Raw genomic sequence first — 144,179 nt, 5'->3', positions numbered from 1 at the left:
AGTTTTTTACGGGTGTTATAGCGTTGATGAAGTAATGAGCACCTATAAATCTGCATCCAGATAACGTTCACATCGTGTTTATAATGTTTAACTCAGGTTTATAAGTTATTGGTCCCTATTGATCTGTGTTCAGTTTACACTGACATGCGCCTATACGTATAAGCCTATAGTTGAACCCTATCAATCTGCGTCAACAAATTGAGTGAGCTTATACGCTATTTATGCATGGGATAATTCATGGACTTCTATTTATGTACAATCTGCGCGAATACGAGTGTTATTGCGTTTCGAACAAAAGAGCGCCTATTAATCTGCGTCCAGACAACGTTTTACACATCCTGCGTATACAGTTATATTCGGGATACATAATGATGGGCAACGGTAATCTGCGCGCAGTTGACATTCACATAGGGTCGTACGTGCATTATAGAGCTAATAGAACCCTATCGATCTGCTTCGAGTCAACACAGTCAGTGTGCTTAAATGCTTTTAATTACATCACAAAAGTTGTTTCTATTTATGTACGTCCATAAAATCGTCGCGTGTTCGTATACGTTGTTTTTTTACAATTGTAGAACTAATAAGCACCCCCCCCCCCCCAAAAAAAAAAAACACTACGGCATCCAGACAACGTCCACATTGTGCTTATACCGTTGTATATTAATCTATTTATCTGCACCCAGTTAACATTCACATGCGATTATATGGTCTTAATTGCATTATGAGCTGATGTAACCCAATCAATCTGCATCGAGTGAATTTATTGAGGTTGTGTATACGGTATCAATTGTACCAACTAATAAACTTCTATTTATCTGTGTCCATAGAATATTCTAATGTTCTTATACGGATTTAATAGCGTTGGTGAACAAATGAACCCCTATTATTATGTAAAAACCTGTGAAATACCATGTGAAGGTTATTGGCACGCATAAGGGTTAATAGGGTATCACAAGGTCCCCGTTGGAATTAAATCGATAATAGAATCTGATAAGATAACGCATGCAGATTTATAGGGCTTCATTATGTCCATCGACAGTAAACCCATATAAGAAGGTTTAGAAATGCCATTAATTTTGATGATTGTCGAAACGCATGCACCCGCTAAGTGTTAACTTGACGAAGATTAGCATTGGGTACATAACTTATTTCATGCAATTAAGAGTTGATAAGCACATGTAAATCTAAGCTGCGGAATAAAACAAATATAAAACTGTCAAGGCTGTCGGAACACATGCAGATTGTTAAGGCTGCATTAGTTTTTTATTGTCAAAATTAACCCCATTTAAGATCGTACATCTTAGACAATAATAAACAAGCTAATGTAGTTTTTTATCAACTTCTTTATTTTTAGATCTGAGGTGTAAGAAGTTACATGTTTGTATTTAAACATTTAAACTTGTTGAAGTTACAAGTCTACACATGCGTACTGTGGACATCGATCAAATTAAAATGAAAATATCTCCATATTCATAATTGATTTATTTGAATATCGATTTTGTAGAATCGGAACATACAACATTTTACAATTGTACAAAACAGATATTAAAATGTTGTATTTAAGCATTTAAAAAAATTCTCTGTTAAACAAATCAGCTGAATATTCAACACGTGCAACATTTCTCATGATGAATTTTATTGGCGGTCTTTCCCTTCCATAGAATCCCTCCCCCCAAAAGAAAATACATATTTTTTCCTCATTTCTTTCTTATTTTTGAAAGATCATCTAATAAATGACCAGTCCCCACACTAAACCCCCTCTTAAACCTCCCCCCCCTGACCCCCTCCCCCCATGTTTTTTTTTTGAAACATGGTTTAAAAGAAACGACAAATATTTATTTTTATTATTTTATTTTTAAAAGACTGTCCAACCATCCCACCCGAGAATTCCCCCCCCCCAAAAAAAAATAACATAAATATATAGTTTTTCTTGTTTGAAAGATAATGTAATTAATGACCACACTCCCACACTTTACACCCCTCTACACCCCACCCCTCCCCCTTTTTGATTGAAGTATTGAGATTAATAAGGTCCCTTCACCTTTAAAAAGAAAAATAGATGATCAGGGTCTGCACCCGCTAGGCGGTGCTCTTGTTTTGTATAGTTTGAACACACTTAAAAACTTAAAATATGCTCAGAGTTCACTGATTTGTATTTTTAAATAGTTTTATACACATTTTCCTTGGGTGATTGTCAACAATGTAGTATTATTTTTGGGGCATAGCTTTCTGACCTAGATTGTGACCTATGCTGACCTTTGTTAATGTCAAATGAAAAGTTGAAAACATTTTCCGCCAATAGGCCAGTATGAGTAAATGTAATTTTCACATTTGTTAAAAATGAAGACATTAATACAAGTGGTACACATAAACATTTTAAAAATTCTAGTGTTTAAATACACTGATTTAATATGTTTTTTTGTTGTTTTTTTTATGAAAAAATGCCCTGTCATTGTCCCAATTCAGCAGGTGTTTTAATGTGCTATTACAGTGACTTTATTTGTTGAAATCCAACCAAGGAATTGGGGTCACCGTTTAGCCCTCTTATTTTACTTGTATCAAATTTATTTTTGATTCACTTAGCTATATCAATTGTTTCAAATGATAATTGTTTATATGAATATCAGATCAGAATCATTATTCCTGTTACATAGTCCGTACTTTAGATTAACGGTAGTTAACAATGAACGTCTTATACTAATGATAATTAAAATAGTTTGAATGTTAAAGTCAATTGAGGTTTGGCATGTTTTTTTGTGTTTTTTTTTTTTTTTTTTTTTTTTTTAAATATTTATTTGATCTTTCTGGCAGATGAATGAACATATCAGATTGATCAAAGAAGCTTATATTATAATTCGGTTGATAAAAAAATATGACTCATCAATTGCGATGTTAAGTTTTTATATAGCCAATCCCATGTCTTTCAAACATTAGGTCAGTTTGTTCTTTGATGATGGTCAATAATGAGTGTCAATGAAAAAATGTTTTCTGTGAAACTAAGATCACTATTCATTTGTTTTTATTTCATACTTGCATTTTCTGGATGTGTCAATGCAGTAACTTTTAGCGATGTCAAAGAAGCAAATTTGCAAGTGGTAGCGAAAGATATAGGCAGTATTAATGACCATAATAATCTTCGACCAATTTCGGACAGTGATCAAACTCTTTCCATTAATGTGGCCTGGAATTTAGTGTCAATCAATGATTTTGACGAGGCCAATGGATACATTGAGGTTAGTGGCTACCTAAAGCTGGAGTGGGTAGCAGACATATATACCTCAGACTCTAAAAATTATGATGGCTCAGACACAATTAAATATGACCTTATGTGGAAACCACCAATAATGATTCTGAATTCTTTGTCATATTTTGAAGAAATTGGCCATGCCGCAAAACCAAGGATACGCTTCCATTATAAAAAGAAAACCTGCACTTGGATGCCTAGGGTGACAACACGGGTTGGATGCTCACCTGATGTGAAGTTTTACCCTTTTGATATGCAGAAATGTGTGATAAAGCTCGCCATATGGGGCTACCCAAGCAATGAAGTTAACATTACACCTTCCATAAATCAATGGACGTTCAAGCAGTTTGATGAAAATGGAAAATGGGAGATACGCGAGACAAATGTTGAGAGCACCGTTGAAGATGATGTGTCAATGCTCTCGCTGGGAATCAATATCAAGCGTCGACCCATGTACTACATTATCAATATTATTACACCGGTTATTATTCTTGGGGTCCTGAACTCCTTTGCCTTCATCTTACCAACGGAATCAGGTGAAAGAGTTGGATTTGCTGTTACCTGCTACCTCTCTTACGTTGTCCTGTTGAACATGATTATGGGTTTTCTTCCATCTGCTGCAGCACCCATGTCTCTCCTCGGCTATTATACCTTCATAATGATGGTTTTCATGGGGGCTATGGCCGTCACCACAATATTCACGGTGAGAATCTACCACAAGGACAAATCCGAGAAAGTGCCAACAATCTACCAAAGCTTATTTTCTTGCATACAGTCATGTAAGAAAGCCTGTAAAAACACACACACTGTTGAACCCTTTGAAACACATTCCTCAGAAGACGATTGGTCCATTTCTTCAAACTCTGACCAAGGCAAGAAGGTCAACTCTGACCAAGGCAAGAAGATCACTTTGCCAATGATTTCAGGATTTCTTGACTGGTTGTTCTTTTTCGGTTTTCTTGGCGGACAGATTTTTTCTCTGTCGGCTACCTGGTTCCAATATTCTTAAAGTGAAAATGCGTCATTGAGGATTGTTTAAAAGTTTTATTTTGGATTGGAAATTACTATCATTTTCGGATTTATTTGAATGATAAGTTAAAGTCTTATATCCCTCGACCCATTTTCTGAAGTATTCTTCCTTTCAAAATATGAAAATTTTAATTATGTTTATATTTATGTTGTTTTTGTTTTCAGTAAAAATTTTTATTGAAAGTGGACATGATAATGCTGGTTATGTGATATTTTAAGTATTTTAGATTTTTTCCTTGTTTTTTTTTCTGTTGTCTTTTGTTCTTGGTAATATATTAGTCCCTGTTCCTACATCAATGTATACATACTCTGCTACCTATTTCATTGTTCTTAAATTAATGTAAAAACATGTGTAGAATATAATTTTCAATCCAGCTAATTGGTATGAAATTGCAACAAAGAACTTTGCTGTTGTTGATATGGATATACATTTTAAGTTAGATCTATACATTTGTTCATGATGCATTACTACATATTTTTAAACAATACTTTTTTTTACTTTTGTATGTGTATTCTTGAGCATAATGGTTTTTTATTAAATGTCGTAGATTTTGGCAATTCACAGGGCCCGGACCTATTCCCAAAATATACTGGAATAAAACACTGATAAACAATTAAGTTACCCAGCAATGCATTTATATTTTAACTTGTAGACAAAAGCACATGGTTACATACTAAAATGTTTTACAGAGCACCTTTGGACAAACAAATGGTCAATGAATAAAATTATTTATTAAAGTCAACTTATGAATCAAAATGATATAAAATGCATTACCAAATGTGGTATAGATTGTATTAACAATTTTAGTTAGACAAATAAGAATTGTTGTTGTTAATATGTTTATTAAAATAGCCTGAAATGTCGTTGTTTTTAAGTTTATAATAAACGTTAACATATTGACTTGTTTATGGTTTTAATTATCATTTACAATACCAACATTATTACGTATTTTCAATGTTTTACTTGTATTATTATTATATAAGTATCATATTATTATTATTATCATTAATATTATTTTATCATGAAATTTGAAAATGATGATTTTTGGCCTGGGGCGAAGCCCCTAGGCCAAAGTAGTTAAACCGTTTTTTGAAGTGAGCTGACTTGGCTGGCTGCCAAAACAACCGCGAATGAATGAATTTGGAAAAGTCTGATTTATCACTTGGCGGTCATTCATACGCAATCAAAGAAGAGGGACCTATACAAACAAATAGGTCCCTGCAAAGAAGTTCTCAATTACTCGCATTATGAATACATAACATCACTATATAACATGACAGTGTCATAAAACGTGTAAAAAATATTATTGAAGCAAAATTCCTAAGCATTGGATACGGCATAGTTTTTATTATTGTTTGCATATTCATGCGAGAATCTCACTTCCGTTTTATGAATGAAATTCCATTTTGATGACGATGTTCTACGTTTCTAATCACGTGACCAATTAGTGGCATTTGATTGGTTTACATTTAATGAAACGCAAAACAACATACAACTGTTAGCAATTTTTGTATTCTTTTTCTTTTAAATGTCTGCAAACGTGACGACGGTTGGGGTTTTTGGTTGTGTAATTTGAATGTATTGGATTACGGCGAAATGTGTAAAAAGAGTGTGACTAGTGTCCACTTTTCGATTATAATTTTATAAGAAGTTGACACTGGCTCGATGGACTGCCGACTGCGACAATCAAAGACACGGTTGATCAGCTGTACAAAGGCGTAAAACCTCTTGTATCTTGATCATTTTGGTGAGAAGTAAGTAAAATCCTTTCTTTCCGATTTCCTTGGTATCGGGGGCTTCCGCCCCTAGTCCAAATAATTAGACGTAAGCTACCCGTCCAAATAATTAGACGTAAGCTACCCCGCTTACGTCTAAACGGCTACCGTCGTTTTCCTATAGCAAATTGAGTTCAACTTAAACTTCAGTTTTTCTCGTTCAATCTTTCCTAATGCATAAAATTATCATTAATTAGACATAAATGTGAGCGATTACCTCTTAAATGTGTAAAAATTGTGCTTTTAAACCACTTATGTACATTTTTAAAAATAAACATACACAACACACGAAGTGTGTTTGTCGTTTATAGAATTACATTGAATTATCTTGAACGAAATTATTTTTTGAATAGGTTACACATAACCAATTGTTGTTGTACAACAAACCACATCACTTTTTAGCTTTCTGTACTTTTTAATTAAATAAAACCTATATGTGTGTGTTAAAACTACCGGTTGTATCACGGAGTGTATATTGATAGGAGATGATTCGAGTATTTGACCCTTACTGTAGTAAATTCAATCTTATGCAAAAACTATTCATCCGATTTTATTGGTTTATACGTTATCTTGTTGCTTATTAATTCCTCTTTCAAAAAATATACGTTTTAGTATACTCCCGTTGTTATTAATGGATTTATAGCAAGATAAACACAAGAAATACACATTTTATGTATTACCACCGCGCGTTTTACCGTGTTGTGGCTATCGATCTTGTAAAATTAGCGTAAAGCGCAGCGCCGAGGTTATACATTTTGATGTACCCACTCACGTCTTTTGTTGAATTATAGTTTCATTTCTCGGACAATTTTGACAAATTATATATCATTAGAAAGCTTACGTTCCGTAGTAAACAGATATATAAACATATATTAAGTGTTTCTTCTGATTTCGACAGCCCGGCGAGTTATAACTTTAACTTTTGCAAATATCATACCGTATTGGAGTTTTAGAATCTAGATTTACGGTTGACATGTTCGTACTAAATACCAATTTGTAGCGTTTATATTTGGAGTTCAGTTTTAAAAATTACATCTTGCTTAGGAGAATAGAATTCTGTATACGATAGAAAAAAAATTGTTTAAAAAAACGAAAGTAATTAAGGAATGAAGGCGGAAGAAAGTAGCGCGCGTTCCTAACGCACTGAACTGATGCTACGATCTTGGCGATTATGCTTTTGTTTAGAAACCGGCCATTGAATTTTCTTTGCCATGATTATTATATTTTTTATGGAATATATTGTGGTATTTTGTTCACGAAACATAGCAATAAAGCTTATTATAAATAAATCTTAATAAATTAACGATTTCAGCTCTTGTTTATAACACAGAAAGGATGATAACTTTATGATGAAACAGCGTATATAGCGGATCCTCTCGATTTTATTCGGCTCTGCATGCATACTTGAAATAAAATGGGTGTCAAAAACATTCATCGTTTGCTGTTAATTATCAACGAGGGAATTATGTATAATTATATGAAATGTTTTTTACCTTAAATTATCAATTTATTAAAGATTTTTGAATATCACGGTCGGTGTTACGCGGGTCATTTCGTATTTTGACATCAGGGCATCATGTCCAACTATTCAAAATCAGATTTTTTTCACTGGGACGATGACGGCTTTGATTTAGACAGGCAGACAGATAGTTTATTCAGACTTATACAACAGTACATCGTCTTCAACTCAAATATATAAATTATTTTTAGACGAATTGTTAGGTGATTACACATATAGCAGTGATGATTCTGAGAATGTTGCCATGTTTCTTATCCGTGTAATCTAGAGTCCGTGGTTTGAGCATTTTTATCGCGGTGTTCAATAAAAGATATCTCAATAATCTTGTTTATCGATAGATCTGTGGTTTTATTGCCCCTGTGTTCAGCACAAACCAATTATCTCTTTATGATCAGATACTGTGCCGACCAATACTAAATAGCACTATGGTGTCATACGCCACAGCAGGGACCTATACTTGTGATCATGGAGTCTTAGTGCAAGACTTAAAAAAGTATGTTGTTTCGCTTGCGGTTGTTAAAGCTAAAACGGGGCTTCCCAGCTGGCACAGCTGCAGATATTCGGATTTGAATACCTAAACTTATTCAGACCTTATTCTTAACCGTTGCGCGTTTTACGATATCGGATTTTAGGCGGGAATACAACTCAGTGAAACTATTCAATTTCTTATACAACATTAAGCATATTAACAGTTATTGAAATTAACAATATCAGCGACATCTTTTTAAAGACTAAACACCTTTTCAAGTATCAAATTTAACATGTCAATAAAATATATTAATACCAAAAAAGGCTTCATTTAATATTGTTCACATTAAACCTTTAAATGAAAGTGTCGCTTTAACTATTTTCCGTGTCTTATTAAGCCGCGAATCGTTTGCTAAAAACAGTTAACAAAAAGGGCTACACGTTCTAGTTCTTAATGAAATACAAAAATAAGTATAACATAATTAATAACGTCCATAAACACACACGGCAAGATCAAAGTTTTAATGGAAAACTAATATGACATTCCACGTAAATTATTATTTTCGTCTAAATCGAATACTATATATAGAGAAACAATGTATTTATAACCGACCAATGAGGTAACATTATGCAACTTTCAATTTACACAGTGCTATATGGCAACAATATGGAATTTGAACAGTGGTAGTGTTTTAAGGTCTGGACTATCATTACTTGTAAGTTTGTATAAACATTTTTCTAATGCAATTAGTAAAATAATGTTTATATTTTATGTTTAATAATTTATTGCATGATTATTCTGTGCTGTTATATGAATTTGATGCCGTTAAAGCTTCCGACATGAATTCATGTCGGAACGATGCTATTGCAAAATAACGTTAAACGATATGAGGTCGATGTAAAGTATAGGAGTATTCCGCCCCCAAAAACCCCGCGTTTTGATGGACTAAATGAATAAACATAGCGGACGAATTTTGTTTATCATTTTCTTAGCAACGAAACGTGCACCTGCTGAAAAGTTTTCTGGAATATGCACCAACATGTTAAACCTGTTCAAACATGGTTACAAAATAGTCATCTGCCATATTTTGGATGGTGATTTTATGCATTTGTAACTAGCACATTAACCTTACACCGAACACAAAAACATGTATGTTTCCGGTTACACGCTTAAAACAATGAGGGTCAGTAAGTTTGGATATTTTTTTATATTTGGTTCGAAAATGTTCGGAATTTTTTGATGTTCGTACTCATATTGTACCAACACGATTCAAATAATTTAAATGAAAGTTACAAACAAAACAAATCAAGATATTACAGATATTACAGATACTGACCATCTTGTGATAATCAAGTACTGTTTCACACTGGAGGTTACCGCACAAAACAAATCAAGATATAACACATACTGACCTTCTTGTGATAATAAAGTACTGTTTCACACTGGAGGTTACGATTTCATTTAATAAAAACACAGAAACATTTACATTTAAATGAATGCAGAGCTGTCAAGCTTCGCATCGAGGGAACGATTGGTTTTTATAATTAAATAATAAAAAAAACTACCGGAAATTAAATCACAATAATTTGAAATAATGTTTAAAATGTATTAACATTTTATAACAAGTCTGGTTGTATTAGATATAAACATGACTCTGCCTTGTCATTGGATTTTTTCCCCTACCCTTAATTCCAAAATGGTGGAAGATAATGGCAGCTCTGCCTTCTTGTTAAGCCACTACGCTTGAGCAGACGGCCATTTTCAAAGATAGCGGCGTGGTTTAAACTTCAGGCCTTTTAAGATCTACATAGGGACCAAATAGTGTCAAACAATATCGTTGTTGTCCACTCGCGATTTTTTTATAAGAGAATTGCAGTCACGGGTAAACTCTGACGGTCGATCGGTAACAGGAAATAAACATAATTTTTGTTAGGCCTTATACAATTAACTCTCCATTAAAACAGCTCGTAATGACTAATCTTAACCCTTTTACACTCCATTTTTAGCTCATCTGAGCACAACATACTCATGGTGAGCTATTGTGATCGCCATTTGTTTGTCGTGCATCATGCAGCGTCAACATTTACCTTGTTTACACTCTAGTGGCTACATTTATTGTCCATTCTTAATGAAACTTGTCTGTGGGTGTGTCTGTCCGAATATGCTGCGTCGCGTGAACCTCCAAAATGCTTGAGCTAAAGACATGCAACTTAATAGGAATATTGGTCAGCATGTTGTATATCCTTCAAGTCATGCACACCATTACTGACAGCTGTTGTCATTTTGCCATTAACTCAATATGTATGTAATCATGTTATACAGGATGAAGAAGAGCGTGACATCCTGGTAGGAAAGTCAAAAAGTCCGACAAAGATGAGATCAATTTACATACAGGATGCAACGGTGGACAGAGTAAAAGTGGCTTTGTGGAGAAACACCAACAAAGACGTCAGAACTGGGGATTACGTCAAAATCACTGATTTGACAATACACACTTACCAAACAAAGTACACAACTGAAACCAGCTTCAATTCTACCTACACAACTTCAGTTACTGTAAGTAAATATTGTGACTGCATACTTTAAGGATTTTTCAAATAATTTAGCTAAGATGCACTTATGGTGGGCAGAACACCATGACAAGTTGCCTATTTTTGTGCCCCCCCCCCCCAAAAAAAGAAAAACCCTTGTCCGTCTGTTTGCTGTTCTTCTGTGCGTCTGAGTAAAGTTTGTGATATGCATATCTACACAAGTATAAGACCTTCACCCTTGAAACTTAATAAGATTATTGCTTAACACGTAAATTTGTGCACCTGTGGTTTTCCATTTGCTTTCAATATCTTAAAGCAGAGTAATGGCTCTCAACTTAGTAAAATTATACTTTAAAAAAGTTTGCGCATATCTATTAAAGTATAAGACCTACAGTCTTGACACTTCAAGAAAGAAAAGACCTACAGTCACTGTCTTGAATCTTTTTAGCATTATTGCTCACTATGTGAAGTTGTGCATCTGAGTTTTTTTTATGCCCCCCTTCGAAGAAGAGGGGGTATATTGCTTTGCTCATGTCGGTCGGTCTGTCGGTCCGTCCACCAGGTGGTTGTCAGATGATAACTCAAGAACGCTTATGCATAGAATCATGAAACTTCGTAGGTAGATTGATAATGGCTGGCAGATGACCCCTATTGATTTTCAGGTCACTAGGTCAAAGGTCACGGTGGCCTGAAATAGTAAAATGATTTTCAAATGATATCTCAAGAACGCTTATGCCTAGGATCATGAAACTTCATAGGTACATTGATCATGACTCGCAGATGACCCTTATTGATTTTCAGGTCACTAGGTCAAAGGTCAAGGTCACGGTGACCCGAATAGTAAAATGGTTTCCAAATGATAACTGAAGAACGCTTATTCCTAGGATCATGAAACTTCATAGGTAGATAGATCATGACTTGCAGATGACCCCTATTGATTTTTAGGTCACTAGTTCAAAGGTCAAGGTGACCCGAAATAGTAAAATTGTTTCCGAATGATAACTCAAGAACGCTTATGGTTAGGATTAATGTCTGATGCTGCCTTATCCCTGAAAGGTAATGTTTGTATTGCCATATGAAGTATTTCCTTATTTTTCCAGAAAGTCGAACAACCAACTGTACATGTGACGGTTACAGTAATAGGTGCCTGTGTACAAGATGACGTTACAGAACTTCTCCTCAGTGATGACTCTGTGAGGGCAATACCTTCACAATTATTAATGGCTGCCCTTCCACAAGAACTTGATGAAGACTTGGATCCAGAATCTTTCTTTGCAGAGAGAAAAACAAACTTAAGGCTGCAATTAAAAGGATCAGAAGTACTTTCAGTGATACTTCAGTAAACTGTTATACATATACATGACATTATTCAGCATTCCTAGTTTACCTTGTTTTTCATAGTGTTTTTTTTATATAAATCTCCTACTTTTTCATACATTTTACAACAAGCTCCTACTTTTCCTAGTTATGCCCCTCTTCGAAGAAGGGGGATATTGCTTTGCACATGTTAGTGTGTTGGTCTGTCTGTCCGTCCACCACATGATTGTCTGATGATAACTCAAGAACGCTTAGGCCTAGGATCATGAAACTTCATACGTACATTGATCATGACTGGCAGATGACCAACTATTGATTTTGAGGTCAATGGACACAGGTGAAGGTCATAGTGACTTGAAATAAGAAAATGGTTTCTAAATGTGACTCCAGAATGCTTACACTAGGATCATGAAACTTAATAGAGACATTGATCATGACCAGCATCTGACCCCTACTGATTTTCAGGTCAATAGGTCAAAGGTCAAGGTCACAGTGACCTGAAACAGTAAAATGGTTAACTGGAAATAGCAAAATGTTTTCCGAATGATAACTCAAGAACGCTTACCCCTGGGATCATAAAACTTCATAGGGGCATTGATCATAACTGGCAGATGACTCATTGATTTTCAGGTCACTAGGTCAAAGGTCACAGTGAAACGAGGCAGTAAAGTGGTTTACTGGAAATAGGAAAATGCTTTCCAGATGATAACTCAAGAAGGCTTACGCCTGGTATCATGAAACCATCACCACCTCCACCACCACCACAATGACAAAAAACGTATTCACACAATGGCTGCCGTTACAACTGACAGCCCATATGGGGGGCATGCATTTTTACAAACAGCCCTTGTTCTTTTTCAAGTAACCAGTCTTAAAAACTTTTAATGGGCCAAAAAATAATTTGGTTTTGTTAATTTAATGTCACCTGAATATGTATACATGTATTCATAGTGTTTTAAATATAGTGAACTTGTGTTTGCTGTAGGTATAATGGCATTTTTAACATACCTGAAATTACGCATATACTTGCTTGATTTTGTCATTTGCAAAGATTGCCAACATACAACATGAAGAAGTAATTAGGCAAAATTATTTTTACAATACTTGAGGCTGAACCCTACACATTCAGTTTAATTGGGTCTAGCCACTCATTAGTTATCAATAAGAAAGCAGGGAGATTTAATATTTGAGTTTCATCTACAGATCATGAGATGTAGCATTTATAGGTACAGGAAAAGACTCGACCTTGTATAAATGCAAAGGATCTTTCAGTTATAAAATTAGAAGTTTTAAAATTAAAAACAAGCTTGATCTTGTAAACAGAAAATCATTCATTGAGTACACGACTTTTCATTGATTAAATCAGGAACTCCTAACTTAAATTCTTCTAATTCATCATGTATGCTATTGGTTTCTCTTATATGATCCATAAGAATACTTGTAACATAATAAATGACTTGGTGCATATTTGAGGATGTTGACTGCAATCCACAGTCAATAAATTTGTTTGGTAGCATGTTATATTTAATACCTGACATACAGTTGTCCATTCTTATAAATGGTTAGTTTATTCATGTGATCAGCAAGAAAATTTACATGATCCATTGTTGTAGTGCCGAAAAGTCCTGTTGAAAGTTTATCTATGAAAAGCAAAAGTGCACTTTTACTACTCGATTAGATTATGGTTGATTAAAGAATGAGACTATAAATACTCGAAATTGTACACTTGTATTTTGCTCCTGTTCATTGTCTGAGGCTTTTTATTCGAGTCATCATGTGAGATAACATGTGACACGATTGATTGTTTACTTAACAAGCTTGAAGTGCAGGCACATCAAATTAATTTGTGTTCCTCTTCAATTAAAGCATGATGTCTATTTATTAAGAGGGTGTTATTTTCAACTGCTAATATGTAAAAGGTGATTTTCCAATAAAAGACTATTTTACATCTTAACCATTCGAAAATTTAAGTGCGTTTTCCTTTGTTATTTAGCCCTTTTACATTTACAGTACATATGTTAATACTCATACAAAAGACAGAGAATTACATGATGCTATTCTTGTTCCAAACATTTAAAAATCATTTTGTAGAACTAGATTATTATGCCCCCCTTCGAAGAAGAGGGGGTATATTGCTTTGCTCATGTCGGTCGGTCGGTCTGTCTGTCCACCACGTGGTTGTCAGACGATAACTCGAGAACCCTTGGGCCTAGGATCATGAAACTTCATAGGTACATTGATCATGACTTGCAGATGACCCCTATTGATTTTGAGGTCACTAGGTCAAAGGTCAAGGTCACGGTGACCAGAAATAGTAAAATGGTTTTTGAATGATAACTCAAGAACGCATACGCCTAGGATCATGAAACTTCATGGGTAGATTGATCATGACTTGCAGATGACCCCTATTGATTTTGAGGTCACTAGGTCGAAGGTCAAGGTGACCCGAAATAGTAAAATGGTTTCCGGATGATAACTCAAGAACGCATACGCCTAGGATCATGAAACTTCATGGGTAGATTGATCATGACTCGCAGATGACCCCTATTGATTTTGAGGTCACTAGGTCAAAGGTCAAGGTCACGGTGACCCGAAATAGTAATATGGTTTAGGATGATAACTCAAGAACGTTTACGCCTAGGATCATGAAACTTCATAGGTAGATTGATCATGACTTGCAGATGACCCCTATTGATTTTGAGGTCACAAGGTCCAAGGTCACGGTCACCCGAAATAGGAAAATGATTTTCGTATGATAACTCGAGAACGCTTTTGCCTAGAATCATGACACTTCATAGGTACATTATTCGTGACCGGCAGATGACCCCTATTGATTTTCAGGTCAAAGGTCAAGGTCACAGTGACAAAAATCGTATTCACACAATGGCTGCCACTACAACGGAAAGCCCGTATGGGGGGGATGCATGTTTTACAAACAGCCCTTGTTAGTTAATACTTCATTATGCAAAGTTATATTAAGCTTTGATGTTTAAAACCATCAACTTCCATGTTCTACAAGTTGTTAATGCATTGTATTCATTAAATTGATCTCAGCACTAAATACTTGTTCATTTTTTTCGATGGTATTGGTAACTCTGCCCTGCCTTTATTTAGATTGATCTCGGTACAATTTTTAAACATTTCATTATCAATAGCACTTTGCTTTTTGAGTGGTTACTCCTCCGTTGTTATATGAATAATTTAGTGAAAATGTTAAATGTGTTTAAATATTGTTCCAAAATATTTTATAACACTCAATAGTGATGCCATCAGATTCCGGACTTTTGTTATTTGGCATTTTTAAACGAGCTTGTCAATATTCATATTCAGTTTGTAATCCTTCACATCATTGTTATCTTTTCCTTTAAAGCATAATGTGTTATATTAAACAGGTTGTTTTTTTCAACATTCTTTCGTTTATAGTTTTCCGCAAAATAGGCTTCTCCTATAATTTGACTTTTATTTGTTATGTCTTTGCCATTAACTACTAGTCTGTGTATAGTTTTGAGTTTGCTACTACGTTTTAAAATGTTTGCACAGTATTTTGTATTGTTTTCATTGTGTTCAACATGCTGTGCCCATGCTCAAATTAATATGCCGTTGAGGTGTGTGTGATAAATTCCTTCCATTATTTTTTTGGTGTGTGAAAATTTCCATCTTCAATGGAGGTGGTATAATTTGTGTTTCTTTTATGCATCTGTTTTTCAAGTGCTTCAATTACTTTTATGGCTTCATTTTCAAGTTTGTGTGTTTCTTTTTTTTTTTTAGCTTACCTGAGCACAACGTGCTCATGGTGAGCTTTTGTGATTGCCTTTTGTGTGTCGTCTGTCGTGCAGCGTCAACATTTACCTTGTTAACACTTAAGAGGTCATATTTATTGTCCAATCTTCGTGAAACTTGGTCAGAACATGTGTCCCATTAATATCTTGGACAAGTTCGAAAATGCTTCTTATTGTTGAAAAACCTGGGTGCCAAGGGGCGTGGCAGTTTTCCTAATATGGCTATTGTAAAACCTTGTTTAAGACTGTAGAAGTTACATTTTTTGTCAAATCATCATGAAACTTGGTCAGAACATGTGTTCCAATAAAATCTTTGACAATTTCAAAAATGATTCCGTTGGAAGAAAAACATGGCCGCCAGGGGGCGGGGCAGTTTTCCTATTAAGGCTATAGTAAAACTTGTTCACACTGTAGAAGTCAAATTTATTGTCCAATCTTCATGACTTAGTCATAACATTTGTTCTAATGATATTTTGATCGAGTTCGAATATGGACTAATTGGTTGAAAAACATGGCTGCCAGGTGGCGTGGCAGTTTTTCCTTAAATGGCTACAGTAAAACCTTCATAACACTCTAGAAGTCACATTTTTAGATCCTCACAACATGTTTCCCTATAAAATCTTAAATGAGTTCGAAAATGGTTCCAGTTGAATAAAAAACATGGCCGCCATTGGTCGTGGCAGTTTCTTTCGTTTAGTGTTTCGAAAAATAAGCTTCTTCTATCATTTGACTTTGATTTGTTACGTCTTTGCCATTAACTACTAGTCAGTGTATAGTTTTGTGTTTGTTTCTACGTTTTAAAATGTTTGCACAGTATTTTGTATTGTTTTCATTGTGTTGAACATGCTGTGCCCGTGCTCGAAGTACTATGCCTTAGGGCCTAACGGCCCTCCCTAACGGCCCTCTTGTTTTAAATGACGTGCATCTTATTGTTGTGTTAAGTATCTTGCCTTTAATTATTTCCTATAAGGTGTTTGGATTTGCGTCTTTGTTATCTTAAATTGTATTGGTTATTACCTGTTATATTTGTGTTTCATATTGTGTATTTTTCAAAAGCTATTATTTACTTTTATAAAAAAAGGAACATTTTGAATAGCATAATTGAAAACTACAATTTCATAAACATATGGCATACAGTTAATCATAATGAAAGAAAATTCACCTGCCACTCAAACACAAAACCAGCAATATTTTGGAGTAAGATTTTTTTTAATATGCGAGTCTATTTGCAACATTATCGACACATGCAACATAAAACCAGGATTTATGACTGATCACTCTGTAGTTGAACTTTAACTGCATGAAATACAACCTGAAATAGCCCAAGGTACTTTAAAGATTTCCATTTCTTTTATCTCTAATAATGGGTTAAAAACAATATTGAAATCCTCTCCGACTATCTATGTTCGGACCATAAACGTTCATTAATGTTAATTGTGTTCCGTGTATTTTTATTCCCCTCTTCGAAGAAGAGAGGGTATATTGCTTTCCTCATGTCGGTCAGTCGGTCCGTCCACCAGGTGGTTGTCTTAGACGATAACTCAAAAACGCTTTGGCCTAGGATCATGAAACTTCATAGGTACATAGATCATGACTCGCAGATGACCCCTATTGATTTTGAGGTCACTAGGTCAAAGGTCACGGTGACCCGAAAGAGTAAAATGGTTTTTGAATGATAACTCAAGAATGCATATGCCTAGGATCATGAAACTTCATGGGTAGATTGATCATGACTTGCAGACGACCCCTATTGATTTTGAGGTCACTAGGTCAAGGTCACCCGAAATACTAAAATGGTTTTTGGATGATAACTCAAGAACGCATATGCCTAGGATCATGAAACTTCACAGGTAGATTGATCATGACTCCCAGATGACCCCTATTGATTTTGAGGTCACAAGGTCAAGGTCACGGTGACCCGAAATAGTAAAATGATTTTCGAATGATAACTCAAGAATGCTTTTGTCAGGATCATGACACTTCATAGGTACATTGATCGCGACTCGCAGATCACCCCTATTGATTTTCAGGTAACTAGGTCAAAGGTCAAGGTAACAGTGACAAAAAACATATTCACACAATGGCTGCCACTACAACGGACAGCCCATATGGGGGGCATGCATGTTTTACAAACAGCCCTTGTTATATCTATACTTGCTTGTCTGCCAATCATTATTACGTTCAAGTAATCCACTGTTATTCCTCTATGACTTTTACTCAGACAAGCGATGCATTGTTTATTGGTATGTTGTCCGCTAAGATAAATATCTCCGTCCCAACCACTTTTCAATGTTTTTTCTTAGGTATGTTTTAGGTGACTTTCCTGTATAAAAAAGACTTATATAACCTTTTTTTGTTCAACCATTTGAAACTTTTTGTGCAGTTATCTTTGTTTTTTAGCCCTTGTACATTTACAGTACATATGTTAATACTCACACAAAAGAACGAAAATTGCATGATACCATTCTTGTTCCAAACATTTTAAAATCATTTTGTAGAGCTAGATTATTAGTTAGTTCATTATGTCAAGTTATATTAAGCTTTGATGCTAAAAACAATTATCTTCCATGTTCTACAGGTTGTTGAAACATTGTGTTCATTAAATTGATCTCAGCACTAAGTACTTGTTCATTTATTACGATGGTATTGGTAACTTTGCCCTGCCTTCAGATTGATCTCAAAACCATTTTCAAACATTTCATTATCATTAGCACTTACCTTTCAAAATGCCATCATTGTCATTATATTGACTGAAAATAGTCTACCAGTCACACAACTTAATTAATATCTCCCTTTTTAGCTCGACTTATAGAACAAAGGTAGACGGCGTCCGCGTTTGTTTAGTTGTCTGTAATGTCAATTTCCGCAAAGACTATCAAAGATATCCTCTTCAAACTTACAATACTTGCTCAATTTCGCCTGTTTAGTCCATACTGACAAGGCTGGACCATGCTCTAACTTTGTGGTTCATGATTGGATTTACTTTATTTTTGTCCAAAACTCATTTACTTCAGTTTAGTCACTACACTTCTTACCAAGCACCCTAAATCTAGCCCCAGGCCTTCAGCGCCTAGGGCGCTTTGATTTATTACCTCAACAGTTTGATTGAGTATTATGCTGTGTCAAATATAATCAATGCACAATTTAGGGAGAACATTTTCTTAAATTTCAATTTAAATGTTGTCAAGTCTCCATTATTTGGTTCATATTGAAATTTGATCAAATCAAATTGGCTTATTGACATGAATTTTACAGGGGGAAGACCATTCAAGGTTTTAGAAAGCTTATTTTGAATACAAAAAATGTTTGCAAGCAATTATGTTCTGCAGTGATAACAATCTTAGCGCATGTCTATTGTGAACAAAAAATCTGGTTTTTCATGACTGTCTTATCATATTATACGTAAATACTCCAATGATCTGTTAGGGCTTAATCATGTATGCTTGACTTGTTTGAACCCAAAGTATATTGTGTGGGTGTCTGAAATAGTTATTGTTTTGGTTTTAAGGTTACCTGATTGTCAGACACAGGTGTTCTGGTTAACCCTTTCTCACTTAGAAGCACAGTAAAAATGGTAACTGGCAGTCTGTCCAGGTTTTATGCTGTTTGCTACTCATCAGTATCTTAGGGTTGGAAATGAAGCCTTTCAAACTTGAATTTATAAAGAAAGAACGTACATTTAATTATATATTCTAAAAGACTTCTAATGCATCAAAGTGCTTTCTGAACTTATCTTTGCAAACGACAAAGATAAAAATGTCCGACTCAAGGGCAAAATGGACTCATTAGGGCGAGTTAACCTAATTGGTAATGGTGGAACTTGTCACAGTGTTCTCCAGAAAAATTTGATTAGCCAGTTATATTTTCAAAGTAGCCGGAGACTGCAAAAGATGGATGTTTTTGTGCAATTTTAATTGATATTTTTGGGAAAAGTTGCCGTCCTCTAGATTGACTGTAACAGATGATATCGCCAGCTGCCGGTGTTTTTGGAGAACACTGTTGTCACTGCTGTGCAGTACAGAATTCATGAGTTTCATCTCTGGTAGAGTGTCCCTGATCATCAAAAGACACTTTATGTACAGTGCTTCTACCCAGGAAATGCACTCATGATTATTGTATGAATTGTCAGGCTTTCAACTTCTTTTTTAACTCTTGAGGTTGAATTGGGTTATAAACATCTGTTTTGTAAGTATTTAACATTTATGAGACTAAAATTGATCATGCCATTGATTCCACATCCTTTTTATTGACATTTGGTTGATGTACAAATCTTAAAGTGCTTTATGGCACTGTGGTGCTGATTTATCAAGCATCTTTTGTAGAAAGTACAGTCAAAACTCCCTGGCTTGAACTTGCTTGGCTCGAATATCTGGTTGGCTTGAACTCTCCTGGAAGTACCAATTTTTTAGCGAGGCTGTTTTTGGAGAAAACCCGAGCCATTGTCATTTACAACTCGTCGTGAAGTGTTGTGTCTTGTCGTCTGCCGGCGTCGCGCAAAAACCTTAACATTGCCTTTTAAATCAAAGTGCTTCCACCTACAACTTTGAAACTTCATATGTAGATGCACCTTGATGAGTTCTACACGCCACACCATTTTTGGGTCACTAGTTCAAAGGTCAAGGTCACTGTGACCTCTAAAAATAAAAAAAGTAAAAAAAATAAATAATTCTGACAGGCTTTCGCAGCCGAGCATGGCACCCGTTATGCGATGCTCTTGTTATTGCTATATATTCATATAAATTTCTTTTGGATGGCTGAAATTGGCGAGGGTCGAATTATTGGATTGCTCAAACTGTTATCACAGTCCCAGTCACAATTCTGACACGTTATTCAGCTAGCCATTAGTGCAAAATAGTTCAACACTTAAACTGTTGCACACCACCGAATCACTGAATTTTAACATGATTGGGATCAACAGCAAATATTTGTTTGCATTAAATGATTTGTATTGAGATATTTTATACAATCATCCGATTGAAGTAAATTTTTAGATTTCGTTTTGAGGGACACAGCCAATTAATATAGACGATTTAGAATTTGTAATTTATTTTCTTAATAATTTGTCTAAGAAAAACTGTAGTAAAACAACGAACAGAGCTTTGATAAAAATCAAAACAAAACAACAATGCCAAGCAATCTGAGATTTAAAGTATATTTTGATTACAGGAATTTGATGCACTAACTGTTTTTGACGATGCTGCGAAGCAGCTCGTCTAAGTTATCATACCATGAAAAAATTCTTCACAATGTAGAACTATGTAAAAGACCGAGCCAGTCCGATTGAGATTTTCTAATCGGCATAACTTGCTGATTATAATTGATAAAGGTATAGGAAGCCCAGCTATAAATACAACAACATATTCTGGGAAAAAGATTTAATAATAGTTTAAAAACGTTAATTTTAAATCAGTTATATTCAATCCATTATATGTTTATAGATCAATGAAACAACTATGCATTTTCTGTATTGTATTTGACATTTGTTGTGATTCTGTAAATAAATTGCGAATGAAAACGTGTATAATTAACGTTTAATGCGATCATGAGTGTAAAGAAAACAAATTATTTCGAACCTGCCATTTGTAAACATTATAGCGAGTATGGTATATAAACAGCATAATAGCCGTATGACATCTATCGTAGCGGATCCGTGGTCTAGTGGTAACACACTGGCTTCACAATCCAGAGATCGCTGGTTTGATCCCCCGCTGCACCTAACCTACTAACTCGTCTTTCGCATGAGACGTTAAACCGAGGTGCAGTGTACTAGGTGCTATACAACGGGCATTAAAAGACCCAGGGTCACCTCTGCAACGGGGTGTCTCCTGTATCTTGCACTATCCCCCGTAACCAACTAACACGTTTTTCTGGGGGCGATGGCCATATGGGAGACAATCCCGGTGCACTCGATAAAAAGAAAAACAACAACAACAACGTACGACATCTATCAAACTTGCTCTTATGCATGCATTCTCATATTGCATATTTAATAAACTTTTCAAACAAAAATTATAGATCCACATCAGTGCACATACGATGATTGATAATTCATTTGTTTGTTGGAAATTGTTTGCTGTTTTAAACACATATTAGGTTATATCGCTGAGATTTAGTAAACCTTACCATGTGTTCATGGGCGAAGTCACGTATTCAAGTGCTCTTATGACTATGTGCTCATAACTACTTTCGGGAATCATCATAAAAATTATTGCTGTACTTAACAAACAAACATGCCTAAGCTTATTGAATAAGAGAAAAAACACTGATCAAAAGAGAAAAAATATATGTTCATGCACATGGGCATGTGAAATCACATCCGTACACATAACATCATTAACTTAGGAAAGGAAACAACGAAATATAAAGTTTGGTATGATATACATGTGAAATTAAAGAGCATGGTGTAATTAAAGATCATGTCAAGTTTTGAATATATCTGCTGAAACATAATGTTATAGCCCACAATCGTTTTACTGTAACAGAACTTTTTTTACAGAAATACATGTCGAATATCTTTTTAAAGATATTTCTTGTTATATTTGATCGAGAATGTAACCCGCCTCCCAGTTTCGCTGAATGGGTCAAGTTCCCCAAGGATACTACTTCCCACGTACCCCCCAATTTTTTTTTGTACCCAAAATTTTCGTACCAAATTATATTTGCACCCAATTTATTTCCTACCCAAATTTTTTTTCATACCCAAATTTTTTTTCGTACCCAAATTTTTTTTCATACCCAATTTTGTTTTCGTATCCAAATTTTTTTTAGGACCCAATTTTTTTGGCATAATTTTTGTACTCAAAATTTTCGTACCCATTATTTTTCGTACCAAAAATTTTCGTACCCACATACACTATTGTGGTGATGTAGATAAACTTAACTTGATGCATTTATATCCATTCTCTTTAAAAGCATCGTCACACCAGTACTGTCAGTACTTTGATTATAATTTATAATTGGTTCAACTTTCAGCATGCATCATGGTAGATCTCTGTTAAAATGTCTGCTTAATTTAGTAGTCAAAGAGTATATTTGCAACTTGTATCTGGTTTAATTCTAAATGTTTGTATAGATGCATGTGAATCATAGTTTTTAATTCAACAAGCATTATTTTACAACAATCAATCATCCTGAAACATCAGAGAGAGAGAGGGATTGACATATGGATTATGATTTATCAGAGATACTTGATGTTTGAATATGTGAGCATATTTTAGTCATGTGATAATATAAATTGGGCATTGTTATATCTATGGAAAATTGAACAAGGAACAATTGATTGATAAGGCTAGTGTAAAATAAAATGGCTTATAGAAATTTGAATTACTTAACACAGCAGGGATAATCAGATGCCATAACTAAATGTTTGGATGTTTATTGTTCAGTCACTGACGAGACAGATCATTAATTATGAAAATGGAAAAAGATATCAACATTGGAATAAAATTATGTTGGAACTATGCTTTTATTAACAGTTGAACATGTTAAATTTATGATTTTTGACAACTTATTAGTATAATAGACATAAGAATGTATGATTGCATCATTGAAACAGATTGACCACAAAACTGTAGACTTAAAATTGTAGCATAATGGATCTTTTAAAAATGGGCACAAATTAAAATGATGTTGATTGCATCATGTACACAATTTAAAAACATAATGAAAATAATTTAAAACAAATTCTACTTTGAATTAAAAGTCATGAAGATTGTTCATTACATAAGAAATTTACACTTTTGTTCATTACATAAGAAATTTACACTTAATATGAGCAATAAGAATACAGTGTTTAGCCATCTATCTCACATGTAATATGTTAGAAAGGAATACTAATATAGGGCTTCATAATGGTCTCTGAGAATAAAAGATAAAATAAAATGCCACTACTCTGTCTTTGATATTTGTTGGTACGCAATTGCTGACAATTTTAAAGCTTTTTTTTCACACTTCACACTTGTTTAGAAAAAAATTAAATCATTTTTAATTAGCATTTGCAAAAAAGATATTTGGTTTGGTACATTGGTTTGTGTTAAATTAAATCAGATTCTATTCATGTAAATATTAAATAATAAATCATCACATCCATGATCTAGGTTTAAATCTTTATATTGTGTCATATAGAACAAAATTGTTATAAACCATCTTAGCGGGAGGAAAAAGGTCGGGCCATCAGTTCTTTTATCTATATTCATGATCAACAGAAATGGCACAACTCCATAATTTAATTCATTAAATTTGTCAAATGTTTGAATGCCGATTGCGTGCCTATATTTATAATGTGATTGAAAAATTATTACCTTTTGTATGAGGGTTCTTATGTTTCAATCCACTATTAATAGGGCTGAGTAGAATATGAATTCTGTATCAAAACTGATTTTCTGCTTCTAGTCTTGTTTAATGGTAAATTACTCAGTTTTTAAAAATAATGTAGGGGTACTCCATCAACAGTTGAACTTTTAACTGTCTTGTGGGTAAATACAAGAAATACTGGCTAGTAAGACAGCAAACATAAAAGTGTTGTTTTGTAATTTAATTCAGACTAACATCAATTATTTTAAATTTCACTTTCATACATTTAAATGACTTACACATTTATAAAAGGTGTGACAGGGCAAGCACATTTTATAGTTATTAGTTATCAGCACATGATAGTAGAACCACACACCTGTAGCCTAAGTTGAACGTACAAATTATAATCAAAGATTAATACAAGTTTTTATCATTTTTACTAAAAAAAATAAGTGAACATAACACTTGATCAAAGAACTTTGTGTTGTTGTTTTTAAAGTCTCTAAATGAATAAACTAAAAATAACTGTAGTAATGAATTTGTTTGAAATAGTTATAATAAAATGAAAATTAAATAATGTTCCTGTCCTGAGGTGTTACCCTTTTAAAAGTAAAAGCATGACACACATTTGATATTTACCAAAATGTGAAAAAGTCCATTGAATGTGCAGTTATTTTGGTTATGAATAAATACATTTGTTTTCAAATAACTTTGAAGTGACTTGTCTTATGCATTATGGTATCTGATAACTGAATTAAATTAGTTTTCAAGTGCTTACAGATATGCATGTCTTAATTGTTGGCTTTGATAAAAACATAAACAATTAGTGTATGTAATTAATTACAGTAGACATGGTTATGTATCATGCACACTAGAGCTGTAACGATTCACCTATCATTCGATTCGATTCGATTTCGATACCAAATGGTCCGATTCGATTATTTTCGATTCGATTGAAATTAAACTGCTTTAAATTTCCTGCTTATTTTTCAAACTATTTCATGTTTTGTTTGTCCAGATCATGAAATAATATGCTTGGTATTTGTTATTAAGTTATTATGTTGTACATTTAAAGTGTTTTAATTTTTGAAAAAAAACATAACATTGTTTTATAAGTAACAAATTTATTGAACAAAGCTTCCTGTTGAGTTATTCTTAATAACATAACATGCACAATGTATCACATAATTATGTGTTTAACAGAAAAAACACACACAAAAAACATGTAAGAATATACACAAATTTCCAGTTGACTTCTTAACAAAATGGACACAGTTTAGTAAACGAACCATATGGGTAACTTAGGTCAACAAAACGTGTTTTGTAGTTGCCTTTGCTTCAGAACCTTCGCGAAACCCGAAATGTTCCCACCATACTTATGATTTTAATTTTGACGGTGCGTCTTTCGGCTGGCTTGAGGAAGCCATTTTACTGGCTGATGTAATGCTTAGCATGTTATGCATTCATTCATTGGATGCCATATTGGCTATTGCCCAATCACAAGACGTATTACAAATGACAAGAACGTTTAGACGACGGATTTGGAAAGTAACTTTTAAAATGCAGATCAATCGGGATTCAGTGAATCGAAATATGCCGTATTGGTATCGAAATCGAATCTGCGGCATTGAACCGGTTTTTCGATGCATCAAACCAAATCGTTACAGCTCTAATGCACACATAATCAATCTGCATATAAACTTTTGTAAGTTTTAAGTTTTCAATATCAATAAATCAGGGATTTAAACTCTCTTATTCTTGAACAATGGAGAATTTTCAGTTTCAAAAGTGTGAGATCAGAAATATGAGTATATTAAAGTGCAAATTAAGCATTGAAATTGGCAACTGCAGCACAATTTTGTAAAATCAGAGGTTTGTAATCTTAATAATTGAAAGCATACAAGGGAAAAGAAATTGTATCGTTCTGGTTTTACAATCGTCCTTGTTATACGTCTCATGTTATGCAGTCACAATAATGACCAGATGAAGTGTAAGGCAAAAACATGTTAATTCTATTTCTTTCTATTAACAAAATTGAATCTCTGAAGTTTGGCATAGACCATTCCATAACATAGCAAAAAGCGCTAAGACTTTCTTTTTTACTTTTTTTCATCTGATCACACATAAACCCTGTTTGCATTAATACATCATTAATATTTTTCAGATTTATGAAACAGAGCCTCTGACATGTAACTGCCTGCACAGTCTACAGGACGAGGACACAATGAAGGCAAGGCTCCCTGTGACCCAGATCAGATTCAAGCATTTCGAGCCCACTGACAAACCAGAGCACAAGAGGATTGTCATTGCATGCTGTAAGAGTCTCTTGAGACCGTTTTAGGTCTTGGCAAAAGCTTACAATGTCTGACTTAACCCTTTACCACTGAGATACCCATTTTGATGCATTTTGTAGTCCTTAAGAAAGTTAAATTTAATAATTTATATAAAAAACCTTTCTTACTTGATTCAAGTTTGAAGGCTTCATTTCCAACCCTTAGATACTGATGAGCAACAAACAGCATAAAACCTGAACAGACTGCGAGTTAATCATAGGCTGTTCTGGTTATATGCTGTTTGCACATAGCTTTTTTACTTTGCTTATGAGTGGGAAAGGGATAATTCATTTCATAATTATATTTGAACGCTTAAGACAGCAAGCATGCCAAGGCTTCCGTTAGATAAGTGAAGGTGGATGCTTCTCAAAAGAAAGAGAGGAATTTCATTTTAATTTTATTTGAATTGTTTTAAGTTTATTGTAAGATAGTTTGGTGTTGCTTAAAATTTTGGTAAAAAAAGAAAGGGGATATACCTGCCTCCCTTGCCTTAAATATGTATATCCAACTACAGACCAAGTGTCAGAGAATATCACCTCATAGTCTCATATCATATAATATATAGATATAGACAAAGTTAACAGTAAACACTTTGTATAACTCTAAACAGATGCTTCTGGGTTGATCAAGTTCTGGCACTACACGTCGGGAAAATGTCTCCACACAATCAATGATCCGGACCATAGTGAGATCCTCACTCTGGCCGTTAACCTAGAGAACACACTGTTCTGCACGACAGGAGATGACCCACATGTACACCTTTATGACCTCGAAACACAAAAGAAAGTATCCACTCTAGAACCAAGGTATGATGCATATATTTGTTTAGCTTTGAAAATGATATACTTTGTGACATTTTTCACACAAGCAAATTCGTTGAATTGATATCCTCTGCCAATGTGCTTCTGGACACAAAAGATCTTATATTTGACACTTAGCTACTAGATAATGGAGAACAATTGTGGACAGTTATTACAGAATCCCTTGATGCATAGTTATGGAATTACTAAAATATGAATAATTCATCAAATTTGTGACCTTTGACCTCAACGTGTGACCTTTACCTTAGCCCCTAGGATTATGAATGTGAAGCACCCCCAGATGCTTGAGAACAACTATGGCAAGTTTCATGGCTCTGGCTCATGTGTTAATGGAGATATATCTCTAAGCTTATATACAAAAGCATTTTTTCAAGATACAAAGGGCCATAACTCCGTTATTAACAGATGGTGTACAATACCATTTGGTGTGCATCATCCTCTTATCCATATATATACTCATACCAAGTTTCAATGAAATCCGCCAAAGCACTTTGAAGATATGGCTACGGACACAAAAGTGCATTTTTTAACGATACAAAGGGCCATAACTCCGTTATTAACAGATGATGTACAATGACATTTGGCGTGCATCATCCTCTTATCCATATATATACTCCTACCAAGTTTCAATGAAATCCGCCAAAGCATTTTCAAGATATAGCTCCGGACACAAAAGTGCCGGACTGACGGACAGAAAGACGGACGGATGGAAAGACGGACGGTCAGACAACGCCAAAACAAAATCCCTATGGCGGGGAATAATAAACACAAATTGATGCATCTATACATATACAGTCAAAAGTGACCTAATGGTCACTTGAGAATAATGGTCAATTGCAGACAACGGTCAGCCTGGATGCCCATCCCCCCTCCTCCCCCAATGATAATAACTCTTTATTACGCTTAAGTTTAACGGTCACTTGTCCATAACAGCCTATGGCCAGGTTATTTTATTCCAAAAGTCATGTTTGAACTGAAAACAATGTTCACACATCAGTTGTTTCGAGTTGCGAAAAGTAAAAACACAAACGAGACAGGTGCACATAACAATAACGATGTGTATTAGTAGCAATTATCTGTTGCAGTCATAACAACAAAACAGCATTAGCCCTTTCAAAGTCAATTGATCTTTATCGCTGATAAAGTGTTAAAAACAACACACAAAAGCTCGCGAGTGTTGTTATAAGATGGCAATAAAAGGATTAGTGATGGTTAATGAAGGAAAAACATACATTGAATTTCAACTTTTTTAACAAATTAAATAAATTGTTGCAAGATTTTGGCATCATATTCTTAGAATCAGAATGATACAAAATATAACGTACTTTAAGTATATGACAGCGAATTTGCTCTTAGCTCACCTGAGCACAACGTGCTCATGGTGAGCTTTTGTGATCGCCTTTTGTCCGTCATCCGTTGTGCGTCGTGCGTCGTCAACATTTGCCTTGTTAACTCGCTAGAGGCCACATTTATTGTCCAATCTTCATGAAATTTCGTCAGAAGATTGGTCTCAATGATATCTTGGATGAGTTTGAGAATGGTTATGTTTGCTTGAAAAACATGGCTGCCAAGGGGCGGGGCATTTTTCCTTATATGGCTATAGTAAAATCTTGTGAACACTCTAGAGGCCACATTTATGGTCTGATCTTCATGAAACTTGGTCAGAAGATTGGTCTCAATGATATCTAAGATGAGTTTGAAAATAATTATGTTTGCTTGAAAAACATGGCTTCCAAGGGGCGGGGTATTTTTCCTTATATGGTTAAAGTAAAATCTTGTTAACACTCTAGAGGCCAGTCATTTACTGTCCGATCTTCATGAAACTTGGCCAGAAGATTCATCCTGATAATATCTTGGACGAGTTCAAAAATGATGCTGGTTGGTCGAAAAACATGGCTGCCAGAGGGTGTGGCATTTTTCCTTATATGGCTATAGTAAAACCTTGTTAACACTCTAAGGCCACATTTATTTTCCAATCTTCATGAAACGGGTCAGAAGATTTGTCCCAATAATATCTTGTTATCTCAGGTGAGCGACTTTGGGCCTTTCAGGCTCTCTTGATATACTTATATAGATTAGATAAAGATGTAGCAAAACTACTGAATGGCCAACCATCTAAAAAGTGTCGATCTGAGAACAGCGGTTACTTGTTGATAATGGTCACTTTGGCCATTGCCCTTGACTGACTGCTGTTCTCAGTTTGGACTGTATATTATATAAGTTTCAGAGGGGCATATTTGAGTCAATTTGTCTGTCAGTTGATTGTTCAGTCCGAATAAAAATTTTAATTTCGTGGCAGGAATTTCTTAATCATTTTTTTAGTAATTAATTGAAATTTGTCATTTCCATCATTTGTTGATATACAAGACAGGTTTTTTTTATACCCAGTATTCAAAATATTCCTTTGTTATTTACCTTTGAACATGAAGGTTACAGTCAAATTTGAGGAAAAATTCTCTTTTTATTAATGTTAAAAAAATATTTTGGCATATTTGAATCTGTAATGAAACCCTAACTATTTTTCACAAACAAATACAAAAATTTCAATTAAAATAAAAAAAGATTAATTAATAACAAAGAAGATAACTGTAAATATCATTGTGATTTATAATTATGCCCCCCTTCGAAAAAGAGGGGGTATATTGCTTTGCTCATGTCGGTCTGTCGGTCGGTCTGTCGGTCTGTCGGTCTGTCCACCAGGTGGTTGTCAGATGATAACTCAAGAACGCTTGGGCCTAGGATCATGAAACTTCATAGGTACATTGATCATGACTCGCAGATGACCCCTATTGATTTTGAGGTCACTAGGTCAAATGTCAAGGTCACAGGTGAAGGTCACATTCACTGGAAATTTTAAGGATTTAGCATGGTTCAAACAAGGGAAACAACTACCGTTTATGCATGTTCTTTTTGTTACAGCATTTGCCTCCCTTGTAATATATTTAAATTTTTCCAAATGTAAGGCTAACTGCATTTTTGTAATGCATTGTATCAATTGTATCAATAACCACCACCACCACCACCGCCACCGCCGCCGCCACCACCACCACCACCACCATCACAAATGTATTCACACAATGGCTGCTACTACAACTTATAGCCCATATAGGGGGGCATGCATGTTTTACAAACAGCCCTTGTTTTTAAAGAAAAACATGTAATTGACAACTAAGAAAATTGATGGGATAAATCGATTACTAGGTCGGTGCCGAATAAAGCGAAGTTCATTTTGCTTGGCCGGAAACCTGAACCACTCAACATATTAATGGTTGTTCATTGCTGAAATTAAATACAATAAGTTAATATTAAAAGTGTTCATTGTTCATATAAATTGTTCCTGTTTGAATAGTTTGTTCGGTATAATAAAATAAATATTACATGTCTGACAGGGTGACAGTAAATTTGTAAACTTTCGGAAAAATACTGTCAACCTTGGCTTCGCCTAGGTTGACAGTATTGCCTCAAGTTGACAAATATACTGTCACCCTGTCAGACATGTAATATCTATATACTGTTCACATTGTTTCCAGTTTGCATATGAACATTGGGTACAGCATGACGAAACAGGACACAACAAATTCACTCCAGATCAGCAATATGGCATATGGGAGAACACAAACATGCATATAGAAATTATGCAGGTTATCCTGCATGCCTCTTTCAATTATTGAGCACTATGTTTCACATACATTAGTTTGTGCATGTAGTTCAAAGACCCACATTTGTAATTAACAAATAAATATTCCCCTCGTAACATCCATTTCTTTAAAACTCCTGTTTACCAAATGCAAAACACTTTTAGAGAGCAATATGTAATAAGTACTTTGTTGTAATCTGATATCTTGCAAAGCTGTTTTGTTTTATTTCATGATAAAATGTCCATCAAATGATTTTGACGTTGACATGGAGTATTTGCATTGGGTCATTATACACATGCAACTTATTAATTATGCCCCCTTTCAAAGATAAGGGGGAATTTAGTTTTCGCACTGTCCGTCAGTCTGTCACACTTTTCGTGTCTGCTCTCTTATTCAAATAGTTTTCATCCGATCTTTACCAAACTTGGTCAGAAGTTCTATCTAGACAATATCTAGGTCAATATCGAATATGGGTCATGCCGGGTCAAAAACTAGGTCATGGGGTCACTTAGTGCATTTCAAGGATTTAGCAGCGTGTCCCCTCTCTAATTCAAATAGTTTTCATCCAATCTTTACCAAACTTGGTCAAAAGTTGTATCTAGACAATATCTAGGTCAAGTTCGAATATGGGTCATGCCGGGTTAAAAACTAGGTCACGGGGTCACTTAGTGCATTTCAATAACTTCTATCAAAGCGTTTATTGGAAGCATATGTCATCCTATGGAGACAGCTCTTGTTTTTATGTAATTATTACAGGAGTTGGAAATCAGCGTGTAAAGATCCTCCTGCATGGTCACAAGTACCCACATCTTCTGTCTAAGACGTATGATTTCTATGACTTGAGGCTGTTTGTAGGCAATTTGTTTGTGTCATTAAAGGAAGTTTTTGTGTTGAGGTCAACAGATCCTTGATTTGCGTTGCAGTGAACTTGACAATGGTGAGGAAACAAAGTTTAACTTAAAGATCAAAGGTGTAAGCATCAATGGCATACTTTGATCACCAATGCCTGTTACAATCTCAGGACTATGACTCTCAGCTGAATGACAGAGGTACTTAGATGATATACAGGTAGTTTTCAGGCCACACATTTTGAAAAAAGTTTACATGCCTATTGCACCATGTTTTTGGGGCGATTGCCTTCTGCAATTCGCACCATAGGTAACATAATATAAGTATACCAAAGAAGAAGTCTGTTACTGCAACTAACCACTTTGCATCCAGATTCTGCATTCGCAAAAAAAAGCTCCGATGGCATGGTATTAGTATTAATGCGTCACAAAAACACTGACACAAAGTACATCTGTATTGTCCGTTGCAAAAATTGACCAATCAGAAGATGTCAAAGCTATCGGAAATTGTTTGATTATTTGCTAATACATATTGCGGAGACAAATGTGCCCACCCTAGTGCTACAGGCTCACCACTAGTCTCTGTAAATTTTAGGTAGTATGGACCAATGAGATTGCGGGGATCTACAAAGAATTCAAAAGTATCTTGGTACTGTCCACCAATCATATTGCTGGCATCTACCAATAATCGCGTGGGTAAATTCAAAATGGCGGTGCCCATCACAGAAATTTATCAAGGAATGATATTACTAATTAATATTTTTAATAATTATCGGTGCGTGTTTATTAATTAAGGTAATCAGTAATGATTTATGCAAGAAATGATGGTTCTGCAAACGTAAATTTGATTCTACATCAGTATGTTTCAAATTGTATAAGCTGACCTACTTTTCTGTTCTCGCCTTTCTGTTTTGCAATCAATATTTGTGACTTTACACGATCATTAATGCATATTGGTCATATAAAGCTAGCTCTCATAGATCATTAAAGAACGACCCTTGTTCTTTGTCCGACTATATTGTTCAAAATGCTTAAATACTTGTAATAGTTATATGCTTAAATACTTGTAATAGTTATATGTTTTAGCGATATACATATGGTATATATGTATATCATATTTAAATGAATCATTATCTCGAACTGTATCAAAGAGTATTACTATTAGGAATTTAATCTGATATCCTCAACCGTCTTAAATGTTTGTAACCTTTAGGTATTTTCACACACTTATGAATTAAATTTTATTTTTCAAAATTTTGATAACGTTTATATTATTAATTTCGAAGTCTTTGCACAAGTCATGATGATTAAAACATTTTACTACTCTTTTTTAGTACTTTCTTGTTTAATTTGCCATAAGTAAGTAACTTCTAACCACATTTACCAGTTCGACTTGTGCCCCTTGTTTCGACAGTGATATAGGTTAAGTCATTAAAATGTGTTAATTGTTCTCCAGTAAGTCATCTTTGTAAAATCAGCAATTTATTCAACATTATTTTGTTGTATTCTTAACACTATATTATTTGAACCTTGGAAAGAACAATGTCAGTGTTAATATCTGAAACATCATTGTTTATTTTACTATTACGCTTTATATTTATGTGCATTATACTTTCTTAAGAAATTACAAGTGATATAAAATTTCTACCAAATTTCTTCAAATTATGCCACTGGGGTCAAATTTGACCCTGCCCCGAGTGTCACAAAATTGAACATATGCTTATATAAGGCCTATTGTGGGAAAATAAAAATAAAAATTCCTGTCCATAACCATATGGCATAGGGCTACCAAATTTGGTATGTAGTGACATGTAATAGTTCTCTTCGTAGTTTGTTCAAATTATGCCCCTGGGGTCAAATTTGAAACTGCACCGGGAGTCACAAAATTGAATATATTCTTATAAAGGGCTTATTTTGTGAAAACTTTAAAAAGCTTCTTGTCCATAACCATTGGTTTAGGGCTACCAAATTTGGTATGTAGTGACATCTTATAGTCCTCTACCAAGTTTGTTCAAATTATGCCCCTGGGGTCAAATTTGACCCTGCCCTGGGGGTCACAAAATTGAACATACGCTTATATGGAGTCTATTTTCTGAAAACTTTAAAAATCCTTTGTCCATAACCATTGGGCCTAGGGCTACCAAATTTGGTATGTAGTGAAATCTTATAGTTCTCTACCAAGTTTGTTCAAATTATGCCCCTGGGGTCAAATTTGACCCTGCCCAGGGGGATCACAAAATTGAACATATGCTTATATAAGGCCTATTTTGTGAAAACTTCAAAAATCTTTTTTTCCATAACCATCGGGCCTAAGGCTATCAAATTTGGTATGTGGTGACATCTTCAAATTTTATCCCTGGGGTCAAATTTGAACCTGCCCCGGGGGTCACAAAATTGAACATATCCTTATATAATGCCTATTTTGTGAAAACTTAAAAAAAAATCTTGTCCATAACCATTAGCCCTCGGGCTACACAATTTGGCATGTAGTGACATTGTATAGTCCTCCACTTAGTTTGTTCAAATTATGCCCCAGGAGTCAAATTTGACCCTGCCCTGGGGGCCACAAAAATCGATTATATGCTTATATAGTGCCTATTTTGTGAAAACTTTAAAATCTTTCTGTCCTCAACCATAAGGCATAGGGCTACCAAATTTGGTATGTAGTGACATCTAATAGTTCTCTACCAAGTTTGTTCAAATTATGCCCCTTGGGTCAAATTTGACCCTGCCCGGGGGTCACAAAACTGAACATTCGCTTATATGGGGCCTATTTTGTGAAAACTTTAAAAACCTTTTTGTCCATAACCATTGGGCCTAGGGCTACCAAATTTGGTATGTAGTGACATCTAATAAACCTCTACCAAATTTGTTCAAATAATGCTTCTGGGGTCAACTTTTACCCTGCCCTGGGGGGTCACAAAATTGAATAAACGCTTATAAAGCGCCTATTTTGTGAAATCTTTAAAAATCTTCTTTTCGAAAACCATTTAGACTATGCTACCAAATTTGGTATGCAGTAACATCTTATAGTCCTCTACCAAGTTTGTTCAAATTATGCCCTTTGGGTCAAATTTGACCCTGACATGCGGGTCACAAAATGGAACATTATATACGCTTATATCTTGCTTATTTTGTGAAAACTTTTAAAATATTATTGTGCTTTACTCTAGGACCTAGGGCTACTATATTTTGTATGTACATGTAGTGAGATATAGTAGTCCTCTACAAAGTTTGCTCAAATTATGCCCCTGGGGTTAAATTTTACCAAGCCCAGGGGGTCACAAAAGTGTACATGTGCTTAAATAGAGCCTATATTAAAGTATTTGCACATGCAGAGAATATTTGTTTCAGCCTTTTTTCAGCAGTGGAGCGATACAGGGCCATCATGGCCCTCTTGTTTTATAACTGCACACTTAGCAACTGATATCTATAGCTTGTTTTTAAACATGACAAATAATTACTGGTGAATTAAAGGGGCATTTTCACAGATTTTGGCATGTTTCGAAGTTTGTCATTAAATGCTTTATATTGATAAATGTTAACATTGGATATAAAAAGCTCCAGTAAAAAATCAAGAATGAAATTTAAAAATATGGAACGCCTTCACTGTCTTATAATACTAAAACTTGTGATATTACGTCAATCTGACTGTGCATGAATGCCTGTAACCATTATATATATGCATTATCACAATATATAAATACATAATTCAAATATATACTTATAAAGCATTAATATATAAAGATATATATATATATATAATATATATAATTTTCTTAAATATAGATAAAATGTAAAAATATACAGATACAAATGTATTATATACAGATAATCTTCCATTATATAAAGGCATCACTTCTTTATATGAAGGCAAAAGATCTTTATATGAATGCCTTTAACTATTATATATATGCAAAATCACAATATATAAATACATAATTTGAATATATACAGATAAAGCATTAATATATAAAGATATAATTTTCTTATATATAGATATATAATCTTCCATTATATAAAGGCATTACTTCTCTATGTGAAGGCAAAAGATCTTTATATGAATGCCTGTAAGCATTATATATATGCATAATCACAATATATAAATACATAATTTGAATATATACAGATAAAGCATTAATATATAAAGATATAATTTTCTTATATATATGTAAATAATCCTCCATTATATAAAGGCATTACGTCTTTATATGAAGGCAAAAGATCTTTATATGAACATAAATTAGTATTATGTTACCACGGATTACTCCGGTAACAAACACATTCCACACGCAATTTCATGATAGTTGTTTTGTCATTTACACCCAGGCAATTAAAGTCGTACAGTGACATATTAAAAGATATGATGTCCGGTGCTATCTTCTCCTGTCTGAAGCGCCGTATCACTCCTTCTTTCACTCCAGGTCGCTCAAGTATCAAATCCATATCCCTTGTTGTGAAATGATGCAACACAAATTTTCTCCCGTGTGTAATAAAAGCTTCGCATATTTAATGTTATCTTTAATTCATTAAGATTATATATATTGCTTACGAAATTTTGTATTAATGTAATTTATTTCGATGTTCATCAGCATCTTAACTAAGCATGGATTTATGTACATGTAATAAGGTAATTATCTTAATAAAACGACTATTTAGGATCATACAAAACATTAAAATCTTTCTGTACTATAAATTTATCTTTACGTGTTGAGATTACATATTTACATAAATTAATTTAAGATTTTAAACGTATTTTTCAAATTTTATCTGCATATAAAGACGATATGTGTTGATATAATTACGATTTATGTTTATATAAAGGTATTTTGCCTTTATATAAACAAGTTATGCCAATATATAATGAGGAAATTTTCGTTATGATTATTACATAATGATTTATGTTCATATAAAGATATTTTACCTTCATATAAAGAAGTAATGCCTTTATACAATGGAATATTATCTGTGTATAATACATTTGTATCTGTATATTTTTACATTTTATCTATATATAAGAGAATTATATCTTTATATTTTAATGCTTTATCTGTATATATTCACATTATGTATGTATGTATTGTGATTATGCATATCACAAGTTTTGGTATTATAAGACAGTGAAGGCGTTCCATGAAAAAAGATAAAAAAAGGTAACTCTCAGCAGGGCTCGAACCATTGACCACTGGAGTCCCTGAATAAAAAAGTATCCCTCTTAGACCACTCAGCCATCCTTCCGGATACAAATTGCAGGTGTATTTTATACTTCATATAACCAATCCTCATAGTTTCGCAAAATATAACGACACCAACAGAACTCTCCAAATTATTAAAGGGGCCTTAACAGATTTTGGCATATTTTGAAGTTTGTCATTAAATGCTTTATAATGATAAATGTAAAAACACTGTATTAATATGTGAATTGGGAATAAGACATCAAACTGGGAATGGACATCATTTTGGTGATTTTCTCAAACAAAACTATTCATTTCATGATCTACATATATTTTTGTAATATATTATCTATAATTTAAGCTTAATAAGAAATTTTCCATCACTTTTTCATTAACAGTGATTGAATTTGTATCATTTAAAGTGTATTTTTAAACCGTGTCCATGCGCGGCATGGACACAGTTTCATTTCATGAGGATTTTTTTTTTATTAATAAAAAATCCAGTTTTGAAGTAAAATCAATTTAAATGATGCTATTATATATGCAAGTATATGTTTTAATTATAATTTGTAAAACTAGATAAATGCAACATATAAAACTGCATATTATGCACTTTTGATAAAACACAATTTATTCCCAAATTGATGTCTTATTCCCAATTCACATAATACAGTGTTTAAACATTGAATATAAAAAGCTCCAGTAAAAAATCAAGAATAAAATTAAAAAAAAGAAAAAAAGGTAACCCTCAGCAGGACTCAACCACTGACCCCTGGAGTCAAGGAGTAAAAAGTCTACCAATTAGACCTCTCGGCCATCCTTCTGGATACAATGCTAGATGTATTTTATACTATATATACGCAATCCTCGTAGTTTCATAAAATATAACGACAACAACAGAACTTTCCAAATTATTCAATCGTTTCACGTTGCAACGCTTTATTATTTTCGGGTTTTAAAGTTGTCAAAATATGCATATAATTGTTATTTTAGAGCATGGTAAATGTTCAGTGTTACTGTTTTCATTACAAATATCATAACTAAAACGAAAATTTGCGAATCTAACACAACTTTTTTCAATTTGGCAATTTACCCAAACGTGAAAAGGCCCCTTTAATTCGTTTCACGTTGCAGCGCTTTATAATTTTCGGGTTTTTAAATCGTCAAAAGATTAATATAATGGCTATTTTAGAGCATGGTAAATGTTCAGTATTACTGTTTCCTTGCAAATATCATAACTAAAACGAAAATTTGCGAATCTGAAATAACTTTTTTCAATTTGTCAATTTACCCAAACGTGAAAACGCCCCTTTAATCATTTTTGTTGTTTGTTTGTGAGCAAAGGGAAGTGCTGGTTTTAACCTTGAAGGACCATTTTGTAATATACCAGGAATACTGTCACATAGTTTTATCCAGTCAGTGAAAGAGTTTCCATTTAAAATCTTTGTGCATAGTCAGTTTGGAGCTAAAATTGATAATTAATGCACTTAATTAATGTTACATTACATTGCATGACAGCATTGTTTAATTTTGTTAATAGTAAACCAGGACATGACAAATGAACAGCTGTTGAGCATGACAAGCATTGGAAACTGAGAGAGGTATGGTTTTTGAACATATGTGTGTTTGACTTGCTGTTGCTGAAATGATATTTTAAATAACACTTATAGCTGTGACTGAAAATATGTGCACGAGAAATCAATTATGTTCCCAGTACGCATATCTTTTAAGTCAGGAAGAAGAAAATGTGATATCTGAACACCTTGTGTGTGTTTCTGACCTTTTTGCCTACCAATATCAGAATTAAATAAACATTAAAAAAATAATATTTATCGTAAGGTTATAATATGCTGTAGAGAGTCTTAATAATAATTTTGATATTTATATGGATATAATTATATATTGTAAGTGCCTAGTTCTGGCTACCATAACTTAAAATGTAGCTTTTTATGATTTTTGACTGGCGCGACATTGTCTGTCAATACTATATAAACTGTACGCTGAAGTTTCTTTAGCTAGTAAGTGCCATGTTTCAGATAAGGCAATGTACATGTACTTAAAAAAAATTATGTGTTAAGTAATAAAAGCACAGATGTGATTCTTTAAACGTGTATTGTAGTTGATTAATTTTAGCCTAATATTGTTTTGTAATTTATTGACTTAATTATGTTTTGTTTAAAAGTAGCAACATGATCTAAAGTAAGTATTTGTGGTTAGTCAGGGCCATAACACCAACTTTGGGGAAAGGGCCACAGCCTTTTTTTGGGGGAAAAAAGACACAATTTTCTGACTTTGGGGAATGAAAAATACTGAGGTTTTTTTTGGCCCTTTTAGTATATGGGTGACTGTGTGGTACATATATGGGTGACTGTAGCTTTTATCCACTAGCTAGTATCTTATCCTCCCCATATACATTTGTTGCTTCTTGTAACATCTCTTTACATTCTCATTCTCATTGACTTATATTGGTTTAAATTTAAAATTGGAATCAAAAGATAACGAGGAACAAAAATCACTAATTTTTTCTTTGGTTTTAAATTTGAATTGCTCAAATATAGTTTATTAAAAGTCTTATTTGTTTCTTGTAGTCTCTTTCCTGTGTTAAATATTTCACTGCAGTACTTTACTTTACACTCATCTTTTAATTCTGCTTAATCATGTACATAGTGTTGTGTCTCCTTTTTGTTCTTCTTAAAATCAACATTATCTGTTGTGTGAATTTTAATGTGGTTACTAGAATTTGACAAAAAAAGCTATTGTATTAACACTTTGCATGGTCACTATTGCTTTTTTATCTGAAAAGATATGTGGTCTCTAACTAGAATTGCGCTTTATTGTAAAATTTATTTAAAAAAAAAAATTGTTACTGCTTAACAACTATTATAAACACATTTGGTGCTGAGTGTAAAAATAACATTGTTGAAACTAGGATTAATCTGTGATTATGGCATGTGGTTCAACAAATTATAAAAAAAGTTGACACAGCTACCGTAGTTTTTCTTTTCTAAAGAAGGAAAAAAATCAATGGTAGTTCTTAAAACAGTAGCTCATGATTTTCACACCCTTATGCGGTTGACCTCGTAGTGTAATTGCTACAAATTGGTACTACTAACCATTAATTATTATAGCAATAAGCATTTTCCTGTTTGTTATGTCTAAAATAAAACACGTGTTTTGTACAGCGGTTTAAAGTTTATGTTTAATGTGTTATGTCAATGAAATGCTAAATTTATACACATGATGTACAAACAATTTGAACCTAGAAGTATTTCATAGTAACTGTACAGCTAATTTACCGAGCCTGATTTGAATTTGTCTGAATCTGTTCAGTTATAACGTTTAAGTCGACAGTTATGTATTCGCTATAATCATTTGTAGGCATTTCTACTGGCAGATTAGACGCTGTTGCTTTACAGCCTGTAATGCCCCTGCAGGTGCCACCGTCACAGACTGACAGTCAAAATACAGAACAAGAGGGCCATGATGGCCCTGAATCGCTCACCTGACTAACCTTGCTTCATGAACTTAAATTTTATTAGACCCATATACAATCCCAAGCCAAATTTTATTAATTAATACATTCTGACAAAATTTCATTAAGACGTGATGAAAACTGTGACCTCTTTCATCTACACAAGGTTTTACTAGAATTTGCCCGGTGACCTAATTTTTGACACCAGATGACCCATATACGATCCAAAATCAGATATTATCAAGATAAACATTCTGACCATATTTCATTAAGATCATATGAAAACTATGACCTCTATTGTCATCACAAAGTTTTTCTATGATTTGACCTAGTTTTTGACCCCAGATGACCCTTATACAATCCCAACCCAGATTTCATCAAGATTAATATTCTGGCCAAATTTCATAACGATTTAATGAAAACTGTGACCTCTACTGTCTACAAAAGTTTGTTTTTTTAATCTGACCTAGTTTTTGACCCTAGATGACCCAAAGTCAATCCCAATCCAGATTTTAACAAGACAAACATTCTGACTATATTTCAATAAAATCTGATGAAAACTGTGACCTCTATAGTCTACACAAGGTTTTTCTATTATTTGACCTAGTGCCTAGTTGCTGACCCCAGATGACCCAAATACAATCCAAACAAGGCTCCTCTTGCCCAAAAATTTCTGTGGCCAACATTTTAGCCAAATGGAATTTTGTGTAGCCAAATTTTAGAAACTGTAGCCAAAGTTTTAGCAAAGCATTTGCAGGGGTCAAAGTTGGATATTTTGAAAATCCTGAACTTAAAGCTGGGGGCCAGAGGGCCGCAGGGCCCTCGGTGGGTCCAGGGGACAAGGGGGCCAGAGGCCCCCAGAAGCTCCTGGATTCGACACATTTAAAGGGTGCCTGTACCTGTTCTGGTGATTCTATTTTCTTGAAAAAACAACATACACATATATTTAAAAATCTTCATGTATTTGATAAGGAACACACAAAACTTAGTCAAAAGGCAATTCATTCACATGCACTCTCTGTCTGGCATGGACTCGACTGCAGGTGTTGCTTTTGAAGAACCAGATAAAACCTGTAACAGTGGTTACAAATTATATTTTTCACACATACTTTAAAAAAGTCAATAATACATGTTTAATTAATGCAGAATCAAATGTCACCATTTATATTCACAGAATCATGCTGCCAGAAGCCTCCACATACACCGAAGAAAATTGGGTATGGTGGCTTCTGCTAAACAGTTAAAATTGAAAATTTCAGCATGGGTTCCCCTAGTTTTTATCCCAATCGTTGTTTGAATGCTAAATAATTGTATCCTGGTGTGACCCAAATTTGACGATGTAACGGTTACATGAAGCAATATTTAGCAAATAATTTAAGAAATAATGAATGTTTAATAGCACAAACTAATAATTTTAAACTCGGCTGTATTACTTTGAAATGATTCCAAGACAATAATCATCCATTTAATCGATAAAAATAGAACATCGTCGAATTAAAGGGGCCTTTTCACAGATTTTGGCATTTTTTTAACCTATTCATTAAATGCTTTATATTGATAAATGTAAACATTGGATCATAAAAGCTCCAGTAAAAAATCAAGAAAAAAAATAAAAAAAGGAAAAGAACATTGCCCGGAGCAGGTTTCGAACCAGTGACCCCTGGAGTCCTGCCAGAGTCCTGAAGTAAAAACGCTTTAGCCTACTGAGCTATTCCGCCGAGTACACATTCTTGACGTATTTTATACCTTATATAAGCAATCTTCGTAGTTTCACAAAATTTAACGACAAAAACAGAACTCTCCAAAGTATTCAATCGTTTCGCGTTGCAACGCTTTATAATTTTTAGGTTTTAAAATCGTCAAAAGATACATATAATGGCTATATTAGAGCATGGTTAATGTTCAGTATTACTGTTTCCTTACAAATATCATAACTAAAACGAAAACTTACGAATCTGAAACAACTTTTTTCAATTTTGTCAATTTACCAAAGCGTGAAAAGATCCCTGTAAGGTGTCGGCAAATTTGGATTACGGTTGGTTGCCCATATTTGTTTTACAAAAAGTAAAAAAAAAACATTTCTTGCTGCTGGGCTCATATGTTGGGGACAATAAAACATTTTATTTAACTAAAAAAGACCTGTCCCAGTCAGCAAAAATGGCGTATTTGATCGTATTTTCAATTACTGTTAAAATTCTTTTCCTGATTTATGCTTTATTCAAAGGTCAAAATGTTTTAAAAGCTCACAATCAATGAATCATACGTTATTAATAAAAAAATTGGCAAATTTGCTAGATCTATCTTGCCGATTTTTGATGCAAAACAACCTAAACAGTAAACTTTAGCAACAGAAAATACGACCAAATTCGGGGTGTTAGTTTAAAAAAATAAAAACCCTACCTGGTTGGTCTTGATGGTTCTTATATTCTTTATGTGATAAGGGCCCTCTGCGTGGAGACGCAATGCCTTCTTCCCACAAGACTGGTAATTCAGGGTTTTCTTACAAACTTCTCAAACCGCTTTTCCACAAGCTTCCACTTTTCTCAACCAGTTCACTACCCGCCCGTAGACTACAGCTGGGAATTGCCACCCATTATAAACTGTACGCTGAAGTTTCTTTAGCTACCAACAGGCAAGTATCTCGTTGCCATTTTTCTCAACTTAAGTCTAAACACAGCTTCCCATTCGGCATCAAATATACGCAAACAGTACTCAAATTGATTTAAATCGGCAGCAATCTTTAATCTTTAATCAGATGTAATTGTTTATTTAATCCTCTACGATGTACGATTTGTTTTCACATCAGTAATTTGTCTCGATGACCGGTGTTAATGCCGACTGCGTATGAATTTTTCAGGTCAATAACACGGCGATGTATTGATGCACAGTCTACAGCTGAAAGCGGTTAATATCTGGGACGGCATGTCAGGAAAAAAATCAATACCGATAATTCGCATTGTTCATTAATTAAGCAACGATTAATAACACTTATCCTTTATGGATTTTCATGAAAGAAAACCCATAATAAAGAAAATTTTATTCTCTTTAATCTGATATATAAACAAGTTTGGAAAGAATTGGATGAAAAATTTGGACTTTATTGCATAAACACCATTTTCTCAATTCAAGGGGAGGTAATTCTGTACTTCATGGACCAATAATGCTCATTTTTTTGTAGGGTTCGTGTCCTCATTGATATAAAGACACTGTGCAAATTTGGAAAGGATCGGACAAAAAATGTGGAAGATTTGTGAAAGTTTTCACAAAATAGGCAAAAACGAATAAACATGCAAAGTTCAACGAGCTCCTGCGGCCATGTTTTTTGACGAATCAAATTTCTTTGAACAACTTTTCAGGGGAGCCTTCAAAGGTCATCCCTGTGAAATTTTGTTGAAAATCTGATTAGCGGTTTCTGACAAGAAGATTTTTTAAGGTTTTTACCATATATGGTCATGGCGTCCATCTTGGTTATGTGATCAAATTTTTTTTTAACAATTCTTTTGTCCCATGACCTAGGGATGCTCCACATGAAATTTAGTTGAAATTGGCTCAATGGTTTAGTAGAAGAAGATGTTTACAAATTGTTTACAGACGGACGGACGGACGCCGGACGCTGAGTGATCACAATAGCTCACCCCGAGCTATCGCTCAGGTGAGCTAAAAGGTATTAAAGTGCTTTCATAATTTGTTAGGTCATAGTACTATTGCAGACAACAATGATAATAATACTGTATACGTCAAAAGCCTCCTGGATTAAAAGAATAAATAGACAACAAACTCTTTTCAACTTTATGCTCATAAGCAAACATGAAACATTTGGTTGTGATTAATTTCCAGGAACAGCAAACTTGTGAGTTTGCTGTATTATGTACCATATAATAGTACATGTATTTAATTATTATAAAGATTGACTTTATAAAAGGTCTGAAAGTTGTTTGACATAATTGTAGTTGATTTGCAAAAAGATCTTTTAACAGTAAAAATGTTTTCACTGATTATTGTAGGTGCCCCTACTGGCAGTCATCATCAACACATCTGCAGGCTCCACAGTCACAGACTAAAAGTTCAAGTATAGAACAAGGTATTTTAGTGCTTTAAATTTATTGGAGCTGTTTGAATATTGTTCATCGACACATACTTGATCATTTAAAACCTGTTTATACCACTGTTGACAACTTTAACTGCATTGGATTAATTAAAGGATATAACTCTTTTTAAATCATTCCTGTGTGTTTGTTCATCATTAATAGTTGTGTACTCTACAGTAGAACTGTCCTTCATTATGCCGACATTCGAAGAAGAGGGGGTATATTGTTTTACACATGTTGGTCAGTCGGTCGGTCCGTCCGTTGGTCCGTCCACAAGATGGTTTCCGGATGATAACTCAAGAACGCTTAGGCCTAGGATCATGAAACTTTATAGGTACATTGATCATGACTGGCAGATGACCCCTATTGGTTTTCAGGTCACTAGGTCAAAGGTCAATGTCACATTGACACAAAATAGTAAAATGGTTTCCGGATGATAACTCAAGAATGCTTACGCCTAGGATCATGAAACTTCATAGGTACATTGATCATGACTGGCAGATGACCCCTATTGATTTTCAGGTCACTAGGTCAAAGGTCAAGGTCACAGTGACTTGAAATAGTAAAATAGTTTGCAGATGATAACTCAAGAACGCTTAGGCCTAGGATCATGAAACTTCATAGGTACATTTATCATGACTGGCAGATGACCCCTATTGATTTTCATGTCACTAGGTCAAAGGTCAAGGTCACAGTGACTCGAAATAGTAAAATGGTTTCCGGATGACAACTGAAGAATGCTTACGCCTAGGATCATGAATCTTCATAGGTACATTGATCATGACTGGCAGATGACCCCTATTGATTTTCAGGTCACTAGGTCAAAGGTCAAGGTCACAGTGACTCGAAATAGTAAAATGGTTTCCGGATGATCACTCAAGAATGCTTAGGCCTAGGATCATGAAACTTCATAGGTACATTGATCATGACTGGCAAATGACCCCTATTGATTTTCAGGTCACTAGGTCAAAGGTCAAGGTCACAGTGACTCGAAATAGTAAAATAGTTTGCGGATGATAACTCAAGAATGCTTACGCCTAGGATCATGAAACTTCATAGGTTTATTGATCATGACTGGCAAATGACACGTATTGATTTTCAGGTCACTAGGTCAAAGGTCAAGGTCACAGTAACTCGAAATAGTAAAATGGTTTCCGTATGACAACTGAAGAATGCTTACGCCTAGGATCATGAAGCTTCATAGGTACATTTATCATGACTGGCAGATGATCCCTTTTGATTCTCAGGTCACTAGGTCAAAGGTCAAGGTCACAGTGACTCGAAACAGTAAAAAGATTTCCGGATGATAACTCAAGAGTGCTTACGCCTAGGATCATGAAACTTCATAGGTACATTGATCATGACTTGCAGATGACCCCTATTGATTTTCAGGTCACTAGGTCAAAGGTCAAGGTCACAGTGACTCAAAACAGAAAATGCTTTCCTGATGATAACTCAAGAATAATTAGGCCTAGGATCATGAAACTTCATAGGTACATTGATCATGACTGGCACTCGACCCTTATTGATTTTCAGGTCACTAGGTCAAGGTCACAGTGACAATAAAGGTATTCACACAATGGCTGCCACTACAACTGGCAGCCTATATGGGGGGCATGCATGTTTTACAAACAGCCCTTGTTTAACTGCATTTTTTCAATCCAGTTCCTTCTGTGAACCTCACTCAGTCTGGACGTGTTCGTGTTTCTCGTGTTGCCCCATCATCCACAGTCCGAGACATTTTCAAGGTAAGCCTATCTATGCATACAAGTCCATTTGCGATTATATATGTTAATCCTATTCTATAGTACAAATGCTTTATTGTGCTGTTTTTCACTAGATACTACATGAATAAGACCTTTAATTTTGAACCGTTTAAAGACATTTTAATCGTAGGTTGCATATATTAGGATGTTTTTTAGCTTGTTTATTCACTGAATAATCTGAGCTATACTACTATCACATTTGTTGGCGTAAGTTAATGCTCTGGTTAAGAAAAATGTGTAATCTCTCCATATCACTGTCTCTGCTACAGATATTGAATTGAAACTTAACACATGTTTCCATGTTGTTGTGTTTTTTACGCCCCCTTCTTCGAAGAAGAGGGGTATATTGTTTTTGGCCTGTCTGTCATTCTGTCCCAAAACTTTAACCTTGGTTAAAGTTTGATAACGTTTGCAATATTGAAGATAGCAACTTCATATTTGGCATGCATGTGTATCTCATAGAGCTGCACATTTTGAGTGGTGAAAAGTCAACGTCAAGGTCATCCTTCAAGGTCAAAGGTACTTTACCCTTCGTTAAAGTTTTGTCATAACTTTTTGAATATTGAAGATAGTAACTTGATATTTGGCATGCATGTGTATCTCATGAAGCTGCACATTTTGAGTGGTGAAAAGTCAAGATCAAGGTCATCCTACAAGGTCAAAGGTCAAATGTCATTGTATTTTTCTTTCCTAAAACTTTGCTCTTCGTTAAAGTTTGGTCATAACTTTTTGAATATTGAAGATAGCAACTTGATATTTGGCATGCATGTGTATCTCATGAAGCTGCACATTTTGAGTGGGAAAGATCAAGGTCAAGGTCATCCTTCAAGGTCTAAAGTCAAAAGGAGGCAGTCTACAGTTTTTTTAGCTCTATTTGCGCATTGGCCCTCGTCAATTTCCTGAATTTAAGGTGTATGGCCTAAAACAGATTGTTTTTTGACTCCAGGAGCTGAAATGTAAGTATAAATGGTCAATATTCTAGTAATTTCACATGTTTTCACTAATTCGAAACTAAGTGACCTGAATTTTAGTCAACAACAACAACATGCTGAGCGAGAAGTAAACACATGTACTTCCTGCTTAAAGCAGCCGGCATTTGACAGATTTCAATGGTGGGTTTAAATAAGTTAGCAGTGCAAAAAAGTTGAATGGTAATGACCCAATTTGATTGGCTCAGTTTGAAAGCATTTGCTGTGATAGTGCAAAGCATGTTGTTGACTGTGTACGTATTGTTACCCGGAAAGATAAATGCACTTGCCGGGTTAATCTAAAAATGGTGTTTTTACGTGCAATTTCCGAGACCCCTGAAAAGGTCTATTTTATCCCAGATATGAATTTAAAGAGCATTTTCTGCATTGTTTTGTGCTTTTTTTTCAAGCTGTTGATGAGCTGCACTGAATATGGTCTAAATCTATTTTCAGGTTGTGACTGAAGGCCTTGTTATGAGGGTGTTTTGCAGACCAGTGATTGTCGGCCTTGGGATTTTCAAGAAAAACTGTAGACTGCCCCTAAAAATACAATCCAAGGGAAGTAGCTTAAAGCTTAAAAGGGAGATAATTTCTTTACCTGCCAAATGATATATTGAAATTTTATTTCAAAGCGGCGCAATAGGGGGCATCGTGTTTCTGACAAACTTATCTATTTTTCAAGTTTGTAGTACAAAATAGCTGTATCTATGGTTATGATGATATTTGTTATTATTTCAGGAGCAAAGACTGGTCTGGTTGCTGTTGCGGCAAAAGTTGCAGTACTCAGACAGCAGACATCAATAACACCAGCAACATCACCTGACCAAGGTATTAGTGATGCAAATGAAATTTATGTAACTTATTACAAAAGATCTTCAATTCATTAAATAACATTTCAGCTTGCCAATTTATCAAATAGTTTGATTTTACTTCTCACCTATAAGTCAGTGTCATCATGCTGTTTAAAGATGCAACAATACCTATATAACAATTTATTTTATTCAGTTTTAACTTCATAGTGGAGTTTTTAGGTTTGAATTATTTTGAATTTGCCATCCTAGTTGTTTTTGATGTCTGTGTTCAGACAGATTATATGCAATTTTAAGTGAACTTGAATAAAAACATTGGAGGTTAGCTATACCTTAATCAAGTAACAAGAACCATTATTTAGCCCTAGTATTTAATTGCCTAATTTACTTCTATAGTATTTTCTATATTATATATGTACAGCAATATTATCTGGTCGTCTCCAAAATTGTTGTTGTTTTCAAATTGAAAGTCACATTCATATATCTTTTGGAAAAAAAAACATATTGTCATACTTTATATTTTCAGAACAAGAGACGAATGTTTGCATTACTGGTGACTGGAAGAAGTCTCTGCCTAAGGCTGATCACCAGTGGATCGCCAAGGCATTCTTCAGTTGGACCAAGAAAGAAGGGATTCAGCTTAACGGCTCCATCCTAGACTTTGGTGGCATCCCCCTCAGCCAGCGGTAGGGGTCAACATGAAACCCGGCGTGGACCGCTACTTTGCACGCCCCCTGTTCCTCTGGATGCCTCGTAAGATGTGGAGGCTGAAGCTCGTTTGTCCACATGCCGACTGCAAAAAGAGCGAGCTGATTTCTGCTGGAATCCATTAGAAGGTGCGACAAGTAGTGGATGTCAGTGGCTCCTACAACATGGCCTCTGAATACCTCCAATGCACAGAGTGCGACAGGAAGGTCATTAGCTGGAGCCATGACATATTGTCACAGCTGGATGTTTGCAACAGAGTTCAGTTCCCCTGCATACTCACAGCAATGTTGGCATGTGACATGCAGGTGATTCTGCCTCTATGCAACAGAGGACGTGGAAACAGCAGCAGCCAAAACTCAAGGAGCAGCATTCAGAGGCCCATCTCAAGAAGCAGCTCCACTACCTGAATGACTGCAAAGGGTTCTCTGACGCTATGAAGTCTGGACTTACGGTCAAGATCACATTTGAGAAACCACCTACAATGGCACCAGTTTCTAAGCACAGATGGCTGATGCAGGTATACTCACAGGATGTACTTCTCCGTCTGCGTGAGAAGTCCAGCATCACCTCGGTCTTTGGCGAGGTCCTAAAAATTGACTACAAAGAAGGTCACTAAAAAGCTGGCTGGTAAGGCTGCCGGGACAGCGCATTGGTGAACGAATATTGGCAACAAACATGGCCAAGTGTTGATGTCAGTGCTGACAACTGGAGAGGGACATGGCATCGACTCCATGCTAGGTGGCATCATTAAGAGGTACACCGATGCAGAAATGCCACCGCCATCAATTGTGTATGTTGACCGCGATTGTTGTGGAACCACACAACTTAGACAGGCTCTCACCAAAGCAGGCTGGAAGACACACATCCGGTTAGATGTCTTGCATTTTATGCGGCAAATATCTACTGGGTTTACTACAGACTCCCGCCAGTTTGTATGCCACCTTCATGGGCTTACTGTCGAACGCCTTGTTTCAGTGGGATAGTAAAGACCTGGATGTTTTGAAAAAGGCAAAGGGTTGGGAGCTTAAGCAACAGCTTATTGACTGCAAGACGGACCATGACATAATGTGCGGGTTATGATCAGAGATGGCTTTGCACTGCCGTCGAAGCACTCAAGGTGTGGAGGAGACCACCCAACTGATTGAACGGCTCATTGAATCCTTTGCTGGTGTTCGCGGTAGGGATACTTTGGGTGTGCCACTTATTGATCAGAGGAGAATGCAGGCAATCTGGGAGTCCCAGACGAAACATGTGAAATGCCTGCAGGATCCTGCTGGTGTGGCCTTGTACACCCAAACAGGCACCATGAAAAAAGGGGGAGTGGACCTGCCAGTCTTCAGATGTGCCAGGGGATCCACATCCTTGGAATGTTTTCACCTGCACCTTAACAGGTTTATTCCAGGTAAAAAACAGCAACATTTTATTCTTGTCAAGTTGCATTATATTTGTTATATTGTACAGTCAGCATATGAACAACATTTTAAAGTACATGTTTCTATTTAAAATTAAGTACCAATTGTGGTAAGAAATCATACATACTTTTTATTGATACAAGAAACAAAGCAAACATGTATATTTCTGAATCAGGTTATTATTGTTAGTAAGCCAATGTACAATCTTGATAAAAACTTGTCTGGCTGACTATAAAGAGTTCTTAAGTTATTACAATATTCTGGTTTAAAATATATTTAAGGGCTTTTCCTTTTTTCAGGAACCTTAGCAAATCCAGGGCTTTTTTAAGCATACCTTCTGGATGGCCTGTTTAGGTGGAACGAGGACCGGGCTGTGGAAGCAACAACAGCGGCAGGGACACTCAATGTTACAGTGGCTTGCTCCAACACAAAGCTAACACACTTGGCATGGAGGTGCTAGGCGAAAAAATCTGTCCTGCATACCATGAACCCAGAAAGTACACAGGTACTTTAACATTAACAGTAACATACATTTATTGAAAAAAATACTCAACCCATTATCAGATTATACTTTTGTACATTTTGTATAGCTGATACAGAATTATAAGGAAGATTCTTGAAGTGGTAAATGTTTGAGATAAATATGCTCATGATGGTATATTGGTGGTTATGGTTGGGTTGATTATGTATTAAATGCTATATTTTTTAAATTATGTGGGTACAAAACAATAAACGTGCCTTTAAATGCATGAAAATTGTACACTGTTATTTATATATATATCTGACTTTATACAGGCATAGTAAATTGTAAAAATTGTGCTGTTTGCTGTATTCGTATACATTATGCTCATGAGTATTTATATATATAATCATTGCTTGTTCTTTATCATTTATTATGCTCCCCCCAAAAATTGTGGGGGGAGCATATAGTCGCCGCTTCGTCTGTCCGTCCGTGTGTCCGTCCGTCCGTGCACAATTTTTGTCCGGGCTATTTCTCAGCAATTAATGACAAGAATTCAATGAAACTTTATGGGAAGCTTCACTACCAAGAGGAGATGTGCAAATTATCAGCCGGTTCTGGTCGGATGATTTTTCACTGAGTTATGGCCCTTTGAAATTTTACATTAACTGTACATATAGTGCAATTCTTGTCCGGGCTATTTCTCAGCAACTAATGACCGGAATTCAATGAAACTTTATGGGAAGCTTCACTACCAAGAGGAGATGTGCATATTATCAGCGGGTTCTGGTCGGATGATTTTTCACAGAGTTATGGCCCTTTGAAATTTTCTACAAAAAAATTCTTGTCCCCCCAACTACTGTGCCCTCAAGACGTTTCCTTTTATCGGAATATATAGTGCAATATTGTGACAAAAAAACCTTTGGGGAGGATCACCAGTCTCCGACGGTTTCTTGTTTTCCGTCTTATATTGATCATCCTGAATTAAATTTATCTGTTTATTATATTTCAAATAGAAATGCTTTCATTCTATTCAGGAATAATTGTTTTATTTAAAGGTGACGATTTCAGATTTGTTTTTCATAGGCACTGTGAGACATTTTGTAAAATCCATCTATATTATTCATAAATATATGCTTACATTTTAGATGAATTGATCGGTATAGAGTACCTGTACAACCAGACAGGCCAGATTCTTTAGGGTTATAAACAGGCTATCGAGACCAAGGCTGAGGAAGATCCTGTTCAGGAGGATGAAGTCCTTACTGACTCCATTGACAGTGTGGAAGACCTCACTGTCTCCACTGAGGGCTTGACTGCCACTGTTGGTAATGCTGCTGTGGTGTTGGAAAAAACAACGACCTTGGTTACTTGAGCTACTGATGCATCCACTATTACTGCGACAACAGTAACTGAGCGTTCTTCTAGACCAATACTTCATTTGCCAACAGAGGCAGAATACCTTGAGATGCATGAGAAGGCTGCCAAGCAACCTGGTCTGGGCCTGCTGAACACCCTCAACCGACTGCAACAAGTGTGCAAAAAGAGCCCTCTGCAAAGTCTATCAGACACAGCGCACCTGCTTGCGCTACTGTAAGCTTTGTTTAAGTTTGATCTTGTAATTTAGTGTAACATAAAATAGCAGTTATTTTCACTAGAGATATGTTATCCACCTTTGCATTCAATTATTACTTTTGATAGTGAAAGTCAATCTTGTCTGAATAAAAAGAAAGACAGCCCAGTAATGGCATTTCCTAGGAATGTACTTGAGCATGTGTCTATTTTCATATTAAAGCCATAAGATTTATTCAATCTTTAATCAAAAGTTAAGACTTCATACACTTTTTCATTGTCACTTGAGTAATGATTTCACTACTGTGTGCTGATGTTATATTTTTGTTGGCTTTCAGGAAACTTTTGGACCAGATGACATCCCTTGATATGACAAGGTTGTGGCCATGGAGTTCTTCATGAACATCCGTGACTGCGGAGCACTGACCAACAGCCAGGTTGACGAGGTTGTATAGCTGTGGGAGGCCGACAAACGGCCGACAGTCTTACCAGAACGCTTTCCCTCCCACCTGAAAGGCAGGTTTCAAGCCAAGAAGAAAAAAGTTGCTCCAGGGGTCGAAGTCACCCATAGGTGAGAAACAAACAATTATGTCAAAGGAATAGGCATCATACCTGTGAACAATAAACAGTTATTAGTGTACACATTCAATTATAATTATGTCCATATATCACTAAAATCACTTGGTTAAAACAGTATTTATATCAGCAATTAAATATAAATGCAAAGCATAAAAATCAATAGAATTAACCATTTAGTTGAGCATGCTTCAGATAAGTGTGCACAAAATAACATCAGAGAAAAATGTTTAAATTCATATTAAATGCAAAATGTATAGGGTTATATAATAAATATTTTTAATCACACTTCATTATTCTTGCAGATGTTTACTTGGACCCAACACTGGACCAGCAAGTTTCCGGGACTGCAACCGATACACAGAGGCAACTATTATCAGTCTTTTGAGCGTTTTCCCCAAAAACAAACAGCAAGTTTCCATGGTGTCAAAGGCGTATGAAAACATACGGAATTTGATCCATGGAAATGCAAGAGTTGCCTAGGAAACTAAACTCCAGCTGCCTCAACTAAGCCGGGGAACTTTCTCACAATGGTAAGAACTTAATCATTTCAGCTGTACATTTAAGTTATAAAAACTTAATCATTTCAGCTGTACAAATATTTGATAAGATTTTAATCCTTGCAGCTGTACAAATATTTTATAAGAACTTTATCATTTCAGCTGTACAAATATTTTATAAGAAACAACACAGCAAAGACAGCCAGCATCAAACAGCGCCACCATCTTGACACGCCAGTCCCTAAGGTGTCTGCCAACACCATTGATCCTCTCAAAGCCCCAACCTTTGGTTATAATGGCTACACCAAGTGGTAGTGTACCTTTTGCCTCCTCTTGCTCCGCTATGGATGTGCCCTATACTACTCAGCAGTATAGTGGAAGATAAAACAAGAGCAGTTGGGTGTCCATACCAGAAAAGACACAACAAAATCAGATAAAATTAAGAAGTGTGGACAGGAATGTACCAGTGCCATCCATAGGCAGTTATTTGGTAACTGGTACTGTTCCACCACGGCCACAACATCTTTTGAGGATTGGAAAGAGCTACTCATAGATAGGGGCTATGGGAGGAAGATAGATGAGTGACGATGTTTGTGTTTGTGAAATATTGATTATTCTTTTCACATATGTGCAAAATACTTTTTTGTTTGTGCAAAACTGAAAACAACAGTGCATTTATTGTTGATTACTGATAGTGACAGTTTATTGTGTGTCAAATACTGATAGTGACAGTTTAGTGTGTGTTCAAAACTGAAAGTGACAGTGTATTGTGTGATCAAAACTGAAAGTGACAGTGTAATGTGTGATCAAAACTGAAAGTGGCAGTGTATTGTGTGATCAAAACTGAAAGTGGCAGTGTATTGTGTGATCAAAACTGAAAGTGACAGTGTAATGTGTGATCAAAACTGAAAGTGGCAGTGTATTGTGTGATCAAAACTGAAAGTGGCTGTGTATTGTGTGATCAAAACTGAAAGTGACAGTTTATTTTTTGTGAAGTACTGACAGTGACAGTTTTTGTTTTGTGTATGTACCATTATCAGTGACAGTGAGAGCAATGACAAAAAACACTAAAATTTGAAGCTGCCTTGTAAAAAATGATGTTTTACATTATTTTTAACAGAAGGTTCCAAGCTCTTGTAAAAACAGAGAATTTTAGTTAAAGTTAGGTCTTCTGTTCAACAACACAACTTCCATAGTGTAATGGTAACACGTTTACTCTCACAGTGAAAGATCCTGGTTCAAATCCTGGTGGAAGTCAAAAGTTGGATAAATATATTTTTTTCCATTTATAATACTTACATACAAATTAATTTAAGACGTGAAACACCAGCTTTCCAACACTATATGATTCCAGTTCCGAAGCACATATTGCATTAGTTCAATGAGAAGAATTCCCAATTTCGCATATAACGGCATATTCACAAATCTCTGAATAACAAACAGTGCTAAAAATTATTTTAAGTAGTCATTTACTATTTAACTGATTATGTCCTCTGATTGTTGCATTTTTAATTTAAATATGTGTTTTTATATGCATTTATTGTTTTATTGACTTAAAAAAACTAAAATGGATGCCCATTCTTAGTTTGCTGTCTTAGTCTACCCTAAAATTATACATATTTCTTGCATAATTGAATTATCAAAAACTGCATACTTTAAAAGGTATTGTCATAGTTAAAATTGAAAATGGCACAAAGCTGTTGTTGTTATTTTTTCTAAGTTTAAACGCGCTGATTATGTGCAAGCGGTGTCTGCTGTTTTGAAGACCTATCATAATAATGTATGTGCTTAGATTTTGATTTTGGGTGTTAGAACTAATGTGTTTACTGGCTTTGGTATCAGTTTCTCTCTTTTCACAGGAATTATAGGTTGTGTGTATTGATCTTGCAACATTTGTACAGGCGAGAGTCCTATATCTTGCATTGGATTATTTATGTACTCTAGAAGTGCAATGTAAATATAAGACTTGGCATCTTTTGCATAAATTAAAATCAAAAGCTGTTTTGACCATGACCTTGGTTTGCCATTATGCAAAATATCTCCTCATCCAAGCCTTTGTGACAAATAAGGGTCATTATTATAAGTAAACCCGGAGGCTGAGCATGTATCAACAGCATGTCTGTCAGACGCTTTACATATGAACCGCAAATTTAAAGATCTGAAAATACACTAACCACTATACTCCGCACAATACATATCGAAGAACCAGATTAATCATTACTTTAAAATGATTTTATATTTAGGTCCTATACATAGTGTTTTTTAATGATGCCCCTTTGGTCAAATGGCCATGATCCAGGGATAACATTTTTGTTATAATTATTTGCCATATATTACAACATATGGCGTCTGTAGGGACTTCATACTAAATTTATAAATCAATGCCTGTTCGCAGTCTTCTGATAGGCAGTCATCAACCAGCAAACTTGCAAAAACATTTCCTAGAATCGATCTGGCTACCACGAAAATACATTGCAAAATGACATAATTTGGTTGGAGAGTCATTCACATTGTAATTACACATCTCATACAATCAAATACATAAAAATGGGTGGGGGTATCAACTTGTGCCTGTGTTTGGATCACAGTATCGCGTTGTTTTGACAAAAATTTGGATATTGATGTTTTTTGTCATGCTTAAAAAATAAAAATGAGATAAAAATGTGTTCAGTACTATATTTACTAAGTTAAACTCATAGAAATTCATGTGAAATAAACAAAATGTTTAAATTTCTTTATTTATTAATTAATTTTTTGTTTGAGGGGGGACCTTCAGTTGGGAGTTTTTTCGCAGTCATTTCGGAAAAATATATTCTTTTTGAGATTGAGAATAGAGGAAAATTTCAGCCCAAAATTTGCCCAAAAAAAACAACATGGAACATCTTAAACAATAATTAATGTAATATTACCAAATGACTAAGGAATTCATGTTCAAATATTTATAAGAATTGCCCGGGAATGGTTGCAGAAAATGCCTGTGGCACAGTGAAAAATCCAAAAATACATTTTTTTAAATTAAGAGTCTAACATAACATAGGGACTAAATATATATTATATGTAGCATAAATGCCCTTTTAAAGTTTACACTTTTTCCTTTCGAAACCACATAATTGTCCATCAAGATGGCATTGTTAACCATAACATGTATCAAGTGCACATACTTAAGCTAATAAGTGACAACTGTCCTTCTTGAATAAGAGATACGGGAAAAAAGGCTGTACAAATATTGTATTAAAAATTCCCCACAAATCTTTCTTGGCCAGCTGTGAACTGAACCACACAATCCTCAGTACATGGCCCTTCCACGCAGCTAGCTGACCCATATCTTGATAGCTTTCATGCTGTTTTTATAAAGTTGCCAGTTTGTCCTTACTTCCGTCACACTTTTGTTACAGATTCTAATAGCGCCTTCAATATTTTACCGATCTCTTACATATTTGGCATGTAGGTACCTTGCATGGACCTCTACCTTTTGATGAGGTTTGAGGTCACTGGGGTCAAGGTCACTGAGGCTAATAATAGATTTGTATCATATTAAAATCGCACTGTCCGTTAGTCAGTCAGTCAGTCAGTCAGTCAGTCAGTCAGTTAGTCAGTTAGTCCGTCCGGATTAGTTTCCGCTCAATAAGTCAAGCAATTGTCATCAGATCTTCACCAAACTTCATGACAATGTGTTAGGCAATAACATCTAGGTCAAGTTCGATAATCAGCCAAATTGAGCTACACACTCTTGAGTTATGGCCCTTGAATCATCGTTCAATTGTTTTTTTTTCTTGTTTCCGCTCAATAACTTGAGCAATTGTCATCAGATCTTCGCCAAACTTCAAGAAAATGTGTAAGGCAATAACATTTAGGACAAGTTTGATAATCGACCAAATTGACCCAGACACACCTGAGTTACGGTCCTTGAATCATCGTGAAATTGTTTTTTTTCTCTTTTCCGCTCAATAACTCGAGCAAATGTCATTGGATCTTCACCAAACTTCATGAAAATGTGTAAGGCAATTACATCTAGGTCAGGTTCGATAATCGGCCAAATTGACCTAGACACTCCTGAGTTACGGCCCTTGAATCATTGTAAAATTGGGTTTTTTCTTGTTTCCGCTCAATAACTCGAGCAAATGTCATAGGATCTTCGCCACACTTCATAAAAATGTGTTAAACAATAACATCTTGGTCAAGTTCAATAATCGGCCAAATTGACCCAGACACTTCTGAGTTACGGCCCTTGAATCATCAAAAAATTGCGTTTTTCTCGTTTCCTATCAATTACTCGAGCAAATTGGATCTCCGCCACACTTCATGAAAATGTGTAAGGTCATAAGATCTTGGTCAACTTCGATAATCAGCCAAATTGACTAAGACACTCCTGAGTTACGGCCCTTGAATCATAGAAAAATTCAGTTTTTTTCCTTATGTTACGAAGTTGTGCATGTTGGATTGTTATTGTCCAATATAATAACTTAACTTTTTTTATGCCCCCGTTAGGGTGGCATATAGCAGTCGCACTGTCCATCCGTCTGTCTGTCCGTCGCACTTTTGAGTTTAGGTTTTGAAAAATGCTCATAACTTCTATGTCGCTTCAGATGTAACCTTCATATTTGGTATGCATGTGTATATGGACTAGGCCTTTCCATACGCACACAAATTTTGACCCCTTTGACCTTGAACTTGAACTTAGGGTCCGCGTTTAGGTTTCAAAATCTGGGTTTAGGTTTCGAAAAAGCGTTTTTTGGGGGCATATGTCTTCCGATGGAGACAGCTCTTGTTTCCGTCAAACTTTTGCTACAGATTCTCATAGTGCCTTCAATATTTTACCGATCTCTTACATATTTGGCATGTAGATTCCTTGCATGGACCTCTACCTTTTGATGAGGTTTGAGGTCACTGGGGTCAAGGTAAAGGTCACCGAGGCCAATAAAAAAAAAATCCGTCACACTTTTGTTACAGTTTCTCATAGCGCCTTCGATATATAGATCTCTTACATATTTGGCATGAAGGTACCTTGCATGGATCCTTACCTTTTGATGAGGTTTGAGGTCACCGGGTCAAGGTCACCAAGGCTAATAATATATTTTTTCCGTCAAACGTTTGCTAAAGATTCTCATAGCGCCTTCAATATTTCAATATTTTACCGATCTCTTACATATTTGGCATGTAGGTACCTTGCATGGACCTCTACCTTTTGATGAGGTTTCAGGGTCTAGAGCTGTAACGATTCGGTTCGATGCATAGAAAAACCGGTTACACGCCGCCGATTCGATTTCGACACCAATACGGCCAATATCAATTCGATTCACTGCAATCCCGATTGATCGTCCCAGATTAGCCTGTGCAGCGGAAAGTGTCATCCCACAGTAGCCTGTGTGGACTGCACAGCAACAACAATAATAGTGAAACAAAAAAATAGCAATCAACAAAAACACTCGCCAATATAATTACAATATAAACACTGCAATTTCTTAGTACTGTACAGTCCGCACATGCTAATCAGAGTCGACACTCTCCGCCCAAACTGGTTTTACCGCAAGAAGAAACTTCTTATAAACAGATTATACCACACAAGCGGAAAGTGTCGTCCCAAATTAGCCTGTGCGGACTGCACAGCAACAACAATGATAGTGAAACAACAAAAAAGCAATCACCAAAACACTAGCCAATATAATCACAAGAATATTATAAGAAATGCATTTCTCTGTACTGTGCAGTCCGCACAGGCTAATCAGGGTCGACACTTTCCACCCAACATGGATTTCCGCTAAGAACAGCAATGGCAGTCTGGTGTCACATTCATTACATTTGTATATTAAGTTGACAGATTTCGCACCTTTTTCAAACGCGAATAAAACTAAGTTACGTGTCAAAAATATGATGGCTTATTTCTTTCCTAGGATGAGGATTAATTTATGGATGATAACACAAAACAATGTACAATCCAATTCTTTAATGAGTTGGACACGTATAATGCTTTTATATTTCATCATTTAATATAAATAATGACCACCCTCGCGAAACCTTGACCTAATCTGTTTTCCTTCTATATCTATATTGGCTGCGCTAAAAGCTCCTCTCTCCTCTCTCTCTCTCTCTCTGTCTCTGTCTCTGTCTCTCTATCTCTCTCTCGCTCTCTCACTCTCTCTCTCTCTCCTCTCTCTCTCTCTCTCTCTCTCTCTCTCTATCTCTCTCTCTCTCATCGCTCTCCCTCTCCCTCCTCTCTCTTCCCTCTCTCTCCTCTCTCTCTCTCTTCTCCTCCTCTCTCTCTCTCTCTCTCTCTCTCTCTCTCTCTCTCTCTCTCTCGGCTGCGCTGTCAGCTGCCTTCCTACTTACGCATTTAATTTAAAGTAGAATTAAAATTATTTAAATAATTTGAAAGCACTAAAATGTGTATTTCATTCATAAAATATATTTAAATACAACTTTATATTCTTTTATTAGAAATCGTGTACATTTGTGTGCAATAAACCTCTCGGTATCAAGATTAACTTCAACTTGTTTGATATTCCGTTTTAAAATATATTAGGTTCAAGGTTTTAAAATTGTATGGACCTTAAACACTTTCATACATATAATGTTAATTAAAACCTTCGAATTATTGATACAGTCATTCTCGAATTTCACACGTGTTTGCCTTCTATTTCTATATTGGCTGCGTATTCCTTCTATTTCTATATTGTCTGCGTTTTCCTTCTATTTCTATATTGTCTGCGTTTTCCTTCTATTTCTATATTGTATGCGTTTTCAAACGATATCTACATTGGCTGCGTTTTATGCCCGATAAGGCAGCCTGCAATTTGCAGTGATGTCTATATTGGCTGCGTTGAAAACAACAATACGTTTAATCTATGCATACATTAAACATACATACATACATTTTATATAATTATGTTTATACAATTTAAATTACTCATGTGTGCTCATGAAAACAAATTATTATGTCTTCATCTTGATAAGAACATCTAGGTTCCTAAATTAATATAAATAAATTCGACATACAATTTCATGACTTCAACGCCTAAAATGCTTTATATTTCATTATTTGAATTAAATAATGCGCATCGTCGCGAAACATTGACCTAATTTGTTTTCCTTCTTTATATATATTGGCTGCGCTAAAAGCTGCGTATTCTTTAATGAGTTCAACACGTATACTGCTTTTATATTTCATTATTTAAAACAAATATGGATCACCATCGCACTTAATTTAAAGTAGAATTTCAAATTATTTACATAAGTTGCAAGCAATAAAATGTGTATATACATTCATTAAATATTTTTACATACAACTTTATAAAAAAAATATTTATAGATCGTATACATATTTTGTGCAATAAACCTCCCGGTATCAAGATTCAATTAAAATTGTTTGATATTACGTTTTAAATAGTTCTAGGTTCCTAAATTTCTTATTTCAACTAAATGCAAAAACATTACAAGTCTTTAATTAGTTCAATGTAGCATATAAGCTATGTTGGCTCCGTATTCCTTCTATTTCTATATTGTCTGCGTTTTCCAACGATATCTATATTGTCTGCAACGATGTCTATATTGTCTGCGTTTTATGGCCCGATAACGCAGTCTGCAATTTGCAGTCTGCGCTAAAATCCGCGTTTTATACACACCCTTGTTTGGTATCTAGTCATACCCAATCTCTTGCACGACGGTCACATTACATTGTATGTGATAGCAAGGAACGACAACTCTGCGTGGAGATTGAGTCATACCGCATTCTATACATAGATGGTGACGTCACTACGCTATTGTCGCTAAGACCGGTGTGTACACAATGAGTCATACCGTGAAAAACTTCACCGAATTACGCCCCTTCTATAAGACAACGTTGACTGTTAACATCGCGAAAAATAAGCACTTCTCGATACTTATAAACCTATTTTCTATGTGCATGCCAATTTTCAGACCGATCTTTCACGTAGAAATGCTTGAAAATGCATTTTATTATAACGCCTGATAAGCCATGTGGCTTTCGCGTTCGGAGCTTTGATTTATAACGGGCGTTCAGGCGCAAAACGATTACCCTAAATAATTACAATCGGTCAAAATACTGGAATATTGTTACAAGCTATGTAGAAAAAGAAGTAAACAACTATTAAAACGTGTTCATGAGCTCTTTCAGCACAAATTGTTGCGATTTGAGATGCTCAAGACGAGTTTTTGTACGTTTTTTTTCTTATTTTCTTCTGAAAACGTATTTTTTTCTTAAAAACTCACGATGCTCCTTAAATTCGCGAAACAAACGCATTTATTCCGTGAAATTTGCCAAAACGCGTCATATCCCACTAAAAAAATGATGATTTTCTGTAAATACAGCTCCTTTGTGACTAGGCCTGGTTTTGCGTTTAGGTCATAATACACCAAATAGTTTCCCTATATAATTCAATGTAAAAGCGACAACTTTGAGCGAAAATAAATGCAACATTTTGCACATAGAGACCCCCATAACCATACCTTTTCTTAAAGGCCATTCTAAGCGGAATCGATTTATGCAATAAAAAAGATATGTCATGTACAAAGCAAGAAAGAACTTGACACAAATCAAAATCGACTGTTTTTGCAACTTTTTTTTTCGGCCGTTTCTTAGTGAAATGTAACCTTTTCTACTGCAATGGTTTACTTTAGTCTTCAAGTGTATCATATTTCAGGGATTCAGTTGTGAACACCTATTCATGCCCTACCATTATCTCCGCAAGATCACACCCCAATAATGGTAAAAAGTGTCAAACATGCCTTCCTGTCAACTATGATATTTTTTTAGAGAGTACAGCCCTACCAATCGTGATACATCGGCTATCTCGGATTCCTCCGTAAGATAGGCCTCGTGGCTAACGGTCGCCATATTGCCTTGTATTACTACTTTACTACCCAAAAGGTTGTCAGTCTATTGTTATGAGGCTGTATACATGCGCGTTGAACTAGCGCCAAACTTTTTACCGAAACTTTGATATTAAGAGCACTATTAACGTTCATTTGTGTTGCATTTTGACCTATTATCCAAGTGATTTACTTTTCCATTATTATTTAATCACCCTACCATCCAATTTTTAAGATGAAATTACGGTGTTTACAAAACCAACCAAACCGAAAGTGAAACTGGATGCATTACGTTTCGCGATGTAAACATTAAATATTTGTTCAGTTTGAGGAAGCGAATCGATAATAGACGTTGGAATATGTATGCAATACAGACTATCATTGCCGATTGAAGTACTGGCTAAAAAATACCTTTTATGACAGGTCATGTATAGAACGTTTATCAAATAGTGACCATAAATCACTACAAATGTCTGGGTTGTTCATTAACCCATTTATGCCCAGTGGACTCTCCCATCCTTCTAAATTGGATCAATTTATTTCCAAAAGTAGGGGTGTCTGGTATATTTATTTCTATATTTAGAATATTTCTTACAGAAATTTCTTTAAGCAAACAGCGCAGACCCAGGTCTACGCTGTTTGCAATGTCCTTTTTTTCAGGACGCTAGGCATGAATGGGTTAATATAATTAATGCACGTTTCTGATCTAATTGCCTGTATCTAGTTGTAATTACCATGATATTGATAACATTAAAACGTTTTTTTTTCATAAATTAACATTACATGTTTTATTTTTATCATTTAGGGAATATATAATTGTATCATTATCATCATTAAATATTCTGAAAATGATCTAAATTATCATGATTACTTTAAAGTAGAATTTTTAAATTTTACTCATTATTTTTAATGAATTTGCACATTTGCTTGATTCAAAATAAAATGTATTAATAAGGGTTTCAGTTGTTAGTTTTAACCCTTTTTTAGTTCGATTAAATTTAAAGTACTAAATACGTACATGTATGTGAAATGCTCTTGAGTTCGTTTCCTGGGCCTAGAACCAGTACTAGGGTGTCTCTTGGAGATTTCTAAAGAATGCTCCCACACTGGGGATCAAACCAGTGACCTCCAGATCATTAGGTGGACACCACATCCATTACACATCAGCGACCTTTAATTAGTAAATTACTTTAGTATTGCAGCATTATATAATGTAATGTTGCTACATATTTTTGGAAAATGATTAATGTGCAGTTCTAAATAAATCTAAATGCATACAATTTTAATTGTGTATATTGTGTGATTATTAGTTACAAATTCCCTTTTTACAGGTATACTGGATTATGAAAGACTGATAAACATAAAATTGACAACTCATCTCCCCAATGATACTTTGTGTGGCTCATTCTCAGAACAAACCCATAGTCAGTGAGAAAACTACAGTGTAAAAAGACCACTTGATTGTGACAATTATGGCTGACCAAGCAAATGTTATCATTTAAAATAAAGAAAACTTCCAGTTCAATATACATTTTATACCAATTATGACATTGGCCAACACAGAAAATAATTATAAGGTTGATTTTCCCAAAATTGACTGTTACAATTGGATACTGTTTTAAGCTTCACTCTACTTTGTCTGAAAATAAAAGTCCTAAATGATGTAATAGAAACAATTACATATTTAATTTTTAGTTTTACAAGGATATATATATATACATACATATATTATAATATCTTTTATCGATGGTCAATCAATTTAAGTTTAACTAATATAGACATACACATTTTATACATGTGTATGCTTTGTTTCTTTTCTATTGAAGCCAAATCAATATCCCATTAGATAGATAGATAATATCACAGCAGTATTCCTATTTTGTCTGCAAGTACCGTATTTTACCACGTATAACGCGCTACCATGTATAACGCGCATGCGATTTTTTAAAGCCAAAATGGAGAAAAAAAAGAATTCAAGACCAAAAACCCGAAAATTTGGCCCAAAATGGCTGCCATTCCTATATTGCGCAATCATTTAATCTGAGTTTTTCGGGCGCTTAATTTTTTGTTTTAAAGTAGGGAGCGTTTATACGATCAGGAGCATGGGTTGCATAGCACTATATTTTTTGATAATTTTTAAGATTATTCTCTCGTGAACACCGATATGTCCTTATTGCTGCGCACTGCGCGTGTTTTTTCAAGACCCCTGCGCGTTAAATTCGAACCACCATTACCTATTACTCACATTTGAACAGTGTAACATTTTCATTACCTGCCGCTCACAACATCGTATGACATCTTCTTCTGCAGACCCGCAACATCGCAATGTCCAATTTTACGCAAATCGTCCGTGGATCCCATTTTATTTTTCATCGACTTAAATATTTCCCCATTAAGAGATGCTCCCCATTAAATCCAGTTTGACCCGGTATTTCGCGCCTTCACTGCGTCTAGTTGATATTATAGTGAGACAAACAATACACCCGAACGCTCAATTCCATACAGTTGGCGTTATCGGCGTAAAGCCATTTGACAAATATCATTTGTTTGTCTCTATTGAAAGAAAATAAAACGAGTCTATATCTCTATTGTTGGTTTGTAACCTACGTAGTATACTCGCACAGTAGCATATTTATGCAGAGATCGGAAAATCATTGATAAACGTATTCGTCGTTTCAATGCTTAGGGCCGAGTAATTTCGGCAAATCGGAACTCAACCTACGTAAAACACTTGCTCAATTAACCGTTGAACTCCACCTCCGTTCTCTTCAAAAGGTTCGAAGGCGGAGCTTTGCACGTGCTATTATTTAATTGGACGATTGCCATTGAGGAACAAACACACAATTGGTTCGGCATGTTGATTGCTAGACAAAGGAAGCCAATTTTGTCGGCGAGAAACTTGTCGCTTTATTGCTTCAGACAGGAAGCGGCTTTCCTTTGATGACGTCAAACTGTCAATTCACATAGAGTGCAAATTTTCGGAATTGCTAACATTAAACTTTGGATTAAATTATCAAAATAAAGCAAAAGCGAAGTTGAAAAATATGATTGAAATAATTAGCCTCAGTTCAAATAAGACGTTTTGCGTTGTAAATCAACGAGTTTTCATGACAACAAAAACTTTAACAAACAATACCGCGACGCACGGGGATCGATATACCTCGATTTTTTTTAATGAACAATCAATGAAGAAGTGTGAAAACACCAACAAAGACTTTTTTTTCATCTTTTAATTTTTGTCAAAACTGTTACTACCCCGTTCATTCCTAACTTTTCCCGCTATATGTTGTTTCGACAACGGCCCTTTCAGTCTATAACATTATAGGGTGTAGTTTTCTGCAAAAACAAAAATGGCGGCAATTGTGAAGATTTACGATTACGAAATGTTTTTTTTTAGCAATTTAGCAACCAGGAAAGCGTTGTGTCAATGAATTACGCGCACTGAATTTTTATTTTGAAATTTGAAGGTAAAAAACCGCGCGCTATGCATGGTACTTGATTTTAATTATGTTCTGTGTTTTTTTTTCAAATATAACCAATTGTTGTGATTTATGGGTTTGGTGTAATGTAACCGTGAGCGATTATTACGGGTGTGTAATATTGCAGCACATAATCAGGGAATCTGTCTCTTTCTGGCTGGGATTCAATGAGAATACACGTTTAATTACACAGTTCTTGATTATTATAGTTTGCGGAATCACTCATCTTGTTCTATTCACGTTAATTGTTTATCAGTTATTGTTTACTGTTATTAACCCTTAGTTACTAGCAATCTCTAAGGAATAGAGCAAAGAAATCACTTCATTGGCGACGAGGAAAAAGAAAAACAAATTCAAAGAAGAAATTCGTGTTAATTTTCAAAAGTTAGGACATTTCTCATTGAGTTCAGGATCTTGCGGCTAGTGTATTTAGCCGGCAAACGAACTTTGCAATCTGTGAAAGTGCTGGTGTTCAGGGCTTCTTTGCTCGACATCTGTGACTTGTGTTCAGGGCTTCCTTGCTCGACATTTGTGTGCTTGTTATTGTGGGCTTCCTTGTCCAATAACTTGACGACATCCAGGGGACGCAGGCAGATTCTGGTAGAGATTGAAGACGGCAGCATCTCAACAGAAAGGTTTGCAAAGTTTGTTTGGGTTTCACTGTAAGGTATAGATTGAACCATTCAGTGTGGGTTTAAGGCTCTTGGATTAGATAAAATTGGGATCACAGGTTACTGACGGGTAAGGGTGTGGAATTTGCACAGGTTACGGGTCAGGTGATTTCTAATTTTGGGGTGTGTCAAGACTTTAACACATCGATTGGGGAGAAAGAGGGTTATTAAGTGAATACTTACAGTGGGTTAGCATACAGTAAATTTGGGGTATTTTTCATAGCAAAGTCAAATCCTTAATTTTACGGGTGCGGTTAATATTATTTCTCATTAATTAAAACATTTTGAGTGTAATATTGGATTTGTTCGTCGGACAGCATCTGTACTTGTCTTTGACGGACGGAAAAGGGACGGACATTGCCGGACGGACAGTGACATTCATTTCACTGGAGCGCATCAGCGTGTTGTGCTCATTGATATGATTTTCAGGCGCTGTTGTAGGTAAGACTGGTTATTGTTTACCTGTTCTGTTTGCGGTTTTGCAATCAGGGATTTCTGTGTATTTGGTACATTAATGCACAGGAAGGGTCTAAACGCCCTTGTTAAGTAATTGTTGGTTTGGGGTAAGACAAACCTGCATTACTGGTTCTGTTGGCGTGATTTATCTCGCTTTCAAGCTTTAATGTGCATGCTTATTATCAATTTGTTAATTTAATTGCATGGTTATTGGAATTTAATTTTTCAGGTACATCTGTTAACTTGCTCTAATTGTTAGCCTGTGTTTGTTGACATTTGCACTGTTTTCTATGGTGGGCTTTTAGTGACTAAAATTCATGTAAACAATTCTTTGGGGTACCTTTAGGGGCATTTAAGGTGGGCTAAAGTGGTCATAAGTACTTTGTACATTCACCTTTGTATAGTAGGCCATTAATGTCATAGATATTGTTGACTATTTGTCATTTATGTTGACATTTGCACTGTTTTCTATGGTGGACTTTTAGTGACTAAAATTCATGTAAGCAACTCTATGGGGTACATTTTTTGGGGAATTTAAGGTGGGTTATAGTGGTCATATAGATTGTGTGCATGTATATTTGTATGGTGGGCCATCAAGGTCATAGATATTGTTTACTGTTTGTGTCATTTGAATAAAAATATTTAAAAGGATTAAAGGGTATTGAGTGTGATTGAGGATTGTTTTATTAATCTTATTCAATACTGTGAAAGTTCTAAAATGTCAGTGCGCATAAATTTTGCGGATGTGGAAGAGTTAATGGCTTTACCTGGAGTGTCTGAAAAGCAGGCACGCGACATTGTGAGGAAACGGAAAAAGCATGGTTACCTCGACATGCATATGTTGAGCGAGATATTGGATGATGAAACTTCTGACTTATTCGGTCAGATTGATTTCAGCAAGGAAGACATGGCGGATGATAATGTTGTATCTGAAGGGGAACAACAAGACGGCAAGCAAGGGATTGCGGGTTTCCAGTTGCCCCATCTTGTCCACAAAGGAGATGAACAACAAAATGGCAAGGAAGGGATTGCGGGCTTCACATTGCCCCATCCCGTCCAGAAACTGATGAGTTTAGCAGAAGTTGTATCTCCTAAGAAAGAGAAAGGGATTGTGGGCTTCCAGTTGCCCCATCCCGTCCAGGAACTGATGAGTTTAGCAGAAGTTGGATCTTCTACGAAAGAGAAAGGGATTGCGGGCTTCCAATTGCCCCATCCCGTCCAGAAATTGATCAGTTCTGCAGAAGTTGGATCTCTTAAGAAAGAGAAAAATACGGAACTTGAGAGTTTATTCGCGACTCAGCTGTCCGTAAAGCCGAAGGTCCTCAAAAATGCCCTGCAAGGTAATCTGGAGCTAGCAGATAGCCTACCGGATCCTCCTGTTAGTAAGAACAATAAACACCCATCTGTCAACACGAAGCCAGGTCCTGGTATAAGCGTTGTCACTAAAGTTCAGAAAGATGTGACCCGACTTGATAAAGAAGACAGGGAGTACCATGAAAAAAGGCGATATGAGTCTGATACGACTCATCACAGTGTCAGGCATAAAGAAAGACGCGAGCGCCGTTCAAGAGATAGAGGTGAGCGCCGTGGCAGTAAAGAAAGGCGTCATAACTCTAGTGACAGAGGCTATTCCCCAAGAAGGTCGCATCGGTCTCCGTCCAGAAGACGTGAGGAAAAGAAAGAGTATTACAGGAGGAGAAGTAGTTCGGATGATCGCTCACCAGAAGAGCACCGGAGAAGGTCGTCCGGTGGAAGACGTAGACAAAGGTCGCGAGACAATGATAGTGATAGGGATCACTCAGGACGTCGCTCTGATCATCGGAGTAGCCACAAACGCAGGTCCAAGTTTTATTACACGGACAGTGACTCAGACTCTGAGAGAGAGTATAGGACACGCAGGAGAAGAGAAGAAAAGAGGGGTAATCCAGCGAAACTCCCTAAGAACTTAAGATTTGATGGAAAGTCTAGTTGGCTTTCTTTTAAACAAAAGTTTGACAGTTACAAAAGTGTCAACTCATGGACTGATAGTGAGTGTAGAGACTACCTAAATTGGTGTCTTGAAGGAAAGGCACTGGATTTCTTCACTATCACGACACAGATGGGTGATATGTTTTCCTTTTCCGAAATCATGAGGAAAATGGAGGCTCGTTTTGGTGCCAAAGAGCTGTCGGAAACTGCCAGAGTCAAGTTCCAGCAGGCCACACAGAATGCCGGAGAGTCCTTGGAGGATTGGGCTGACAGAGTGCTGACCTTGGCAATACCAGCTTTCCGAAAACTGCCAGAAAAGCATAGCATGCAGGAGGCCATTTCAAAGTTTTGCCAGGGCTGTGTGGACAAGGAGGCAGGGAAGCATGCTTGCTTTGGGCGTCCTCATTCGATGAAAAAGGCCATTGACCTTGTACGACATCATCAATATGTTACACAGGCGGTGGATGGTACCGGAATGTCCGATTCGTATGCAGTGAAGGCAGTGTCAGGGGAAGAAGACAGGTTACAACGACTGGAGAGGATGGTCGAATGTTTAACATCAACAGTGCTGACATGTTCGCAGCCAAGTCGACCTGGGTCAGACAAAAGGTGTTACAAATGCGGTGAGGTTGGCCATTTTCGGAAGGATTGTCAAACGCAACAAGACGTTAAGATAAAGAAGGGGCGAGAGTCAGGAAAAGGCCAGAGTCCTTTAAACTCAAGAAGAGCAGATGACATTGGTCGAACCAGTCCGCCCAAGAAAGTAAAGGGTCAACACACCAGCGTATTCTCTGTTTGTAGGGTTTCTCTAGTGTCGAGCAAGAATAAGGAAGAATGTCTTGAGGTAGGGGCTTATAGTCCTCCTCAAGTGCATTTGGTTCCTGAGTTTTCTAATCCAGTTCCGGATGTGTGTGGCCCTTCTCCAGAGGTGATTGGCAATCATAAGGAAGAATGTCTTGAGGTAGGGGCTTATAGTCCTCCTCAAGTGCATTCGGTTCCTGAGTTCTCTTATCTAGTTCCGGATGTGGGTTTCTCTTCTCCAGTGTTGATTAGAAATAATAAGGAAAAATGTCTTGAAGAAGGGGCTTATTGCTCTCCTCAAGTGCATTCGGGCCCTGAGATTTCTATTGAAGTTCTGGTGGACAATAATAAGGAAGAATCTCTTGAAGAAGTGGCTTATTGCTCTCCTCAAGTGAATTTAGTTCCTGAGATTTTAAGTCCAGTTCTGGATGTCAAACAGAAGCTTTCAAAGAAAGATGGTTATAGTTGTGAACAGGCTACTGATGTAATATGTTCTACAATCAGTGAAGGTGAATTGCGTCGTTACCAGTTTGACAGCAAAAATGTGGAGATAGCTATCACTTTACAGGAAGAGTATTTACAGTCAATTGTTGGTATGAATGACGAACATTGTGATTTTCAGGATGATTGTACCCAGGATGAGCATTACCTTGGAAATTTTTCTGACATTGAACACTCAATTTACACAGGAAGTGCCAAACCAGTTAAGCCCAGGATTCGAAGGACTCCTGCTTGCTTGGCTGGGGAAGAAGAGCACCTGGAAAGAATACTAGATGCTGGTGTTGTAACAGAGTCGACAAGTGAATGGGTGTCAGAACCAGTTCTGATAAGGAAGCGCGAGGGTACAGACCGCTGGTGTATTGACCGTTGTGCGTTGAACAATGTGACTGTGAAGGATACCTTTCCACTACCCATTGTGGAGGATTGTTGGTATACTCTGTCAGGGAACATTCAAAGTGGCGATAGGCTGCAATCAGGTGGGTTTACCTTACTCCCTGAGTTGGACCGTTCCTCTGGAGGGTTTCCTTTACTCCCGGAGTCCAAGGATGCATCAGGTGGGTTTCCTTTACTCGCTGATGGCAGTAGATGTCCATTATCTATGGATGTCATCTTTGTCTGGGATCCTGGTGGGAAACAGGCAACGGGACCATCAGCGTAGTCTGGTCAGACAAAAGGGCTTTCTTGTTCGGTCTGCCATACTCTAGGTCATGGTGATACCAGTTGGAATAGAGGGCTTACTTGCCCCGGACAACTGGATTACAACAGAGTGTATACTGTCAAAGTGGAGGGTCCATTGAAAAATGGACCCTATTTTAAGTGGTTCACTCGTTTGTGAAGACGCTGGAGCATGTAATGTGTTTGTGTCAGATGTAACAGACAGTGGCAAGTCGCAGTGCTGGGGTTTCTCCTAAGAAGAGTTGGAAAAGGCTCAAGAGGAAGATGGAGGGCAGTTGTTGATTGCAAGTCCAGAGGTGAAGTTTTCTGGATCAACAACGAATGTTTTAGACTGGTGTACGCGTTCAAGTCGAAGGAGGGCTCAGGTGATTAGGAATTGGTTATTCCGGAGATCCCTAAAGCGACGGTTATTGAACTCCATCATGTCATTCCTTCATCGGGTCACCTGGTATCATGTTTCTTGTGTGAATGTTTCACCGACTGACGCACTGGACATAGACAAGTACAGATGCACTTTGTGTAGGCACAATATCAAATGCTGTTAATTTTCTCTGTTTTAGGGCTTCTTTGCTCAATGAGAGGAAAATTATTCAGCTAATGCAGGAGCATTTATATGGGCTTCATTGTCCAACAAATAGCATTGGGGCATTGGAGGGAGCAAGAATTTGTTTGGCTTCTTTGTTCAACTAAAAGTTGCTCCAGAGACGAATTAGTTGGGCTTCTTTGTTCACTAATGAAAATATGTTTCCCGGAAAGATTCATGACATTTGTTAGGGCTTTGTTGCTCAACAAACTATGAAAAGGCTATTAGTCACCCTACCCCACCTCTGGCTGGAAACTTTTAAGTTAAAGTGGGGAGGAGTGTTGTGATTTATGGGTTTGGTGTAATGTAACCGTGAGCGATTATTACGGGTGTGTAATATTGCAGCACATAATCCGGGAATCTGTCTCTTTCTGGCTGGGATTCAATGAGAATACACGTTTAATTACACAGTTCTTGATTATTATAGTTTGCGGAATCACTCATCTTGTTCTATTCACGTTAATTGTTTATCAGTTATTGTTTACTGTTATTAACCCTTAGTTACTAGCAATCTCTAAGGAATAGAGCAAAGAAATCACTTCACAATAAAAGAATCTTTGCTCATTTTGTTTACTTTTTACAGACAGGGGCTGGAGGTGATAATCAACTGCAGCTTGATCAAGCCCATTCCCAAAGAATGTCTTCACAGATACAGAGTCTGAATCCGGTATGGGGATATTTGAGTTTTTGTTACGATAATTTAAATTTTGTCAGCATTTGTAGTGTTCCAGCTCACCTGGAAACAAAATGCTCATGATAAGCTTTTATGATTTGCTTTCGTCTGTTTTGCTTTTGCATTGGTATTACTTTTGAGCCCACATTTATTTTCGATCTTCAGGATATGTAATGAGAAGTTTTGTCCAAATGTTATCTTTTCTAAGTTCGAAACTGGGTGTATGTAAATACATGAATTTAAAAACTAAGTCACCATGTCAAATTAAAGAAAAATCTCAAATTTATGGAGTCACATTTATAGTCAAATTGTCATGAACCTTGGTCAGTTCTAGTGATATCCGTGCAGGGATTTTTTTGTCCAATTGGGAAAAGTACCAGTATCGGTCCAATGAAAAAGTAGCGCAAATAAATCCTCAAATTGGGAGAATGCGACTAGTGAAATCCTCACATTGTAAAATTTGCGTCGTTATCTTAGTAATTTTGGGTCTTATTTATTGCATGGTACTTAATTGCACATAATATGTACCCATTTAAATAATTGTTTACAGGCATGCCAAAATGACCATTTTGTACTTAAGTTGGGTTAAAGAACAACATCTAATAAAGAACAAACACAATAAGCTGATGTTTTTCAACTGTTCCAAGCCATGTGTTGCACTTTTATTTATTAAAAAATTTCAATAATCTTTGATTGTTGTTGTTCACTGTGGTGTTACTAACTCTCTAGGAACATGGTCATGGTCAACTTCAATAGACTGAAGAGATCCTTCAGCCTTTTTCGTGAAGCTAAACTTTGTCAATGGAACGCAGATTTAAGATGATGACTGCGTTTTATTTGCGTAGTACCAACTATTATGAATCATTTTAGAAAAACAATGATCAGGTTAAAAAAGATAAATTGATAGAAAAATACACCTGAAACAGATACCGCTCTATTAATTTAAAGCTCTGTGTTATACAACTCTATTTAATCGAGAGCGAGGTTACACACAAATAATTGACTTGATATGTTCACTGGCCAAGATCAGTTTGATTTTGGAACGACATGGCCATCGCTTTGGGAATTTTGGCAGACACCATTTGGGAATACAAATATTTGCATTTTTGCTCGATTGGGAAAGTACCATTTACTGGTACTTTATACAGAAGGAAAAAAACCCGGCGATGGTTCACGCCAGCTCCAGAAAATTGTAACCGCTTTGTCCATCACTTCTACAAACAAGTCCTCATTATTTTGTCTGTGATGTTGGCCAAAATACAGACTATTCCAACCTAATTGATGCCATTTAACAGCATTAACTGTATCATTTAAACTAAGCAATACCATTTTTAATGATAGGAACTATTTTATTCATTGTCACAATGTTCACTTCTATTCATTGTCACAATGTTCCCTTCTATGGCTGTAAAGCTCTACATAATATATCTGGTGACAAATTTGTTTGCAACTGAATTTAATCCCTTTTATTTTTTCTAAAAAAAATATTTTAGTCACACACTTGAGCATTAATTAATATTGAATTAACACAGGGTCTACAAGTACAAGACCAATGTTCACCTACAGGAGATAATGCATTGAAATCCTCATTTCCTCAGGTAATATATTCTATTTTAAGCATCAGGTTATGTAAAACATAAAGATTTTGCAAAAAATGTTTCGGATGGACACCTTACCAAAAAACACATTAACAAGCTTAATTGAAATCAGTCAAATTATAATAATGTTGTGGCAACTATTGACCATATTGTTTCTGTATGTGCCAGAGATCTTTTGATGTTTAAATGGATTTCATGTAATTAGCAGTTTGCTAATGAAGTCATAATATGTGTATCTGTACTTTGATTATGTACATTTATCTAAATAAATCAATAAAATAAAAGTTTTATTCAGTATTGCATCTTTTTGCGTCCCTTTTTAATTCAGCTTGATTCACTGTATCATCTTTTTATTGCAGTCTGATAAAGGAAAGATGCATTCACTACCTTTGCAGACATTGCTTGCGCCATCGTTCAGTATTAGTCCAACAGTTGAACAGGTAATAAATTATATTTTCCTTTTTCGTGGAACTTTGTTTATCTACAAAAATGTGTCAAGTTTTCCAATATTTTTACCTGAAAACCTATTCTGTATATGTATAAACTGCAAAAATAATTATTCTGGGTAGGTGTGGAAAAAAAACTACACTGAATTCCCCATCTTTGACCAGATAATTAACATTAAAAAATAGCATAAATAAAAATACCTTATATTTGTCAGAGTTAACAGTGAAGCTAAATTGTCAAAAAAAAAATGTGAGAGATAATTTTTCACCCAGCAGCATTTATAAAAATAAATTGTTATTAAGACTATCAATCTTGTAGTCAAAGGATGAAGAAGATGACTTTCGGGACTCGGACTCAAATGGCTCTTCAAGTTCAGAAGACAACTTGAACAAAGGTTTACATATATTTTTATCAAACTCAAATCATTTTTAAAACGGAAAGTTTAAAGATTGGTTTGTCAATCCATCCCACTGCTTATTTTTTTATTAGCTCGGCTGTTTTCGGAGAAAACTCGAGGTATTGTCATAGCAAGCTCGTCGTGTCTTCTGCCGTCCGCGTCGTGCTAAAACCTTAACATTTTGTTTACCTTTTGAACATTGGTTCTAAAATGAAAGTGCTTCCACCTACAACATTGAAACGTTATATGTAGCTGCACCTTGATGAGTTCTACACGCCACACCCATTTAAGGGTAACTAGATCAAAGGTAAAGGTCACTGTGACCTCTAAAAAAAATTATTTTACAACCTATCATTTATTCAAAACTGCACCCGCAGCTGAGCATTCGCACCCGTTATGCGGTGCTCTTGTTTCTTCATATTGTTGTTAAGCTCTAAAAGTATTTTAGGTTAATGATGAAACTTCATCAAAATTTTGATAGGCATTTGAACTAGGGAGATTCGTTCATACATCACCAGAATGGCCGTTTTAAGCCAAAAAGTAAATACGGGACATTGTGATTTTAACTCCAAAATTATTATTGCTAGAGTAATGTAACTTAATATAATAGTTAAACATTCATTACACTCCTTTTCCTGACTGTTCTCAGAAATGTGACCAATTAAGGATATAAATACCGGTAATTTGATGACATTAAATATGGCTAATTGGGTCATTGTCGACCTGAAATGGCTTGAAGTCACCCGGGGGTGAGTAGAAGCCGATTCATGTCACCCTGGGGTGACTTCATGCGTGACATGAATCGGCTTGAAGTCACCATAGGGTGACAAGAATCGGCTTCTAGTCAACCCCGGGTGACTTCAGGCAGTTTCAGGTCGATAATGACCCAATGAGCTTTAATATGATATTATTTTTTGATTGAACAATATTTTTATACCTTTGACATTGAGAACATTTTATTAAACCAGATATTTTAGTTGATCAAGTGTTTTCTTGCAATGTTTATTATATTTGAGTAAATTTTGCTTTTGGAAAGGTTGGGATATAATAAACCTAAGGAACAATAAAAAAGGCTTCCTATTTGTGCTAAAAGCTAATTGGCGTTTCAGTCCAAATGCTTGAGTGAATCTGTGTGAATCAGAGCTAACTTGGACCATAATGCTTTCATTCATATTGACATTTTTTAATGACTGACAGCCCATTTACACCATTATAAGACAACATGTTGCTTGTAACACCTGACTCCTTCCTTAGAGTTTAAGGTCTCAAACAGAGGTTAAGTTATAGATTTGGGTGGAAACAGCTTTCATAGACTGTAACTTTGTCATTCACCATTGAAAAATAACATACCTTAAATGCTCATACTGTGGAGACAACGTGTGTAACACTTGGTCTCCCTGCATAAAAGTGCCATAGTTATAGGTCAAAGAACTTTAAACTTTTAATGTAAGAGTGAATATACATGGTGTACATGCTACATGTATAGAAATTGTGTTGGCAGTGTTTTTAAGGTTCAATATAGGTCTCCATCTCAAACTCAAAAAGTATAATTTTCCAAATGACTGCCAAAAATTATATGTTTCCAAAGAAAACCTTTTTTTAGCTCGCCTGATTGCTCAGGTGAGCCTTTGTGACCGGTCTTTGTCCGTCTTCCGTCCGTCCGACCTCCACATTTGGTTTGTTAACACTCTAGAGGCCACATTTCATGTCTGATCTTCATGAAACTTCATATGAAGATTTGTCCCAATGATATCTTGATCAAGTTCGAAACTGGGTCATGCTGGGTCAAAAACTAGGTCACTAGGTAAAAAAAAAAGGAAAAACCTTGTAGACACTGTAGAAGTCACATTTCATGCCCAATCTTAATGTAAATTTGTCAAAATGTTTACCTTAATGATATATTGGGCGAGTTCAAAAGTGATTACGGTCCGTTGAAAAACATGGCGGCCAGTGGGCAGGGCAGTTTTCCTTATTTGGCTATAAAGAAACCTTGTAAACACTCTAGAAGTCACAATTTTTGCCCAATCATCATGAAAGTTTGTCAAAACATTGGTTTTATTGATATCTCGGACGAGTTCGAAAATGGTCCAGATCCGTGTGAAAACATGTATACACTCTAGAAGTCACATTTTTGGCCCAATTTTCATGAAATTTGGTCAGAATTTTTGTTTCCTTGATATGAGAGATGAGTTTAAAAATGGTTCCGGTCAGTTGAATAACATGGCTGCCGGGGGGGGGGGGGCAGTTTTTTTAATATTTATATAGTAAAAAAAGCTTGTGAACACTTTAGAAATCACATTTTTTGCTCAATCATCATACAACTTGGTACAAAGATTGGTTTTATATATATCACATAATTAATGCCATAATTATTGCCCTTAGATTGTCCAAATTTTCATTATATTATACAAAATCCTTGTAAACACTCGAGGTCACAATTTTGTTTCAGATTTTATGAATCTTGGTCGTAATATTTATTTTTGTAAGCAAAGTTTGATGCTTGGTAAGGGGGATCAACTCAAAATATAGCAAAATATATGTTTACTTCTACGGATTCGCCGTAGTTACTACAGATTATTTGGCTAAACTACGCACTACGGATTTGTACTGAAAAACTACGGATCCATTGATCAAAATGGTCAAATTTCAGTTTTTAATCGTACTTTTGCTAATTTTGATCTTTGCGGGTAATTTATAAATCATAATCATTTTGGTGCTTGTGTAGAAAGAAACGTTAAAATTCAAGCCTCTCGGGAAACGAGTGCTGATCGAGCTTGTCGAGTCGTCACCGAACGACAACTGACTTACGTATTGGTTCGCAAATTTAGCCGAATATAGACGATTTTACGTTGCTATTGAGTATACACATCTCTCTCTCTATTGCGGAGAATACTGACGATAGTTGATGTATCGGGATTGAGCACGCCTGTTTTTACACACGTCCAAGATGGCGGCAAGCAGACAAGAAATGGCGATTAACGGCGAAAATAATGAATACCATTCAAATTAACAACGGATATCATATGGTCATTAGGGAATAATGTAATGCGTGTGTTAATTAACGCAAAATACTACATTTGAGATAAAAAATAACAACAAATATATATCAGAAATCTGCACAGTGAATGTGCGTCACGGAAACGAGTGTTGGAAAATTGGTGTTCAGTCTACTCACAATAAGTATTGTTCGAAAATGGAAAGAGACAAACATGATTTGATTTATATGTTAGTGGATCTGTGTATAATCAGGTTCATATGCATATTCTGCTTTATTATGTTTGTTACGCTGTACAGTTTAATGAAATAGCATTGAACTGAGGTTGTCAATTGCAAGATATTGAAAGTTAAACAAATAAAATATATTATTTTAACTCCATTTAATACATCATTAACACATCAAGAACACTAAACGGTGTTTGTCAATATTTGTTTATGTTTTCCCCTTATGATATTTAATTATAAAAAAATACTGAATTAAATTAATAGCTACTCTTAAGAAGCTTATGATCAAATGGTGCATTTAAGAATCTATAGATTATTGCAAGTTTAATATGCATGTGGATGGATATTAACTAAATATTGTCTTCATTGTAAGAAGACCTTATAGCAGCACTTTATAATATAAAAATGCTGTCAAACATGCACTTAAAAACATTCTGTTAATTCTGTTACTTATAATCATATTTATAATGCTTAATGTTTCCCAATTTCATGGTTTATCACGCTAATTTTCCCAATCCAAATGGCACAGGCTGTAACAAATAAAAGCAAAAAAAAATCACTTAACAGATTTAATTATTAGCAAGTAAATTCATCTAATGCTTTATTTGCCATTAAACTGATATGTGACCCAGTCATGGTGTTTTAATGCTCAAAATGATTGAAAAGGTTAAAACTACTGACAACAGCCCAAAACTACTGAGAGACGCCCTCCATACTACTGAGAAGCAATCGGTAGGGTAAACAGGTCTGATATAGGTCACCAGGTCAAATCTTACATAAACAAAAACACTACAATACATATGCCAGAGTTTTGGTTCAATAATGATGAAACTTGACCAGGATGTTTGTCTGGCCAATATCTAGGTCAAGTTTGACGTTTGGTAAAGATTGAATGTACCGACTCCTTTCAGTTGAGCGAACTAGGGCCATCTTGGCCCTCTTGTTTATATTATCATTTTGTTTATTTCGCTATCCTGCTCTATAAATTTGACATTAATATATATAATATTGTAAACACTTTTATTCTCAATGCTAAATGTTTGTTAGGAAATAAAACACAAGAACACCGATTCCCCACTTTAAGTCAAAACAACATATTTTTCCCGATCCAAAGGGCCCCTTTTCCCGATTAATTAAAATAAAACACTGGTTCAACATAATCCTAAAATCATTAAGCATAGTTTATGTCTTTAAAAAAAAATTTGTTCTAGATTCATCCAACATTCAGTTCCCACAATCAACAGAGGGTCCAAAGCAAGACACATATGCGTGTGGCCTGTCCACTAAGGTTTGTATTATTATAGGCAGGTAAAATTGATTAAACTCCAATTATAAAGTAATGGAGGTATACTGGAATCACCATTGACGAATGTTAGTCTGTTTGGTAGTAGACACAATCTTGTTAGCATGTGTTCACACTTTTCAACATCTAATATTCAAATTGCCCATTCATCAGCTAGAAAATACCTATCGAAGCCATTAATCTGCCATTTATTGATATATTTTAAGAAATGCTTTGCACAAATATGAAACATTGTTATGACATGTCACGTGTAAGATCAGTCTCTCTGCTTCATAGGACTAGGTCAATCATAGGGGTAAAAGGTCAATTTTAGCCATATAACTTTGAAAATTTCATAAGTATTAATTTTCAACCAAAACTGTTCCATAAATTGATTGATTTTGAATAACTTGGCCCAAATGCAATCAATTTCAAGGTTTCACAGGTCATGTTTGTCAATAAAGGAGCTTGTCAAGACCAACCAATTTAGAGTGGGTCTGATATTTTTTACCAAAGAATCACTCCGACAGCCAGAAAATCCTGTAAATGAATAATACAAACTTGTATGGGCTTTTGTAACGCATCAAAGAATGGACAGTGAAAGGCATGCTGCAGTCGTCATCATAACTTAAAGAATCTGAACACATACAACAACTGCGTTATTGATACCAGATGGTAAAGTGAACATTTAAAACAATTGGATTTTGTTTTTACTTTTCGTACAGCCAGGCTGTACGGGTATATTGTATTGATTTGAATAGCATCTGTGTTTATTTATGGCAGCATCTTTTCTATATTTAAATTAAGTTAAAATATTAAACATTAACAGTCCTCGTCACTTTTAAGATCTAGAATTATAATTATTTGTTAGAAATTTCAGACACATTTGAATTGTAACAGCATATTTATATTCAAATCAGTTCAATAATAATAATAAAAATATCTTATTGGTTGACTTGCGATGTTCCACAGGAAGAGATTATATGTTTTCCTGCTGTTTATCCATCGTTTTGGATGTATGTCTGTCCACAAAAACATGCCATTACTCAAGAAGCACTTATTACACTGTATATTTTAAACAAACATGAATATACATCGGATTAATACTGCAGTCTAACAAAAACTTTTATAAGGTATCATAGTGAAAACTTTTTTTATGCGCATGAAGAGCAAAGTGAGGTTTTTGCATTAAATATTTTTAACCGATGGCTAACATTCTGTGAATTAAAAAAACGTATACTGCTGTGTCAAATTGCAATTAAATGTGATTATGAAAAGTGAAACTCATCCAAAGGCAATATGCTTAAAACTGATAAGGTATTATATCTTGCAGGGTGATTCCAAAGAAACGGAAACCTTTGATAATGATTGGTGGCAATCAAATCCAAGCACGCCTCAACTTAAAGTACAGGTAACCCTTTGAGGTGCTCTCAAAATGATACTATTCTTACAGGATATGTGCTGATTTTCCTCAGACTTACAAATTACCTTATTACAAGTTTCATTGTTTTCAGTGTTATATAAACATTAGAAATATATTTTATCTTTAACATGTATTAAATAGCTTTTTATGCCCTCGGATCCAATGATTGGGTGGATATTGTTTTTGGTCTGTCTGTCTGTCTGTCCTTATATGTGTGTGTCTGTCCTAAAACTAAGGTTGGCAATAATGAAGATAGCAACTTGATATTTGGCATGCATGTGTATCTCATGGAGCTGCACATTTTTAGTTGTAAAAGGTCGAGGTCATCCTTCAAAGTCAAAGGTAAAATAAATGGCTTCAAAGCGGCGTTAAAACTTTAACCTTGCTCATAACTTTTGCAATATTGAAGATAGCAACTTGATATTTGGCATGCATGTATATCTCATGGAGCTACACATTTTGAGCAGTGAAAGGTCAAGGTCATCCTCCAAGGTGAAAGGTCAAATATATGGCTTCAAAGCAGCGCAATAGGGGGTATTGTGTTTCTGACAAACACATCTCTTGTTGAGCATGTTCATATGCTACTTTTTTTTTAAGAGTTAAATCCAATTTTTAGCTCTCCTGAGCACAATGTGCTCATGGTGAGCTTTTGTGATCAGCTTTTGTCCGTCTTCCGTCATGCTTTGTGCGGCACCAACATTTTCCTTGTTAATACTCTAGATGCCACATTTATTGTCCAATTTTCATGAAATTTGATCAGAAGATTTGTGCCAATAATATATTGGGCCTGTTTTATAATGGTTCCCATTTGTTGAAAGCATTGCCGCAAGGGGGCAGGGCATTTTTAGATCACCAGAGCACAATGTGCTTATGGTGAGCTTTGATCGCCTTTTGTCGTGGTGCTGTGTCAGCATTTGCCTTTTTAACACTCTAAAGGACAAATTTATTGTCATATTTTCATGAAATTGGTAAGCAGATTCGTCTCAATGATATCTTGGACAAGTTATAAATGGTTATGGTTGCTTGAAAAAAATGGCCGCCAGATCTTCATGAAACTTGGTAAGAAGATTTTTCTTAATGGTATCTTGGGCGAGTTTGAAAATGATTCCGTTTGGTTGACAAACATGGCTTACAAGGGCCAGTGCATTTTTAGCGAGGCTGTTTTCAGAGAAAACCCAAGCTATTGTCATAGCCAGCTCATCGTCCGCCGTCCGCCGTAGGCGGCCTGCTAAAACCTTAACATTGGCCAGAACTTTTTAAATATTGAAGATAGCACCTTGATACATGTATTTGGCATGCATGTGTATCTCATGGAGCTGCACATTTTGAGTGTTAAAATTTCAAGGTGAACATCATCCTTCAAGGTCTAGGGTTGAAAAAACAAAGTCAAGGGAAGTAATAAGCTTTAAATGGACATAGTTATCTGACCTGCCCACGTTTATATTTTTGTTAAATAAATCAAAGCAGCGAAGTAGGCGGCATTGTGTTTCTGACAAACACATTGTGGTAAAAGGTCAAAGTCATCCTTTAAGGTCTATTGTAAAAAATACAGATTTAAGGAAAGTAATAAGCTTTAAAAAGGGAGAAAATTATTCAATATTGAACATAACCACTTTATATATTTGTGATGCATGTGTATCTCATGGAGGTGCACATTTTGAGTGGTGAATCTACAGTCACGGTAGTGGCTTTTAATTATTTGCTAATAAAAGTAGAGATTTGTTACAGACAATTATTTTCAAGGGAAGTAATTTATTTAATTATAAATCTCGTATTATATATTTCCTTACCAAGAATTGAAGTTCTTTTCACAGTTACTGTACAGATTTATAATTTTGATTATTTATAACCCAAATGATTGATTTGTCAAAGTTTTTTTTTTAATGATATAATTATAATTGTCAAAGTTTTTTTTTTAATGATATAATTATAATTTCTTTGATGTTCATTACATACCTGTGGACTTGTGTCCATAGATACATGATCAACTATGGCTATGATCTCTTTTAAACCACAGGCCTTGGTTGTCAGTGATGTCTGACATGGTCATAATTGACTGTGAGACCCTCCCCCCCCCCCCTTTCCCCGGTTGGATTGGACAAAATTCAAGGGAAGTAATAACCTTTAAAGGGAGATGATTTCTATACCTGCCAAATGATAAATATAAATGTTTTTTCAATGCGGCGCAGTAGGGGGCATTGTGTTTATGACATACACATCTCTTGTTGGGTCACTAGGTCAAAGGTCAAGGTCACTGTGACATCTTAAAAAAAATTCTGTCAAGCTTTCGCAGCCGAGCGTGGCACCCGTTATGCGGTGCTCTTGTTCCTTATATGGCCATAGCAAAACTTTGTTAACACTCTAAAGAACACAGTTATTGTAAGATCTTCATGACATTGGTGAGCAGATTTGTTTCAATGATATCTTGGACGAGTTATAAATGGTTACGGTTGCTTGAAAAAAATGGCCGCCAGAGGGCGTGACATTTTCCTAATATATTTATGGCTATAGTAAAACCTTGTAAACACTCTAGAGGCCACAATTATTGATCGATCTTCATGGAACTTGGTAAGAAGATTTTTCTTAATGGTATCTTGGATGTGTTTGAAAATGATTCCAGTTGGTTGACAAACATGGCCGCAGTTCAAAAATGGTTCCGATTGATTGAAAAACATGGCTGCTAGGTGGCGGGGCATTTTCCATGATATGGCTACATTAAAACTCGTAACACTCTAAAAGACACATTTATTGTCCAATCTTGTTAACACTTGATCAGATAATTTGTGTAAATGATATCTTGGATTAGTTCGAAAATAGTTCCAGTCTTTTGAAAAACATCGCCATCAGTGATCGGGGAGTTTATCCTAAAATGGCTCTAATAAAACCTTGTTAGCACTCAAAAATTTACATTTATAGATCATTCTTCATGAAAATTGGTCAGAACATTTGTTCTAATGATATCTTTGGGCTGCACTGATCAGGTCAGTTCCTTTGTACCTCAGGTGAGCGACTTTGGGCCTTTCAAGCCCTTTTGTTTCATAAACTTAAAGTATCAAAGCTTTTGCATTCAAACTTGCTACACTTACTTACTTTGATGGGTCAGGCAAAGTAAGATAACTCTGGCTGGCATTTTGACAGAATTATGTTCCCTTTTTATACTTAGAAAATTGAAAATTTGGTTAAGTTTAGTGTTTAGGTCCACTTTATTCCTAAAGTATCAAAGCTATTGCTTTCATACTTGCAACACTTACCAACTATCATAAAGTGACTGTGCAGGCAAAGTTATGTAACCCTGACTGGATTTTGACAGAATTATGGCCCCTTTTATACTAAGAAAATAGAAAAATTATTAATTTTTTTTTTGCTAAGGTCCACTTTATTCCTAAAGTATCAAAGCTATTGCTTTCATACTTGCAAAACTTACTAACTATCATAAGGGGACTGTGCAAACAAAGTTATGTTACTCTGACTAGCATTTTGACAGAATTGTGGCCCCTTTTATACTTTGAAAATTGAAAATTTGGTTAAGTTTCGTGTTTTGGTCCATTTTACTCCTAAAGTATCATAGCTATTGCTATCAGACTTGGAACACTTGCTAACTATCATTAGGGGACTGTACAGGACACGTTGCATAACTCTGGTTGGCATTTTCACGGAATTATGGCCATTTTTTTAATGGAGTAACTTTGAATATTTATTTTAATTTTGTTTATTAAATTCTTGATACTCCTTTTGCTTCAATATCAAGCATTTATTACTCTATCAAGACTTAGAAAAGTCGAGCATCCTGTCCTACCGACAGCTCTTGTTATAAATGTCATTTGGAAAAGTTTGTTTATGCTTCTGTTCCTTGAAGCCCTTATTGTCCTCCTTTTGTTAATTAGTTCTACGAATATTCAGTTGAATCTTCTAGTCTTGGGGAACCTTATGTAAGATCACAGACAGGAAATGTACATTTTATACTATCAAAGTGAAGAAAGAGTTGAGTACCCTTTCTTTGGACATTTCTAGTGTGTTTAAATAATTATGCCCATTAACTTTTTGCTCTTGTAATTTTATTCTTTTTTCAAATAACATAAGATTATGTCTAGCACCAATTCATCCTTGACATTTGCTAACATGCCTTTGCTCTACAGGAAGCAGACTCCCAGCTGAGCAAGCTGGACTGTTCCAGGAGCCCCATAGTTGACAGCCCAGTCAGCATCCCCAACCTCTTGCGTATGCACCACTTGATCTTCCTGGCCCTCGAAAACTGCAGGGACTTCTTCACGAGTCCCCCCTTTCTCCTGCCAAAAGGGACGTTTGTGTGGGCCTTCCACGGGGGCAAGTTTCACTGGAACGAGCCCGACAATTGTGTCCTGCTGCAGGACATGAAAAAGAAAAGGCAGTTCTATCTTCACCAGAATGTTGGCACCACCAAGGACGCTGCAGACTTTGCCATTGTGCTCATAGTATGCCTTTAAACAATATACATGTATAATTAAATATTAATTAAAGAGCTCTCGGTATACTACTTACCAGTGGTCTTTAATTGCTGCACTTTTTATTCTCCCCAAAAGCAGAGGAATATAGTGTCAGCATGGTGTGTCCATTAGTCTGTTTTTATGCCTCTGAAGGGTGGCATATAGTTTTTGAACTGCTGTCAGTCCGTCTGTCTGTCTGTCAGTCAGTCTGTCCGTCCGAAAACTTTAACATTGGTCATAACTTTTGCAATATTGAAGATAGCAACTTGATATTTGGCATGCATGTGTATCTCAAGGAGCTGCACATTTTGAGTGGTGTAAGGTCATGGTCAAGATCATCCTTCCAGGTCAAAGGTCAAATATTTTGCTTCAAAGCGGCGCAGAAGGGAGCATTGTGTTTCTGTCAAACACATCTCTTGTTCTTTGTGCAATGGAGACGGATATTTTATCTGACCCCTGGGTCAAAAGTTATGGGTAAATAAATGGGTAAAATGAACTCATTTTACTAGTTGCAATAATTAAACTCGAAGCTTTATATCCCAATGGGTTGCTTAGAGTTGCAATGCGCTCTCTCTTGTCCATGGGTGCAAAATGTTATCAACAATGCAAGGGTTAAGGAACACTGAAACTGCAAGAACTTATTAAAGTTTACCTATCTAAACCACAAACTCATCCAAATGGTACCGTTAAAGCAAGAAATAATAGATTTTATTGACTTAGGTTTTGTTTTGTAAGCTGTATCCTCCATATTGGAAAATTGACCCAATATTGGTTAGGTCGCAGTACACCAATATTTTGCACATCGGGTTATGTGCTCCAGCCTATAAAGTCGATAAGGATGTGGTATTCAATACAGAATACTGTGAAACCATTTATTTTCGTCGGCACACAATTTCGCCCTTTTCATAAAAATGACTACTTCGTCCGCTCTTAAATTCGTCCATTTCTGGTTTTGAAAAAAAACGTCCGATTTGTTTGCAATACATGTAATACACGGTTGCGAAAAAATCGTGCTGGGGAAAGAGAGGTGACACTTGGTAGTCACTTGCAGGAGGTGGGCCTTGTTTGGCATATGCCAATTAGCAAGTCTGTTATTTTAGGTGATAGTGACTGTCCCTTATTATTTTATGTCATTGACACGTTATTTGTTATGATTAGCGGATAAGTGGGACTGAATAATCATTAACGAGTGTTTTAAACAACGAAGCCAATTGCCAATTAGTCTTTTTCCATTACTATCACGGTCAAACTGATAACAATCTTACCTTTATCGGCGCCAATTAGAGAAGGTGCGAACATTATGGGTTATAATTAGCGTAAGCAAATTATTTTGGTCATATTTCATTAAAGTTTCAAGCGTTTTGCATCGTAAATATTTGAAACCAAACAACCAAACACAAATCAAAATGCTCTTTATTAATTTGTAACAAAGCGCAGAATATATTTCAGTCAGGTGTTGATCACACATCGTCATATTTTAATTGCGTTTAATAGTATTGTCTTTAATCCGGATTCGCCGCGTGTAGGCTGTATAATCTGCAACACCCCTGAAAAACACAATACACACAATGGGTAATAAAGTTGTTAACAATTAGCGCTAATCAACACTATTATACCTAAACGAAGTCGACGCATTCGATACAGCCTTATTGCATTCGCGTTTTACAGGAAATGTCAGTTGTCAGTACACTGTATAATGAACACCCCTTTGTGTCAAAACCGGATTAAACTTGAGTGTGAATAGTCGACTGTTTCATGTTCTTTGTATCAATACCATCTGTGTAGCTGTATTATAAGTATACCAGTCAACAAACAAGGTGCGCGCTTCCGCATATGGGTATTCGGACGTTCAAAAAATTGACCCACGGTTTAGCGTTCACGCCGTCGAACGCATTAAAGCAATATAATTCGTTTTTTTTTCACTATTTCTTTATTTGCAAAAAATACTAGTGGCTTATAACTTACCTTGCAATCTTTTTTTCTCGCATTTTGCGAGTGTGCGAGTGTTAATTTCGAGCCCTGTGTATATGCGTGGATTACGCTGGATTTAAATGCCTCATGCCTACGGTAATTCAGTCTTATTTGTTTCAAATATGGGACATGATTGTTCGTTAGGATCTTGAATTCGTCCATCGGTCGAAGGACGAAAAAGGCGAAAATTAATGTCGGACGAATAATAATGGTTTCACAGTACACTGTTTCAAATTTAAACATAAACATGTCAGCGAGAAAAGTGTGTTGAAACATCGTCTTGTTTTTATAGGGTGCATGCAAAGGATAACATCCGTAGGTTGCCATTCAGGTAAATTTAACATGTTTATGAAGTTTATTCATTATTTTCCTCAATTTGTCTCAAACGACGTCTGTTTAGTGAAGCGCACGGATTCGCTGCGCTGAACTGCACCCATGTTTATGAAGGGGTGCATATGGACTCCCATATGATATGACGACGCACATGATAATAACTTTTGACCTAGGGGTCAGATCAAAATTCCAAATAGAGCACTGTCACACATATGCTCATAGCTACTATGTGTGTAAGTTTCAAGGTTCTAATGCTAATAGTGTAGGAGGAGATAGTGGCCCACTACGCCCACCCAAAATTTTGTTTTAACATAACTTATCATTTATTCACCAAATTACTTTAAATTAATACATGTACTGAACATCTCTTATGACAACACAGTGTATCTCGACCATCCATGTCCACATTACCCACCCCAGGGCAATGATAAAGGTAAAGGCAGCTTGGTTCCCGTCCTCTTTTAAATTTATCAAGAGGTCCATGGGTACAACTTCCCCTTCCCGCAATTTTATGTTCATACCCAAAAAAATTTGTAACCATTTTTTTTCGTACCCAATTTTTTTTTAGTAACCACATTTTATTTGGTACCCATTTTTTTCGTACCCAAATTGTTTTTCGTACCCAAATTTTTGTTCGTACCCATTTTTTTTCGTACCCAAATTTTTTGTTGTACCCAAACTTTGTTTCGTACCCAAAATTTTTTGGGGGCATAATTTTTTGTACCGAAATTTTTTGTACCCAACATTTTTTCATACCAAAAAAATGTTTTTTAATATAACTTCTTCTTTTATACCTAATGATAAAATATGACATTTCTGCAGTGAAAGAACAGCAGTGAAAAGAAAAAATTGTTATTTTCATCGGTGAAAAGAACAAATTTTCGGAACTCCTTTTTCTATTTTTAGATTATCATAAATAATTTAATATATATAATAAATATTCTATGATCACGAGTGAATTAAAATCGGCATTCCAATGATTCCAACACATTTTTTTTTTATTTGATGCTTTTTCACCATTTATTTACATTGTAAAAGAGTTTAACTGGAGAATTTCGCTGGTATAATGACGTCATTTCGTGTTTTGAAATATATTGAGCCACGCCACGGGAGAAACTCCGAGAAAGGGTAACTTTTCAGCAAAAGGGAAACAGCTGTTAATTATGTTCTTGAAAAAGGGGCATAAAAGAAACAAAAAAATTGTTCATGTCAGTGTAAGATCGTTTGTTATTTCACTCGTGATCATAGAAAAATTATATTTTCACTCGTGAAAATATATTTTCTATGATCACTCGTGAAATAACAAACGATCTTACACTGACATGAACAAATATCCTCTATTTCATTTATTCACCAATTGACTTCAAATAAAAACTGAACATCTGTTATGACAACACGGTCTATCTCGACCATCCATGTCCACATTACCCACCCCAGGCCCAACCAACATAGGCCTTGTCCACCCAAAATTGCCTATTAATATAACATCTATGTGGCAAGGGGATACGCGTCTGCCTCTGCCGTGCCACTTGTAGTTTCTCCATGTTTCAGACAAGTGAGCTAGGGCTGATAATTCCTGTTTATTAGCTCTTCTGTTTCGGAGAAAACCCGAGGTATTGTCATAGCCAGCTCGGGGTCCGCCGTCTGCCGTCCATGTCGTGCTAAAACGTTGACATTTGTCTCTAAAATCAAAGTGCTTCCACATACAACTTTGAAACTTCATATGTAGATGCACCTTGATGAGTTCTACACGCCACACCCAGTTTTGGATCACCAGGTCAAAGATCAACGTCACTGTGACCTCTCAAAAAAAATAAAATAATAATAATTCTGACAATCTTTTATTTATTTAAAACTGCACCCGCAGCCGACCGTTGGCACCCGTTATGCAGTGCTCTTGTTTGTTTTTATGCCCACCTTCAAAGAAGAGGAGGTATATTGTTTTTGGCCTGTCTGTCTGTCATTGTATGTGTGTGTCTGTCTGTCCCAAAACTTTAACCTTGGTAATAACTTTTGCAATATTGAATATAGCAACTTGATTTTTGGCATGCATGTGTATCTCATGGAGCTGCACATTTTGAGTGGTGAAAGGTCAAGGTCATCCTTCAAGGTCAAAGGTCAAATATATGGGGGGGGGGCATAGTGTTTCACAAACACATTTCTTGTTTTTGTATATACATTGTAATTCAATTTGAACATGTAGCAATAATATATTTTAGTTAACATACATTTTAAAAGTGTGTGTCAAAATGCAAAATCATATTACCTAATTGCAGAGATATTAGGGGATAAATCTGCAATATGTAGCACAGCAGCATCAATTTAAGTAACTAATCAATTAAAAACTTTAAGGACATACCTGTGACTTGGGAATATTCAGGAGAGACTGAGGTCGCCCATTCTGACGATTATGACACAAAAGTGTTTTTCAGCTATTACTTCAATTCAATCAAGAGGCCACCTCTGATGTGTACATGTATGTTTTACCTGTGTTGAAGTGGGGACATTGATATCCTGCTAGTTTGCTATAAGATGTTTTAGGTTTTAAACATATTTATAATGCCCCCTTCGAAGAAGAGGGGGTATATTGTTTTGCACATGTGGGTCCTTAAGTCGGTCTGTCCACCAAATGGTTTCCGGATGATAACTCAAGAACGCTTATGCTTGGGATCAGGAAAGTTCATAGGTACATTGATCAAGACTGGCAGATGACCCCTCTTAATTTACAGGTTTATAGGTCAAAAGTCAAGGTCACAGTGACTTGAAGCAGTAAAATGGGCTCGGGATGATAACTCACGAATGCTTAGGTTTAGGATCAGGAAAGTTCATGGGGACATTGGTCATGACCGACAGATGACCCCTATAGATTTTCAGGACTCTAGGTCAAAGTTCCAGATGACAGTGACCTTAAGCAGTAAAATGGTTTCCGGATGATAACTCAAGAACTCTTAGGCCTGGTATCAGGAAAGTTCATAAAGACATTGGTCATGACCGGCAGATGACCCCTATTGATTTTCATGTCACTAGGTCAAAGTTCAAGGTCACAGTGTCTCAAAGCAGTAAAATGGTTTCTGGATGATAAATCAAGAACGCTTAAGTCTGGGATCAGGAGAGTTCATAGGGACATTGGTCATGACTGACAGATGACCCCTATTGATTTTCAGTAGTCAAAGGTCAAGGTCTTAGTGACTTGAAATTGATTAACATATGTACACTTTTGACTTGTCTTTATTTAATATCGCAAAAATATGTGGTTGAAGTTTATGACAAATAAACAACAGACACTCATCAGCAACTCCATGAGTCACGTGAGCAATTCTTCTTTAAATTGCCAATCATACTCTAACGTATTCACACAATGGTTGCAACTACAACTGACAGCCCATTTGGGGGGCATGTGTGTTTATTTTTATGTTTATTTCCTACTGATATTTACAGGTGGGTATGATGCATGAGCGCCTGCCTATGGGGATACCGTTCACAATCGTGTCTGGGGACATGCGTTTCCTAGAGGTGGAGTGCCAGATGAAGACTGAGCAGAAACGAGCCATCGTTGTGGACCCACATATTCGGACTAAAAATTCTAGTTTGTTTGTCATATCCTTAAGATTTGGTAACATTTTGGTTGCTCTTAGTTGTACATTTTCTATGTTATCAATGTCTTTAATTTTAGATGGACTCCATATGTTACTAGCATATTTTAGGTGTGGTCTAACGATGGACTTAATAATAATAATTTGAAGCTTCTATTATCTAGATATTTAAACGATCATCTTACTAATCCCATTACTTTGTTGGCTTTATTTACTTGGTTTAGTAAATGAACACAGTTATCAAATTTCAGTTTTGTCTCTATCGTTACTCCTACTTCTTTTTCATTTGCAATGCATATTCATTATTGGGCATAGTATATCTTCATATCTCTATGTTTTTAGCTCGCCTGAGCACAATGTGCTCATGGTGAGCTTTTGTGATTGCCTTGGACGAGTTCGAAAATGGTCATGGTCGCTGAAAAACATGGTTGCCAGGGGGCGGGGCATTTTTCCTTATTTGGCTATAGTAAAACCTTGTTAACACTTTAGAGGCCTCATTTATTGTCCGATTTTCATGAAACTTGGTCAGAAGATTTGTCCCAATATAATCTTGGATGAGTTTGAAAATGGTACCGGTTGGTTGAAAAACATGGCCGCCATGGGGCGGGGCATTTTTCCTTGTATGGCTATAGTAAAACCTTGTTAACACTCTAGAGGCCACATTGATTGTCTGATTTTTATGAAACTTGGTCAAAAGATTTGCATCAATGATATATCGAACAAGTTCGAAAATGGTTCTGGTTGGTTGAAAAACATCGCCGCCAAGGGGGCGTGGCATTTTTCCTTATATAGCTATAGTAAAACCTTGTTAAAACTCTAGAGGCCACATTTATTGTCCGATCATCATGAAACTTGGTTAGAGGATTTGTCCTAACGATATCTTTGACAAGTTTGAAAATGGTTTTGGTTGCTTGAAAAACATCGCCACCAGGGGGTGGGGCATTTTTGCTTATATGGCTATATATGGCTTTAGTAAAACCTTGTTAACATTCTTGGGGCCATATTTATTTCCGATCTTCATGATACTTGATCAGAAGATTTATCCTAATGATATCTTGGACAAGTTCGAAAATTGTTCGGGTTGGTTGAAAAACATGTCCACCAGGAGGAGGGGCATTTTTTCTTATATAGCTTTAGTAAAAACTTGTTAACACTATAGAGGCCACATTTATTTTCCCATCATCATAAAACTTGGTCAGAAGATTTGTTCCAATGATATCTTAGATGTGTTGAAAAATAGTTCTGGTTGGTTTAAAAACATGGGCACCAGGTAGCGGGGCATTTTTATGTCCCCCACTATATAAGTGAGGGACATATTGTTTTTGCCCTGTCTGTTGGTTGGTTGGTCTGTTGGTTGGTTGGTTGGTTGGTTGGTTTGCGCCAACTTTAACATTTTGCAATAACTTTTGCTATATTGAAGATAGCAACTTCATATTTGGCATGCATGTGTATCTCATGAAGCTGCACATTTTGAGTGGTGAAAGGTCAAGGTCATCCTTCAAGGTCAGAGGTCAAATATATGTGGCCAAAATCACTCATTTTATGAATTCTTTTGCAATATTGAAGATAGCAACTTCATATTTGGCATGCATGTGTATCTCATGGAGCTGCACATTTTGAGTGGTGAAAGGTCAAGGTCATCCTTCAAGGTCAGAGGTCAAATATATGTGGCCCAAATCGCTTATTTTATGAATACTTTTGCAATATTGAAGATAGCAACTTGATATTTGGCATGCATGTGTATATTATGGAGCTGCACATTTTGAGTGGTGAAAGGTCAAGGGCAAGGTCATCCTTCAAGGTCAGAGGTCAAATATATGTGGCCCAAATCGCTTATTTTATGAATACTTTTGCAATATTGAAGATAGCAACTTGATATTTGACATGCATGTGTATCTTATGGAGCTGCACATTTTGAGTGGTGACAGGTCAAGGTCATCCTTCAAGGTCAAATATATGGGTCAAAATTGCTCATGTAATGTCACTTCTGCAATATTGAAGCTAGCAATTTTATATTTGAAATGCGTGTGTATCTCAAGAAACTGCACATTTTGAGTGGTGAAGGGTGAAGGTCAAGGCCATCCTTCAAGGTCAAACGTCATATAGGGGGACATTGTGTTTCACAAACACATCTTGTTCCTTATATGGCTATAGTAAAACCTTGTTAGCACTCTAGAGGCCACATTTATTGTCTTATCTTCATAAAACTTGGTCAGAAGATTCGTCCCAATGATGTCTTGGACGAGTTCAAAAATTGTTCCAGTTGTTTGAAAAACATGGCCACCAGGGGGCGGTGCATTTTTCTTTATTTGGCTATTGTAAAAATTTGTTAACACTCTTAAGTCACATTTATTGTCCAATCTTCATGAAACTTGGTCAGAATATTACCTTAGATGTGTACGAAAATGGTCCTGGTCTGTTGAAAAACGTGACCGCCAGGGTGTTCACTATTCATGAAAGTTAGTTAGAACATTTGTTTTAATGACATCTTGGGCTGCACAGAACAGGTCACTTCCTTTGAATCTCAGGTGAGCGACTTTGGGCCTTTCAGGCCCTCTTGTTTAATGTTTTATTGTTTAAGTGGAATATTTAACAAATCAAGTATTTATATATATAGCTTTCAACTTCGATGACGCTGATGATGGAGCAAAGTGGAACAAAGAAGACCCACCATCAGGAAAAGCCAGTAAGTATCAAGAAGCATAAATAAACTCATTGGTTCTGTGTGTCGTACAAAACATGTTGCTAAATGAATTCAGAAGAAATGATGTAACCAATAATATCAGAAAGTGTATCCTTATGTAGTAATTCCAAGGTATCATACTTAAAGAATACTGTCAGATTATTGCTGCAAGCTGCTTCCCACATAAAAAATTCTATGTTAGCAAACACATTTATGATTTGCTTAAAGTAGCACTGATCTTAATATTTTCATCTCTTTTTAAAGGACATGTCGAGCAATATCGAGAGGCAGATGAAAGTGAAGGTAAAATACTGACCATTTAAGTATTGGAATGGATTATAAAACTAAACCTTGCTTGTCTGTTTCTTCTTTTACATGAACTCATATCTGTTTGTCCTAGTTATATGTCCCTGTTAATGTTTACCGGACTATTGTTGAATATGTGATAATGTATATATGTCTGTTCATGTCTTTGTATTCCACTTTGTTTTAAAGAATATTTAAGGTCATATCAGTCATCCATTTCTATTTTGTTTGTTCGTGTCTTTTGTTTTGTTTCATGTATCAGTGAAGTGTGACATTTCATTCTGCCTTACCTTTTCTTGTATGGCTTTAAAGATTTCCTGCCATATTCAGTTTTGTTATTTATATCTGTCATTTTTTGGTCTGTTCCTAACATACTGTTTGTGCCTGTTCTTCAGACATATTCATGCATTTTTGTTCCATTCTATCTGTTTGATTTAAATATTCCTCTTTGTCTATTTGTTAATGTTTCTGGTTGCATTTTCATAATTGTCTAGTTCCATATTTCTTCACAAGTCTATCTGTTTATCCCTGTCTGTCTGTGCCTCTTCTTGCATTCATAATCATGTCTGTCTGTTCTTTTCTACCTGTTCAAGTCTGTCTCTCCCTCTCTCTTGTTCATATATGTCTGTTCCTTTTTAGCTCGACTATTATATATGAAATATAATATATTTGCGCCAACTTTAACATTTTGCAATAACTTTTGCTATATTGAAGATAGCAACTTCATATTTGGCATGCATGTGTATCTCATGAAGCTGCACATTTTGAGTGGTGAAAGGTCAAGGTCATCCTTCAAGGTCAGAGGTCAAATATATGTGGCCAAAATCGCTCATTTTATGAATTCTTTTGCAATATTGAAGATAGCAACTTCATATTTGGCATGCATGTGTATCTCATGGAGCTGCACATTTTGAGTGGTGAAAGGTCAAGGTCATCCTTCAAGGTCAGAGGTCAAATATATGTGGCCCAAATCGCTTATTTTATGAATACTTTTGCAATATTGAAGATAGCAACTTGATATTTGGCATGCATGTGTATATTATGGAGCTGCACATTTTGAGTGGTGAAAGGTCAAGGGCAAGGTCATCCTTCAAGGCCAGAGGTCAAATATATGTGGCCCAAATCGCTTATTTTATGAATAGTTTTGCAATATTGAAGATAGCAACTTGATATTTGACATGCATGTGTATCTTATGGAGCTGCACATTTTGAGTGGTGACAGGTCAAGGTCATCCTTCAAGGTCAAATATATGGGTCAAAATTGCTCATGTAATGTCACTTCTGCAATATTGAAGCTAGCAATTTTATATTTGAAATGCGTGTGTATCTCAAGAAACTGCACATTTTGAGTGGTGAAGGGTGAAGGTCAAGGCCATCCTTCAAGGTCAAACGTCATATAGGGGGACATTGTGTTTCACAAACACATCTTGTTCCTTATATGGCTATAGTAAAACCTTGTTAGCACTCTAGAGGCCACATTTATTGTCTTATCTTCATAAAACTTGGTCAGAAGATTCGTCCCAATGATGTCTTGGACGAGTTCAAAAATTGTTCCAGTTGTTTGAAAAACATGGCCACCAGGGGGCGGTGCATTTTTCTTTATTTGGCTATTGTAAAAATTTGTTAACACTCTTAAGTCACATTTATTGTCCAATCTTCATGAAACTTGGTCAGAATATTACCTTAGATGTGTACGAAAATGGTCCTGGTCTGTTGAAAAACGTGACCGCCAGGGTGTTCACTATTCATGAAAGTTAGTTAGAACATTTGTTTTAATGACATCTTGGGCTGCACAGAACAGGTCACTTCCTTTGAATCTCAGGTGAGCGACTTTGGGCCTTTCAGGCCCTCTTGTTTAATGTTTTATTGTTTAAGTGGAATATTTAACAAATCAAGTATTTATATATATAGCTTTCAACTTCGATGACGCTGATGATGGAGTAAAGTGGAACAAAGAAGACCCACCATCAGGAAAAGCCAGTAAGTATCAAGATGCATAAATAAACTCATTGGTTCTGTGTGTCGTACAAAACATGTTGCTAAATGAATTTAGAAGAAATGATGTAACCAATAATATCAGAAAGTGTATCCTTATGTAGTAATTCCAAGGTATCATACTTAAAGAATACTGTCAGATTATTGCTGCAAGCTGCTTCCCACATAAAAAATTCTATGTTAGCAAACACATTTATGATTTGCTTAAAGTAGCACTGATCTTAATATTTTCATCTCTTTTTAAAGGACATGTCGAGCAATATCGAGAGGCAGATGAAAGTGAAGGTAAAATACTGACCATTTAAGTATTGGAATGGATTATAAAACTAAACCTTGCTTGTCTGTTTCTTCTTTTACATGAACTCATATCTGTTTGTCCTAGTTATATGTCCCTGTTAATATTTACCGGACTATTGTTGAATATGTGAAAATGTATATATGTCTGTTCATGTCTTTGTATTCCACTTTGTTTTAAAGAATATTTAAGGTCATATCAGTCATCCATTTCTATTTTGTTTGTTCGTGTCTTTTGTTTTGTTTCATGTATCAGTGAAGTGTGACATTTCATTCTGCCTTACCTTTTCTTGTATGGCTTTAAAGATTTCCTGCCATATTCAGTTTTGTTATTTATATCTGTCATTTTTTGGTCTGTTCCTAACATACTGTTTGTGCCTGTTCTTCAGACATATTCATGCATTTTTGTTCCATTCTATCTGTTTGATTTAAATATTCCTCTTTGTCTATTTGTTAATGTTTCTGGTTGCATTTGCATAATTGTCTAGTTCCATATTTCTTCACAAGTCTATCTGTTTATCCCTGTCTGTCTGTGCCTCTTCTTGCATTCATAATCATGTCTGTCTGTTCTTTTCTACCTGTTCAAGTCTGTCTCTCCCTCTCTCTTGTTCATATATGTCTGTTCCTTTTTAGCTCGACTATTATATATGAAATATTTCCTATGTCCCTTGACATATTGCTTTCATATTTTGCATACTTACTAACCAACATGACCCCAACCTAATAACAAGAGCAGACAACTGTATCAAGCATTTTGACAGAATTATTGCCCCTTTTGTACTTAGATAATTGAACATTTTGCTTACATTGTCATAACTTCTTTATTTATGATCAGATTTTATTAATACTTTGACAAAACAACACTTACCTGAATACCACAATGGAATCCACCCAAACAATACCCCATTCCCCAACCCAGATTTTTTTTTTCCTTTTTTTATTTTTAAAGATCATCTTATAAATGACCACATCACACATTATACCCCCCTCTCACCCCCCCTACCCCCCCCAAATTTTTATTTTTTATTTTGAAAGATCGTCTAATAAATGACCACACCCCACATTATACCGCCCTCTTAACCCCCCCTACCCCCCCCCCCCAAAAAAAAATAAATTTTGTGTTCCTTTTTTTATTTTTGAAAAATCGTCGTATACATTATTGAATATTAACAATTTCTCCATGATGGCTGTCAAGCACTCCAATAGTCGAGCGCGCTGTCCTCTGACAGCTTTTGTTCTTTGCTCTTGTAAGACCTCCTTACATTAACGACTTTTTCTCTATTTGACTTGACAAAATATATGTTTCTAAAAGCATGTTTTTATCTACATGTTGCTGTCTGTCTTATCCAGTTTGTCTTTAGCCTATGTATGTTTTCTAGTATGGCTATACATGTGCAACTTGTCCGCAATCTCTATTAACGTGTGTCTGCTCTTAAATGTATGTTACAGTGAAAATGTCAAGTCAAACTTTTCAGATTATCTGCTCTTGTAGTTTTATCCACGTCTACTATATGTCTTTCGTTTTGTACATGTAACTAACTGCCTTACATATGTATATTTATGTATACGCTACATATGAAAATACATGTCTGGGAAAGTTAGTTTTATAATGAATTTTTGCATTTACAGTATATGTTCCGGTGCGTTAAAGTATGTTAATATATATTTCCAGACTTCATAGATTTACAGAGTAAATCCAAGGGAAAAAAGGGTAATTTTACACCATCAGACTTGATGTTACCTGGCTCAAGTCATAATGTTGCTTCGACAAGAAGTGAGGTGAGTAAAAACTTCCTAAAGTTTTATAAATGTCATTTGGAAAAGTTTGTTTATGCTTCTGTTCCTTGAAGCTGCTATTGTCCTCTTGGTGGTCCTCTCGTGCGTTTAAATAATTATGCCAATTAACTCTTTGCTCTTGTAATTTTATTCTTTTCTCAAATAACATAAGATTATGTCTAGCACCAATTCATCCTTGACTGATATTCCTTTGCTCTACAGGAAGCAGACTCCCAGCTGAGCAAGCTGGACTGTTCCAAGAGCCCCATAGTTGACAGCCCAGTCAGTACCCCCAACCTCTCCCGTATGCGCCTCTTGATCTTCCTGGACCTGGACAACTATAGTTGCTTCTTCACGCATCCCCCCTTTTCCCTGCCAGATGAGACGTTTGTGTGGGCCTTCCAAGGGGGCAAGGTTCGATGGCGACACCCCCGCAAGTGTGTCCTACTGCAGAACATGAAGCAGAGACAGCAGTTTTATTTGCATCAGAGATGTGGCACAACCAAAGACGCTACAGACTATGCCATTGTGCTCAAAGTATGCCTTTATTGCAGTTTGTTGTTTATTGTATTATGTCCGTCTTTTACAAACATTTCATGGCTATTTCTCTGAAAATTTTGAAGATTTTAACATGAGACTTCATGGTTATATAGATATCTATGAGAAGAATTTCCATGCTTAAGAACCATAACAGTAATCTTTCTTAAATGAAAGTTATTGCCCTTTGTTGTTTTTAGCTCACCTGAGCACAACGTGCTCACGGTGAGCTATTGTGATCGCCTTTTGTCCGTCGTGCGTCGTCAACATTTACCTTGTTAACACTCTAGAGGCCACATTTATTGTCCAATCTTCATGAAACTTGCTCAGAACATGTGTCCCAATAATAACTTGGACGAGTTCGAAAATGGTTCCGGTTGATTGAAAAACATGGCCGCCAGGGGGCGTGGCAGTTTTATATATAGCAAACCTTGTTAACACTCTAGAAGTCACATTTATTGTCCAATCTTCATGAAACTTTGTCAGAACATGTGTGCCAATAATATCTTGGACGAGTTCGAAAATGGTCCCGGTTGGTTGAAAAACATGGCCGCCAGGGGGCGTGGCAGTTTTCCTTATATGGCTATAGTAAAACCTTGTTAACACTCTAGAAGTCACATTTTTAGTCCAATCTTCATGAAACTCTGTCAGAACATGTGTGCCAATAATATCTTGGACGAGTTCGAAAATGGTTCCAGTTGGATGAAAAACATGGCCCCCATGGGGCGGGGCAGTTTTCCTTATATGGCTTTACTGTATGGTAAAACCTTGTTAACACTCTAGAAGTCACATTTGTGGTCCAATGCTCATGAAACTTGGTCAGAATATTTGAACTAATAATATCTGGGCTAAGTTCAAAAATGGTTGAGATCAGTAAAAAAACATGGCCGCAAGGGGGCGTGGCATTTTTCCTTAAAAGGCTATTTACTACAAAACCTTGTTAACACTCTAGAAGTCACATTTATTATCCAATCTTTATAAAACTTGATCTGAACATTTGTTCTAACAATACATGTAGCTTGAGTGAGTTTGAAAATGGTTATGGTTTGTTGAAAAACATGGCCACCAGGGGGGGGGCAGTTGTCCTTATATGGCTTTAGTGAAAACTTGTTGACACTATATTCGCCACATTTACTGGCCAATCTTCATGAAACTTGGTCAGAACATTTGTCCCAATGAAATTTTGCCAGGGATTGAAGCTGGGTCATATGAGCTCAAAAACTAGGTCACAAGGTCAAATACAAAAAAAACATGTTAAAAGTCACTTTTTTGGTCCAAAATAATCTTCATGAATCAGCTTGCATTTTTTAACCAGGTTTTCCGAAGGAAAAAACTGGTTATTAGATTGGCGAATGCGGGCGGGCTGGCTGGCTGGCTGGCTGGCGGGCTGGCTGGCTGGCGGGCTGGCGGAATAAGCTTGTCCGGGCCATAACTATGTCGTTCATTGTCAGATTTTGAAAATCATTTGGCACATTTGTTCACCATCATTGGACGGTGTGTCGCGCGAAATAATTACGTCGATATCTCCAAGGTCAAGGTCACACTTTGAGTTCAAAGGTCAAAAATGGCCATAAATGAGCTTGTCCGGGCCATAACTATGTCGTTCATCGTCAGATTTTAAAATCATTTGGCACATTTGTTCACCATCATTGGACGGTGTGTCGCGCGAAATAATTACGTCGATATCTCCAAGGTCAAGGTCACACTTTGAGTTCAAAGGTCAAAAATGGCCATAAATGAGCTTGTCCTGTCCATAACTATGTCATTCATTGTGAGATTTTAAAATCATTTGGCACATTTGTTCACCATCATGGGACGGTGTGTCCCACGAAAGAATCACGTCAATATCTCCAATGTCAAGGTCGCCACGACTAAAAATAGATTTAAAAAAAAAAAAATACAAAGGGGGTTAATTTTTTTTGGTCATTTCAAAAGTTCAGTTTGAGTTTTCTCCCTTTATCAGATTTTTTTTTCACAATGAAAACCTGGTTTTGTGACAATTTTGTCCCTTGTTTCAGAATAGTCTAGTTCCTTTGGCTTTCAGGTGAGCGCCTTAGGGCCTGATGGCCCTCTTGTTGTAAGATGTCTCTTGGTCACAAACTTTTCAATATTATATCTCAGAAACTTTTTAATATTTAAAGAGGAAACTTCCTGGTTGTATAGATATCAATGAGAAGGATGCCATGCATAAGAACCAAAACTGTGTTATTAACCCTACACTTTCTTAAATAAGAGCTAGTGCCCTTTGTTGTTTTTATGCCCCCTTTCGAAGAAAAGGGGGTATATAGTTTTCACACTGTCCGTCTGTAAGTCTGTCAGTCTGTCTGTCTGTAATTCTTTTCGTGTCCGCTCTCTATTTCAAATACTTTTCATCCGATCTTTACCAAACTAGGTCAGAAGTTGTATCTAGACAATATCTAGGTCAAGTTCGAATATGGGTCATGCTGGGTCAAAAACTAGGTCACGGGGTCACTTAGTGCATTTCAATTAGCATGGTTAAATGCTCATAACTTCTATCAAAGCGTTTATAGGGGGCATGTGTCATCCTATGGTGACAGCTCTTGTTTTTAATTATGCAACTTTTTAGGTCTATATATCAGATACCAAAGAAGATTTCAACAGGAAACTTCATGGGTGTACAGCTATAGATAAGAAATGCCACGCACAAGAACCATAACCGTATCTTTCTTAAATAAGAGATATTGCCCTTTTTAGCTCACCTGTAGCAAAGTGACATGGTGAGCTTATGTGACCGTGTTATGTCCAGCGTCCGTTGTGCGTGCGTCCGTCAACAATTTGTTTGTGTAGACAGTAGAGGTCACAGTTTTCATCCAATCGTAATGAAATTTTGTCAGAATGTTTATATTGATGAAATCTGGGTTGGGATTGTATTTGGGTCATTTGGGGTCAAAAACTAGGTCAGTAGGTCAAATAATAGAAAAACCTTGTGTAGACAATAGATGTCACAATTTTCATCCAATTTTCATGAAATTCGGTCAGAATGTTTATCTTGATGAAATCTGGGTTGGGATTGTATTTGGGTCATCTGGGGTCAAAAACTAGGTCACTAGGTCAAATAATAGAAAAACCTTGTGTAAATAATAGAGGTCACAGTTTTCATCCAATCTTTATGAAATTTGGTTAGAATGTTTATCTTGATGAAATCTGGGTTGGGATTGTATTTGGGTCATCTGGGACCAAAAACTAGGTCACTAGGTCAAATAATAGAAAAACCTTGTGTAGACAATAGAGGTTACAGTTTTCATCCAATCTTTATGAAATTTGGTCAGAATGTTTATCTTGATAAAATCTGGATTGGGATTGTATTTGGGTCATCTGGGGTCAGAAACTATGTCACTAGGTCAAATGATACAAAAAACCTTGTGTAGACAATAGAGGTCACAGTTTTCATCAGATCTTAATGAAATGTGTTTAGAATGTTTGTCTTGTTAAAAGCTGGGTTGGGATCGAATTTAGGTCATCTAGGGTTAAAAACTACAGGGGTTTTTTTTAGAGAAAGGGGAAGACGCTGGACGCTGGGTGAAAGGGGAAAAAAAGAGTGCGAATGAGAGATATTAGGGAAAAAATAAAAACTGTTCATTTCAATGTCTATAACTTATCAAAAGAGACTTGTCTCTGTCCTTTTTGTTCTTAAACACATTTAACAGGTATTAAAGTCAAAGTCCTTAATAAAGTTGCAGGTGTAGATCTAATAATGGGAAATGTTTTCAACTATATTTTTGTACTGGGGCCGGGGGACGATCTCAATTTTGTGATTTCAATTTCATGATGAATGGGTTGACGATCTTGATTTGCTACAGTATTGGAAGGGAAAGGAGCGGCAGCTGCCGATTGTCTACTTTCACTTTCACAATATTCGATGTTGATTACCTCGGAATCCTGCTGGGTTATAACGGTTTTCGATGATTCTTTCTTAAAAAATGCCTCGATGCGTTCAGTATATTCCGAGTTCGAATGTTTTATTTTGTTTGTGTAAGAACGCTAATTGTGAGACATTTTTTTTCTGTTTTCACGTTTATACCTCGGCTTGCACATAGCCCGGATGAAAATTCGACTGGTTTCCGGTAATTAATTGACGAAACACCCTTCTCGCGCAAGACCGGTAACCAGTAAAATAGTCACATGATTATTACGATTAGGTACCCAGTTTACATGACGTTATTTAAGAGCTATATTTAGAATAACTGGGATTCCCAGATGTTGTGTGTTCGTCTGGAGAGAGAGAGCGCGAATTCGTTGTACATGGTGCAATTTGGATAATTGTCGAATGCCCCAAGGAAAAATAAACATTTCTTTGAGAGAAAATATTATATTTTGGTGAAAAATGATATTTTTGGTGGGGAAATTGTATTTTAAGGGGAAAAATTCTGGTAGGGGAAGACGCCGAATATCGGCGTCACATTCTTAGTAAAAAAAAAAACTGAACTAGGTCTCTAGGTCAAAGTTTATTAAAAAAAAACTTGTGTTAACAGTAGAATTCACAGTTTTCATCCAAACTTAATAAAATATTGTCAGAATGTATATGTTGATGAAATCTGGGTTGGGATTGTATTTGGGTCATCTGTGGTATAAAACTAGGTCACTAGGTTAAATAATAGAAAAACCTTGTGAAGATAATATTAAGTTGATGTAGCAAGGTTAGGCAGGTGAGCGATTCAGGGCCATCATGGCCCTCTTGTTTGTTTTAAACCAGGTTTTCCGAAGGAAAAACTGGTTATTAGATTGGCGAATGTCGGCTGGTGGGCTGGCGGGCAGAACAAGCTTGTCTGGGCCATAATTTTGTCGTTCATTTTGAGATATTAAAATCATTTGGCACATTTGTACACCATCATTAGGCGGTGTGTCGCGCGAAAGAATGACGTCGATATCTCCAAGGAGAAGGTCACACTTTTGAGTTCAAAGGTCAAAAATGGCCATAAATGAGCTTGTCATTCATTGTGAGATTTTAAAATCATTTGGCATATTTGTTCGCCATAATTGGACGGTGTGTCAAGGGAAAGAATTAAGTCAATATCTCCAAAGTCAAGGTGGCCACGACTAAAACTCTATTTATTTTGAAACAAGTGGGGTAACTTTGAACAATCAGTACCAATGCACATTTTGAGTTGGTCTCCCTTTATCAGACTTTTTTTTCAAATTGAAATCAAGGTTGCCACGAGTAAAAATAGATTGAATCTCACACAAGGGGGTAATAATGCACATTTTGCATTGTCTCCCTTTATCAGACTTTTTTTCAAATTGAAAACCTGGTTTTGTGACAATTTTGTCCCTTGTTGTGTATGATGTACCAGTAACTTTCCAGGGCTATATCTCAGATACAAAACAAGATTTCAACATGAAAGTTCATGGATGTATTGATATAAACAAGGAGAATTTTAATGCACTAACACAATAACAAGTGTTTTTCAGCTATTACTTCAATTCAATCAAGAGGCCACCTCTGATGTGTACATGTATGTTTTACCTGTGTTGAAGTGGGGACATTGATATCCTGCTAGTTTGCTATAAGATGTTTTAGGTTTTAAACATATTTATTATGCCCCCTTCAAAGAAGAGGGGGTATATTGTTTTGCACATGTCGGTCGGTCGGTCCGTCCACCAAATGGTTTCCGGATGATAACTCAAGAACGCTTTGGCCTGGGATCAGGAAAGTTCATAGGTACTTTTGTCATGACTGGCAGATGAACCCTATTGATATTCAGGTCACTAGGTCAAAGGTCAAGGTCACAGTGACTCGAATCAGTTAAATGGTTTCCGGGTGGTAACTCAAGAATGCTTAAGCCTGGGATCAGGAAAGTTCATGGGGACATTGGTCATGACTGACAGATGACCCCTATTGATTTTCAGTACTCTAGGTCAAAGGTCAAGGTCACAGTGACTTGAAATTGATAAACATATTTACACTTTTGACTTGTCTTTCTTTTATATCTCAAAAATATCTGGTTGAAGTTTATGACAAACAAACAACAGACTCTCATCAGCAAGTCACGCAAGTATTTCTTCTTTAAATTGCCAATCATACTCTAACGTATTCACACAATGGCTGCCACTACAACTGACAGCCCATTTGGGGGGCATGCGTGTTTTACAAACAGCTCTTGTTTATTTCCTACTTATATTTACAGGTGGGTATGATGCATGAGCGCCTGCCTAAGGAGATACCGTTCAAAATCGTGTCAGGGGACAAGGGTTTCCTAGAGGTGGAGCGCCAGATAAAGACTGAGCTTCGAACAGTTGACGTTGTGGACCCACATAAAACGCTAGAGGTGGAGCGCCAGATGAAGACTGAGCAGTGAACAGTCAACGTTGTTAACCCACATGTTACACAAAAGGTCCCCCGAGCTGATGTACATCCTCATGATGATGAACAGTGTCATTTATGTGTAGCATAGAATCTTTATAGCCTATTTATATGTGATTATTGTTTATTAATAAAACCATGCTTGTGATACTTCATGATCTGCATTGACCTTCTGTTTTACAAAATTATTGTGCTCCTATGTTAAGTTAAAATCTTCTGATTTCTTGTCTGTTCATTTGTGTTTGGATTATTTTGGTATCTTCAGTCATTGTGGTTGTATGTTTTTATGCCCCTGGTAGGGTGGCATATACAGTTGAGCTGTCTGCCAGTTTGTCCATCCATCGGTCTGACATCTTTAACATTGCCCATTACTTTTGCAATATTGATGATAGCAACTTGATATTTGGCATGCATGTGTATCTCATGGACGTGCACATTTTGAGTGGTGAAAAGACAAGGTCAATGTTATCCTTCTAGGTCAAGGGTAAAAAAAATAATTTCAAGCAATAAATTTATGAAAATTATGTAAAAAAAAAAAAAATTTTTAGTCTCTTGTGTAAGTGGTAAATACCAGCTGCACCAAGAACATGTAACTAATGTTCAACAAAACAGGATTTTAAATTGTTTACATAAATCGTCAAGAAAATCAACAATTACCAAACAAAATTAAACAGTTTTGGTTCTGGTTTACTATACTGGACCAGATCTTCTTGGAAATTCTTTTACATGCAACTCGCTCTTGTAATCATTGACTATTGTTAGGCCACAGCTATTGAGATTGATAAAGTTTACTGCATCAAGCTCATGGATGGTGGTTTGATTGTTTTAGATTTTTTTAAAACTTAAGTTATCTTTCAAATTACCTGTTACAATCAAATGCTGTTTGTTTTACAATTCTTAGAAAGTGAGGTTTATTAAGAAACAGTTGACTGGGCAGTGATACCAAGAAGAAATATGTAAGAAGTATCTTTAATTTCCGAAGTTAAATGCTATGTGGTTAATTGCTATTATGACCTGTTTTCTTTATCTTTGATGGAAGATTCACATGTTTGTAGAGGTGCCAATTTTGGTACCTGGTTTTCAGGATCTCTAAATGAAATGTTCAGTGGTTTCAACAGTTTATTTAACCCTAAGTGATGAATTATTACGTACTCACAGGGTAATAATTCTTGATTATTTTACCAGTAAGGGCCTACTTTTTATGCCCATCTTCGAAGAAGAGGGGGTATATTGCTTTGCTCATGTCTGTCGGTCGGTCGGTCTGTCCGTCCACCAGGTGGTTGTCAGACGATAACTCAAGAACGCTTGGGCCTAGGATCATGAAACTTCATAGGTACATTGACCATGACTCGCAGATGACCCCTATTGATTTTGAGGTCACAAGGTCAAAGGTCACGGTGACCAGAAATAGTAAAATGGTTTTTGAATGATAACTCAAGAACGCATACGCCTAGGATCATGAAACTTCATGGGTAGATTGATCATGACTTGCAGATGACCCCTATTGATTTTGAGGTCAGTAGGTCAAAGGTCAAGGTCACGGTGACCCAAAATAGTAAAATGGTTTCCCGATGATAACTCAAGAACGCATACGCCTAGGATCATGAAACTTCATGGGTAGATTGATCATGATTCGCAGATGACCCCTATTGATTTTGAGGTCACTAGGTCAAAGGTCAAGGTCACGGTGACCTGAAATAGTAAAATGGTTTTCAGATGATAACTCAAGAACGCATACGCCTAGGATCATGAAACTTCATAGGTAGATTGATCATGACTTGCAGATTAACCCTATTGATTTTGAGGTCACAAGGTCAAAGGTCAAGGTCACGTTGACCCGAAATAGTAAAATGATTTTCGGATGATAATTCAAGAACGCTTTTGCCTAGGATCATGACACTTCATAGGTACATTGATCGTGACCCGCAGATGACCCCTATTGATTTTCAGATCACTAGGTCAAAGGTCAAGGTCACAGTGACAAAAATCCTATTCACACAATGGCTGCCACTACAACGGACAGCCCGTATGGGGGGCATGCATGTTTTACAAACAGCCCTTGTTTCTATTTTATTAACTCCAATTATTTATATTAATTGGGTTGCCTCTTTTAGTTTTTCCTTTAAGAAATTTCAAAACTTCATTTTATTTTACATTAAAGGTTTGCTTGCATTTAATAAAGGAAATTATATTTCACATAACACTAAATTATCAATAGTTATTTTCTCTCACTTCGTTCGTCCGAAAATAAATAAATTATTTTCAAAATAACAACAAACATTACAACAAACACCAAAATGTAGAATGATTTTATTTAACATATCAACAGTTAATGGTTCTTTCTTTGTCACTGGCTTGGCCAAAATTCGCTTGCATCCTTCAAATGTTAATTTTACAAGCTTGTCATTACAAGGATTTTGCTGTAATAACAAATCATGCTTCCAACTTATGCCGTAGAAATACGCGTCTATAAACTTGTTTGTCCACTAAATCACTAAGAAAAACACACACACATGCTTCTTTTGCATGTTCGCTGCACCATTTTTGGAATTTTTCAAAATATAGGTCATACTTTTTGATTGTATTCTTGGATTTTGCTGCTCTGGCTATGTCCAATATCTTCTGAGCCGCGTGTCCCAAGCTATGATATGCACTCAATTCACCAAAATCGTCCCATACTCTGCTATGCCCACTATGCTGAAACAATATACATGTATATATATGTTTTATAATACATACATATGAAACGAGAACAAATCATATTATATTTATTATTATTGACTGCCTAAACAAACAAAACAAATCGTAATATCCTCAAATTTTTATTTCTTATTATGAGTTTTTTGTTTTGTTTTAAATAACCATATATATTTACTCCGATACATGTTAATATATAAATGGGCGCACATCCAGTATGCTCATAAAAAAACATATTTGCATATCTTAAAACAAATCAATGTGATTACTTATTAAATACACATCACATCTATACACAGATACACATTAATCTCGCGCTCTAAGACAACAGCGCATCAAATCTGAAACATCTGGATACACATCACCGTGGATCTTTTCTGAATAAACATTACACCTATACATTGATACACATAAATCTCATACTTTGAGACAACAGCGTATCATATCTGGACATCTGGATACAGATCAACGTGGATCTTTTCTGAATACATATCACATCTATACATTGATACACATACATCTCGTACTCCGAGACAAAAGCGTATCATATTTGAACATCTGATAACAGATCACCGTGGATCCTTTCTCTGATAACAGATCATCGTGGATCTTTTCTAAATACACTTATATCTATACATTGATACACATACATCTTATACTCCGAGACAAGAGCGTATCATATTTGAACATCTGATAACAGATCACCGTGGATCTTTTCTCTGACAAGATATCACCGTGGATCTTTTCTGAATACACTTCACATCTATATAATGAAACAAATACATCTCACACTTTCAGATATAGAGAATACTAGGTCGGTGCCGAATAAAGCAAAGTTTATTTTGCGAGGCTTAGACAATCTGAACCACGAGCCTTGGCGAGTGGTTCAGATTTTCGTGCCGAGCAAAATAAACTTTGCTTTATTCGGCACCGACCTAGTATTCGATTTATCCCATCAATTTTCTTAGTCGTAAATTATTTCTTTAAAAATAGAATAGGAAAATCGAACTACACGGAAAATCCCAAAGTTATTTTAAGCAAACATTGTTTCATTATTTTAATCGTGCCGAGCCTAATACATTAAAAAAAGATCAGTAACTAACCTGTTTTTCTGTTTATTATACCTCTACGTCCCCGATTTTTAAGAAATAATGGGAAAAAACACACTAAACAATTGCAGCTTTAGCGTGAAAGAACATGCATTGTGTCGTATGTCGTGTTAATAATGACGTTACGAGTACGCGCACTTAATATTTGTAAATAATGTTTTTTTTTGCTTTTTGAGTTGCATTATTTGTTAAAAATATATTACATCTTGGTATCAAATTGTTTGTTTTGTTGAATCTGATTCGATTTTACTAAAATGATTACTTTATAGTTGATTCCGAGTTATATGACCATTCTCCGCCGCGCGTGACAGCTATATTTCAGCACTGCCGAAATAGAGGAAAATTTATTCCACAGTGGTTTATTTTGACAATGCACGTCTGATGATGGGATAAAACAGCGTATCATATCTGAAACGTTTAAATACAGATCACCGTGGATCTTTTATGAATACGCTTCACATCTATACAATACTACACATACATCTCACACTTTGAGGCTTAATAGCTTATCATATTCTAACACCTGAATACAGATCATCGTGGATCTTTTCTGAATACACAACATATCTAAACATAGGTACGCATAAATCTCATTATTTGAGACAACAATACAAGCTTAATGTGAATCACAGCATATATATTACAGCACCTCATAATATGAAGGTGGCGAAACAACAAATACACAAGAATTAATTACACCTTGTCAAATTGTATTGTTTCAAGGAATCTGATTGTGCTATTTTTTGGATTTAAAGCGTTATTATTTTCGACTGACCTACTTTGGCTAGGTCGATCTACACAAAACCTTTTACTCAAACCAAACTGAAATGAAATCTGCTAGTGTACCCTGGTATGGTTAGCAACGATTGTACTTTAAAGACCGGGATTTCTTTACCAGAGTATCGTATCGATATATTCATTTGTCAATGTTTCTCGTGTTTCATGTTTCGTCCTGTAGCCTTTCGTCCTTTGTTTTTTTTAAGAAAAGCATTTTAACAAATTTCATCGAACTTATCTGCCAAATCTTTAGATATTTTTCCATACCCCACCCACTATTTTAATGTTTCGTTTTTACCTACTCTACTGTAAACACAATAAAATCAAAATAAAGCATAAACACGAACAAATTTAATCAAAGAAACTAGGCTATTAACAAATCACAAAAAATCCTACCATCTAAGTTATGCTGGGGCGAGTAGTGACATGTATATATGTGGGGCGAATCCTTATAAAATAAGGGGCGAGTTTATATGGGGCGAGTCGTTCCCTATCTGGCTACAGTACTAGTTCTTTTTGAATGCCCTGAGCTTACGGTGCATACGGAGGGTCAATAGCTGTGAGTAACTATTTTACAACTGTGTTTATATTGTTTCTAAAATTTCTCATTTTTGATTAAATGACCCGCAGCCTTTTCACAAAATGACCAGGCTAGGGCATCTTCACAAATTTTGGTGAAAAACGCATGCAGTCCAATAATACAGTGATTTTTATATCCCCCGCCGACAGGGATATGCGATCATCCGTCCGTTCCAATTGTGTCCGGAGCATAACTTCATCATTTTTTAAGCCAGTTTTATTAAACTTGCTACAAATGTTCCCCATCATTAGATTATGTGTCACCCTAAATTACCAGGTCCCTGGCCACATCCATGGTCAAGGTAACACTTAGGTCAAATGTCTATGCGGTCAAATGTTTCCATCCAGTTCATGTCCATAGCATAACTTCATTTAAAAATATTAAGCCAATTTCATTAAACTTGCTGCGAATGTTCCCCATTGTTCGATGGTGTATCGCGCTAAACAACAAGACACTTCCTCCAAGGTGAAGGTCACACTAAGGTAAAGGGTCTTTATATGGTACAATGTTTCCATCCCGTTCGTGTCCAGAACATGATGTTGTCATTTATTAGGTGAATTTCATTTAACTTGGCACAAACGTTCCGCACCATTATTCAATGTGTCTTGCTTAAAGGGTTTCCTGCCTCCAAGGTAAAGGTCACACTTATAGGTCAAATGTCCATAATGTTCTACACTGATTTATGTCTAGAGCATAATTTTGTTATTTTTAGCTTTTGTGCGTCGTCCGTCGTCAACATTTTGCCTTGTGAACACTCTAGAGGCCACATTTATTGTCTGATCTTCATGAAATTTGGTCAGAACATTTGTCCCATTGATACCTCGACTGAGTTCGAAACTGGGTCTTGCTGGGTCAAAAACTAAGTCAAAAAAAAGAAAAACCTTGTGAACACTGTAGAAGTCTTATTTGATGCCCAATCTTCATGTAACTTTGTCAAAATGTTTGTCATAATGATATGTTGGTTGAGTTTAAAAATGGTTCCGATCCGTTGAAAAACATGGCCGCCAGGGGGCAGGGCAGTATTTCTTATATGGCTATAGAGAAACCTTGTGAACACTCTAGAAGTCACAATTTTTGCCCAATCATCATGAAACTTAATCAAAACATTGGTTTCATTGATATCTCGGACGAGTTTGAAAATGGTCCAGATTGGTGAAAAAACATGGCCGCCAGGAGGCGGTGCAGTTTTCCTTATACATGTATGGCTTTGGTAAAACCTTGTTAACACTCTAGAGGCCACATTTATTGTCCATTCTTCATGAAATTTAGTCAAAAGATTTGTCTGTATGATATCTTGGATGAGTTAGAAAATTGTTACGTTTGCTTGAAAAACATGGTTGCCAAGGGGCGGGGCATTTTTCCTTATATGGCTATATATGGCTATAGTAAAATAGTGTTAAAACTCTAGAGGCGGCTATTGTCCGATCTTTATGAAACTCGGTCAGAAGATTCATCACAATAATATCTTGGACGAGTTCAAAAATGATGCCAATTGGTTGAAAAACATGGCCGCAAGGGGGGCAGAGCATTTGTCCTTATATGGCTATAGTAAAGCCTTGTTAACACTCTAGAGACCAGATTTATTTTCCGATCTTCATGAAACTTGGTCAGAAGATTTGTCCTAATGATATCTTGGATGAGTTCGAAAATGGTTTCGGTTGCTTAAAAAATATGGTCACTAGGGGGCGGGGCATTTTTCCTAATATGGCTATATATCATGCTTTAGTAAAACCTTGTTAACACTCTAGAGGCCACATTTATTGTCCGATCATCATGAAACTTGGTCAAATGATTTGTCCCAATGATATCTTGGATGAGTTCGAAAATGGTTCCGGTTGGTGGAAAAACATGGCCGCCAAGGGGGCGTGGCATTTTTCCTTTTATAGCTATAGTTAAACATTGTTAACACTCTAGAAGCCATATTTATTGTACTATCATCATGAAACTTTGTCAGAAGTTTTGTCCCAATGATATTTTGGACAAGTTTGAAAATGGTTCCAGTTGCTTGAAAAACATGGCCACCAGTGGGCGGGGCATTTTTCCTTATATGGACTTATGAATCCTCATGAAATTTTGTCAGTATATTTGTTTAAATTATATCTTGGATGTGTATGAAAATGGTTCTTGTCTGTTGAAAAACGTGGCTGCCAGGGTGTTCACTAGTCATGAAAGTTGTTAAGAACATTTTGTTCTAATGACATCTTGGGCTGCACAGAACAGGTCAGTTCCTTTGAATCTCAGGTGAGCGACTTTGGGCCTTTCAGGCCCTCTTGTTTAAGCAAATTTAATTAAACTTGGTACAAATTTTTCCCATCATTAGAGGATGTGTCGCGATATAAAGCCAGGTCCCTACCTCCAAGGTCCAGGTCACAAAGGGCAAATGTCTATACATTGTACAATTTTTTAATTCAGGAGCCTCTTATGGTTGGAGCTTTATAACAATGTTCCCCATTATAGGACATTACATTATCCCCCGCCTATAAATTGAAGGGGGATTTTGAAATTGTTACTGTCTGTCCTTCCTGTTTATGTCCGAAGTATTACTTTGTCATTTATTAAGCATATTTCATTAAACGTTCTGCAACTGTTTCCCATCATTAGATGATGTGTCATGCTATACAACCGGTCTCTACCTCCAAGGGCAAGGGCACACTTATAGGTCAAATGTCCAAGTATGTTCAACTGTTTCCATCCCGTCTGTGTCCAGAGTATAACATTGTCATTTATTACTGGTAAGAATAGGTTAGAATTTTATTATTATTTAATATTATATGCCCATTATTATGTGGGTTTTTAACATTAAATATGAGTTTTAGATCCGAGTCCAACACTTTTTATAATGACTTTCACTGAATTGTAATGACCTGTATTGGGTTGTTTTGACCTAAATCAAATTATTCGATGCCAAGGCCCTGTTGGCGGGGAATATGTCTGCAACTGTAAAGACTTGTTTTATTTTCAAAACAACCTGTGGCTCTCAAAAGGAAAAAATTAAGCTGATAATCAACAGAAAAGATATTAATAAGGTATAGATCAATATGAATTTCATTTATATAATGAACCATCATATATTCGCATCCAAAAGCTGATTGAATAAAGCGTTTGTGATTACAGCCAAACCTGAATTCAGCAGTCAGTCAATGGAAATGATCAAAGTGACCGTTGTCCACAGGTGACCGTTGAATTCGGATCACAATTTTAAGAAGGTTGGTCAGCTGGTAGTATTACTACGTCGTTACCCCACCCAGTCGTTTGCATACAGTGTAAAACAAATGCTCATTGCATTAACAAAGCATAATAACAGCATTAACTTACGCGTGTACATTGAATAATAGAGAACAATATCTTTTAGATTGATTTAATTTCATATTGTTAAATTAAAGCAATGACTTTATCAACGCTGGTATAATTGTTTACTCATGCATCTCATTCATTCAGTAAATAAAGCTTGTCACGTTCCGTTGACGTCACGTCCGTAAAAGTCTAAAAAGCGGATTCGGTGTCATAAACCGATAGTACGGTGTACATGTAATTGTACCGTTCTAATTCAACGAAATAGCGGTCATTTAATTTAGCGATAATTACTTTAAACAAGTCATATACTCTGACATATTTTCTTTTGAAGATACCCCCACAATTATCCACGGAAAAGAAACATCTTATAATTTGTTTACTCGCAGCGGGCTGCTTTTATAATATCATAGACAATTACCGCTTTCAGACGCTTTAAACGCAAAATAGACAGACAAATAATGTGCTGTGTTTTTAATTATCGCGACTCGAGACGACTGACGCGTGACCGTTGATTTTAGGTCAAACATGAATTGCGGAGTGGAATATAGTGGCCGTTGGCTGTTATGGTCAGGTGGCCGTTAAATTCAAGTGTAATATAGAGTGTTTTTCGTCGGGGGGATTCCAGACTGACCGTTGTCTGAAGGTGACCGGTAAATTCAGGTGGCCGTTAGGTCAGTTTCGACTGTATAAAAAAGTAGGTATTTGGAATGAATTTAATAAAAACGTCTAAATGCTAGGGGAGAAATCCGTTTTAGGCAACTTGTATTTTGCTAGGGGAAACAGCCTGTGTTCGGCTGTAAAAAATTGGGGGAAAATTCACTGATATAAAATTAAGAAACTCCTAAAACATTATCAGGAGAGAACACCTTATTATCAACAAAAAATCCCTTATTTAAGGCAAATGACCATTTGCCTAACAGAAAAATAAAAAACAAAACATTAAAACATAAAACACAAAATGTGACTAAATCTGGCAGTGATTTTTTTTTTTGCTTTTATTATACCCCCAAAAACGAAGTTTAGGGGAGTATATAGGAGTGATCTTGTCGGTTGGTCCGTCTGTCTGTCTGTCGGTCGGTCTGTATTGAGTGTCCGCTCTCTAATTCAAGTTGTTTTCATCCGATTTTTACCAAACTTGGTCAGATGTTGTATCAAGATGACGTCTAGGTCAAGTTCGAATATGGGTCATGCCGGGTCAAAAACTAGGTCACGGGGTCACTTAGTGCGTTTTAAACATTGAGAATGGAGTCCGATCTCTAATTCAAGTAGTTTTCATCCGAGCTTCACCAAACTTGGTCAGAAGTTGTATCTAGATGATCTTATGGCCATGTTCGAACATGGGCCATGCCAAATAAAAAACTAGGTCATGGGAATATCGGCGGTAATTTTGAGCAAAAACAATCACTGTCTGGGAACACTGTCTGACCTTGGAAAGGTCAATATAAAGCACTGGGAGGTTAAACAGATTTGAGAGATCCCAACCTTGGTCCAGCAATATACATGTTCTAATAAGATATAAGAAAAGACACAAAACAAGACAACATTGAAAACTCAAGGTTTTTAGAAGCTTGTGTCACCGCCTTGGAACTTTCAAATGGTCATGTACGCACTGCCGGTTTAAACCAGTTTTAACCGGTTTACAGGGATACCTAATCTCAGACTTGGTCCACAATTGACCATCGTACAAACATGTGTAAATAAACATTGACTTTATAGCATTCCTGTTCAAACAAGCAGATTTGTTGAATTGATATCCACCGCCAATATGCTTAGGGACACAAAAGTGTTTTATTTGACACTACAAAAGCATTTTTTTAAGATACAAAGGACCATAACTCGTTATTAAAAGATGTTATACAATGCCATTTAGCGTGTATCATCTTCTTATCCATATATATACTCATACCAAGTTTCAAGGAAATCTGCCAAAGCACTTCCAAGATATGGCTCCGGACACAAAAGTGACGGACGGATGGAAAGATGAACGGACCGAAAGATGGAAGGATGGACGGACGGACAACGCCAAAACAATATCCCTCCGCCTATAGCGGGGGATAATTAAACAGAAATACGAGATAATAATAATTTTGTTGATTTAATTACACAATGGTTTCATTTTAAGCACCAGAACTGCAACTATTTGAGAAATGATGATTTGAAGTAAATACGAGTATGTACATAATTTAAGGCCAAGCCCAAGGCAGAATAATCTTCCAATTGTAAGGTTGTCCAACTAGAGCCGTGTTTGATTCATTCACTTCTCAGTTATTGACGCTGTTTGAGTACTCTCCCGGCTACAGGGAGTTAGGGTGTAGGTCACGATTCAGCTTTTTTTTAGCTCACCTGAGCACAATGTGGCCACGTTTATTGTCCAATCTTCATGACATTTGGTCAGAAGATTGGTCTCAATAATACATGTATCTTGGATGAGTTTGAAAATGGTTACATTTGCTTGAAAAACATGGCTGCCAAGGGGCGGGGCATTTTTCCTTATATGGCTATAGTAAAATCTTGTTTACACTCTAGAGGCCACATTTTATATAGTCAGAAGTCTGAACTTGGTCAGAAGATTCATCCCGATAATATCTTAGAAGAATTACAAAAATGATGCCGGTTGGTTGAAAAACATGGCTGCCAGGGGGCGGGGCATTTTTCCTTATATGGCTATAGTAAAACCTTGATAACACTCTAGAGGCCACATTTATTTTCTGATCTTCATGAAACTTGGTCAGAAGATTTGTCCCACTTATATCTTGTTATTTTAGGTGAGCGACTTTCGGCCTTTCAGGCACTCTTGTTTAAAAACATTTCATGTTATGTGCATTTCCAAAAAGGAAAACCATTTTGTCATTTAATAAGACCCAGATTATTCACTGCACAATTTATGAAGTTATGACTTCTTAAAGGGGGCAACATAAAAACAGCACCCTCCTATTTTGCTCTTGATCTTTCTTTACCTCAGATGTGGAAGGATCTCATAAGCTTATTTCGAAAGTTAGCGTTTCCTTAAACCTCACTCTATTTTTCACCATTTAATTATTCAAGAAAACATAATAAACTTAAAACAATGTTTGCCCACATGTTAGTCTCGCCCCGCAACAGTCCATATTCTTTCTCTCATACGGCTACCAATGTTCTGCCAAGAGTGCATTTTATGTATAATCATTTGATAGTTAACTATCTTAACACACAATTAAAAACTCGTAATTATCTTTATGCAGGTAGGACTGCCTAAGGATGGATCAAACAATAGTGGAGGTGCATTTTGCAGCATACCCAGGGACTCTCAATTTTCCCCATGGCAGGGCAGGATCCCCCCCCCCCCCTGGCCCCCAGTGAATGTCGACTTGTTCTTTTCTGCAATTAAGACTTGTAAGTATTCCACATTGTGAAAACTGGTTCATGGGTTTGTTTCTGGAGTTAAAATTAATGTTTGTGAAATTGTGAAGTAGCCTGCAATCAGCCGCTGTTTTATTATGTGAAAAAGCCCTGTATCTGTGAACACTTTCAACACTCCTAAATCAACTGACCATATTTGGATGTTTAAAATGACCTACTTTTGCACTTTAATTAAGAATTATCAAATTCTTGGTATACCAAAATGGTGCATTTCATATGACACCAATACTGCTTGCTACAAAGCTTTCGCAGTTGCATGGATTTTATCTTTGAACCGTTTCAAAGACCCACATCACTCGACTTCAGTTTGATCTTGACATTGACCTATTTTTTGCATTAAGACTTCAAATGGGCAAATCAATTGTTACTGATCCGGCTTCCACCAGGGGTGTCAGCATTTATATTTTAATTTAGGGTCACATAACCCGAAGTTTAATGTTAAAACCCTTTCATGCCTTAGAAATGTTTGTCATGCTTTAATAACCTTTTTGCGTTTGGCCATTTTAAAAAACTTTCAAAGAATTTTTTTTTAATTAGTGCATGTTCAATGTCACAAGGCATTCAATTTTGCTATAGTTCAGGCAGGGGTGGCGAAATCAAATGTCTGAGTTGCCCGAGTCGTACATTTGCTTGTCTGGGCAACTGATTTTTTTCAATTAAGTTGTCCGTGGACAACCAGTCGGGTCAAGGAATACAAAAAAAATACATTGTATTAAAGCCGTAATTAAGTTTTACAAAACCGGATGTTGACACGCGATTACATTGTCAGTGCTATTTGCGGAGCAATCAAGCTAAAATACGGGCACCCTCCTGCGCAGTGATCTCCCTTATTTTATGTGCGTAAAGTGTCGTCCCAGATTAGCCTGTGCAATCCGCACAGGCTTATCAGGGACGACACTTTCCACTTAAATTAGATTTTTGCTAAAAAGAGACTTTATTTAAACGAAAAATGTCATAAAAGCGGAAAGTTTCGTCCCTGATTAGCCTGTGCGGATTGCACAGGCTAATCTGGGACAACACATTACGCACATGCATTAAGCCCAGTTTTCTCAGAACACGACACATATATACACATACTTCAAGAACAGTCCCTGGGGGCTATACTGAGACTATATATCATGTCTTGATATGTATAAATATGATTGACAATGAAGACAGAGAAATACAATAAAGTTTGATGTTTTACATTTCAAATACCTGTAAAAAAACAAGTCTATAATTATGTTTTGAAGATTATTTAATTGTACTATATCTATACAAGGAGATTGTTGCTATATGTAGTTGGACACGTAGATTGTCATAACTACTACTTTACCTTAAGTATTGCTGCTCGTGCGAGTCAATGTTTCTGCATTACAGGTTTAAGGACGTCTTGGGATCTAACTGCAGAATTTGAAGCAAATGTGACTTCAACCCTCTAGATCGATGAGAGAAACAACACTGAACTTAAATTTCGGATATAACCCTGAACTATTGTCTTCAATCACATGACATGCTGCTCACCACAAGAAGAAGACCCCTATTGAATTATGCGTTGATTCCTCGAAGGTAAAGGTCACATACATACTTCCTTTATGTGACAGCCTTGTTGAAGGGATATCTTAAGTTCTGTCTGTCCCTCTTCCTCACATTTGGAATAGTTGTTGCTTACCACTAGAGTAAGACAGCTATTGATTTTGGCGTTAATATCTTGAAGGTCCATGTCACTAGGCCATATTATCAGTTTTCTTTATTTGCAACCTTGTTCAAGTGATTTTTTCTGTTCGTTATGCCAAGGCAAAGACTTCTATCCATTTTGGTGTTGATACTCCAAAGGTCAAGGTCACATCTTTATATGGTTTCGTTATATGAAAATAGTGTCTGAGAGATATACTTAAGTACCTCTTGACACTCTCAACCTAAGTTGCCTGTAACTAACAGAACACAAGGTCAAGCTCACATTCTAACCTTTCTATTTCATGAAGTAATTTCTTATCTGTCCTGGGAACACATAATATGATAATTGTATTTTCATGTTTTTTGCCAAGAAATTTCTATTCAGGATCTTTTATTGTATGGTAGCATATGAACGTGCTATTGTACTGTAAATATGCATTAAGGGTGGCATGCATGTTTCACAAACATTTTTTATCTGTGATACGAGGCTACTTTGTGATTAAATTGCAATTGCTGCAACATCAAACAGGACAAATAATGATGTCCCCCCTCCTTTTATATGTAAGAATACATTTTAAAATACATATTTCCTAATTTTACGTGTAATGGCTATACATATTATAAAAAGCAATTCTTTATCAATGGACTCTTTAAAAAAAAAATCTAAAAAAATCACAACATCGTCTCTGAGGATTTATATTCTGAAAATAGTGCCATTTAAAGACATTAACTAAAGTGCACTTGCTCATACGGGTTTTCTCGTGCACATTTTATTCAAGAAGGTTTTACTAGAACTTTAAAGTTCCACTGCACACAAGAATTGTCATTATGAAATGACCCCTTTCCTATTTATACATATAAGGGTTCATTTTACGAATGAATACTAAGTATTGTTAAATTATAATATTTATATATTAATTAATTTACAGTAACTGACCAGACACTATAAGGTCCAGGTGCTGATAAACTACACAAGATCGAGTCCTGGTGTACTACACCCTACAGGTATTGGCTTGTGATAAACGGAGTGGCATGGTTGTACTTTTATATAGGAGAAATATTGTGTATGACATGCATTAAGAAAAGAGATGAATTTTTATGCCTAAAGGCTGGCACATAATTTTTAGCTCGGCTGTTTTAGGAGAAAACCCAAGGTACTGTCATAGCAAGCTCTTCGTCCGCCGTACGTGTCATGCTTAAACCTTGACATTTTGATCTAACATCAAAATGCTTCCACCTACAACTTTGAAACTTCATATGTAGATGCATCTTGATGAGTTCTACACGCCACACCCATTTTTGGGTCACTAGGTCAAAGGTCACTGTGACCTCTAAAAAAAAAATTCTGACAAACTTTCATTATTCAAAATTGCACCCACAGCCGAGCGTTGGGTTCCGTTATGTGGTGCTCTTGTTTTAATTGTATGTTGGTCAGTAAGTCTGTCCACAATTGTGTGTCTCCTTTATATCTTTACAACTTATGGATGGATTTTTAAGTAACCTGGCACAAATGTGTAGCACAGTAAGAGGAAGTGTCATGTGCAAGACCCTGGTCCCTGTCTCAAAGTCCAAGGCCACACTTAGCTTTTTAAGGTCATATTTTAAGATTTTACATTGATTGGCCTGTTTGGTCGATATCTTTGTCATTAATGGATTTTAAAATGACATGGCACATATGTAAAGCACAGTATTAGGAAGTGACGCTTGAAAGACCTAGGTCCCTAGCTAAAATGTCAAGGTCACACTTAGACTTCAAATTTACCAGTATATTTCATGATTGTGCATTTATAGATGTGTCCAGTCCATATGTTTGTCATTAGTTGATGGATTTTAAAATACCTTGGCACAAATATGTAGCACAGTAAGAGGGAATGTCGGGCTTAAGACCATCCTTATCTCAAAGGTCAAGGTCACAATTAACCTTTTAAGGTAATATTTTAAGTGCATTGATAGGCGTTTCCTGTCCATATTGTTGTCATTAGTGGATGGATTTTAAAATAACGTGGCACAAATGTATTGCACAATATGACGATTTGTCATGCGCAAGACCCAGTTCCCCAGGTCAAAGGTCAAGGTCACACTTAGACTTTCAAGATCATATTTAATTATCGGCATTTAAAGGCGTGTTGGGTCAACATCTTTGTTATCAATGGATTGCTTTTAAAATAACTTGGTACAAATGTGTAGCACAGAAGACGAAGTGACACGCGCGGCTCAGGTCTCTTTATGGATATTGCTTTAAGAGGTGCAGCTGGTCTGTCGTGTGTTTGACCAAGGTCCCTATCCCAAATGTCAAAAACCCAGCGAGGGCATGTGTCATCCTCTGGAGCCAGTTCTTGTTTTGTCACAGAATACTAGTAAATGTATTTTAAAAGAAAGTTCTTTCGGACATAGAGATTACAATGTTTTTAAGCTGGTATATGACTATCTATAATCTTATGGATATTGATGCAGATTGTCATCGATGACATGGCTAGGTCATGGTCACGAAGAAGTGGGTGAACCTTGTTGCCTTTAAAGACATGGTTAAAGTAAAGTTGTGTTTGGACCACAACTTTGTCAAGCATTATGCAGTCTTCGAATTAGCCTATAAGCCCGAAGCCCGAGTCGATTCTTGAGCGTCATATCAATAACCTGATTTATACGCGTTTTTAAGAGGCACGATTAAATTCGCTATTTAAATGCCTAAAATGACGCAATACGTTTTAAAGCATTGCATGAACACATGCAGCCGCCATTTGTCTAAACTGTCGTGTAAACATCCGGGTATGTTGCTATTTAAAGTAATGATGCAATTGACGCCCAATCGAGATGAGGTTATTCAAACTGAACATGCGTAGATCACATTCCGGGATGTTCGCGCATTGGGCACTTCGTAATGTTTGAAAATAATGACCAATCTAAAAGCGTATTTAATTTTAGAAGCGTTTTCCGAAAATGTATTTATAATTCATGAAAAATGGCAAAAGGAATTTTTCAATAAAAATAAAAGAGTCTGTAAGGGATATTGTACACCAACACCAACACCAACTTTGGGGAAAGGGCTACAGCCTTTTTTTCGGGGAAAAAAGGACACAATTTTCTGGCTTTGGGAAATGAAAAATACTAAGGTAGATTGGAAATTAAGAGAAAAATGCATGATTTTAAAGAAATTTCTGTATGGTGAATGGCCATTTTGGTTAAGGGGAAGAAAAAGATGCCCCTTGCGAAGAAGGGTTATTTGGCCCTGCATTGGGTTAAAAACAAATTGATCCTTATTACAGTTAGATTTCCATGTGTTTTAATCAATTATTCTTGCGTATTAGAAGACGTTTTTTCAACTAATTATTAATAATTGTAGTACTTTCGTTTGTTCTGTAATCTCGTTCTGCTACGTGACCTACATGTACTTTGCTACTTATAATCTGTTTACGAATATATACAATACTTTTCACGGTTTACACGTGCTTATCAAAACATCGGGAGTAAATTAAAGAAGCAGACATCGTCACTTGGTAGATTGGGCAATTAACACACCCAGTGGCCTTTTGTTCTGAAGCCACATTATGTTAACGACAATTCAGAAATTCACCGGCGATTGTCCTAGTAATAATACGATAATAATCAATTTGCTTTAAAACAAAACCAAACACCGGTCAAACTGATTAATGGAATCATCGAATGAGAACATGTGTAACAATAAAGTTACAATAAACAGCATAATTATCTGGTGCATTTTGTATAAAATGCATTTCAAAAGGAAACAGAATACCCTTAAATACTGTAATCACATGCATCTGTTTTTATTAATGGAAGTAGATTTTCTGCTTGTTAATAACTGTTTTGGTGTTCCTGGCCAAAAAAGTCATAAAATTTATATTGACCTCTTTGGGCTATTGGACATGTCTTCGGGCTATTCAAAATTCCATCTGATTAGCCCGAAGGGCTATTTGGCTCAAATATTTAGCGTGAAGACTGATTATGTGATTGTAAAATAAATTGGCGCAATTGACCACTATATCGAGATGAGGATGTCGCATGAAGCAACCATTTTGTTTATTATTTTTTTATCAATTGTGTGTTTTAGTTTTATTTGGTTAATTGTAAAAATATGAATAAGCATGACACGTTTTTATTGTATAATATATGTTATTAATTGCCAGAGTCCCTTTAAAATGAATGTTTAATATGATTCTGTACACTTTGAAGTTTTGTTGGGATCAACTTTAGATTTATGGCCTCTTAATTGATGGTAATTGAGGAATTTTGTATGTATGGAGCCATCGCATAGAATTTTATTAATTCAATTGAATTTAATATCATCACACTGGTTGAGATTAAATGAATTTTTTCAGTTCATTGAATGTTTGTTTAAATAAGTTCCATGTGCTATAATTTACTTGACTTTAAATGTCTCTTTCAGTGTTTCTGGCGGCTGGTGGAGCGATTCAAGAAAAGCCATGCTAATGTTGCAATGATATGTATGCTTAACAAAATAAATAAATTAAAAAAAATGTTTTCATTATTGTTGTTAAATATAATTAATCAAACTTCCTTAGATGCAAAAGCCAGTGTATCGGTTTGATTTCATGGCCAGGGTATAATTTAAGTATATTAGCTTTAGAAATTTGGGCATTAAAATGGAAGTAAATATGACATTTACATCATATGACAGTTTACTTACAATAAAATGCGTTATTTATTAAATTGAATTACAGGAATATTGCTAATTATAATTGCATTGAATAATGAAACAATAGTGATGTTCCAACAACGCCACACAGAGAGCTATGAACGTCTTTATCAACATGATATCTCGTCTGAAGGATTTTGCTCCATGTTAATTATTAAAATTGTAATGGTGACTCATTCAAGGTTTTAACTTCTATCACATTTATGAGCCCATTTTTGACAGGATGAGGGTACCAGAGGGGGTAATCACGTGATAGTCAAGATGGCGACGTCCATGCCGAGACAGTTATTTTTTGCCTTTTTATACCCTTATTACTTCTGTTTATTGTTTAAATGACGCTCACTTTCCACTTTTACTATCAGTAAAATAGTGATTAGCGTTTATTTCGTATTTAAATTCGCTTTATATCTCGACTTTACTCCCCGCAAATTTTCTTAGCGCAGCCCTAATTATGTCATCCCCCTAAGAAATTTCGCACCGAGTTAAGTCGCGATGTAGAGCGAATATTACTATGAAATATAAGAGATTAACTGTCTTCCTAATATGGCTGGAAAAGTGAGCGGAATAAAAAAAATAAAACCAGAAATAAAGGGTATTAAACGACGAAAAATAGCTGCCTCGTCATGGACGTCGCCATCTTGTTTGTCACGTGATTACCCCCTCTGGGGTACTACACCAGGCTTTTTCTCTAATAAATGGGTAACACGACTATATGTGTGCCTAACCATAAAGCTGTACTTCTGAACAGAGAGAGAATATTGGCATTTCTTTGTGTCTTGACAATGTGATCCTTAAATCGTTAAAAAAAAAACGGTGATTGATAACAAATATAAGCGTTTAGTAGTATAAATTGTATACTTGTATAAAGAGTTATTGATGAAATACTTTGACATGCTTGAATCTTGACATTGTGAAATTTGTTTTGTTAATATCCGCCCGGTTTCTGTCCCATTAGTGACCTTTTAATTAAAGCCAAACATGACCATTTAAGGCGACATATTTTAAGCCTTTCGGTGCTTTGATTACAAATCATGAAGCTGCTTCATTATTTCCACATTACAGTTAACATACACCACTACTTCACCCATTTGATAGACAATTTCGTTCATTGTAACTTATATCTTGCGGGTGTTTAACATAAGACGGTATTTATATAACTCTTCATTATCTGGAACTGTATTTTCAAGCAATATCCGAATTTATTTTACCCGAATTTAGTATGTAAATATCAATATTATTAGCATCAAAAATAGGAAATATTATAACAAATTAATAAAAAAAACACACTATTTTTATGTTTGATAAGAGAATGGTCTACAATATAAACCCAATTCAAGTCATCGGTTTGCACAAAAAGCGTAAGAAATCATAATTTCATATATAAAGGTTATATTACACTGATTTATCACGCTATTGTAGAATAGTGAACACAAAACTGCATTTTCTAAAACATAAAAACAGCTGCACGAGTGCTTAAGCCTATATTTAATATTAAATAATAGAAAGTTTCTTTATGCAGTTAAACATAGAAGATAATGCCTTATCTGTGTGTTCACGTGTGTTTGTTTAAATTGAATAAATCAAAAGTTGTCGCGTACTACTCGTTACAAGGCCGTGTAAGTCTGATCTTTTGAAATTTATTGTCAAAGTAAATTGTCAGAAACCATTGTGAAATATTGTTATGGGCATTTATATAGAGCAATCGGGTATCCCCGCAACATGACTTTCCCAAACAGACCTATTATGATACGCAATTAAGAACACGAACATCGGTATCCTCGCTACATGGCTTAATACAAAAATAGAATGGTACTCTTATAACGGATCTGAACATCTGTTAGTAGGGTATCCCCGCTTCATGACTTCTCGTGCAGAACTAGAGTGATACGCAATAACGGACATGAACATCTTCTAGTAGGGTATCCCCGGTACATGACTTTCCTGTGCACAACATGAGTGAAATGCAAAAACGGACATGAACATCTGTTAAAAGGGTATCTCCGCTACTTGACTTCACGTGCATAGGGCCGGGTTTCCATGTCTACGCGTTCCGTGTCCGTGTGTCCGTGTCCGCGAAAAAACGAACTGGTTGAAATCTGTTGGAGCTATTCCATGTATCCGCGTTCCGCGTCCGCATTTTTCGTCCGCGTATTGCGTGCGTAAAAAATCGCTCGGTGAGCGATTTTTCACGGAAATCGCTCGGTGAGCGATTTTTCAAGGACGCGGACTCAGTACACGGACGGAAGTCAACATGAAAGGTCGACTTTCGTCGACTTTCAAGCATAGATATTAGTGAACAAATAATAAATTTAGTAAATATACAACAAACGTATGAAATAATTCAAAGACAAAGACATTGCACTAAAACATCTGGAAAAGCATAGGCAACGAAATGTCAATTGATGGCGTTTTAGGGAAGTGAGAATAGTAATTTGCGAATATATATCGTCTGCATATTGTACACTCTATAATCGCTTTAACAGACACAGTTTATATTCCAAACAAGATACAACGCTAAAAGAAGTCGCTATTTATGGTTTTTTTTGCCTATACGAGTTCACATATAAGTTTTGAAGTCTGTCTTATACGAATAAATCAGTAATGTTCATCAATATATTTATAAGGTTTTTAGAATCTAAATTAATAAATTAGTTTGACGGTTTCTTATGATGGCGAGTACATGTATCCAGTACCAATGTCTGCATTCCGTTTACTAACATACTGTACTGCAGTCATCATAAAAAAAGTGTGCTCTTCTTATAACGACATCTTAATCCAAGTACCACCTCGTTTGGAATGGGGTTTTACACGGAAAGGCTAAAATAATAAGCGGATGCATGGACTAGATACTCAGTGTCCGTATACGAAACGCGGACACGGAACGCGAACGCCGAGCACGGACACGAAAACATGGAAACCCGGCCTGACTAGAGTGATACGCAATAAAGGACATAAACATCTGGTAGTAGGGTATCCGCGCTACATGACTTTCTCGTGCAGAACTAGAATGATACGCAATAATACACATGAACATCTTCTAGTAGGGCATCATCGCTACATGACTCTCCCGTGCAGAACTAGAGTGAAACGCAATAACGGACATGAAAATCTGTTAGAAGGGTATCTCCGCTAAATGACTATGCGTGCATAACTAGAGTGATACGCAATTACGGACACTATCATCTGGTAGAAGGGTATCCGCGCTACATGACTTTCCCATGCAGAACTAGAGTGATACGCAATAACGGACACAAGCATATGATGGTAGGGTATCCGCGCTACATGACTTTCCCGTGCAGAACAAGAGTGATACGCAATAACGGGCATAAACATCTGGTAGTAAGGTAACCGCGCTAACTGACTTTCCCGTGCAGAACTAGAGTGATACACAATAGCGGACATAAACATCTGTTAGAAGGGTATCCGCGCTACATGACTTCACGTGCATAACTAGTGATACGCAATTACGGACATTATCATCTGGTAGAAGGATATCCGCGCTACATGACTTTCCCGTGCAGAACTAGAGTGATACGCAATAACGGACATGAACATCTGTTAGAAGGGTATCCGCGCTACATGACTTTCCCGTGCAGAACTAGAGTGATACGCAATTACGGACATTATCATCTGGTAGAAGGATATCCGCGCTACATGACTTTCCCGTGCAGAACTAGAGTGATACGCAATAACGGACATAAATATCTGTTAGAATGGTATCCGCGCTACATGACTTTCTCGTGCAGAACTAGAGTGATACGCAATAACGGACATGAGCATCTGTTAGAAGGGTATCCGCGCTACATGACTTTCCCGTGCAGAACTAGAGTGATACGCAATTACGGACATTATCATCTGGTAGAAGGATATCCGCGCTACATGACTTTCCCGTGCAGAACTAGAGTGATACGCAATAACGGACATAAATATCTGTTAGAAGGGTATCCGCGCTACATGACTTTCTCGTGCAGAACTAGAGTGATACGCAATAACGGGCATGAGCATCTGATATTAGGGTAACCCTGCTAATGATATAATTATACACTGTAAAGGATTTTTCATTTTAACATGTGTTCTGGGCTTTTAAATACCGGTAACTTAATCCTCCTATTTCTTTACTTAGCTTAATAAAAGTATCATCAAAGACCGATTATATACCAGTGCGCGCTGTCACCTTAGCCTCTATACCAATAATAACTATCAATAGACGCACAATGATACCGATAATCGATCGATATGTACATCACAGGCCTTAAGTCTCTTTAATTGTTTCGCGGTTTTTACAGTTTGAGAAATTTTCAAACACCCTCATTAATTTCGGACGCGTCTTTAATCCCCTATTCACAAGTTTGATATTGTTGGTCGGACGTGCGATAAACCGGTCCAGACCGGTTTAGAGACTGGACTGCAGCGATTGCTTTATCAATTTATCACACCTAATCGAGATAAGACTGTCATTAGGGTGTGCGTTGACGTGTATATTGTGTAACTTGCAATCGATTTTATGGGAATTTTAGCAAACAGAATCGGACCGACTGTTTGGGATTTTCAATCGGTCTTTCATGACCCCAATCGGTCTAGGACCGACAAAACCGAAAAAAATATGATCCCTGGTCGCGACAGAGCCTAGTCTTTTTTAAGGAGAAATTTGCACAGATTTTCTCCCATATTAGTGTCAGATACTGTTGGAATGTTTGTGGATTTCTTGATGAATTCTTGAACTAGATTGTCAGGTTTTACAACAGGCAAAGTTTGCAATTTGAATTTAATGTCTGGTGCAACATGACTTTCTGACCCATCAGAGCCTTCGACATCATGCTCTTGTAGTACCTTTACTTCTGCAGCGTCGGCTTCAAAAGCATTTGCTGAGAAAGAACTTGAAGATTTGCTTCTGATTCGGCCTTTTGTTTCAAAAGAGCTGCTTCTTGTTGAGTATATTTCAGTTTTATCTTGGCAGATTCGACTTCTGCTTGTTTCAATGCGATGAGTTCACTCCTACGGCTAGAGGATCTCGAACTGTGTGTACCAAGTATTTCTGAAATTGTTTAATAATGCGTAAATTTAGGAAGTCTGGTTAGACACATTAGTTATACATTGAATTTTAGTTCTCGTGTGAGAAATGTAAGCCATATTATTTTTCCAAGTTTAAAACCTTTGTCAATAACAATTGTGCCATGTCACCCGCGCATAGGATTCCCTATAAATCATACATATTAACAATATTTGACATTAAAATGCATTTCATGAAAATGCAATTTAATATATTTGAAAAGAAATTATTCAAGCTTTAAAGAAAATTTACACATATAAACGGATAAGAATACGAAAATCTACTCCAAATTGCTGCCCTTGCCTCGCTCTCTGCCAGTACTACATTACTCAAGTGTTTTCACTTTCGTCACATGATCTTTCTGATTCAAGGTATTTCCGTAATAAAAGTGCATGCGTAAATCTTACTGTGATATCTTTAAAGTGACTCCTCATTCAAACAAATCTGGATCCCCATGCTGACTTTTTAAACAAAGGATCTCAAGTTTTACTATACAATTTACTGACGGTCCAATTCACTGGTGTTGTTTTTTAGCCGAACTAACGTTAGGCCTAAATTAAAATTAAGTTTGTTTGCCCGTTACCGACCGACCCACTTTTTACCCCCCGACCCAAAAATTTTTATTGCGATTTCTGAAAACATATTTTTTTCCGTTTTTTCGCCAATCATAAAAGAGCCGAATGCAATATTTATTTCTGCGCATATTTATATCCCTGTCCATTCTTATCGCCCCTGACCAATCTAGGTCGCTCCGATGGTTGGAATTTCATAACCCCAGAATAGACAGTAATGCAAGCGTCTATAACCAGCATCGCGATCGGTGGTGTTCCGTGAAAATGGCCAAACGACATCATACTTAACTATTGGTTCGCGAAAGTAGTCTTATTGAATACTTACTATCGAATTTACGATGGACATCATATAATTAGTATGGATTAATGAAAAAAAGTGTCATTCTACGATGAAGCATACGTTTTAGATACAAATAAAACTCTTTTTTTTTTGAAAATGTATGAACTGAATGTCACAGAACAAGTGTTAGAAAATTGAAATGCAGTCTACTCCCATAGAAAAATACATCTAACAGTTACAGGATTATTGTTCGAAAATGCAAAATAAAAGACAAACATGATTAGATTTATATGCAAGTGGATCTGTGTTTAATCAGATTCATGTGCATATTCTGCTTTATTATGCTTGCCACACTAAACAGTTTACTGTAATGGCATGTTAGTGAAATGGATATTTAAAGGCAAACTTATTTAATATATTAATGTCTCTTAGCTAAATGCATCGACAACACTCAAGTATATATGTTTCAAGCGTTAATATATCCACAAACTGAAACTAACACGCTTAATTTATTTCCCCAAATCAAGTTTTCATGCTAATGTTAGTTGCAATAATACAACTCCCAGCTATTGACCTTCTGAGCTGTACGAATGTACTCATTAAAGCTCAGAGCATTCAAGAAGAACTAATGCTTATGTTCAGTTTGCCTTTCCGTGAATTTACTTTGCCATGCCGAGACTATGCACTAACCGGTCAAACACTTTAAATTGAGGCCTGTAAAAATTTCAACTGGCCTGTGAATTGTTTCTCCTGGTAGGCAAGTCTGGCCTGTTAAATGTGACGGTCTTTCGCAATGTCTGAATTTTTCCATTAAAGGCTTTGGGCTGTCTTTCTACACTCCTTCAATGCTTGTTGCATGCTAATTAAGCCCAATTGAAGGGAAAGGTTGAAGTTAAAAATAAAAGCTGTCTGGCAGTTAAATAATGACAAATGCATTTGAGCAATTAACATCATATTATAATGAACACGTATTTGATGTTATAACACACAAGCATGCATTTGATATTGATATATGCAAGAAACAGCAAACAAGATAATGTAAAGCTACATAGGGCTTCGTACACTGCAACAGTGCTTTAATAACGCTCGATTGGTCATTGTCGGCTCGGGTACTACTTACATGTACCCCGGGTACTCTTAAGTATACTTACATGTACCCCGGGTACGATAAATATACTTAATCGTACCCGGGAAATTTGACGCTAAATCGGTTGTTGTCGGCTATTTTTTTTTTATTTTAATTATATTGACATTTATATCAATTTTCTGTAAAATGGCCTTCTATATTATCGAAACTCATACTCAAAAAGCATGTTGATGCAGTTTTTTTTAAAGAGAAGTTTGTTAAAGCTAATCGAAAGCGCGTTTTACAACATCGGATTTGGGGAGGAAATACTACTCGGGTACAGTCTAATATCGACTTAAATATTAAGTATATTAACCGTACCCGGGGTACATGTAAGTATACTAAAGAGTACCCGGGGTACATGTAAGTAGTACCCGAGCCGACAATGACCAATCGAGCTTTAATAACAGTGTTTTAAATATTCATAGACTATTAGTGTATTAAAAATATAATTTCTCAAATAAAATAAAATAATTTTCCTACCTTCCTACCCACCTGTAAAATTTAGGGTCGGTAAAGTGCAAACCAACAATATTTTTATTGTGGCCTTACAACACTGGTTTCACCAGTTTCATACTTGTAATTCCTTAACAACAAGCAAATTCGTTGAATTGATATCCCCCTTCTCCTCATTTATATATAGACACCTATGAAGTTTCATGTTAAAAAACTTAAATAGTTTCTGAGATATAGCTCTAAAAAGTTTGTGACAGACAGACGGATGAATTGTACTTTTGAATATAACATGTATGTTAAATGTCAAACAGCTTACAAAGGCTGGTTTTGTAAAATAGTGTGGTTATATTAGATTTGTGAAATGCTTGCATCAAAACTGTGAGATGGCTGACCCAGGCCACACGCAAAGAAGGAAAAAAGCCCTACAACATTTACAGGTTTTGATAGCAGAATAACTCCATAATGTATTGCAGTGTAACCACATGATTTGTCGCAAAATAACCTTTAATTTCAAACTCTGTCTACACAAAATAGGTAAGGGTGGTGGAAAAATGATAATTAATTAAAGCAAAGTTAAAAATGATTCTGTAAATTGCAGTGGAATTGTTAACTTGTTAAAATCCACTTTATACTGCAATTTGAACCAAAATGTTTGCTCATGCCATTTTAATAAGGCAAAAGGAAATTATTGCTTATATTGTGGTATAAAAACCATTGAAAACAAATGATAAAAAATTTATATTCAGAAATATGCAAGTACTATGCTGCCAAAGATGATCTAGGAGATAACATAGCACATGTATGTATTCTATATGATTAAACTATACATGTCAGTCAATTACAAATAATTTGCAAAGTATCTTGTGGAGCTTGCTTAAAATTGTATAATAAGTGTACGAACCGAACTGAATGTTCTAAAAACAAACCTCTTTAACCATTGGTGAGTTTTCATACTCAAAATACTTTTTCCAAGTATATAATCACAATGATGGTATTGTTAAGTTGAGTGTGTCTTTCAAAAATAACTTTAAGTTTCAATTAAACATTTCTCATTATGAATACAATCTTCCTTGTTGAGGAGAACACTTCTAGTTATTAACTAGTGGTTGAAGTATGCATTCATGACTCTGTACTGAACCACTTGAGAACAATCTACCATTTATCCTCCTCCAGTCTGAATGTTAAATTATTAAAAGTGTTTTTTGAAGAGAGCATAACAAAATTGCCAACTAAAATGTTTTTTTATATAGATTAAACAATGTCTAGCATTAATATTTCATGTACAGTAAATTGTGGCCTTCAATTGTTTGCGTAAAATCTACAGCCATAAGATTTATTCAATCTTAAATCATAAGTTAAGACTTCATACTCTTTTTCATTGTCACTTGAGTAATGATTTCACTACTGTGTACTGATGTTATTATATTTGTGTTGGCTTTCCGGAAACTGTTGGACCAGATGACATCCCTTGATATGACATGATGATATGATGTTCTTCGTGAACATCCGTGACTTCGGAGCACTGACCAACAGCCAGGTTGACCAGGTGGTAGAGCTTTGGGAGGCTATGTCGGAGTACGACAAACGGCCGACAGTCTTCCCAGAACGCTTTCCCTCCCACCTGAAAGGCATGTTTCGAGCCACGAAGAGAAAAGTTGCTCCGGGCATCGAGGCCATCCACAAGTTAGAAACAAACAATTATGTCAAAGGAATAGGCATCATACATTTGAACAATTAACAGTTAATAGTGTACACATTCAATTATTAGTATGTCCATATATCACTAAAATCACTTGGTTAAAACAGTATTTATGTGAGCAATGAAATATAAATGCAAAGCATAAAAATCAATATAAATAACCATTTAGTTGTGCATGCATCAGATAAGTGTGCACAAAATAACATCAGATAAAAATGTTTAAATGCATATTAAATGCAAAATGTATAGGGTTATGCAATAAATAATTTTAATCACATTGCATTATTCATTAGCAGATGTTTACTTGGACCGAAAACTGGAGCAGCAAGTTTCCGGGACTGCAACCGATACAGGGAGGCAACTATTATCCGTCTTTTGAGTGTTTTCCCCTTCAAAACAAACAGCGAATTTTCATGGTGTCAAAGGCGTATGAAAACATACGGAATTTGATCCATGGAAATTCCAGAGTTGCCATGGAAACTTAACTCCAGCTGCCTCAACTAAGCCAGGGAACTTTCACACAATGGTAAGAACTTAATCATTTCAGCTGTACATATATTTATAAGATTTTAATCATTGCAGCTGTACAAATATTTTATAAGAACTTTATTATTTCAGCTGCACAAATATTTTATAAGAACTTAATCATTTCAGATGTACAAATATTTTAGGATTTTATGATGATTTGCAAATTGCCTGATTATATGCTTATGAACAGAGAATACTTATTTTAAAATGAATAAATTTGCTGCTTTTGTTATTTAATTTTACAATTTGTTTTCAGTGTTCAAATTTTTGTTTCAATTTATGAAAAAATTTGTAAAGAAATAGTCTACATTAATGAATCCTGCAAGTTGCAACAAGTATTTTTTTTCAAAGTTTCCATTGTTTAATTTTATCATTAAATACTTTCTCTTTATCTCGCTTCCAGGCAGAGTAAACGATGAAAGGCTCTGGATAGGCTGGTTCTTAACCAGGGTGTGAACAGCCTCCACAGACAGCCACGTACAATCTTCCTCCTCCGCAAACCCAACCCCAGCAGCTGCCTTCTGGGCAAACAGACGCCCATGTCTTCCAGTGCCCAGCCAACACAGCAGGGACAGCCAGCATCAAACAGCGCCACCATCTTGACAAGCCAGTCCCTACGGTGTCTGCTGCTCCGGTGCTCAACATTGTTTAAGTACCAACACCATCGATCCCCCCAATGCCCCAACCTTTGGTAATAATGGTTACACCAAGTAGTAGTGTACCTTTTGCCTCCTCTTGCTCCGCTATGGATGTGCCCTATACTACTCAGCAGTATAGGAAGCGGAAGATAAAACAAGAGCAGTTGGGTGTCCATACCAGAAAAGACACAAAAATCAGATAAAATTATGTGTAAGAAGTGTAGACTGGAACGTACCAGTGCCATCCATAGGCAGTACTTTGGTAACTGGTACTGTTCAACCACTGCCACAACATCTTTTGAGGATTGGAAAGAGCTACTCATGGGTAGGGGCTATGGGAGGAAGAAAGATGAGTGACGATGTTTGTGTTTGTGAAATATTGATTATTCTTTTCACATATGTGCAAAATACTTTTTTGTTTGTGCAAAACTGAAAACGACAGTTCATTTATTGTTGATTACTAATAGTGACAGTTTATTGTGTGTCAAATACTGATAGTGACAGTTTGGTGTGTGTTCAAAACTGAAAGTGACAGTGTATTGTGTGATCAAAACTGAAAGTGACAGTGTATTGTGTAATCAAAACTGAAAGTGACAGTGTATTGTGTGATCAAAACTGAAAGTGGCAGTGTATTGTGTGATCAAAACTGAAAGTTACAGTTTATTTTTTGTGAAGTACTGATAGTGACAGTTTTTATTTTGTGTATGTACCATTATCAGTGACAGTGAGAGCAATGACAAAAAACACTAAACTTTAAAGCTGCCTGGTAAAAAATTATGTTTTACATTATTTTTAACAGAAGGTTCCAAGCCCTTGTAAAAGCAGAGGAGAATTTTATAAAAAGTTAAGTCTTCTGTTCAACAACACAACTTCCATAGTGTAATGGTAACACGTTTGCTCGCACAGTGAAAGATTCTTGTTCAAATCCTGGTGGAAGTCAAAAGTTGAATTGAGACATTTTTTCCATTTATAATACTTACATACAAATTAATTTAAGAAATCTAGTAGCAATAATATATCTGAGTAACACAGTAATTATACAGCATAAACCTGTTATGGATTGTAATACTCTTGTTTTCAAGGAATTTTTATAGATCTTATATTCAAAACGGGTGTGGAAAATGACAGTAAAAAGGTTAATATAATATAAGAATTATAGAATGTGAATATGTTTTTATAAGCATGTGTTACTTCAGTGACATATACTTTGATTGCATAGGTCGGTGGTTGCTTCTTTGAAATTTAAAAAGAAACAGTTGACCATGAGTTCATATATAATAAACATGCTTATTAATTTTTTTATGCATAATAACACGTATCTATGTAATAAAAAGGCTTCTTTGCTTAGCATTTAGTTGTTTGTTTATTTAATAAACATTTTTTGTTTATTTAATAAACAAAGAGACAGGGGTGAACAAGTTTTTACATATCAAAAACAACTAATACAACTTTGATTTAGCGCAAATTTACATGAAATTATGCAATATAATTGCTCCACGTTCTTAGCCTTTTTTGGTCGGATTCTTGGTATAATTCTTGGTAGCGATACAGAGGCTCGTAAGCAGCAGCTTCAGCTCAGTCGGTAGGGCACAATACTGTTAAACACAGAGTCGTGTGTTCGAGTACCACATAGGGTGATACTTTTTTTTCCCTTTTATTGATTGGATTTACTTAATTCTTGGACAGAACACCCCTTTGGACAAGACCTTTCTGTTGAATTTTTTAGCTTGACCCCTTGTTGACATTGACCTTTAGTATCCAATTGCTCAAAAACTAACATTTGCCGTATCTTACTTGATACTGAATGGATTAACTTTTTACTTTGACACACGGAGGCCCGTGTACTAAGGCAAGAACGATCCAGAAACCTTACTGTACTAATTAGAAATTACTGCAATTCTTGTTTTTATCAAATTGATGTCAAGTTTGGAACTGGGTTGACTTTTTACCCTGAACCTTGGTTGACATTGACTTTTAGTATCCAATTGCTCAAAAACTAACATTTGTCGTATCTTACTTGATACTGAATGGATTTACTGTATACTTTGACACACACGTAGGCCCGTGTACTTAGGCAAGAACGATCCATAAACCTTACTTTACTCATTAGAAATTACTGCAATGCTTGTCTTTATCAAATCTGTGTAAAGTTTGGAACTGGCGGCTTAGTGTATTATATCTTCGCAGTTAAGCTATCAATTGGCTAATACGACAATGACTTGTTTTAAAAAGCAGCATTTACATTTAAACCCAAATAACTTAATCATATAATGTTGACAGCCTGTCACCCTTCCTTACCTCCATATGTTTTCTTCAAAAAGGTGATTGGTTTGCATCACGGCGTGTAGTGTTTTTACGACCACAAAATTGGAGCAAAATCGCCCCACCAGTACTTTGAGTACTTTGATTTCACTTTGTTTCTAACATAAAGTTGAAATGAAATATACAAAAATAATAAAATGATATTATCTAGCCAAAATACATTTTCATAAAGCACACATTTTTTATAATTTTAATTTATTTGTGTGTAATGTCCGCAAAAAATGGTGAGAAGTCTCCACTGTCTGAGTGGGAAGCTGTCTTCAGTGGTTGGTCTGTTCTCAGTGAAGTTTGTCCTCAGTGTGAAGAGTATCAAGCAACTGTCTATATTTGTCTGTAAAATGACAAGTTAAACATTATAGTGCAGACAAAAAATAAAGAGCTGGATAGAATGGAAATGCCCTATTCTATATGTCGAACAAAATTGAAAAGTATACGATGCTTGCATGATGGTGTCCCTAGACGTCTGCAAATCATGTGTGCATGTGCGAATGCGTGAGTTCATGCCAACACAGTTAGGACATCTTGAAGAGTGAAACTTACACCAGGTTCTCTGATTGTTTATCCATATTATACATCTACAAGAGGATCTTCGTTGATTGCCTTAATATTGCAAAGTCTTCACTTTTAATGGAAATCTCATCACTCCATATTCACAAATCCGCCAATGATGACACAAGTGGTATAATAATTCTGTACATTCCTCTGAGGTTGTTTGAACAATGTCATTTCTTGTTTGTAAGAATATTGTGATTGGCTTCATTGTGATCCCAGCTCTACATGGCTTAAGACCGAATATACCGGACTAATAATCTTATCTAGAGTACAGGTGGTTAGCGTGTGGCTATGATATTAATTAGTGAAAACATCATTTTGAATGATAAATATTCATATTATAACAAAAAATCAACTTTTCTGAAAAGAAAACGAAAAAAAACAACATATATATATATAACAAAATATATACATTTTCAAAAAGGAAATTCATTTCTGCGTTGAATAAGACCGGGTTCATGAAAATCGCTGCACAATTGATGAAGAAATGGCTGTTCAAAGCGATGCGCCCTGTTATCGGGTGATTTCGAGTTGAATACCTTGTTATTTATATATTTGATAGTGAAATTTTTGTTCAGAAAAGTTTTTTTTTTCGTTTTAATATGATAAGTTATCATTCAAAATGATGTTTTCACTAATAAATATCATAGCCACACGCTAACCATCTGTGATCTAGAGCGATGTTTATGTTGAAATCCAGGCAACTTTTATTTTCCATAACAAGTTAAAAACAATATTTTTCACGAAATAAATGTATACATAAATGTATACACGTAATCTGATGAAAATTAAAATAAATAAGATCGACTCTGGATAGAACCATTTAGAAATGGGTACTGCATTTAAGACAGTCATTTCAAGATTTTGCATTCGGTGGGATTTAACCTCTACAGCAAGGTGCGTAAGTTACGAGTTTGTTCACCAGTTATAAATACTGTTCAAGTCGGATGTACCTGCCTATGAACTTCTAGGTTAAAACCTAGTATAGTTGTCAAGATACGCCAAATATGCCATAGCTGTCGATCGGCCCTACATTGCTGTTGATCTGCGTGCCCCGAATATCCTGGAACAAGGTGCGGATCAGTGTTCGGGTCATCCAACTGTTGACGTCACGTTCAGTATTTTAGTATACTTAAGATTACCTGGGGTGCATTTAAGAAGTATCCCAGCCGACAATGACAAATGGAGCCTAAGTGGGAGCTCTCTATATGAGCCGTGCTCTGTGAAAAGGGTTTTTAATGCATGTGCGTAAAGTGTCGTCCAAAATTAGCCTGTGCACAATACCTAAACTGATTTTTTGCTTAGAAGAGACTATCTTTAAACGAAAAATACAATAAAAGCGGAAAGTGTCGTCCCTGATTAGCCCGTGCTGACTTCACAGGCTAATCTGGGACGACACTTTATGCACATGCATTCAACCACCTTTTCACAGAGCACGGTCCATATGTAAGCATACAAGCTCACAGTGTCCAGGAAGAACTATTCCCTTATTAAGCTTTTAACAATGTGCATATGTATCATATGAACACATCTTTCTATAGCAACACTCAAAGAACACAATAAATATTGCAGTTTTAATCAGAAATTCATTTTGGGCAGGGCACAATTTCTTTCATACGACCACCATGTACATAAAGCAGTCATTAGGAACTAAGTCGAATTGTCAGCCCATATGCGAATGTGATGTTAAACGGTTCACAATGCCAATAAAAATCATGACCAAAAAGGGATAAAAAAAACACATTATTATCAACGTTATATTGCTTACCTTCTTTCCTTAAGTATTTTTATTATTATTTGTGAGCGTTAGCTCACAAACAATGTAGAGGCAATTTTGCAAATCAGTATGGGCTTAACTACGCTAGGAACCGTAACCCGTGACTGCATGTGTGGATAACTGGAGTAAAATTAAGCAGACGACACATGCTAAAAGCGTCTGCGCTAACCACCGCATCCAGGGGCGTACCTAGGCATACGGCAGTACGCCCGTGCGTATAATTCCGTTTCAAACTTAACAAAAAATAAACTCCTAAAATTCGAAAAATGCAATAAAAAGTGAGGGCTAAGGGGGGGGGGGGGTATAATTATGTAACAAGCAAACAAGACGTCCAGTTTTAGAAAATAACAGAGGGTACAAAACACGACACAGTCTTAATTCCAAACATACGAAGTAAAGTATTTTTTCACTTTACTCGTTCCACCACTGTATTAGCGCCCTTCATTTTTTGTGGAACCAATATTTGGACACGGGTACCAGATTATGTTTACATGGCGCAATTTTTCAAAATGTCGGCAAACGCTCCGTTTAATCCAGATGTTTTAGAGATAGCGTCAGCGAAACATGTTAATTAGATGATACTCAGAAGCAAGCTCTTTTGATAGATAAGTGGAAAAATGTTCGCAGCTTTACATTTCCCTTAAGGTAAGTCGATTTATAGATCTACGAGTTAAATAAAAGTTTAGTATGCTCGCTCCAAGCTCAGCGATCATGCTGCTGTTTCATTCAAAGAGTGTGTCTTTTACAGTGTAATTGAAAACTAATTTAATTTTCTGTTTACCAAATACCCCAAAATTAATCAGTTTCAGCAGGAAATAATGACAGGCTTAGTTTTTTTTTGCGCCACGTCGCACCAGGTTTGACGACTCGTCTAAACAAATACACACGCCGTGGGCGTGGCACTACATTTTTACCGAGTCGCAACAATTACACGGACATGGGAAAGGTTTCCATGGAAAACATGCTAAATCCAATACTTTTTTTTAGAGGAAGATATTTCGGGAAAAATGCCAAATGTCGCTGAAAGATATTAACAAAACGCTCCATCTGCAATGAAATCCACAATTTTCTGGGGGAGGAAGCAAGAGTCAAACATTTCCTCACATTTACATACCCATTCCCTCGCAGTCAAAGGCTTCTTGATTTAAAGCCTTGACACTCGAACTTTATAGATAAGTGTCAAAAGTACATTTGCAGTTTATTGAAATATTTATTTTTCTAATTTTTTTTTCAAGCTAAAATTCGAGGATAAACATTGCCGAAATGTGCCTGAAAAGCAACACCTAATTACACCTTTTGCAAAGAAATTTCCAAAATTTTCTAGAGGAGGACCCCATACTTCCGCCAGCAATGGAGTTGCACACCCTCGCACATCTATGTAACCACGGATCCATTCTCCCTCGAAATAAGGCTTCTTGATTTTTAAGCATTGACACTTAAACTTAGCAAATAAATTATGGCCGAAAGTAAATTTGCTGTTGATAATGTTTAATAAAATATTTCCTTTTATCGGTCGATCATTTTCAAGCAAGAAATTGATGAAATAAATTGCCAAAAGGTGGCTGAAAGATAACACCAAAACGCTCCATCTGCAATGAATTTTCCAAAATTTTCTTGGGGGAGACCCCCCAAACCTCCCCAGCAGGAGGGGGAGACCTTCTTCCGCACCTACCCCCCACTCGAAGCTTCGCTGCTTTATCGTGTGTAAAGCTGAAATAGCCTCAGGAATGCCACTGGCATCTGCCTGTTTATAGTTCCCACTGGCACCCGTACATATAGGATCTGGCACGAGTTGTCATATCATACCATATTTTTTTAAACGAGTTCAGGAATGTTGTAAGTATGCGAGCCTTTTGCGAGCTTACTAACGAATTTCCTGGACGAGTTTAATAAAATATGGTATGATATGACGAGTGTCAGATCTTTTTTATCACATGCTTTTAAATGAGATATAGAGAATAATAGGTTAGTGTTGATTATAGATCAGGTTTATCATGCGAGGCTTAGAAAACAAAAAGCACGAGCCTTGGCGAGTGCTTTTTCGTTTTCTTGCCGAGCATGATAAACCTGATCTATAATCAACGCTAACATATTATTCTATTTATCCCACTTTTTATTTTGTAAACCTTTTTGTTTAAGCAAAATTAGTTTGACTGGATAATTTCGCTGGATTTATGACGTCATTTCGTCGAAATATTGACGTCATTTCCTGCCGTTGATTATAGATGATATTTAATCAACGGGGCTTTAATCAACCGAATTCGCTGTAAAAGTGGGATAAAAAAAATGTGTAATGGTTGTATTACATGGGAAACAGGGTATAGCATGTGATAAAATACATAGTGCGTATGTATTCAAAAGTATTTAACAGCTTGTAAGACAACGTTAGCCAGTTCAGTGTTTATCATTGAAATCGGTACTTATTGGCTGCTTTCATGGAAAACGGGGCTTTATGCAGGTCAAATAAGATTAGCCTATGCACACTGATTAGCTGTATCAATGATTTGAAAAAACAAACAAACACGCATCTCGACCTGTGCTTTAAGACACACTCTTTATAAATTTGAATTGGTTGTGGTCATTTCAAACTTGCGATATAAAAAGCTATAACATAATTTTGAAAAATGAGTTGCGTCTAAGATTATACAACAGCGAACAAATTCAGTGCCTTCAGCGCTTGGATTTTAATCAGATTCCATGAGTTGGATGGCCGACATAACAAAAATCATGTAAACAAACAATTGAAACTAATTTAAGATAGGTATATAATGGGCATATTGCAGATGTTCTAAGAATGTGTATGTATATCAACATGGAACTCTTAAAAACTGACAACGCAAAAATAATTAAAAATCTTGCAACATTTATTTTTAAAGAAGCTTAATTAAGAACTGAATTGTATTATCAATAGTTTCCTCCATATATTACTGTCGATTTGTAGTTATTGCAATACAATTTATATGCATACACAGTCTTAGAACATCTGCAATATGCCTATTATATACCTATCTTAAACTAGTACGTAAAGGTAAACTGTGTTCTAAATATATATACATGTTAAAATAGCTGTTTATTTTCAATATGCATGTCTTTAGAGTTGCAAATTCTAGTTATTGTTAATTCTAAATTTATATTGCTAAAAATTATATATGTATATGCCTGTTTGCCATTGACCGCTGTTGACTAGATTGTGTGATATATGTATGTGTACTCAGCCAAATGTATTCTGAAATAAAACCTAAATCCAAATCCTGACAAGACTGCGCATATTGTAAATGTAACAGCAAACCCCAATACTTCCCGATAGAAAATTGAAGTCACACTGTGTTATTTATAGAAAACTGGCAAATGTCAGTAGCCTTTACTGGCTTGCAGGAAAGATTTTCAGACTGACTGACCGCGTATGTCATACATGTGTGTCTTGATTTTAAAACGATTTCTCTTATATCATGGGCTATATACTATATTTGTAGTTTTGTCTCACAATGAAAGACAAATAGTATTTAATACCGAGAGGCTATCATTAATTTATTTCCTACAATTCTTGTTAGTTGATAACTTGAAAGCAATACTGTGTTATCAACATATGGCGTTTATTGAAAGTACATTCTGTATACCCTGACAATTTGTTGACCCAGCAATGACCCTTAAAGTCTTGGTGGTGGACTTAACCGGTAATGCATAATTGTAACTGGGCCAAAAAGAACACGCAGAGAGTAGTTCCCATTTCCTTACACTGATTAGTGTTAAATCCTATACTACAAAGACGCAGTGATGTTGCCAATGTTCCGGGGGATTATGCTCAAATCAGCCAAGGATATGAATGGAGTGTATTCATTCGGGTCTGCTGGCGTAATGTTAATGTTGTGTGATTCGAATAATATCTAGGTATGTATTGTTTTCTAAGACTATTAAAAACTGGACATTCGAGTAAGGAATGGAACTCATCTTTGAGGACGTTAGAGTTAACATTTTCTGTTTCTTCAAGTCTGTGAGCAGATACTCTTAATGCCGTAAACTGAAATATAAATTTTGATATATTTACAACGTTAAGATTAGGCTGAAAGCTAAAATTTCGGTAAATTCAGTAGTTTTGACCTCTTGCCGTTTGTTGTAACTCGGTTATCCAATTCTGAACGTATATATCAGACGTTGTTTTACAGCAGATATAAAACAATTTACGTCCCCAAAACCCCCTAACATATCATCCCTCACCGAAACCTAGAGTATATAATATATATGTTTATAGGATAACACACGTTTTCGAGGGCATGATCATCTGCGGGCGCTCGGAACGGATTTTGTGAGCGCCCGCAAATGATCATGTCCGAGAAAATGTGTATTTTCGCTATTATAAACAAATCACACTTATCAAAATAAATTAAAATAACATTGAAAACAATATGTTTATTCGACATCGATAAAATAATTTTATTATTTTACATGACGTCATACAGTTCAATGTTGTTTTTTACATATGCCTCATTCGGTCATCATCAGAAATGACGAGACTTTACCATCGGATAGGCAGTTTTCGATTTGAAATGTGTTTTAACAGTGGATAAATGCAAATTTGAAATGCAGCCGCGCAAAGTAACAAGTGTGGAATTATTTCGGAATGTTCTGGTCGTGACGGATAAATATATCGTCAGAATAAGTCATTGTTTTCATAGATGTTTCTCTCGTACAGGTCTATCTTATTTCGTTCCAACTAAATTTTCTTAAAATTAATACTGTCAACATATTGTCACTGAAGTATTTCAAACATACAGCAGGAACGTTGAAGGTACATAATCACTTACATTTACAGCATAGTGTTGAGTAAATAACCTTAACTTCATTGACGTTGCCAATAAAATAAAGCTGTTGTCAAGAGAGTGCAGATGGTATAATTTGAAAAGTGGATTGAAATATTCATGGCCTTTATCTCTCCATGCATGAGGAAACTGGTGCTAATTCAGTTCCCCATTTATGCTTGGAAAGTCGTCGAAAGCTGGATTATTAACAAAGTTCATAATAACTTCATTGAAACCACTAAGCAGAATTCAAAGAAGACTAAGGGAAGTAACTGCGCGTGGGCCAGTTTATGGATATGAAAACACATGATAGGGCTTGAACGGCACGTGAATCGCCTTGTTATTACACGATTTCTCCCGTTCAAGCCTTCCTTTTGCAAAGTTTCTGCACCCCACCAGAGTGCATTACAGATATAGTTTTTGCAATAATAACAGATTTTACGCAAGAATTGTTTTCAGGATAAAGTTCAAGATCATGTAATAGCATATATTTAACATAATCAGATTGTAATATTTTCAACCAATATTTTAAAAACACAAACGATCCGTTTGTTTATTTGGGGTTTACACACACTGAGGAGAAACTCTGGAGATACCACGAAACTGTGTGTGTTTTTTAGCAGAAAGTGTAGCCTCTAACCAGTTTGCACAAGTGTGCTGGCTGGGCTTGAGCTACGCTGGCCGCACATGCCATAAGACCAATTTTCACATGACGCGGATGTAACAGTGTTATTGAATGTGTGGAAAGAAGACGAAGACTTGAATTCATTGTAAGCCACGTGAGCAAATATATGATGTGATCGCATGTAGTAAAATTTGTATTTATTATTTTGTGGGTTGATGTACGTTTAGGGTGATCTTAATGGTCTTATGTTATCTTATTGTAGTGTAGAGGTTTGTGATACAAATGTATATTAGTCCGATGACTTAAAAACAAAACAAGTTTGAGGTTATATATTTAACCCATTTATGCCTAGCGTCTAGAAAAAAGGCATTCGCAAACATCGTAGACCCAGATGAGACGCCGCATGATGCGGCATCTCATCAGGGTGAGCGCTGTTTGATTATAGGAATTTCTGAAAAAAATATTCTAAATATAGAAATAAATATACCAGACATCCCTAATTTTGGAAATAAATTGATCCTATTAGAAGGATGGGAGAGTCCACTAGGTATAAATGGGTTAAAGGGGCCGTCCAACAGGTTGGTAAATTGACAAAATTAAAAACAAGCTGTTTCAGATTCGCAAATTTTCGTTTTTGTTATGATATTTTTGAGGAAATAGTCTCTGACCATTTACCATGCTCTTAAATATCCATTATATGCATCTTTTGACGATTTGAAAACCTGAAAATTATCAAGCGTCGTGCGACGCGAAACGATTGAATAATTTTGAAAGTTCCGTTGTGGTAGTTAAATTTTGGTAAACTACGAGGATCGCTTATATAGGTAAAAAAAAATACATCCGCACCAAGCATGAGTATGGATGGTGGAGTGGTCTTGGCGGGAGACTTTTTACTTCAGGACTCCAGGGTCAGTGGTTCGAGCCCTGTTGAGGGTTACTGTTTTTCCTTGTTTTCAAATTGTATTCTTGTTTTTTTACTGGAGAGTTTAAGGTCAAATGTTTAAATTTATCAATATAAAGAATTTAATGACATGCTTCAATACATGCCGAAATCTGTTGGACGGCCCCTTTAATAGCATTCTAATGAAACTTAACTCTACAACTACTAATAATGATGTTACCCCAATCAATACATACAAGAGACTTAATGTGCGGGCTGTCTGCATCTGAAATGAGTAACCCTTGGTTATGTTAATTA

General features: G+C 35.9%; 2 protein-coding genes and 2 long non-coding RNA genes across 9 annotated transcripts in view; all 4 read left to right on the top strand.

Moving 5' to 3' along the window:
- The window catches only part of LOC127857319 (acetylcholine receptor subunit alpha-like), a 7,580-nt gene extending 3,327 nt beyond the window's left edge, over positions 1 to 4,253 (top strand). The window contains exon 2 of the mRNA XM_052393725.1: positions 3,058 to 4,253. Coding sequence (XP_052249685.1) covers positions 3,058 to 4,253 — 1,196 coding nt within the window. The remainder of the gene's footprint in view (positions 1 to 3,057) is intronic.
- Positions 4,254 to 44,256: 40,003 nt separating this feature from the next.
- On the top strand, positions 44,257 to 48,550 carry LOC127858461 (uncharacterized). The gene is made up of 4 exons (XR_008038942.1): positions 44,257 to 44,323; positions 45,996 to 46,078; positions 47,518 to 47,892; positions 48,400 to 48,550. It is a non-coding gene; the product is annotated as an uncharacterized LOC127858461 (long non-coding RNA).
- Positions 48,551 to 50,339: 1,789 nt separating this feature from the next.
- Positions 50,340 to 52,528, top strand: LOC127858460 (uncharacterized). Its single transcript, XR_008038941.1, has 3 exons — positions 50,340 to 50,490; positions 51,602 to 52,046; positions 52,364 to 52,528. It is a non-coding gene; the product is annotated as an uncharacterized LOC127858460 (long non-coding RNA).
- A 12,753-nt stretch (positions 52,529 to 65,281) lies between these two features.
- On the top strand, positions 65,282 to 106,584 carry LOC127858457 (uncharacterized). 6 transcript variants are annotated; one of them, XR_008038940.1, is made up of 17 exons: positions 65,549 to 66,041; positions 71,645 to 71,728; positions 73,267 to 73,332; positions 73,692 to 73,772; positions 74,098 to 74,173; positions 78,610 to 78,686; positions 80,014 to 80,091; positions 84,240 to 84,554; positions 90,309 to 90,456; positions 93,081 to 93,149; positions 93,411 to 93,449; positions 95,364 to 95,432; positions 95,694 to 95,732; positions 97,414 to 97,520; positions 97,740 to 98,054; positions 104,201 to 105,912; positions 106,058 to 106,584. XR_008038940.1 is itself a non-coding variant. In XM_052395635.1 (16 exons), the coding sequence occupies exons 2-16, from the start codon at positions 71,699 to 71,701 to the stop codon at positions 104,369 to 104,371; spliced, it is 1,680 nt and encodes a 559-aa protein (XP_052251595.1). In that variant the 5' UTR covers positions 65,282 to 65,394; positions 71,645 to 71,698; the 3' UTR covers positions 104,372 to 106,584. The 6 variants fall into 6 exon arrangements, 5 of the variants coding, with proteins under 5 accessions (XP_052251595.1, XP_052251594.1, XP_052251597.1 ...); XM_052395635.1 differs by lacking the exon at positions 65,549 to 66,041 and adding an exon at positions 65,282 to 65,394 and having other exon boundaries at positions 104,201 to 106,584; XM_052395634.1 differs by having other exon boundaries at positions 104,201 to 106,584.
- Positions 106,585 to 144,179: the final 37,595 nt, after the last annotated feature.

The sequence above is a fragment of the Dreissena polymorpha genome, chromosome 14 (assembly GCF_020536995.1).
Source record: "Dreissena polymorpha isolate Duluth1 chromosome 14, UMN_Dpol_1.0, whole genome shotgun sequence".
Lineage (NCBI taxonomy): Eukaryota > Metazoa > Mollusca > Bivalvia > Myida > Dreissenidae > Dreissena > Dreissena polymorpha.
The sequence above is the reverse complement of the archived record's forward strand: the minus strand, read 5'-3'. Positions and strand labels throughout refer to the sequence as shown.

Excerpts from the sequence above, each read along its gene's own strand:
- LOC127858457 (XM_052395635.1), top strand. The coding sequence starts at position 71,699 with ATGTCTTCACAGATACAGAGTCTGAATCCG. Across the intron at positions 73,773-74,097 it reads TTAGTCCAACAGTTGAACAG|TCAAAGGATGAAGAAGATGA; the intron begins GTAATAAATTAT and ends TCAATCTTGTAG. Across the intron at positions 98,055-104,200 it reads ACTATGCCATTGTGCTCAAA|GTGGGTATGATGCATGAGCG; the intron begins GTATGCCTTTAT and ends TTATATTTACAG.